The following is a 114,010-nucleotide window of genomic DNA, read 5'->3' on the forward strand; positions in this document are numbered from 1 at the left end:
TGGGCTAGCACTGGCTATAAGACATTTAAGAAACAAACAGACAAATAAAAAAAAAAAAAAAAAAAAAAAGGAAAATAGAAGGAAAAAAATACAAAAACAAAAACACCCATGATTCCTGCCTAATATTCAAGCTTCCGTTTTGTGAAGTGCAATCACTTCTGAGGGGTTTGTTTTCAGGTCATGTCACAGAACCTAATTAGCATCCTTCCTCTCATTGGATATCTTTTTGTTTGATTATTCCATGAAATAGACGTTGGATTCTGCCTAGGTTGGGGTTTGTTTTGTTTTTTTAATATATATATATTCACTTTTTTTTTTTCTTACAAAAATAAATTTAGGATTTTTTTTTAATAATAATTTTTTCCCATAGAAGTTGGTTTCAACTTGTAAACATGTTTCGCTTTTGCTTTTTAAATTAAGATAAAGTGATTTCGAAGTACCCGTTCCATCGCAAAGTGCTAAGACTTCTTGGTTGTTTTTTTTATGTTTTTTTTTTTAATAATGGTTTTTTTAAATTTTTATTGCTTTTTCTGCATTAAATAAACATCCATCTTTCTCTCCCCGACACCCCCCACCCTCCCCTCCCCAGTTCACACACTCCCCTCTCACTCCCTCTCCAGTTTACATTCGGCCAAACCTGCTCTCACTTTAAAATTAAAATAAAATCTAAAAAGTGCTTTCAAAATAAAAGGACTAGAATCTCTTTTCATTTTGAACTGTGCATTTAAAAAACAGGAGAATGGCTGAAAGGTGCCCTTTCTAGACTCTGCTAAGCTGAGGAGCTGGGTAATTCACACCAATATTTACTTTATATCTGTATACTTGACTCTCTATATAGCTGGGGAATAGGGATTGATTGAGACTGACCCATGTCAGATGTTTCAGATCACAGGGCTGGGACTGGCTAGCAACCACCAACAACCCTCAGTGTCCACATGAGGGCACTGGACCCCTTTACCTGTCCCGGAAGAGTTAAAGGGGTACAAACCCTCTCATGTGAATGCAGTTTACTGGTAGAAAGAGGCTTATACCCGTGTTGCTTATTTCCCTTCTCATATCTTTATACTGGTATCATTGTATCCACAGTAGGCATTGTACTGGTATAACTACTTCAGTCAAAAGTCACACCCCTACCTGAAACAGTTATACTGGTACAAAACCCTGTGTGTGGACCAGACCGAAGACCCCATTACAGTGGGAGTAATTTACAAGCCACTTTCAAGGTCTTTTTGTGCGGTTGTAAAGGCCTTGGTGTAACCGAGCATTAGGCCCTGAACCCCTTCGTGTCAAGGAGTCAGTGGCCTGCGATTCTGATCATCTCACACACAGGTCACGCCCGCATCTTTTTGGGACTGAAACCGGGCGCTGGGTGAAGCTTCGGGCGCTCTCCTAGTAACCGCAGCAAGGAAAGGACAACGGGGCTTGAGGTGCGGTCAGCCCCGGTGCCCGTCTCCTCCACCCCACCACGTTAGCTCTGTACACATCCCCCGAGCCAGTCTTTCAGTGCCCGCTATTCAAATAAATACATTCCGCTTTGCCTCCGCAGGACAGTAAATACATTGGTGCCCGTCTGATGGAGAACTACCCCTCCCAGAAGCCTGTGCATTTAATGACCCAGCCTGAGGTCCCCAGAGGAGATAAATTCCAAACCCCAACACCAAAGCCTTTCAGGGAGACCTTAAATAACCCTTTAAAAAAAAAATCCCCCAAAAACTCAAGTTTTAACTGCTTTTAGGGTGCTCTCATTTGATTCCTAAAATCTTGGGGGTTACCCTGCTCTGAGAGATTCTTTTACTTAATAGAACCATCTAATGAAGTGCTTTGAGATCTTGGGGTGAAAGCTGCTGTAACAAGTGCTAAGAGCTTGGTCACATGGCCGCTGTCCATTCCATGTCAGGGTGGCAAAAGACTGACCGCCCCATCTTGTCAGTTGCTGATCATTAACTCCCAGCAGGCCCAAAGATAAAGAAGAATCCTGCCATATCTCAGAGGGGGCTCCAGCTTCAGCTCTGGGGAAGGGGAGTATCAGAGTCTGACTCAACAGAGAGAATTGAATAATTGCTGCGTCTTGAAAGGCAAGGTTCGGATTCAGGAGGCAACAATCCGATCTAGCAAAAACCTACCTTCTGCTCCTCTCCTATTGGGGCACAATTTGCCAAGCACGGGACCAGGCAGTAAGTCATCAAAGTACAGAACTAGCCCATTCCATCTGAGGTTGCCTGGAATTTGACTCGATTGCTCAGGTTCTGGCCTGATGCAGGGTTTGCAGTGTGCTGGGGAGAGAGAAGTTTGGTAGCCACAAGGCTATCTTACTAAAACAGGGCCTTTAATGCTACAACACATTACAAACCGCACTCATGGAAATGCAGCCACCTCTGGGGTGGAGGACAAGAGTGAGGCATAAACATGTGCTGCCCAATGGGTGGGTGAGGGGGAACGTTGGCCAAGGGCTCTGCAAACATCCTCAGGCAAAGGGCCCCAAAGATCTTTGCACAGAGCAGAGAGGGCTGCCGTTTTTGTCCAAGAGACCCTCATGTAGTAACCCCTAACCGGCCAGTTCATCTGCCGAGAAGGAGTTCGCACCTTTATCGCAACGTGCACGCCCTAGATCTCAAAGCACTTCCCAAACCTCACACAAAACAGCATTTGCCTCATTTTCCAGCTGAGGGAGCTGCGCCCCGGAGAGGGAAAACGACTTGGCCCAAAGTCACCCAGCAATTCTGTGGCAGAGCCGGGATTAAACTGCCTCCCAGTCGGGAATGAAGCGCCAATCTAAACCTCCTGGGGAGAGTCGCAGTTTCACCTGGCATCTAGGCAGCTCGGAGCAGCCTTGCAAAATTCTGTTCGCCCACCTACGTGGCGGGAGCAATCATTCTTAAAAAATGAATATGTAAAATATCATCAGTTTCCCCCCCCCCCAATTATCATTATAAAAATTGTGCACCAGGTGAGTTCAGCCAACTTTGCTCAGCATCAGGCCAGAAAGGATCTGAACTCCCTACGGCAGAATCAAATCCCCGATCAACAAAAGACCATCTCAGGCCTCAGGAGCTCTCACTTTCCAATGGAGAGAAAGCTGCACTCAATTCTTTCCCATCCAGTCAGACGGAGGCACGGAATGTAGTGACTGTCCAGGAAGAACCTATTCACCTCTTGGAATTGTTCTGGTTTTTTTTTTAAATAGATGCATCTCTGCCGTTTTTTAAAGTGTGTCTGGACACAAAATAAAGCTTTGGATTTGCATGGACGCTTCTTTCCATGTTCTAGACCAACCTTTCAACCCTCCCGATCTCACACTTCCTAAGCATCGGCCTTCCAACGAAAGGTCCTTAGCTATTCGAGGTGTCCCCATGGGACTGGTTATGGTGGGAAGATTGGAAACATATATATATATATCTTTTAAAAAGGGAGAGAAATATTTTAAAGAGAAATCGGAGGAAAGTACTAACTAGATTTTGTGACACTTTTTTTTTCTTTTTTTTTTTGGTTTAGGAGAGTCCTTGTGTTTTACCCTCTGACGACCCCTCCGCTACATTCAATCTTCCTGGTGCTTCATTGTTAGAACTATCTTCAAAGTGCTGCTCCTGGCCGTTTTTCTGCTCGGTGTCCTCCTGTGATTCTTGTCTCTCGCCACCAGCTTCGAAGCTTCCGTCTTCGGGGTTCCCTGCGGGGGCGGGCAGGCCGCTCACATCTCTGACCCGGGGCTTGCGCCCCCTTCTGGATGGGATGCCGTTGCACCCATCTTTTTTAAGGTGCCTGTGCAAGTGGTCGGATCGGACGAAAGTCTTGAAACAGCTGTCGCACTGGTAAGGCCGCAAGCCAGTGTGCACACGCATGTGGTTCTTCAAGTCGTAGTTGTGAGCAAAAGCAGCCCCGCATTGCTGGCACAGGTACGGCTTTTCACCTGTGTGCTTCCTCATGTGAACTTTCAGCTTGTCCTGCCTGCACGGGAGAGAGAGACGGAGTCAGGGAGGGGGTGGGGATTCTGCGCCTGAACGCGGTGGGTGGAGCCTTCAACCCCACCACACAGCAACCCTCCCACCCCCAGACACATGGTGACTGGGGAAGCCCTGTACATTCAGCACCATGATCCCTCGGGGCTGGTTGTACTAAGGGCTGGGAGATTTCCCACAGGGAGCGAGCTGACTCAGCCCTGCGAGAACGGGCTATGGAACCGTCCCCTAGCAGAGGGGGCCACCGCCTGGTGTGAGCTGGTGGCCGAGCGTCCACGTCCCCAAACTTCCCACTAGAGTTAGCCGCACGTGAACCATGTGCTGACAGTTCCTGCAGCAAGGCCGTGGAGACGGCCCTGCGACTGGGGCAGAGCGTGGGTCCATCCAGCCCAATACCCTGTCACCTACTGCGGTCGACATCAGCCGCTTTCGAGAATGGTTCCACAACTCCCCTTCCCCCCCTCGACAGCTACGGGATACGCTGTCCCCCGGGAAATTTTCTCCCAACCCCATTAGTTAGAGTCTGGCTCCGGCTCTGACAGAATTTAGATCCCTTCGAAAATGTTTCGTAGGTCCTTATAACGCCGCCTATCCCCGTTCCCCTGGTAAGCGTGAGCGTGTCTGGCAGTGACAGACGCCTCCGCTCATCAGCGCTAATCTTCACAAACAAACCACACACACAACTTCCTGGAGCTGCCTGCTTATCCTGGTGGGGCTTCGGGGCACGGTTTGTACGGTGTCGGACAGCAATCTAGCACAACGGGGCCCTATCCCATGCCGATGATAAATGAGGGGAATATACACGGGTGAAAATTCTGCTGCGGAGTAGAACGAGCCAACGCAACCGTGGAGCTTTGCCGAACATTTTTCGGAAGAACTGAGGGGCACAGGGTGAGTCAACAGCTGGTCTTTGAACAGGCCCCAAAAGGGGAAGAAATCGGCAGAGGTTTCAAAAAGGCCACCCTGCAGGTTCGCAATGGGTTAAGCGGTTATTGCCTTAGCTCCAGTTAAAGGAAGATGGTTTAAGCCCAAAATGGAATCATCACTTGAAAAATAAAAGGGTTGCTTAAAAACCAAATAGTAATAGAATTTTTTTTTAATGATTTTATGATTCCCCCCCCACCCCCACAACATTCCTCACTGGGCTAGTGCAGGAAACCCAGAAAATGAAATTGACTAGAAACTAACGTCAGATTGACTAGCCCGGTGCAATTCTCCAAGCTGAGAGAAAGGGAAACAAACAGCATAAATGGTGATGAGCAAACTAGATTATTTCCAAGTGCCCGTTTTATTAATCTATGGGGTTCTCAGAGAGGCAGTCGGTAGGGCACTGCGCTGGCATTCAGGGAATTAGGGTTGTATCCACAGTTCTGCTGCTGACCCCCCGTTCTGTCCGCCTTGCCTGTTTAAACTGTGAGCTCTTTAAGGACTGTCTCTCACCCTGTGTCTATAGCGGGCCCTGCATAACCGGATCCCTGATCTGTTAGCAGCTGTCATAGTACGGACAATTTGTTATTATTAATTATTACTGTTAGCACAGATAAGGACCTTTCTTTTTAACAGATGAGCTTTAACCTGCCCCGTCTCTTTAACGAAGGGAGTGGCGGAGCGCAGGGGAAGCTGCAGGAGGCATGCACAGGAAAGCACATGGTGACTCAGCACCCATAGGGGTTCATGGGAAATCCAGGCTGCAGCCCTGAAGGTGGCATCACTCAGGAGGTCAAAGGGAAGGCAGCAGAACCCAGCTGCTCTCCCCACCTTCATTTGAAAGGAAGAACCACAATAAAAAGCAAGAGACACAAATGTTCCTGGGCTGGCTGGACCAACCCCCCAGCCTTCGGGACCCCACGCTGAGCAATGAAACGTCTGGCAAAGACCGACAGGCACAAGTCAGACGAGCAGAGCAGGAGGGGAGCGGCAACACGTCATTATTTCTTAGCATTTCTGAGGTCAACAAACTGCAGTCGTAAACAGAGGGTGGAACAGCAGGTCTTCCTGGGACAGCTGTGACATTGGGTCTGCAATTAAAGGGCATCTTTGCTACCGGGAGACAGCCCAGGCTAGAGATGTCCTGATTTCGGGGGCTGATGTGGGCACAAACGGGCGTCCTGGATTTCAGTCTGGAAACTTGGCCTAGAGCATTATGTGCCAGCCTTGTTTATATATGTAGGGTGTGTGTGTGTGTGTGTGTGTGTGTGTGTGTGTGTGTGTGTGTGTGTGAGAGAGAGAGAGAGAGAGAGAGAGATACAGCCACACAGGCGTGCGGCAGGACAGAGAGATCAAAAAGCAATGGGGCTGCACTGCCCCGTATCAAATCTTTCTCCAAACTGGCCCCAGCAACGCAGGCACTGCGTTCCCACCAATCTCAAGCCCCCGCACACTCTGTAGCTAGCAGGCAGGCAGGATCTAGTAACAAGACAGTGGCCGTCTGCATTTCAACCTGTCAGGAGACAGATGCATCCTCCGGCTTCTCAACAGCACCTCTGAGAAGGAGGTGGGTTGGCTCACGGGTCAGTGAGCGCACACTCGCGTGTACACGTACTGCATGCACACACGCCCCCATGCATACCACAGACGCGTTGCTTTCGATAACTGTTGGCAGATCCACTGGCAGGGGTAGGAGGCGTCTCTTGCCCGCCGGTCAGGGCCAATGCCTGGCCCGCTCCAGGCCTAGAGCTGGCCCAGCGGGTTACAGTAGTGGTGCAGCTGGTCCCCTAGCCCAGCAAGCCACTGCATTATCAGCATGCCACAGCTAACAAGCGCGGGGCCCTCTCCCCGCTGCATGGCCGGGCAGGTCGCCGCGCCATATCTGCTCCCGCTCCAGCAGGTGCAGCTCCCTTCGCTTTCAGTGGGACTCAGGCCCGATCCTGCCAGGGGCTCAGCACCTCCTCCTCCCGCTCCCGCTCAATGGAAATCCAGGAGAGCTGGGTGTGATGCGTCCTCTCCCCTCGCCCACTTACCGCTCTCACCCATGCTGCTGCTCCGCCTTACCCAGGCACTCCTGATTTACACCAGCAGGGGGCAGATCAGAATCAGGCCCATGAGCTCAGCGTTTTCTTGGCTCGCTCCTCCCCCCCCAAGGCTCCACACGGGACTCGAACCCCGTTGGTGCTCCCGAGTCCGGGGCTATTTGCGTAAGCAGAAAGCAGGCTGGGCGGGCGAGGCTGTTTGGCTTCTTTGTCAGCCAGCCCACACAAGCGCTTGGCAGAGTGCGGAGAGATCTGGGCGGAACCCCCCGGCCTCACGCCGCAATCAGACGTGAAGACTGAAAAGAGGAGGCTCCTTGGAGCACATGGACTAAAGTGAACCAGAGGGACTCGAACAATATCCCCTTTCTTCGGCACACCCGTGGCAGAGGGAGGCGCAGGCAGACCCGGATTAGGAATGGGACTGAAACGACCCATGCCTCTAGGGGGCCACAAAAAGTTGATTTTTTTTTTTAATGGGGGGAGGGAAGGAGGGAGAGAGAGACAGTCCCGATCCCTTCCTCGGATCCAGCACCACCAGGCAGGTGCAGCAGCAGCTCTCCTCAGGGCCGTTTGCAGAGGACAGGCCGAACTCTGCCTCCAGTTACCAGGCTCTGGATGTCTCAGTCTTTAGATGGGGTCATTTCTCAAGGGTTAGTTACATTAAACAGCCCCCGCTGGCCACAGAAACCTACTTCCCCAAGGATGGAAATGACATGGGGTGGAAAGCTCCCCCAGATGCCCACCCCCCATTGGCCCCCTTTGCAAATCCCAGGCGTGGCCAAGATTTATCAGCGACTATAGAGATTCGGGGCACCTGACACTGTGGAAGGGCCCCCCAATTTCCAGAAGGGTGGCTAACTCAGCACTTTCTAAGTCAGGGTTTCTCAAACCGGGCACCCAAAAAAAATCACTCGTCACTTGCCCATCAAAAAGGAAATGACTCACTGCAGGCGGGGGGTGGGGGGGGGGATTGTGCAAGGCTGATCCGTCCCACGCCCACCCATGCCCGTAAGCTGCGAGCTGGCTTGGGCAATACCCCTCCGCCGCCCTTGCTGCCCCTCACCTGGTGAATCGGACTTTGCAGATGTTGCACTCGTAGGGTTTCTCGCCCGTGTGGGTGCGGATGTGGCGGGGCAGTTTGCCAGCCCCCTGGATCACCTTGTCACAGATGGGGCACTTCTGGAATGCTTTCGCCCTGATCTTCTTCTCCGCCTTCTGGGACCAGGACGGATACACGTCGCTCTCGTGAGAGCTGCTGAAGTATTTCAAGTAATAATCCATCACCCCGTCGTCGTCCTTCTGGTCGTCCTCACCCAGCTGCTGCCGTCCCACGGAACTGATCATCTGCTGCAGCAGGGCACTGGCGGCCAGACCGTCCACCTCTCGAGTCTCAGCCTCCTCCGCCTCCGCTCCCCCAGGAACGAAGCTGGGAGAGTTGCTGGCTTCCTGCTGGTCCAGAGCTGCCTCCTCTTCTCCTTGTGCCGTCAGGCCGTGTCCACTGTAATGTCCATTCTGGGAAGGTGGGAATAAGGCTCCCGGGGCCTCCTCTTCCTCTCTTTTCAGCCACATGGCATGGTTGCTGTCAGGGTCACCGTCGTTCACCTTTGGTCTTTCGTTTGGGGGGGCTTGTGAGTAGAAGTCCATGCCGTTGCAATCCGGCTCCTCCTCGTCCTCTTGCCCTTGGAAGTTCAGTCTCTGAAGGTCTCTCAAGTCTTCGTTGGTCCATGGAAAGTTGCCTTGGTGGCCGTTGATGGGGTTGCTCTGGAAGAACTCCAGGTACTCTTTTGCTCTGAGATGGTTCCTTTGATCAATTTGATCTACTAAATCCATCTGGTCATTTTTGGCCAGAATCTTCCTGTCGAGGAGATCCGTGCAAACCTCCGTTACCGCCTGGATCTCCAGCAGTTTGGCGGCGTTGAGGATCTCGTTGACGTTCGAAGTGCTGACGGTCAGGGTTGCGGTGTAAGCGAAATCGAGCAGGGCCGACAGGGCGTCCACGCTCACAAAGTCTATCTCGTATACGTTTTGCTGGTCCACCACTAACCCTGAGGTGAAGAGCTTCTTGAAGTATTGGCTGCAGGCCGCCAGGACTGAGCGGTGGGTGGGGAACTCCTGACCGTCCACCAAGATGACCACGTCACACAGCAGCCCGTTGTTCCTCTGTTCATTCAGGCTACTCAGGATGTCGCTGCTGTGATCGGGGAACGGGATCCCGATGGGGCCGTCCACGCCACCAGCCATTTTCAACACCAAGGGCTGGGAAGAGACGAGAAAAAAAAAAAAAAAAAAAAAAAAGCAGGATCAGTTCTAGAGCCTCTCATTGCTAACAGGCGTTTGGACTGTCGAAAGCATCTCCCACCACGGGTCCTATTTATTGTCTGTTGGCCTTTACATGGGGCAATCTATGTGCCAGACATGAATGCAGCCTTCAGACTAGAGACCCAATGCACCCACCCGGCCCCCAGGTCCTCTTTGCACTGAACATTTCTACGGTCACAGGCTTGGTTGGTCTCCTGCTCTTCCCACCCTGCCGTCTCCTTCGGAGAGATCCCCTGCTACGTCGCTCTAGGTCTGGGAAGCGATTGGAAAAAGAGAGAGAAACTCATGGAACAATTCACAAAGGACTTGCTGGGGAAGGAGCGAGACGGCTTGAGCAAGCCTCGGGCACACGCACCAACACGTCCCACCCCGTGGGAAGGGCACAGGCAGCCGCGGCACTGGCCTGTAGGGACAGGGAAATAACAAAACCTTCCCAATCTGCTGCCAAAGCTCCCACTGCAGGATGACGAGCCCAGGTCAGAGACCTGAGCACAGTGGGGATTTAAATGCTTGTGGAATTAGGAGGGTTCCCTGGGGGAGACGAGAGACAGGACTCGATGGATATGAAGGGGATTCATTATTGGGGGTTGGACTAGATGACCTCCTGAGGTCCCTTCCAACCCTGATATTCTATGATCGAGGCTGCTGGACACAGACAGACCCCGTTGTTCTCTGGGCCTCCCCGGCTCCCCACCCTGTGCCGCCGGCCATCACCACACGGCATCCCCCAGGAGCTGTGGAAGCAGCTGAAGTTTATGCAGCAGAACCAAGGGCACCGGCCCTCTGTAACCCGGCTGAAATGAGTGCGGTGACCTTGCCCAGCTCCTGTAGTAGCCACAAGAGCAGCTGGCAAGGTGAGCAGAGAGGCCACGGACCCAATGGGTCGGGGAAGTTGAATCCCTCTTGCCCCTATGAATCGTCCCTCGCATGGAGTCTCTCTCTCTGCTCCAGCTGGGGACTCATGCGGGCACCGTGATGGCTGGATTTACCCTGCCCCGCTCTGGGAGGCAGGCATTAGCCTGGCTGACGGGTGGGGGTGTGAGGCACAGCATGGATTAATGGACTTGCCCGAGGTCACGCAGGAAGCTTTTGGCAGAACCAGGAAATGAACCCAAGCCTGGCACGTCCCCAGCCCGGTGCGCGACCCACGGGGCCACCCGTCCTATCCCAGGGGGCCACCGTGCAGCTGAGCAGCGACCCCCATTCCTTTAGCTGCGCTGCCAAGGGAGTGCCACTCGTAGTGCCCGTGGGCCCCGCCTCTCTGCCCACATGCACTGAACAGAAGCAGGGTGCCTCAGTGGAGCACTTTCCATTCTCCCCTCCCCGCAACCCCTCCAACACACACACACACACACACACACACACACACACACACCCACACACACACCCCACCCCACCCCCCCCGCAGCCTTTCCACCGGCTTGGCAGCCTGAGTGGAGGGGCTGGGAGCGGGCTGGGATCCCCACCCATCTTAGCTCACACCGGACCCTATAAAGCCTCAGGCTGTACCTGTGCCACCCCATCCCCTTTCCCCGAGCCCCGCTCTGCCAGTTCACCAGCTGCACGCCCAGGAAGCGCCAGCAGCATGCTCGGCTCTATAAAAGGCCTGATCCGCCTGCCTCTCACACGTTATTCTCCAAGCGAAATGCCTCTTTCTAGCATTATTAGAGGCTAGTTAGACAAAGCTATTCAAACCCTTTCTACTTTCTCAAGTGATCTGCCAGCCAGGAGTCCGGCAGCGTTTTGGTCTTGCGGTTAAGGCACTAGGCTGGGAATCAGGAGATCCACATTCGATTCCAACCTCCACCACAGAGTCCCTGGGCAACCTGGAGCAAGTCACTTCATCTCCCTGGGCCTCAGTTTGCCAGCTGTAAAACAGGGACAGGAATAATTCCTCTCTCCCGCCCTTTGTCTGTCTTGCCTGTTAAGACTGAAAGCTCTTTGAGGCAGGCGTCGGCTCTCGCTAAGCACATACAGCGCCTGCTACAATAGCGCTCCTACCTCAGTTGGGGTCTCTAGGTGCTATAATAATACAAACAATCATAATTAAGGCTAAGATTTAGTCACGGGTCTATTTGGTAAAAGGCATGAACAGGGCATGGGCAATAAATGAAAATTCACCGGTCCATGACTTTTACAAAAGATACCCGACTAAATCTCTACTTCTGGGGCCCTGCTGTTCCAGGGTGGGGTGACCAGATGTCCTGATTTTATAGGGACAGTCACGATTTTTGGGTCTTTTTCTTATATAGGCTCCTATTACCCCCCACCCGTCCCGATTTTTCACACTTGCTGTCTGGTCACTCTACTCCGGGGGGTCCAATCCTGGGGCTGACTGCCCTCCTGCGGCTGCTCCCAGGGACCGCTCTCGGGATGGCCTCCAGGCACCCCGGGGCCACTGCTCCAGCCATCCTGGGACTGCTGCTGCTCGGGCGATCCCCAGGGCACCCCTAAGACTGCTGGTCAGGTGGCTCGCCGGAAGCAGCCACACCGGCCGCTGCTTGGGCAGTCCCCAGAGCCAGTTGCCCCAGGGACTGCCAGAGCCGCTGGCCCCAGATTGTTCCAGCAGCAGCCGACGCGGCCGGCCGTGGGGCACCCGAGCAGGGGGAACTAAGGCACAGAGAAGGGATGTGACCTGTGCAACATGAAATAATGAATCAGTGGCGGAGTCCGGTACAGAACTAACTACACAGGGAAGCCATTGATAGCGCTATGTTATAGTGGTGGTAGGCAGCAACGCGGGCACAATACATAAGGTTTCAAAACAGTCTTCATGACAGACATGCACACGCCTACTTTTCATAACTTCCCCAGCAGCACTTTCAAGCTGAAACTTTCCATGAGTGATCTCAGCCCAAGAGGAGGGGATTTTGCTACACTTTCCCCGTTTAAAAAAAATCCTGCTACCTTTTTTCTCACTCCAATAGCTCAAAGAACAGCTCAAACCTCGCCCTGAGGTCCTGAGTTACACCCACATGGGTCAGTGGGGGACAAAATAAAATTGGTCCTGGATGGAAGTTTTTGGCGCTTGAGAGCGCTCGCTGCGGACGACGTTCACTAAGGGCTCAATCCTAACGAAACATATCGATTTGAACAGCAGCAAGGCAGGAACCGGCTTTAAAATCCCAGAGTTGCGTGGTGCAAGTGCACCCATCCAAGGAAGTAATTGGGAGTCCCTCCATTCACTCTGATGGGAGCTGCTGGAGCAGGCCCTTAATCACATCCATTAGAAGGTAGCCACTAACACGGATCAGCTGGGCTGTGGTGTCTCACGGCATGTAAAATGCAGACGCTTTACAGGGTTTGAAATATTCCTGGCCTGGAAGGAACCGACACCAGCTGCAAGGGATGAAATATGGTTGCAGGGGTTAAAACTAAGCACAAAATTTGACCTAGATTCTGGGCTCATGGGTTTTTGAGACGAAGTGCAGTGATAAGGGAGGAGGAAAGATGGTTTTGTGGTTAAAGCCCTGAATGGGGACACAGGAGATGTAGGTTCAATTCCTGGCTCTGCCACAGACTCCCTGGGTGACCTTGGGCAAATCACTTCATTGCTCTGTGCCTCATATTCCCCCCACATCTGTAAAACGGGGGTAAATAATTCCTTCCCTTCCTCTCAGGCTGCTGTGCAAGGATATGTTTATTAGCAATGGTAAGGTGTTCAAATGCTACAGAGTACCTAAATACATGGAATTGGCCTAATTTACAATCATGCAACCCCGCTGACTGACGGGGGCCCACAAGTGGGTGACTACGGGCAAAATTCTGTGTTTGAAAAGAGGAAGTGCCAAACGTGCAAGACAGACTGCTATCCCGCTGAGCGAGTGTGTTTTGGCCTGGTCCTAAAAATGAAATTTAGAGATTTTCCCACATTAGATGCTGGAGGGAGGTCCTGTCCCCCTTCCCTTTTAGAGAGAATTTGAGCTGGGTAAAGCATTTAGAAGCTTTGGGCGATAATCTTTTGGCCAGCCAGCCTGCAGCACCCACACAACTAGGGTTTGTCATGCCCAGCCATAGCTGGGGCACGAGGCAACCGTCCAAGCAAGGGTTAATCCCACACAACTTGGGAGCCGGGACAATCGACAGCATAGTGCGGGAATGGTGGCTGGGTCATGAGACTTCCCAGCCTTGGCATGGAAAGTGATACACTTCACAACTTATTCGAGTTGGACAAAATGCCTTTTGTGTTGAGCTGTGGTTCAAATTTGCAGCCGCTGAGAACGTGAAGGAGTTTAAAAAACATATACATTTCCTAGCACATCTCCCCCGACCCGGCCAGCGAGCATCCTCCGTTATCCTTGAGCGAACAGCTTCTCTCTCACAGCAGCATTGGTTATAAAACTTCGGCCAACAGCACAAAGGCTTTTTACCTTGCATACCGCTTGCTACGTTCTTCTGAACAGCTGGCAAAAATCACACACGCGGTTCCCTTACTCAGAGACTCTGAATGGCAAGGTTATTAAAGCAGGCAGAGGATTAGCAATGGGGTAGGGAGACTTGCACCTTTACAGGTTGCAAAGTATCAGAGGGGTAGCCGTGTTACTCTGAATCTGTAAAAAGCAACAGAGGGTCCTGTGGCACCTTTAAGACTAACAGAAGTATTGGGAGCATAAGCTTTTCAAGTCTTACATCTGAAGAAGTGAGGTTCTTACCCACCAAAGCTTATGCTCCCAGTACTTCTGTTAGTCTTAAAGGTGCCACAGGACCCTCTGTTGCTTTTTACAGGTTGCAAAGCATCCCATGTCAGTAGCCACTGTAAGGCATCACGGAGCAATGGGGTTTTCAGTGACCTGTATGAAATGAGTTGATGGGTCTCAGTGCGGTGGACTGGACAGGTGTGCTGAGGGCTTTCCAGCTAGGCACAACTGCCACGTTAAGGACTGAATGAGCCACAGGGCAGCAACTGACCTCAATCTCCCATGCAGTTTTTTCTCCAATTGAATACAACATTCTACGCTCACTGTCCCAGATTGCGTTGCTATGTGCCGTTATAAAGATGCTACATTTCACCCCAGAGGTGTCACGCAGTACCCCTTCCCTCAAAAGAGCCATACAAGGGAAACTAACTGAAGCCCGGTCGACACTAAAAATTTTTACTGACATAGCAGTTGGGGGGGTGGTTTGTTTTTTTTTTTTTTTTAACTCAATATAGCTATGCTGGTAAAAGCCTTAATGTAGACACAGTTATATTGGTATCCCTGCGTTTAGGTCAGTACAGTTTATGCTGTTTAACCCAAACCAGCATTAGCTATACTGGTATAAACATTTTTATACCAACCTGCGTCCACACGAAAGGTTTTTGCCAGGAAAGCCGTACCAGCCGAACTGTTCTTCATGTAGACAGGCCGGGCTGCTGCTGGGGAACCAGGGAAAGTGACAATACACAAAGTGATATGGAATGTGCGAAGTGGAAGAGAAATACCTCTCTTCCCAGCTCAGAAATCTGAGCCGTTACTTGTGACCGCAGGGAAGTTATTGTCACACAGAAAGGCAATTTTAACTTCTTTCAGGGCTTGCAGACAAATGACTCTTTAAAAAAGGCAGAAACATGACTTGACGACTCACAAATTTTAATTGGTTTATTTAAGACAGATTCCAAAATGGTTGCCATTGGAGGCAGCAGTTTATGGGAATTCTGTGAATTCAAGTGACATGCCCATGTCATGCCAGGGTCCAAGTTAAACCTGTTGACATCGTTCTGTTTAATGACCAGGTTTGCCTGGGAAAAGAGTTCATTTAATTTTTTCTCTTATTGCCCTGCACTTAAAGTTTAGCCGGATGAAAGGAGGAATCTAATTGGCTAACGAGGGCTCTGAACCATATGGTATAGGCAGATAAGTCACAGGTGGTTGGTTAGCCAGTAAAAGTACTGCATGCTTGCAAAGCATCCTTCATCCGGAAGATCCCAAAGCACTTGATTTATAAAGTGCAGAGCTCCTTCCCCACTGCCAAAATGCCACCAGCTCTGCCACCAACACATCCGCTGTTTAATAACAATGTTACACAATAGTTTAGGGCTAAATCATCTCGCTCATTGATGAGAGGGACGGACGGCTTCAGGGCACCATTGTCACTTGGTTTTAAGGAGCAAGGCTCCATGGGAATAACGGCCTGGGAGAGCTGAAGGTGCTTGCCGGTTACCCCCAGATGTCACAACGTGCTCAAGGCGGCACACAAGGCCACCACTTATGTCCTATTGCTCAAGGTCCAGCCATGCTATCAGCACCAGGAGTGCTGCCGAGGATTATTAAAATGACATTGCTATTAAAAATAAAATTCAGCCGTTTGCTGCCCAAAGCCCAAACATTACTGCCTCCCTCCCTCACCACCAGGTGGAGAACTGGGCACGTCCCCCACTACGAAGAGCTCGCCCAACGCAAGTCCGTGTCTGTTCCATTTATATTAAGGGAACAGTCGTCCTAGTTCCCCCTGCCCACTCAATGTCTGCAGCCCTCGATCTCTTGAGAGAAACACAGCTCTTAGGCCACGCGGAGCATGAGCCATCTCTGCTGACACCAATTTCTGCAGCATTACCGGGCAAGCCTGAGCAGATCTCTTTCTGCCTCGGATCCTCCCTAAACTCTACAGAGGCCTCGATAAGCGCAGCCCAGAGCCAACAGTGGGAAGATGGCAGTCAGGAGGAAATGAAGCTTTCCTAAAGTAGGGTGTTTGCCTACTTAGTAGCAGCCCGTTTCACCTCTGCCATGCCGCTATTAAAATTCAACCGCTTCCCAAAAGGAATGTGCTGTTGGCAATCTAGTGCCATCAAAGCATCTGAATTATGTGGACCTGCAAAACAAAAGCATGCTCTTGAGAGGAAGATCCTGGATGTCAATAGAAACCAGTGACATGGTTTCGAATATTAAAAGGCAATTCAGAGCTGGTGACAAGCACTGGATTGACCGTGTAGGAGGATGAAACGCGCTCTGTTTAACAGATAAATGGTACCTCCTTAGCAAGGAGAGAACTGTTCCATCCACGGATCTCAATGGGGGGGTATGCCTCAGTTTGGTTTCACAGCTGGGGTAACAGACACAGAGAGAGGGTAAGTGACTTGGCCAAGGTCAGTGAGCCAGGAACAGAACCCATGTTTCCTGACTCCTCATGCCACAGTCACCTGATTACATTACCCCCCCTTTTTATCATGGGTACCCCAGAATGCCCCCCGTTCTGGAGGAACCAGCCCTAGGATAGCTGGGCTTTGGCACTCTGCTGAGGCCATTAGTAGGGGGCAATTAGTGCCTAGGGTGGTGGTGGCTTTTGTGACGTGAACGCTTCCCTACTAGGGATCCAAACTCACCCCCATGTGGTCTGAACAGATGTCAGACGAGAATGACTTTCAGCCAATCCCCCCCGGGACCGACTTGCGAATCTAAAGGCAAAATGCCACACGGGCTATTACTGAACCCAAAAGGTGCATTTTGTGGTTTCTTCTCCTTACAAACCCCGGCCATGTTTGGATCTACAGGACTACGGCTCTAGGGCCACAAACCCCAGATTTGTTAACTATGGACTAAGGCTGAAATGGACGAGATGCTGGAGAAGGCACCAGCATATCTAGATTATGGCAAAACACGGCCCAATTGCAATCAAATCATTAGGTGACCTGAACTTCTCCTAGGGTCCATCACATCACCTGCTCCCATTCACCTGCCAGACCCAGGTCGGACCTGCCAGAGATCTGCTTCTTACTGCTGCGCAGAAAAGCACGTCAGGGTAGAAGCAACAACGAGGCATATAGGGCTGCCAGATCCCCATTTTATGACTCTGCTTTTTATACCAGGTACCCGCCCAAGGATAAAAATTAAAAAAAAAAAATTTGGATTTTTCTATCACCAATTCTCCAGCCTGTAACTACAAAGAGTTTTGCTTGCTCCCCATTTGTATTTATAGGTCACTTCTTACCCCAAAGTACTTTATAAGCCATATACTCCGCATGCAGGAACTATACCCACCACTGAAATGCAGCCACCTCTGGGGTGGAACGTACACAGCACACAATAGTTTACAAAATGAAAAGACGACTCTCACATCCCATTAAATTCCCCCGGTGGTGTTAGACAGGAAGATTATATAGTAATTACTCAATCTGAAGTTTGGACAGAAGTTGAATTAATGCCCACTGCTTTTCCAACAAGTGTCGTGGGACGCTTGACCGCAAGTGATAAAGAACCTTGGTTTTACTTCCTATGAAAAAAAAAAAAATACACCACCTCCAACAGCGCAGTACTGTGCAGAAGTTCCAGTGATGCCAAGTGAAATGGTAGGTTTTCCTCGGAGCTCTCCTCTCCGAGCATTGACCAAAAAAGGGGCAGATCTACAGAGCCAATGCAACAAGGAAAAACCTCCTTAAATCGTCAACCATTTCCTAGATCAGAAACGGCTGCATCCTGTGTGTGCCTTCAGAGAAGCCAGTCTAGGGCTGATATATTTGGCAGAGCATCTGAATTGGTCAGGGACATTTGCATCTAAAATCGGCACAGACAAAAAACTCCAGTCTGTTGTTCTGGCATCTGAATTCTTTCGATTTAGAACTTCAACTCAGGAGGCAGACAGCTCTCGGCCAATTCCCAGCACTAGGTAAAAACCATCATCAAAAGCACCTCTAGCATTAGGCAAATACCGAGCATCACCCAGTTTCTTGGAGCTCCTGGAAACACATGGCATTAGGAGGTAATTCGGCCATGCCTCATCAGCCGGGTAAGTTACGGAGAGCTGAGAGAAGGCATCCCCAGACACTGATTTGAATTTTACAAGCCAGCCTGTTTACAAGTTTAGCATTCACATTTCCCCCCCCCCTTTTATTGTTGTGTCAAAGATGAAAACAGCTGAAGGATGACTTAGCAAAGTTCCAGGTAAACGGATATCATTTACCGCCCTACTCTGGGACATGCTGACCAGCCGTTTGTGCTGGAGAGGCAGTGCAACTGAGTGGTTAAAGCAGAGAATTGGGAATCAGGGCCTCCTACTCCCAGCTCTGTCACGGAGGGTGTCTCTAACACTGGCCCACGCCAGCTCGCAGGGCTGTAAAATTGTGGTGTAAATGTTTGGGCTCAGGGGTCCCAGAGCTTGGGCTCCCGTCCAAGCCCAAATATCTCCACCACTTTTACACCCCGCCCCCGCAGCGCAAGCCCAAGTCAGCTGACAGAGGCCAGCCGCAGGGGTTGAATGGCAGTGTAGACATACCCTAAGTCACTTCTTCCCTCTGTACCTCATCTATCAGACAGGCACCCCACCACTCAGCTACCTCTGACACACAATTGCGTGCAAAGCTCTTTGAGATACTCACGTCAAAAGCTCTATTAAGAATAAAAGATTAGGGCCAACCCTCCTCCAGCCACGCTCTCCCCCAAATCACTGAGACTTCCACAAGAAAGAATGTCTATCTTCCTCTCCCTGACTAAACGGCGACCTGGATCCGTACCTCCCCCTGCATAGAGCTGGGATGAAACAGGGAGACAATTGCTACCCAAATTGAACTGACTCCCTGGTATCAATGGTTCTGTTTGAACGTAATAAGATGTTATAGGGCTCGGATTCCTCATTGTAAGCGAGGAGATTATTAGGGACACTACAGCCCACCAGCAAAGAGATTCATTACTTGTCCTTCAGTTTCTGGCACTGGGAAATTGTAAATACACATCACATGACAACTCAACAGAGAAAACCTCTATAAAAGGGGATAATTCCTTCCCTACCAAATTCACGGCCGTGAAAAAAACGTCACAGACCAGGAAATCTGGTCTTTTGTGCACTTTTACCTTATACTATACAGATTTCACAGGGGAGACCAGCGCTTCTCAGAGGGGGGGGTCCCGAACCAAAAGAGGGTCATGGGAGGGAGGGGGGGGGGTCTGCAAGGTTATTGTATTTGGGGCACAGTATTGCCACCCTTACTTTTGTGCTGCCTTCAGAGCTGAGGCCGGAGAGCGGCAGCTGCTGGCCAGGCACCCAGCTCCGAACGCAGCACCCGGCCAGCAGCAGCGCAGAAGTAAAGGTGGCAATACCATCCCAGGCCACCTCTACTTCTGCGCTGCTGCCTTCAGAGTTGGGTCCGGACCCCTACAGTTACAACACCGTGAAATTTCAGATTTAAAATCGCTGAAATCATGAAATTTACTATTTTGAAAATCCCATGACTGTGAAATTGACCAAAATGGACTGTGAATTTGGTAGGGCCCTAGTCATATGGATGTAGAAGATGAGCGAGATAGTCAGAGACTTCAAGGCCAGAAGAGATCATTGTGATCATTCAGTCTGACCTCCTGAATAAAACAGGCCAGGGAACTCCTCCAAAATAATGCCTAGAGCATACTTTTAAAAAGGCATCCAATCTTGACTGAAAAATTGTCAGTGATGGAGAATTCAGCATGACCCTTGGTAAATTGTTCCAATGGTTAATTACTCTCACCATTAAATATGTCCGCCTTATTTCTAGTCTGAATTTGTCTAGCTTCAGATTCCAGCCACAGGGCCATGTTAGACCAGTGGATCTCAAACTTTTGTACTGGTGACCCCTTTCACATAGCAAGCCTCCGAACGCATTCCCCCTTATAAATTAAAAACACGTTTATATATTTAACACCATTATAAATGCTGGAGGAAACACAGGGTCTGGGGTAGAGGCTGACAGCTCGCGACCCCTCTGTAATAACCTCACGACCCCCTGAGGGGTCCTGACCCCCAGTTTGAGAACCCCCGTGTTAGACCTTTCTCTGCTAGATGGAATGTAATAGCTTATCATTAAATATTTGTTCCCCATGTTGGTATTTACAGACTATGATCAAGCCACCCCTTAACATTCTCTTTGTTAAGCTAAACAGACTGGATTCATCATCTGATGAGAGGGACAAAAACCACTAGGATTTAGTTTAGAGACTAGAAAAATCAGAGGCAGTGTGATCTAACTGGTAGAGGCCCTGGACTGAGAGTTAGGAGACTTGGGATCTATTCCCAGCTCTGCCACTGACTCTTGTGTGACCTTGGGCAAGTCACCTCACTTATTTGTGCCTTTGTTGTCCTCCCTTTGTCTGCCTCCTCTATTTAAATTGAGTTCTTTGGGGGAGGGGGACCAGGGACTATCTCTTTCCGTGTGTTTGTACAATGCCCAGCGCCTCCGGCCTCTAGGTATTACCATAATACAAATAATAATGAACAACAACAGAAGGGATGAGTGTGAGAATTAAGATTGTGGATGGTAAAGTGAAAGCTGATCCACTCCATTTTCTGGCTGTGCCACAAGGCCATGGCAAGGGGACCCCTGACAATGACAACAAGCAAATTCAGACTAAGAAGCAATATCGCTCGATGTGGGGCCTCACCCTGAGATGTTCTGAACTCTTCTAGAGGAGTTGCAGGTGCTCCATGTATCTCAGCACAAGGCCTACATGGTTAGAATGTTTTGCCATAGGAACGAGAAAAATACTATAGTTGATTATTAAAGGACTGGCTATTAGCATCTGTGGCCATGCAAACTAACATGGGGTAATCAAATCCTCCTGCTTTATGGCACATACTGAGTACTGCGGGGGGTCAGGAAGTACCCACATGTGTTACAGTGAAGCATTGGGGCAGCTCACTTTCTGCTGAGGTGTCAGGTATTGGTTAACATCGGAAGCAGGACAGTGATTAGATAACAGTGGTCTGACCCAGTATGGCACATCATACATTAAGACAAGAAAACCCTTCAGTTAAGGGATAGCAGAAGGAGCAAGCCCTAAACACGGCTAAATACAACCCAGCCCAGCCAGCTAACCTACCGAAGGGCAGCACAGGAGACACATGGGGATGATTCTACGCTGTCAACACACGGCTGTTTTAACCACTGACGTTAAAAACTAGGGCAAACTTCTGTGTTGCAAGGTTTGTCTTAACTGGTTATTCCACCCAGACCTCCTTGCCAATTATCTCCTGTGTCATCAGGGACCACATTTAATCTCACAGGAATGTGTCTTGATGCATGTATATATGCAGCAATACAATCAAGACCTGTGTGTGTACCAAACCTGGGGGGGTATGTTTGCTGGTACACTACAATAGTACACTATTCAAACAGTCAGACATCAATGACGGTCTCCCCCCATACACAAGGTTTAATGGAAGGTCTTTTTTTCACTGCTGGATCAAACTCTCAAGGCCAAGAGCAAATTTATCTGCATGCCTATCACAGCCCAATGGGCTTTCTCCTCCCCCTAAGTTGCTCTGGTACTGCCATAAAGAAACAAACAGATTGTGGTGATTTTAAGATTACTTATTTTTAATAGGGAAATATTTAAAGTGACCAGAATGCATCACTACAAAACCACAGTTCGGATAGGATTTTCAAAGACAGCTTTACTTCCTGAAATGTCCAACTCTTATTGTCTCTGGGCACTTAACTCCCTTAGGAAAGCTCAGACTTCACCATTTTTGCAAAGTGGGGTGGGGGGCAAGGGAGAAAGCCTGGAATTGAATTGGTTACGATGTGAGGGCTTCTGTTTTTAAGGGCAGAGTTGAAGTGTTGGGTCTTGATGGCTCTGTAAACCTGAAAACAACCAACAAAATTTCAACGGGCAACACGCGGCCCAGACACCAAATAGTCTTGGCATCAGCCTGAAGAATCGCCATTAAAAAAATAAAACCGGCTCCAGTGGTAACCCACTCCCCAGCACACCACCTAGGAAGGAATCTTTGACCTCACCTGGCAGGGACCCATGGAGGGACTCTGGCACATGGTGGGGGAGAGGGGGCGTCAGTCTATAAATTTCCATCTGGACTTGAAGACAGGGTGAGGATACGGCCTCCGACAGAGGCCATGTTTCTGTTCTAACTGCTTGGAAGATAGGGCACGAGTGGACACCAGGCATTTGAGGCCAAATCCTGCATTCCTTACTCAAGCAGGACTCCCATTGTGCAACCAGACCTCCTCCCAGAGCATCAACCTCGAGCAACCTGCAGAACTGGGCACCTCAGGACTCGTCCCCTTCACTCCTGAATCACTTCTTTGCAGTTCCATCCTTTATTGTTTTGTCTACAAATTAATCAAATTATCGTTTCAATTCACACAACCCTACCTTCTCACCCCCACGTGATCTCACACACATTTACTATTCTGTCTTGCAAACAGACATATTAAGGCTAGCTTTGAATATACTTTGATACCCAGTTTCCCCACTGCCCTCCGGTTGCGAGGCCCAATCAAGCATCTTCAAAACTGCAACCATTTTATCATCTCTACTCCCCTCCACCTGGACCAAACCCCTCCCTCAAATACGCATGCCGTTTCCTTTCCTGCTCTCTCTGGCTTTAGAGTTTAAAGGCCTCACGTTATTTTGATTGCCTCAAAGGCCAATAATCTTTTCCACACCAGGAAGGAAAAAAATAAAAAGACGAAGGTTTAGGTTTACTGACAAAGCAAAGCACACAGGGCAGGATCGGCACTTATGTAATGCCTGGTTGGTGGATAAGCAAATAGTTCTGGTCTTATTGCTCATTACTAGTAGTGCAAAAACGAATCCCAGGCGTAAGCATGCCATAAAATAAATTCCTAGGAACGGTGTCCTGCCATTAACATTTTTTTCCTCCAGCAAAATACTTGATTGTATAGCTACAAAAGAAGGGAATGCTGAACAGCTGTTGGAATGCTGTTGAGGCAGGAGACTTTGGGTAAGGAGAGAACACCTACCTGTAGCTACAAGCCCAAGCTCCAGTGACTTGCAAAGCACTGGACTGGAGATGCATTCAGAAACAGGAAGGGGGGGGGGGGGGGGGGGGAAGTTGTCTACTTCCTGGTTTCCAGTGGGGAATAGCTGGGTATGTCAATCAGGACTTTAAGAGCACAATCAGAACAATAGATGGTGTTAAAATACATTGGGCGGCACTGCTCCACATGCATGATCTGCTGTGAAAGGAGCGTTACATGCCCTTGCAGAGACCGAGGTATAACTTTGTGGAATTTCAGACCATGACTCTGATGGGCTTTAAAGAACAGTTGGCATGGGAAGAAAAAATGAAAAAGAAAAGAAGTAATGGAAGTGTGTGCTAAACACCCACCGGGAACTCCGGGGCATTTTGCCATTAGGGAACGAGGATTGACAAGTCCTTTCTGCCACCTGCAGCTATACTAGAACACATCATGAGTCCGTCTCCCACTCCTTGCCATATAAGAGCAGACCACTAGCTCCCCTAATCTAGTTGTCTCCTACCTAAAGCCATACCAGAGCAGTCCCTTTAGTAGAGTGTTCCACTCCCTATCATATCAGAGCAGAACCCACTTACGGTCCTGTCTCCCAAATACAACAGAGGCCAAAGCCTAATGCTTCAGAGGAAAGTGAAAAATCACATCATGCACCGGGTCTTCGGGGGGGAAATTCTTCTTTGACTCCACAAGGGATCACCCTATGCCCTGCTCCACAAGAACAGACTATTGCCTTTTGGACAGCTAAGAACATTATCCAGTCCTTTCTCCAGAATCCAGCTGCAACGTTTGGGCTTTCGACAATGTGATGCAAGACTATGTGCAGCATCAAGATACTATATGGGAGCATGAGGAGAAACCAAATAATTGTCTCAGGTATTTGTATAGAATCCCAATGCCTGTCTGACCTGATTTACTCCTGTTCTGACACCTTACTGGAGCTGGTCCAAGATTGGCGGGATGCTCTGAGTCCAGGTAGTGAAGGCATGGACACACTACTGGCTGGCTGGCGATGTGACCAATCAGAAGAGAGTTCTGAACAGGAAAAAAAATCCTATTTCGGATCAAAAGGTCATGGGATTTGGCACAAATACTTCTCACCATCCAAGATGTTAATTTTCTGTCTCTCTCAAATATTGCTCATCAAAAGGCTTTTAATTACAAAGACATGCTGGTCTCTCCAAAGTTGAGGGAGACTGTTTATTGTTTTGATTAGCAAGATAACAAGTGGAAGTCTAATCGTCTGTCACAGATGACTTTACGTTCAATAAATGGAGCATCCTAAGACTGTCACTTTTAATCAAGATTCAACTGCACGTCTCAAATGTCTGGGTTTGATTTTCAAGTTTGGGGGCCTAAATTTCAAACACGGGCACTGTGTTTCTGATGTTCAATTCTACAACTGCGTTCTAAAATGCGTACTTTGGCACCCAAATAACCACTTAGGTAAACAAAATGCTAATTTAACAGCTCAACGGTAACACTGGCCCAGATCTTCAAAAGGTACATAGGCTCCTAACTTCAACTGAAATCAGTGGGAGTTAGGAGCCTAAATACCTTTGAGGATCTGGGCCAAGGTGCCTCAACTTTAAACTTTCTAACTTATTAATGAGCTTTGGGGTTCATTAACAAAATGCAGTTACTTATGGCTGCAAAAGCATAGCCATAAGGAAAAGAAAAAAAACTTTCAGTCTTCAATTCACATTCATACAGATTAGTACAGTACTGGAGTTGTAAGGTACTATGGGCCTGACATTCAGAGGTTATGGGTAGCCCCAAGTCCAACTAAAGTCAATGGGATCTTCCAGTGCTCAGCATCCCTGAAAACCATGCCCTTAATATTCTTAATATCAGTGTTAGAAGGGACCTCAGGAGATCATCTAATCCAAACGCATGCTCAAAGCAGGACCAATCCCCAGACAGATTTTTGCCCCCAATCCCTAAATGGCCCCTCAAGGATTGAACTCACAACCCTAGGTTTAGCAGGCCAATGCTCAAACCACTGAGCTATCCCTCCCCCAAAGAAAAATAAGTACAGAGTATGGTTAAGTATTATCAGGTCCCTGTGCCACAACGCAACAGGGTGCATTTCTGAGCTCAAAAAAGGCCACAGGAAGACCCACAGCTCAGCACAAAGCACAGAACTACTTTGATCCACTAATTTATTAGAACTCCAGCACTGCAAAACTCTTCCTAGGCACAGCTAAGGCATGGTGGAAAAATCCCACCACCTCATCCACATTTGGGTTGTGCCGCCGCACTCCTCCTTTTCCCAGAGCAAGCCTGAACAATGACCAGAACGAATATCAAACAGCAATGGCACCTCTCCAATAACCCATTCATAGACTTAAAAAAAAGTTTAAAAACAACATCCGTAAGCAAACTGCTGGAATTCATAAACCTGCCACTTTCTCCAAATCAACCCTCATAAATGACCAGAGGTTGTTTCTTCAATCCAAAACAAACTGTAATATTCTGTCACATCTCCTCAACCAAAGTACTAACAAAAATCACGGAATTAACCACTTCTCTGCTGTTGCACTGCACACAACCCCCAATCCTCATCCTTCTACCGACTTAGACTGGAAACCCTTCAGTGCAGGCATCTTCTCTATTTGTCCATATAGTGCCTAATACACTTTGGGAACAATATAAATAATACATTTAATAGCAGAAAGTTAGCAGAGAGGTGGGTAATCTTGTTAGTTTAACTCAGGAACCAGCTATAAATCCTGCCAAATGGCCATTACAGGGAATCAGGACTATTCGCTGTCCAGGCTGCGGCTTGGAAATAATGGACCCTCCAGGGAACCACTGGGAAGTCTGCTAAAAATGCTGTAGTAAGGAGGAGATGTAGGTAGCCATATTGGTCCTCAATGTGATGCATTTTATTAGACCAAGCAGGAGCTAACGCACAAACTTTGGGAGCAGAAAGATCCCTGAGAAGAATGACAGAAAGGTCCAACATCTTGTGAACTGTAAGCTACATACAAGTTCAACACATTCACATTCAACCTTTTTCCATGGTCTCAGTATAAACCTTTACCGACCGAGAACAGACAGCAGCACTTCCATTCCCCAGCTAGCTAGCTAGGAACCAACCATCAGCTCCAAACGGTGGTCACCACAACTCACCCACTTGTTATCTAACGGATCAGCCCCACAAGAGCCGGTGGTTCACGATGGGCAGCGTGCAATGACCTTCAGCTATATTCCCTGGCCTCTATGGGAGAGCTTTTTAGACTGGCTCGGGGCCCAAAGCATGGCCTTGATTTCTAGCTCTCTGATCCCCAACTGAAGGATTAGCTGTGGTTTCAGAGGAGGAGGAAGGCCCTGAACCCGGGCCGGGGTAGAGGAGCCCCTCGGTCCTACTAGCCCGAGCTAGTGATGCTGAAGCCTTTACGATACTGGCTCGGTCTCCACATTCCAGCCTCTGCAGCAACTTGCCAGCTTAGAGACTTCCACAGCTCCAAGGGGGCTGGCAGAGCGATTTCTCCTCTCCTCTCGGTGCCATTTCCTGGATGAATCTGTGCACAGCCAGTCTGATGGGGTGTTGTCGTGTGCCCCCCCCCAGGGCTCCCCCCTTTAACACGCCAAGGGGGGGGGGGGATTATCCAGCTGCAAGTTGCAGCCTGGTGCCACTGGGAGCTGCCTCCCCACGTCTGCTGTGGCCGCCAAGGGAGGGGAGAGCCGGCCAGCAGGCTCCCCTCCCCCCCCCACTGGGGCGGCCTTGTGCTTGCGGGCGACCTTGGACCCAGCCCCCCACCCTGGCAAGCCCCCCCCCCGCGCCCTGCCCGCGGCCCCACCCCTCCGCCGGGCGCCAAGCCCCACCGCAATCCGGCCCCCTCCCCGCGGGAGCCTGGCCGCCTGCCACACCCCACCCCTCCCCGGGCTGCCAGCGACCAATGGAGGCCTGAGCTGGGGGTGGGGGCAGGAGGCCGGGCCTGAGCCCTGCGGACACCACCCAGGCTTGGGCCTACACTAGGCCCCGCATCCGCGGCCTTTCCTGGGCGCCGGCGCCGGGGACCCCGCCTCCGCCCCGGGCCGGGCTGCCCGGGAAGGGGCCGGGGGGGAGGCCCGGAAGTGCCGGGGAGGGAGGGCGCTGCCCCGCTGGCCGAGCTACTCTCGGCGGCGCCTCCGCATCCCGCCCCCCACTCTCGCAGCGCCCTCGGTCCGCCATTGGCCAGGCGGAGCCGGGCGGGAAGGAGGGGCGGAGGTCCTCTTCCCATTGGCTCGGCCGCCCGCCCATCAACACACCTCCCGGCCAGGGTTGGTTTGGAGGCGGCCGGCCTGGCGCGGGGCAACCTGGGAGTTGTAGTCCGAGGCCCCATTGCACCTGCAAGGCCGAGCGGGGCGGGGAAACTACAACTCCCATGAGCCTCCTTTCCCACCCCTCTTGGCGAGTCTCCCCCCCCATTTGCTTGCAAGCCCCCCCTCAAAAAACTCCCCCCCCCAGGAAGCACCAGCCCAGCCAAGTACAACGTATGCACGCAGCAGAGAATAGAGGAGGGGGGGGGGACTGCATTAACTGCATGGCCGCAAAGTTATTTGCAACCCCCCCCAGCTGCCCCCCCCCCGACCATATTGCAACTACCCCCGGCCTCAGTGCAACCCCAGCACCCTGGACCAGCCTTGCAACTGCCAAATGCAAAGAGACAGGCAGGCAGATTAAAAACACCCTCCCTGGAACATGGAGAAGAAAATGAATCCCCCCCACCCCCCGCACACGCGCGCGCTGCTCACCCTCTGCCCCCTCCCTTTGCAACCCCCCCCCCTCTCCCCTCAGCTGCTATAAATTCTCGGACAAGCCCCCCCACATGTCAAAAAAAAAAAAATCCCGAGGTTTATAAAGTTGGGGTGGGGATAAAGTAAAGCACACGCCAGGGGGAGCGGGGACTTTCCTCCTTCCAAGGCAGCCTCCCTGTTCGAGGTGGGGGGGGGGGCGGCAAGGGGGAGGGGTGAAATATCCCCTTGATTCAGCACCTCCCCTCCCCCGAGACAGCCCGATCCCCCCCAGTCTTACCTTGCTGGTCCTGGGGGTGGCGGGGCTGGGGGTGGGGGGGGGGGCCTGCCTGGAGTTTGGAGTCAGTTCCCGGCCAGCTCTCCCTCTCTCTCTGGTGTTACTGCCCCTACTGTAACTGTATATGCAAAGCCCCGTATGATGCTTCCTGGTTTCTCTAAGGGCAAAGGGGTCCTCCCTTCTCTTAAAGGTGCAGCAGCCTCCCCTCTCCCTCCCCCGGCGGCGAGCCTCCGCGCAAGGGCGACGGAAACAGGCTCGGCAAGTCCCAGCAGAGAGAGAGAGGGCAGGACACCCTCCTGCCACGGCTCGCCCTTCGCTTCTCCTGCACCGGCTCCCCCAGAGATACAGTCCGCCCCCCAGCCGGGAGAGGGGAGCTGCACCCTTCCCCTGCCTCCCTCCCTGGCTGCCATCCATGTTATCTAACCCAGAGCACCCTTGGGAGAAGGGAGCTGTTGTGTTCCTGGACACACGCGCACGTGCTCACACGTGGAAGCAGTTTGTTTGTTCTCAGCTGCTACAGAACATCCCCTGGGGAAGTTGGGTCATTTTCACTTAAAACAGGCAACGCGGGTCCCATGGCTAGAGGCATGGGAGAGGTGGGTTCCGGGTCCCCATCTCCGCCTCATGCTTCCCAGGCCACCTTGGCCAAGTCGCAGCGACCGCTCCGTGCCTCAGTTTCTCCCCTGGGTACCACAGGAGTGACGATATTTGTAAAGCGCCCGGAGAGACACCATTGGAAAGCGTTGGAGACCGCCAAGGACAATTGGACTGTTACTAAGATTTCCCCTTTAGTGGCTAGAGTGGAGGGCTAGGAATCAGGTAGGGTGACCAGACAGCAAGTGTGAAAAATCGGGACGGGGGTGGGGGGTAATAGGAGCCTATATAAGAAAAAGACCCCAAAATCGGGACTGTTCCTATAAAATCGGGACATCTGGTCACCCTAGAATCAGGACACCTGGGTTCTTCTCCGGGCTGAACTACTGAGTGACCTTGAATAAGTCACTTCCCTGCTCCATGCCTCAGTTTCCCCTCCCACCCTTTGTCTGTCTTGTCTATTTAGACGGCAAACTCTTTGGGGTGGGGACTGTCTCCTAGTAAGTGTCATTTTGGGGGTTGACACAGTGAGTGGTCCACAGAAAATCAGTCACGCCCATGAGGTAGCCTCAAGCAAACAGTCCAGCTCCTAAAAACGAGAGATGGGAAAGTCCTGTTGTGCTACCTAGCCCCATACCCTGCCCAATTACGTTTTATTTACTCGCAGGGTTTTCTGTAGTACTCAGTGCCATCATATCTGAGTGGCTGACAAACATTAACCAGTATCCTTAGAACAGCTCTTTGGTATTAGCACCCCCAGAACAGAGCCTGAGTTACCCACACAGGAAGTCTGTGGCAGAGCCAGGATGTAGGTCCTGACACATGTTGCTCGTGTCGCTTAATGCTCTGCAAGAAGATGCTCAAATACTACGGTGGTGGGCACGGTATAAGAACCTAATGGACAGAATAGATTCAAGATCACCTGTGTCTCAGCCCAGTTAATTGACCTCAATATATTCTTCCCCTGTTAGGAGGTTCCGGTATAAATTTTCAGTCTGCATTCAAGAAACTGTATACTATCTCACCCCCTTCAAGGAAATCAGAACAACCCACCCTGTATAATCTGTACCCAAAGCTCAGACTGGAAATAATTAACCGGTGGCTCCCACTTGATGCCAAAGTGAGACGCCTTACACAGCAGCTTGTGCAGATGTTCACACTATGATCACCCCCTCTTCCTTGTGATTTTGAGAAAACGCTTAGCACTCGCCCCTCTGAAAATCAGGCCTACGTAAGGCATCTCTAAGTGGGCACCCCAAAAATTCAGGGGCTCAAAATCACCCAACACTACTACAAATCTTGGCCTTGGGCAAATAGTTGATGGATTCTAAGGCCAGAAGGAGTCATTGCAATTATCTTGGTTCATCTCTTGTATGCCATAGGCCATAGAACTTACCCCAAAATAATTCCTGTTTGAGTTACAGCAGATCATTGAGAAAAACACCCAATCCTGATTTTAAAATGGCCAATGATGAAGGAACCACCACAAGCCTTGGAAAGCTGGAAAATGGCATGAAATCTGGCATATGAACTATTTGATGCCTATGCCTGAATGGTTTCCCCAGCTCTGTGCACAGGGCGGGAGGAAATATAAATCAAATCCTTAAACTAGTAGTTTTCAACCTGTGGTCTGCAGACCCCTGGGGGCCTGCAGACTATGTCTAAGATTTCCAAAGGGATTGAAATTTTTTAGCGGTCCACAAATGAAAGAAGGTTGAAAACCACTGCCCTTAGAAAAAAAGCACCACATTTGTCAAATTCATTATTCAATCACCTTTCACTGGGGCTGCCAAAAGGCCTTTTTGGGAAAGCCTGCTTGCGCGGCTGGCTAGGCGTGCGGTTTGGCAACGGAGGAGGAGATCTGCGGGTGCGAGTCCTCACGCTCAGTGCTGCCACTATTTGGTGTTTCACTTAATGCCTCAGCTCCCGGAGTCATGTGATTGGGGGAGAATCTCACCTTTCATTTTAAAGTAAGTTTCTAGCTCTGGTGGTTGCAAGAAAAAGCTTGATAACATGACTTCCCTTTACCCCCCCCCCCCACCAAAAAAAATAGAAGCTCAAATATCTTATTGTTGTCTCATGTTTGGGGGGGGGGGGTGATTTTTGAATGTTTGGTGTTGGCAGTGCTACCAGTATAGAAATGCTCATCAGTGCAGATCAAGTGGAAGGGGGCAGGAACAGATGAGCCCACTGATGGCTTTTGGCCTTGCTTGGGTACAGCACAGAGTAGCATGATAATCGCTCAGGACAGGGGCATAACGAGCTGGTATGTAAGCTTGTTGCTTGTCTCCATAGTCTGATCACCCCTGGATTCCACCCAAGCACTTTAGGGCAAAAAGCCCTTTAAGACTAAGGTAGGGGGTCGACTTTCTGCTGTGAAAGCCCTAAAATGTGGGATTCTGCCCCTTTGGAGAATCCAGCTTAGCACAGACCTCCCTAGCTGTTACAGGTGGGTCTGGAAGGATTAGATGTTTATCAGTAAATGTCAATAAACGTCCATTTCACCGCACGCACACGTAATGTTTCCATCAATAACAATAGAACTGTACAGATAGGCAAAGTTAGGACAAAGCTGCCCGCAAACTTCTTAGAGTTTGATTTAAGGCTATTTATTTGGTATGTTTTGACATGTGATGTTGACAGTTTTGTGCTTTAACATTTATAAGGCTTTAACTTTTTGAATCCCAACATCGATTGGATTAATTAGTGTCCGATTTCCCCACAACTGCGCACATTTAAATAAATGAAAATCGGGGGGGAAAAGATGCTTAAACCCCATAATTTTATGCAACTGTGAAAATTTAAATAGCTCAAAATAAATGTTTAAAAACAAACAATGTTATCTGTTGAAATTAGAAAAAAAATATATAAAAATCAATTCCTGGCAAGCCTGGTTACAAGCAATACCCCTTTAACTATGTTACATTTCTATAGCATGTGTCAGAGAGAAGAGTCCCACAACATAGCTCCCCATGGCACTGCTGGACTGTCGCCACTATTGGTGGGTGGGCTGCACATCACACCATACAAGAGAGCATGGTGGGTATTGTGTGTGGATTTTGGCCAAGGACCCTGGTGAGGACCTTTGCTTCTATAAACAGTATCCTGGGTACTTTAATGTCACCACAGAATATATGGGGGGGACCTTGGCTTTCCAGATCTCACCTGAAAGATCTCACCTGCCTGGACCTCAACTTTTTTTATGGGAACGTTGGGTTTCATAGGAGGGGAAAGTGGGCACGTTTAAAATTGTGCGCACACGCGCTGTGACCCAGGGACTTGTTGATGCTGACTGGCAGAGGGCACAGGGGATGCAGAGAGTTTTACAGAGATCCCCTGGTCCACATAGAGGCATATTAGTTCACAAAAGGACGGCATGTAAGGTCTCTATCAGGCTAGTAACCTGCTGACTGTCAGAACCATCGCAAAATGTATGTCTGGATAATAATTAAGGAGTTATGTGTCTATACTGAAAATTATGTTCTTAAGGAAGGCAATTAGGAGGTGGCGTGTCTCATGTATGTTCCTTTCAGGTAGGGGGTAACAGATGCTTATCTCTCTGTCTGGTCATATCTGTATTGACTGCTTCACAATGGACACTTATTTGCAACTGAGCCACAAGCTAATCAAGATTGTGAAATCGACAAGAGATTGCAAAATCTACAGAAAGGAATAATCAGCAAGAGGATGTCTGGTTTATGAATGAAGGCAGAAGGACTGTTTTGATATATCTGAGGTTGCAGAAAGAGACATCCAGGATTCCTTCACCTAGGAGACAAGCTGGAGGTGTGTTTCTTCTCATGACCGAGGGATCTCAGCCGGGCCCAGCTGTAAATCACTGTCAGGACTTTGGGATGAGCTCGGGCCTGTAAGACGTGAAAGTATCTAGTTAAATAAGGTTCTAGAATGTGTGTTATGATTTTTCTTTGTGGGTAACCCTTTGTTTCCAATACTTCGGCATCAGGGAGCTGACATGTGGCAAGCCCAAACAAAGCTTCCTTGCATTCGCACAGCCCCACAAGCACAAATGCCCACATACCACCAATGAGCAATGCACCCACCCACCCAATAATCCCTAGCTCCTATAATAGCACTTTTCATCAGTCAATCTCAAAGCACTTCACAAAGGCGGTCAGTATCATTATCCCCATTTTGCAGGCAGGGAACCTGAGGCGCAGGGAGGGGGCAAATGACTTGCCCAAGGGCACCCAGCAGGCTAGCAGCAGAGCTGGAAACAGAATCCAGGGCTCCTGGGACCCACCATGCAGTACTCGATCCGCTAGGCGACACAACATCCATGCAAATGTGCACACGAGTGTGTATGCGCCCACACACATCCCCAGATGCTCCCATGCTTTTCTAGAGCGTTTCAGCTTAAACATTTGGCAACCAATTGGGGAGAAGCAAAGAGGGGGCTGGGCGGGGGGTTGTTTGCTTTTAAAGCGTCACAGATGTCTTTTTTCAGTGTATAAACTCACAAAGGGAAGAAATCAACATGTAGAGAGCAAAACAAAACCCAAAGGGGTAAATAATAAACAGCTCCCCCACCACCCCAGTGAGGACTAATCAACAGATTTGCAGAGCGATCTAGATAAATTCATGGAGGTTAAGTCCATTAATGGCTATTAGCCAGGCTGGGTAAGGAATGGTGTACCTAGCCTCTGTTTGTCAGAAGGTGGAGGTGGATGGCAGGAGAGAGATCACTTGATCATTGCCTGTTAGGTTCACTCCCTCTGGGGCACCTGGCATTGGCCACTGTCGGTAGACAGGATACTGGGCTCGATGGACCTTTGGTCTGACCCAGTACGGCCGTTCTTATGTTCTTCTGACTCATTGGGACACTTAAGATAAAAACTGATAGCCTGTTTATCATTCAGTACCTGGATTGTGACTAATAATAATAATACCCTGCCTTTATTTCCCTTACTTTTCGCATGAGGATCTCAAAGCACTTTACAAATGGGTAGGTAGCCTCAGCCTCCTTTTTACACACTGCCAGAGCAAAGCATAGAAGCCCTGATCCAACCCATGCCCAGAGAAAGACTTTGGACCTGTCCCGGAGAGAGGAAGTGAAGTTGCACATCGAGCGGAGGGCCGCGTTGGAGATGGAATCCAGGTGTCCTGATTCATATCCCACCTGCCTTAGACACAACTAGCCCCACACCACTTCAAAGTATTATGAAGAACTGTAATCACTTCACCTCGGTGACACCATTTGTTTCTTTGCCGCTCACTCAGCAAAGACTGAAATACACTAGCCAGGTCAGTTTCACTTTCTATTACTGGTCAGTTTTGTTCTCTAGCCCTAGGCTGTTCCCTTTGAGTTTCCATAGCAGCAGGTGAAAGGTTAAAATCATTCCACCCACAGAAGCCTTTTTGCTGCAATTAAGGAAGCAAAGAAAGAAAACCTCCAAAATATCCCTATTATTGGGCAGTTTCGCATTAACTCTTTTTTAAAAACAGAAAGGTCCATTTGGGGCCTAAATGGAGAGGCCAGTGCAGTTTTGCCAACACTCCCTATTTAACATGTTGTTTGTTTGAAAGTCCCAGTTTCCTGAGTTAGGTGATTCTCAGCTTCCACTTTCTTAAATTTCTGGCCTTCCTGACTGCAAAGAAAGGCTTGAAAATGTGACCCCTGAAGGTTCAAAGACCAGAAAGCGGGAAAAAAAAAAAAGAACCCAACATTTATTGTTTGAAAAAACCCACATGAATGTTCAGGCAACCTGGTGATTTTTGAATGCTTGGAGTTGGCAAACCCATAATGTGCCTTTAATCAGAACTCTCAGAAGGTGTGTTCCCAGGTAAAACAACATGCTGGGTTTGTACAGCACCTGTTAGCACAATGGTCCGGGACCCGGGCTCCTGCATTCTACCACAATACAAATCATAAAGTAATAATGCCGATGGGGAGACACCATAACGTAGGCAGGCCAAACTGTGCTGTGCACAGAGATCTTCTAACTTTACTGAGGTATGATTAGGGATTCTTTCTAAGGAACAGAAGCTGGGATCCCATTTCAAAGCATGCTGGGAACCTAGCTCATTTGGCACATGGCAATGTAGCCTAGTGGTTAGAGTGCAGTACTAGAGTCAGGATTCGCTGCCCCGCTCCTGCCTGGTTCATGAAACTGCACTCGCAGGCTTAGAACAAAGCATGTCCCCCTGGCTGCTTAAGCTGGCAGATCTTGGAAGCTGTGCAGAGGTACCGTGCACTAGGTACATCCATAGCAATACTTCCAGGCACAGATCCCAAAGCACGTTACAAACATTTCTGAGCTGACCTTCCCAACACCTTGGCACGGTAAGCATTCTAATCTACAGGTGGGGAAACCGAGGCACGGAGCAGGCATGTGACTTGCCCAAGGTCACGTGGGAACTTATTTGGGGCTATAGGACTATATAGATTTCAATCTCAGCCCCAAACCGGAGACTTTTCACAGACAGAGCGACGGAAACACCCAACCTCTTCCCTGAGCTCGCCCAGGGAGAACACCAGAAATATGGTTCATATTGTGGTACGCCAGGTGCCCCCAGCTGAGATCAGGGCCCCGTTGCGTTGGGCGCTGCACAGACACATGGTACGAGACAGTCCCTGCCCCAAAGACCTTCGAATCTAAATAGCTATGAGAGACAACGGAAGTAGGGTTACCAGATGTCCCAATTTTATAGGGACAGTCCCAATATTTGGGGCTTTTTTTTATATGGGCTCCTATTACCCCCCACCCCCGTCCCGATTTTTCACACTTTTCTGGTCACCCTAAACGGAAGTGCTATTACCATTGTACAGATGAGCAATGGAGGTCAGGAGAGATTAAACACGATTTTCTTTCTGCCATCCTTTGTCGGCCTTGTCTATTTACATTGTGAGCTTCCCAGAGCAAGAATTCTCTCCTACTCTATGTGTGTAGTGCCCTGGGGAAGGCCATGGTATCAGAACCAGAGCAGAATAGGGCCCCGCTAACAGTTAGACCTTCTAGGTGCTACAGAAAGTCTGTGGCAGAGCCATGAGTCGTGACACTAGGGTGACCAGATGTCCCGATTTTATAGGGACAGTCCCGATATTTGCGGCTTTTTTTATATGGACTCCTATTACCTCCCACCCCCCGTCCCGATTTTTCACACTTGCTGTCTGGTCACCCTACCTGAGACCCATGTCCACAAGACCTTCCTTTCTCTCTAAACTACCTAGCTCTTTACGGTCTCTAACAACATGCAAGAAGGTGGGGTTGGGGTTTGTTTGGTTGGTTGGTTGGTATTTTATTTCCCCTTTCTTTGGGGAAAGCAAGGCCTAGAGCCATGCAGGCAGAAGACTGGGAGTCTGGCAGTGTTCTGTGTTAATACAATGCCATCCACCCTCTACAGCCAATAAAGACGGGATACGGTTACTTTAAAGCACTGGGCACATTTTCATAGCCCATGGGGGGAGAGGAAGATCTGAGTTAGGGGGCAGGCAGTAAAACCGGCCGATGGGCGTTTTCGTGTGGTGCGTGCACGGGCTGATGGCGTCCCACATAAGGAACGGCAGGAGGTGGAGGGCTTGTAACCTCAGTGTGACGGGTCCGATAGCAGATGGGCAGCTCCCTCCCAACCTCCTCCCTCCGAGACGGATCCTAAGCTGGCGTAGATCGGTGCAGCTCCATTGTAGGCAGACAATCCAGTGCACCGAAAGCAGAATTATTCCACCAGCACTGACAGGAACTGGCCTCTTTCATGGTAGCTTCGGCCAAGACCACAGAGACCAAACGCCATGCTCGCTGTCCATGTCGCTACGTGCCACCACGGCTGCTGCCTACGTTGTCCCTGTGCTGGTGGTAGTCACAATGCTCTGCCCTCCAGGGCAGCCAAGCCAGTGCTTTTCCACCACTGCTGCATTCACAGGACAGACTCCTTAAAGGATTAAAGTGATCAAGAGGATTTCCCCTCCTCTCCCTGTCTGGTACTAAGCCATTCCCATTGTGGGAGAGAGGACTGATGCTGCATCAGCTACGGTCCACTGCGGGACGGAGGCAACGTGGCTTTGTGGCTGGCGCACTGGCCTGGGAGTCAGGAGAGCTGGGTTCTAGTCCCAGTCTCTAGCCCTGGCTTGTTGAGTGACCATGGACAAGTCATATTAGGCGCCTCAGTTTCCCCATCTGTAAAATGGGGCGCATACTGCTACTCTCCTTTGCAAAGTGATTTAGCTCTAAAAATGAAAATCTCTGTATAAGAGCTAGGTACTCTTAAGTTGCCCAGAGTTTCGTTTCAGGGCAAGCACAATGCTGCTGTTACTCAAGGCAACAGCGTGCAAATGGAGAACAATTTTCACATAAGGTGGGTGAGGAAGGTAGTAGTGCCCCGCAACAACTGTGGTGAGATTGTCACACACGGTGATGGGGCCACTTCCATGAATGTCACATCCCTTCGTTGTGCCTCAGTTTCCCCCTCTCAAAAACAGGGGGAACCATATTCGCCTACAATTCACTCAAGCACTGAAGGGGAGGAGAGAGCACGGCTTCCTCTTTGATTTTACAGATCTCGCTGAGGCTCCCCTCAGCTCTCTGCTTTCTCCAAGCACAGACGCCCAGCAAGGGCAGGACAATTGTGCTGCTCCACTACGGACAAGCGAGGAGTTTAAACACCCTGCTCAGAAGCCAGCAGGACTGACTCCATTTAATCTCAGACTCAGACACAGGTGCCACCACGAATTCCCTGCCCACTACCAGGTATCCCCTGGTCTCCATCAGCCAACGGGTCCCTGCTGCATCAGGGCACAGACAGATAGCTTGGGGGCAGCCTAGCAGGGCGCCGGCCAGTATGGAGATGGTCATGTCTCTAGGCAGTACACCCCCCGGATAACACAGGGACAGAGAGCTGGGAATGAAGGCATCATTGTGCTCCATGAGCGTGAACGCATTCACCTCACAATTGTCAGCCTTTGCAATTAGCTGGTTCCACATGGCAAGCAGAACCAGGCAGAAAGAGGACGGACGCATCCCTGAGATGTCTTGGAAGCTACTTGTTAAACTTATTCTAGACTCTTCAGAGGAAGAGCCGGTCCAGGTAAATCTTTCTGGAGACAGAAAGCACCGATCTCTAAAGAAATGCATTCAGGCTGAGTTGCTGTGCACTCAATTCCCACCTGCACCAGAGATTTCCCAGGTGACTTGATTATTTGTATTCCTGTAGCACGTAGGAGCAGAGTTTGGGCAAGTCCCATTATCTGCACCTGTGCAAAATGGGGACAATCTTTCCTTTGTCTCAAGCCCCCAGTCCTGCACCCGGATCTGCACAGGGCGACCTCTGAACCTTCCCAGAGCCCCACTGACGTCCCCATGGAGGAAATGGCAGAATTAGGGCTTCTTTGGTACACAACTGTTTTGTTATGCCTGTGTACAGCACCTGACACACTACGATGCCAATCTCCTGAGTAAATAGTGCAGCGCTGTCTTCTGACAACACTGAGATCAAGCATTTCAGGGCAGCATCCTGCCCTATGTTCTGCAAAACCCCGTGTGAATTTCATCAAACACGCATAGTCTATTAAGGACCATTGCGCCAGTCAGAGGGACTATGGTTGATGCTGTTGCACCAGACATCGTGTAGTGTAGCTCCCAGATCTGGCTCAATCCTGCCAGGTAGGGTCAGGGGGACGCACCCCGCCACGCACTGATGGAGAGTGAGTTTTTGCATCCATAAGCGAGACACGGATTTCACATAGGAGGTGGTGAGACCTATCGGTGAGAGAACGTTCAATTTCCTGTGACCGTTTGAATTCTGCTTGCAGCCTCGGCAGACAACTCATCAACACTCTCCACGGTACTCGCTTGCATCTGCCTCAGGGGTTCTGGTGGCCCAGTTCCAAGGGGATGTTAAGTCCGCGTTCTACGCAAGCTTTATAACAACAACTTTTCCTTACCTGTATTACCACCGTCCCCGTCGATTGTTAGAGACTGAGAGAATTTTTAAAATGCAATTCCCTCTGCAGTCCTGACCGGTTTCCATTTCCGAGCTTGGATGATGAAAATCCATCCATCCATCCATCCATCGAGCTAGTTTTACTGGTGGCTGGCGAGCGTTTGGTTAAATACTCTTCCGTTGCACCTGCCCATCACCCCCACACGTCTCCGTTGATGAAGATGTTTCCAGGGATATTAGGTTTTGAAAATATCTTAAAAAAAAAAAATCTAAATTTTGGGCCAGACTTGTGCCTGAAAGAAGCACGTAGGAATGTTCTAACCTGCCACTGTCAAGGCGCCTCAAGAAAAATACCAGCACAGCGTCTCGTTCTGCTTTCGGTGCCATTGGTGGAAGCTGAACCTCAGAAACCCGGACTGGGATTTTCAAAGACGCCTAAGGGAGTCAGGCGCCTGTGTTTGGCTCCCAAAGCTGTGTTTGGCTCCACAACGTTGCTGTGTTAATGCCTTTGATTTATCTGTACATCTATCCAACTACTGATCTGGGATCTTAAACAAGTGCTTCCCAAGGGGCCTGTTAGCATCTAAACAAATTCTTTGAATATTGAGAAGTGTATTATAACCATAGCCAGCCCTTGCAAGGATCATGGCTGCAAGATGACCAAAGGGGAGGCCAAAGACCTGGTACATGGACCAGATATCAGTGACATGTAGAGACACCAATCTGCATGAGAGTCAGGCGTAAAATCATGAGTTTTGGAAGAAGGCTATTAAAGTCACCGACCCCAACAGGGAAGTGGCAAGAAAAAAGAAGCAGTGCTATGACCATAGCCAATTCCTGACAGGCAGGCCACCACGCAACGGAGCAGGCCAAACTAACATCTGTACCACAGAGTTGGGCTGAGAAAGGAAATTCTGTTTTGTTTCATTCCAATTCAGAGAGAAACCCAAACGGATCAAAATGTTCCGTGGACGGGGATGGAAACCAGGCATCCTGGAAGCCCTGAGGTCTCGTGGAGCTACAAAACTGCAGGGCTGACATTCGGGCTCAGGCTGAAGCCCAGGTTTTGGGACCCTTGTGGGCCAGCTGCGGGTATTTCCTTGCGGTGTAGACATACCCAAGCAGGCAGGAACAGCGCTGCGTTCCATCAAATCATCATCAAAATCAAACTCTCGCTGCAAAACTTTTCACTTTTGCATTGGCAAATTCTGACCAAAAAAGGTTTCATCTGAATTTTTCCCCGCCTAGCTCCAGTTACAGTACCCCCGGGAGCCGATTCTCCTGGTCACGTTCATGTCAACAGCAAAACTCCGGTTGACTTCAATGGGGCCAGGATTTCACCTTCCATTTCTAACACACAACCGTCCAGAGCACGGGAGAGCTTTTTCTTTAATTAGCTTCTTGCTGCTCGAGTGCCATTATTTTAAGTGTTTCAGGCTGCCAGGTGCATAGGCCAGATCCGCTTCACTGCTACGTCATGTGCCACACTGCTCACTCCTTTCATCGGAGGGTGCCATTTCGCCCAGTGTTTGCTCTGTCCAGAGGATCAAAAATGAATGCAGGACTCTATTTATTTTGCTAACAGCAACTGATTATTCATATCTGCTTTCCAAGCATCTGTGCTGTTTGGGTCAGTTTCACTTTACAACTAAGGGAAACAATTTTTTTAGTCATGTGATTTTTTTTTTTTTTTTAAAACACCTACATTTGGGTCCTAAACTACGTGGATCTCTCTTTGGAAGAAGAGTGATGTCAAATGCGTCCTCTTCTCTCTGTGACAGCAGGGGAACAGTGTCCCATTTTTCACTCAGCACCCATCCCCCTTTTAATTGTAGATTTCTCCAAAACAATATTGTAGAGGCAAATTCTATGCTTAATGGCAATTAGCCAGGCTGGGTAAGGAATGGTGTCCCTAGCCTCTGTTTGTCAGAGGGTGGAGATGGACGGCAGGAGAGAGATCACTTGATCATTACCTGTTAGGTTCACTCCCGCTGGGGCACCTGGCATTGGCCACTGTCAGGAGACAGGAGACTGGGCTAGATGGACCTTTGGTCTGACCCAGTATGGCCGTTCTTATGTATGCTCTTCCTCTACAGCTAGGGAGACAGAGGGTATTCTTTCCCCACTAGCATCCATGATCCCCAGCACACAAACAACGTTCTGGGGGCAGAATTCAGGGTAATGAGAAGCGCCTCTTTCTTCGACATACTATGGATTGCTACTAGGGTCCGAGATCCACAGTGCTGAAATAATTCTTCATCCTCTACCTTCTTGAAGCATAAGAACGGCCACACTGGGTCAGACCAATGGTCCGTCTAGCCCAGGATCCTGTCTTCTGACAGTGGCCGGTGCCAGATGCTTCAGAGGGAATGAACAGAACAGGGCAATTGTTGAGTGATCCATCCCGCATTGTCCAGTCTGAGCTTCCGGCAGTCACAGGTTTAGGGACGCCCAGGGCATGGGCTGTATCCTTGACCATCTTGGCTACTAGCCACAGATGGACCTATCCTCCATGAACGGATCTAATCCTTTTTTGAACCCAGTCATACTTTTGGCCTTCATAACATCCTCTGGCAACATGTTCCACAGGTTGACTGTGTGTTGTGTGACATACTTCCTGGTTTGTTTTAAACCTGCTATTAATTTCATGGGGTGACCCCTGATTCTTGTGTTATGCAAAGGGGTAAACAACACTTCCCTATTCGCTTTCTCCACCCCATTCATGATTTTATAAACCTCTATCATATCCCCCACCCTCCATCATCTCTTATCTCCGATGAACAGGCCCAGTTTTTTTAATCTTTGTCTAGAAGCTGTTCCTCACCCCTGTATAATTTTTGTTGGCCTTCTTTGTACCTTTTCCAATTCTAATCTCTCTTTTGAGATATGGGCGACCACAGCTGCACGCAGTATTCCAGATGTGGGCGTACCATGGATTTATAGAGTGGCATTATGATATTTTTTGTCTTATTATCTATCCCTTTCCTAGTGGTTCATAACATTGTTAGCTTTCCTGACTGCCGCTGCACCTTGAACAGATATTTTCAGAGACTATCCACAATGCCTCCAAGATCTCTTTCTTGAGTGGAAATCGCTAATTTAGACCCACCATTTTTTATGAAGGTCAAAATTCGTGTTTCAGTTTAAAAATTCATGTTTAAAACCCCACCTGTGATTAAATTAAAGAGGAAAAGGGCCTTTTAATGTAAAGTGCTATTTATTTTATTTTTTTTCCATGATGAAAATAGTTAAAAAAAATTGCACCAACAAAACGCTCAATACACTTTCCCCTTCACCTCCAAAACCAAGCGCAAAAGCAAAACAAAAATATCCTAAAGCTTTCGAATCGTAGACCTCCCTACCATTTTTTAGTTAAATTAGAGGCAAAAAAGATACACCCCCCCCCACCCCAGAGCCTCATGGTTCATATACATGACCAAAAAACAGTACATAGTCATTCAGAGCACATGATCTCACCATTGCAATTAGATTTTTTTTTTTAATTAACCCAAACACTTTGTATAATACATTCAATCCTCAAGAGTTACCAGATTTGATGGAATATAAGTGCACTCTAGGAAAAAAAAATTAATGGGTTGTTGGAAAACATACAACTGCCACTCAGGAATGATGCTTCAGATTCTAGCTCTCAAATCTTTGCTAGCTCTCAAGTCTTCCCTCGGGCTATTAAACTCTACCCATTTTCTTCCTGCTATATAAATATTACGGGACACTGTGGCAAATGGACAGAGAGAGGCATATTAGAGTGAAATCTGAAGCCTGCAGCATAAGCTTTGGTTTGGAGCAGCAGTGAAACCTGTCTCCCCTTCTTCTGGACATCAGGAGAGGGTAAAAGCTTGGCAGACGTTCCCCCGAACAGAGTGAGAGATCCACATTCTTCCAGCTCTCTCAGCTGCGTCTCTGCATTAGTGTCCTATTTGTCTGATTAACTAGAACCCAGGCATGAGAGCACCTGATAATCTGATCAAATAGGGTAACTCTGGAGTAAAAATAAAGGCCTTCAAAAATGTAAAAATGACATCAGTGCTTGAGCCACTGGTACTATTTGAAAAAATAAGCACAATCCACTATATTTGTGTGTGTGTGTGTGTGTGTGTTGTTTTAAACACCCAGCATATCTGAACCACAATCAGCAGCATGAAATGCATCTATGGGTAGGGAGGGAATCCCCCGCCCCCCCCCGTTAAATTATTACACTGTCGACATGCTAGTTGAAAGACTTTACTCAACACTGGCTGGCATCTTGCCCTTCATCAAGGGGGTGAAACCGACACCATACAGACACGGCAAGTGCTTCATGAGTGATCAGGTTCCGCCCGACACCCTTTCCTTTTCAGGTAGATTCGATACATTCCCCAGTGGAACGCGGTTACAAGAAAAGAATGTATGGGTTTTGGGGGAGGGGCACGGATATGTCTGCTGCCTACCCAATAACGGGACTGTCCCTTAGAAAGCAGGGGTGGCCACGCTTTCCAAGCCTCACAAATCACGCCCCCTCTTCCCCCCTCCCCGAATTTACAGGTTCACAATTGACCTTTGCAGCCACCGAGGGCTGGTTCAGGTTGTTCCTTAAACAGTAGCACAAGAATGCTAGGGCTGAGGACGCAGACAACCTCTGCCCGTTAAGCCAAGACATCGTGCCTTAAGAGACCTGACAAAGACAAGATTTCTAGACTCTAGCCAAATGGAACTTGCACATCACACCCTCCCAAAGCCAAGAGGGCAAGGGAATGAGTCATTCCTATGGCTTGTATTTCTACAGCAGGCAGGAAAAGAAAGGGTATATTTAAAAAAAAAAAAAAAAAAAAGCATAAAAGGCTCTTTGAAGAGACCCTGTCCATGTGATCCATGAAGGCTATCTTCCCACCTCATGAGACTCAACCGTTACCACAGATCAAGGCCCTTCCTTGCTCCCGTAACGGCAAGGTACGTACCTATCATTCCCTAAACTAGAGAGGTAGCTTGAGAGAAGCAAGATTCCACCAAAGGTGAGCAGGCCCTTCTGGTTAACTATTGTTTAACCTCTTATTCCTTTCCCTCAAGGAAATGAAGAACCGGATCCCCCGAGAAAGAGGAGATAATACACTTGGCAAATTCCATACACACTACTGCCGGTCACACAACGCAAGCAAGTACAGTCCCAAAAGAGGCTTTCTCAGACTTCGTGTCTGGATCAGCAGGGCAAACAGCGACCTCAGTTAGCCACTTTCACTTCGCCATCCAGGTCTCTCTGCCCAGAGAGTCTACAGGAAAACGTTTCTGAGAACCAGGCAGCTCACGGGGAAAGGCAGAAAGCAAGATCCGCTTGCCCAAGGCAGTGGGGTCGGGGCAAGACTCAACTCCTAGCTCGGCAGCAGAAAAGAGAGCGTACAACTGGTGTCCCCCTTCTAGGGAAGCATGATGGAGATCTTCATGGTTCAGAGGTTGCCAGCAGGATTGTCGTTCGATGAAGCACGTTTGGAGTTACCACCCCACCTATCACAATTATGGATTTGTACTGGCCTTCGGCGGGGAACGCCGAGCAATGGGGGAAGCGGTCAGAACTCCAAGTAGCAGAGCTTCCCCAATGGAAGAGGCTTAAACTGGACAGGACTCCTAACTACTGGAGCTGAAGACGGAGGGGGCCTGGGAAAGGTACCGCAATGATGCAAGCAGCTCTGTGTAACAGTTCAGCCACCGCGCGATGGCATCCTTACCTATCAGAAGAGCGAAGAGACGTGCACCATGTCTGGGTGGCCTTGACAGGACTTTCCCCTACCCAAGGAGCATGTGCCATCAAACTGGCAGGGGGGAGATTTTGCCCAGGCAAAGAGGACAGCTTAAGACACCCAGCTCCCATTAATGCCAATAGGAATTAGGCACCTAATGGTCCTTGGGGAAGTCTCCCCCAGAGACTTGATTGCTTTTGGTTAGTTACATCACAAAACTAGTTCCGATGTGTGGTTTCATTCCTCCAGTGGTCTTGTACAGCATCTTGCCAGCTGGTCATAAGCTACCTCGCCCTGGTCTTCTGCCTTACGTGGTTGTCTGAAGGCTGCCGGTTGAATGTGCAGTTAGAGTGGCTGGTTTTTAACTGTATAACACAGTGAGACCAAGCAGGGGAGGGAAGAGAATGAACTTAGAAAGACTAGGTATATTCCAGGGGAGATCACAGGTTTGAAACCCTCTGGTAGGAGCTGGGGGGGGGACGAGGGGAGACACATCAGTGCTGGAGGAAAAACAAAACAAAGCTCAACAATCCTGACCACTAGCAGGCAGCGTGGAGACCCTTTCAAACAGGTAAAGAACCCTGGGTGGAAATCGGCTGTTTGGCATCCTGTAGGATTTGAGGCATCTCACCCATCCTCTCCAAAGAAAGTTTCTAAAAACGCTTGCATCTGCCACAGCCCTCGTGGGAGATGGGTCTCACTGGACTGTGGAGCAGCACAGAAAACGTGCAAAGGATCAGCTACACCACAAGAGCCTTTGGCGTTTGCATCACACTCCTGGATGGCTGCTAGATCAGCCTGGTCAGTGCCGTGAGTAGATCCGAAGGAAGATCAGGACTTTTCTTCCCTGGGCCAGTCGCTAGGGATTCAATTCCCAACACAGCATCTCTGACTGGCGGCAGAATGCGCTGGATCTGCAGAGAAATGCCCGCTTTCCCTTTGTATCGCCAACTGTCGGGTGTCTTCCCTTCAGAGTGTGGCGGGGCAGTTGGGCAGTAATGCTGCTGCAGTCGCTGGAGGGTACTGTCTCCTCCATCACAATTCTGGGAGGCCCGAGCTTACCACAAAAAGCTTCTTGCCCTGACCGTCACATTGACCGGAAGAATAGCCAGTATTGCCCTGCAGTCTGTTATTAACTGGCTCAGACGCCTTTCCCTTTCTTAGCAGGCTAACCGCCCAATGTGGCGACTTATAGCCCAAGACCATCACTGAACACGCAGTGCGTGCCTGGAACATACTCGAAAACCCCACGTTTTAAAAGCAGAAACTTTTCCTCGCTACACCTGGAAGAAGATCAGCAGGGAAGGAAGTTGGGCTACTAGAAATCAACTTTCCAACGCACAGTAATGCAAAAGGACCTCAAAGCTACATGAAGAAAAACAGGATTCCCTAGTCAGTCCTTTCTCCATCTTCTGGGTTAGGACAGAGCCCTGGCTGGACACAAAGAGGAACAGGACAAGGGGAGCTAAGAAAGGCTTCCCTGTTAAGGAAACGTGGGAGAGAATTTATGCCACTCCTCTTTTCCCAACTAGGCTAAAAATATTACCCACAAACCATCTCTTTGTTCTTGCAGTACCCCTGCTAATTTCCCCAAGCAAGCTCAAGGAATCTACTAGTCTCAACACCTTCACTTCCCCTTCTTGCTCTCTGCCAACACATATGCAAGAGCTGTACCATCTGGCAATTGTCCCTGCCCTCACCCCAGCCATTCCGCATTGATAGGTTTCTCTGTGTCCAGTGCTACAACTTTCGACACTAGCCATTTTCAAGCCCACACCAAAAGGAAGTGTACAAAGCATGTGATCTTCCCCGCCCCGCCGCACACACACCATATTTTTTTAACCCAAGGGAACAGGTTTCAAAAGAGACAACATAAGCAGCAGCACATTTCCCAAATGTCAGAAACTTCAAAGACTGAGCCGCGCTCGAACGCAGGCATGAAAAAAACAAAACAAAGAAAGCAAGCCCGTTTCTGCTCGTTTGTTGGATGATGGGTATTTCCCAAAATGATGGTGCTTCGCCGTTTTGGGAAGGGGATGGGGGGGGGGGGGGGAAGGAGGGCGGTTCTGTCTTCTACTGAAGGGCAGGAAACGGTGGCAGACAGGCAGATGTATGGACACAAGGCAGTTTGCTTTGCCGTCACATGGCGGTGCGGGTGGGGGTGCTGGGCTGGTTTAACCGCAGCGTTTTACATAGCCAGCCTGCAAAATCCACCTCTTCCACTTCAGAGCGCTTGATAAAGGTGTGATTCTGAAAGGGGAAAAGAGAGAGTAAAGCACATGCATCGCTTTAGTCTATCACAGCTCACAGGACACTCCGTACTTCCCTACCACAAAGTCCTCGCTCGGTCTACACTACACACTTACTTCGGTATAACAACATTGCTCAGGGGTGTGAAAAAATCCACAACCCTGAGTGACAGTTATACCAACCGTAACCCCCCGTGTAGGCAGCGCTATGTCCTGGGAGAGCTTCTCTGGCTGACGTAGCTACTGCCTCTCGGAGGGGGAGTTATTAATCCGACGGGAGAGCTCTCTCCTGTTGGCTTAGGACTTATCTCCACTTACCGGGGATTCATGTGCGGTGACTGATCCACCAGGGGGGGAAATTTAGTGGGTCTAGTGAAGACCCACTAAATCGACTGCTGATCTCTCTCCCGCCTCTCCGGTACTCCACCAGAACGACAAGCATAAGGTAAGTCGACCCCGGCGGTGCAAACGCTGCAAAAGTCGACCTAAGCTACATCAACTCCAGCTACGTTATTCACGTAGCTGGAGTTATTCACGTAGCTGGAGTTATTCACGTAGCTGGAGTTATTCACGTAGCTGGAGTTGCGTAACTTAGGTCGACTTAGCCCTGTAGCGTAGACCTGTTCTTAGAGCGTCTTCTCCAGACGCATTAAAACGCTGCAGCTGTGCGGATGTCAATTTGGCGGGCAGCGCTGCCTCCCGAAATCAGCGTAGGAGAGTCACTCAGACCAGACAAGGGACAGCGGCACCCAGGGGCAGGATTCTGGAGCAATTACCTAACCTGAGACGGCAGGTGCACTTGGCTAGCTGCAGCCAGCCCCTCTCAGGTCTAATGCTGCCATCTGAGAGCCAGCGCTGATGTAACAAGGGCTCCCCCGGCAGTGCTTTACAGGACATGAATGGAAGGACGAAGGGCTGCCACAGGGTAATGGTGTCTGCTGCTGCTATATTAGATAAAAGCCAGGAGATCTGTCTCCCCAAAGCAGTTCTAACCCAGTGACGGGGTCTATATCACCCAATGACTCATCATGTTGCTAACGGTTTGGTCTGACAGACGCTTGTGCTGCAGTGACAGCTTCTTGCTGGAGTCACGCTGTACTGCCAGCACTGTTCTGATGGAGCTGGAGGACCGGCTCGTTCTGTTCTCCAGCCAACAAAACCAGCTTTTTAGATAGATGTCCAACTAGCTGTTATTTTCAAGTGTGGGGCTGGGGTTTTTTTTGGTTTTCAGACAGTTTATCAGTAGGGGAGGGGGTGACAGCCATACTGCTATCTAATTGGCTGATGCACTGCATAGGATAGAATGAACAGACACTGGCAACAGTCCCAGTGATCAAGAAAACGCATGCATCCCCACTGTGGCCCAGCTGGCAAGCCTTGTGGGAGGACACCTAGCATGGGGAGATGGGGGGGGGGGGGGAGGCATGTAAAGGATCTGCCACTCCACGGAACTGCCAGCCACTCCGGAACTTGCACCCGGAGGAAGGGGGAGGCAGGTGATGAAGCCCAGAGCACCAGCTCCAAGAGGTATTGGGAGGAGGGGGGGGGGAAGGGGCACAGTCTCCCCATCCCAGTCCACAGCAGCTGAGGAAACCAGTGCGCAGTGGGGAAAATTGCTCTCCCAAACCGCCTGGGAAGACATGGAAATTTCTCTGACAGAAACTACTGTTTTCCTTCCCAAAGACTTCTCTGAGGAATCATGTTAGGAAGGCCCGGTGCCTGCCCTGGGCTTGGTTAGCAGGATGGGCTGCAGGACCTATGTGTATTGGGCCTGGTTCTAGAAGACTGTAAATGCCATCAATCTGACTGGCATTTTCCTGCAGCTTTTCCCTCACCTCCCACTCAGTTCATCCTTAATGTCGCCTTGGAGTTTCCAGTGTCGCAAGAGGAGGAAACCAAATCCAATAGCATCTGCTTCTGGGAAAGGAATGGAGGAAAATCCCGCCCACAATGCAAGCCCGAGGCCCGAACTGCCCCCAGTACAAAACAACTTGCAGCTCCCCACTCACCATCAGCATCTTCAGATCTGCCCGTTCTGCTGGATTTTTAATTAAGCTGAGAACAGAAGAAAAGGAAGGAAAGCTCTGTCAGACCCCTCTTGTGAAAAGCTCCTTATTTGGCCGGGCAGGCTACCCAGTCAGGTGTCTGGTTTATTTGGAAGCCAGAGAATCCTGCCTTCAGCAGTCCTACACCTGGTCACTTCTATCACAACTCTAAAAGTGGCTTTATGGACCCACTGCTGAGGGACACTCTCCAAGTCTATCCTAGCAGATTCCTGGAGAGCAGGACTCCCTTGAACAGTCAGACCTTAATATCAGGTTTATCCAGGTTCTCATGCCACACCACAGTATCCATGCACTTACCAAAACCTGCAGCAGGCTTAGGAGATAAGCATCATAGAAAAACTTCGGGGAAACCTGATTCTCAAGGAAGAGTCTAGCAGAGGCTGCTGCTAAACCACTCCCACCCTCATTTGAAAATAAAGATGAGAGCGTAAGTTTCCAGCAGTGACCAGCCATTTTAGGAGCCCAACTCTGAAACACCAGAAAGACACCTTATTTTGAGATGGAGCTGCTGTTCTAAATTTCTGAAAATCAGGCTTCTTCAAGGAGTTTCAAGTTGGGCACCCAAAAATTGAGGCTCTCAAAGTCATTAGTCACCGTGGAAAATGTAGGCCTAGAAAGCTGCAAAAGATCAACCCATATCTGAGACTGCAGTGCATCCATGAACCAAAGCAAAGCTGGCGGGTCTCGGTTCAGGCCCACAAGTCATGCTGCTGCCTCATTAGGTGTATCTAATATGGGGGCCGACAGCATCCCTTAATGTTGAAAATTGGCACTGTAACGTCTAAATACAACCAACCCCTCCTTCCCAAGTACACAGTCTACATTAATGACAGGCTCTTCTAAACATGAGTTGTAAGCAGAGGTAGCTGAGCTGGCAGTGTCATCAGAGCATGAAGCCCCAAACAAGGCAAGTCCAACTGAAGAAAAACAATCCCTTCTAAGGCTAGGTCTACACTACGGGGGAGTTGACCTAAGATACGCAACTTCAGCTACTAGACGCGATAAGTCAATCCACAATAGATCGATTGCTACCCGCCAATCCGGCGGGTAGTGAAGACGTGCCCTAAGTGAGGAGACGGGCAAGAGATTAAGAGAGAAGGTCTCATGCTCCTAGAAAACATTCTAGGCAAGCTTCCTCTGGGTGAGTGTTTGAAAGGATACCACATCATGGAGAAGGCTGCCAATAAACCAGCATGGGCTGCAGAGTTTATCTAGGCATCCACCAAAAGGCTTATAATAAACACAAAGAAAGACTGGAGGACTGGATGACTCAAGTGACCAACCCACACTGGTAGCAACTCCAAGCCATTACCCAACAGCCATTTTTGTAGCCTATATGAAATGGGCCGGTGGTCTTAGTAGAACAAGCGCCCATCTAAGAGCTCACAGGGATCACAGATTGAATGAATCACAAGGACTGACTGAAGGTGGTCCCTCCAGGTCAGAGTGGAGACACGCTGGCAGGGGCACATGGGAAAACGTGTGCTACCACTGCCAGCCTTGTTATGGGATGGAAAGTTTCACTCTCTAGGGCTGCCGAACCAGCCCCGTGCACAGCCTTTATGTTCACTTGTAGAAAGAGATCCTTACCATTTATTTACAAACTCCTGGAAGTCTTGTGTGAAAACTCCATTCGGCAGCTTAGGAGGAGGCTGGGAAAAGAAGAAGGGTTTTCTGCATCAATGGGTCAGGAAGAAGCAGTCACCGAAAACCTGCAGCCCGAAGACCTGACTGTTCATACGTGTTTCCCTTTAAACCTCAGAACCACTGCTTCCCTTTATAGCCAATAGCCTCCCATCAGTGCATATCTTCTGCCAGCTATACCATTCAAGGCGTCCAAAGGAAAGCCTTGCCCCCCACCCTAGGTAAAGCACTGCCCATTTGGCTAGGTGCACAGGGGAAGCAGAGCTGCCTACTTTTGAAGCATTAGGTATTAGTCACTGCCAAAAGGTTAGAGTTCAACATCCCAGATCAGTGTTCGGATAAGACACAGCAAATCCCACATACGTGAAACCCTACAGCAGATGGAACTAACTCAACAGGTACAACTGCGATTAGGTAACAACTCATCATGTCACCTTACAGGGGAAGCTGTTCCTCCCACAGACTAGTCCTGCCTTCGTACTGGGACATGCTCACTTTAAGACCCCAGATTGTAATTTACCTTAAGATTTTTCAAAAAGAGACCAGGCGTTCGCCCCAGGCTGAGAACACTGGGGTGATCTGGCTCCTGGCAGAGGGATTGTTTATCCTTCACAAGTCTATGGAGGAGTTTGTTCTAAATGGCTGATTACTGAACAAATAGTTCATTAACCCTCAGGGCTCCCCTTTCTACTCTTCTCACAGTTCCTTCAAAGATATTATAAGCCCTTGTCTGCAGGGTCTTATTCCAGAGCTAGAGGCAGCTTAGCGTTGTAGACTTTAATCCCAAGAGACAGGAAGAACAAATGGGAGAGACGGGCTGGGATCCGATACAAATAGAGTGAGTAGGAGAGAAGGAGATTTTAGTGAAGCTTTCAGTTCTTGTTACCCCTTTAATTGATGAGCAAATGAGGATTTTCGATCTATTCGGAGTCCTGGACTCCGACAAACAGAGGGAAAGGAGATGAAAGGTGATTTCAAATACCAACCTCATTAACAATATAGTCCAGCAGTTCGAAGATGGCCATCGCAGGCCGACTGTCCATTCCGTGGCCTGTGTAGTTAAGAGGACAAAGGCAGAGTAAGAAACTGCACAGGGATGAAGGTAACAGAACCTGCACAGTGGAATTCAGACTCTGATGGAAGCAAAAACAAGACAATGGGGGTGGATTTTTTTAAAAGCCCGTTTTGAGCTTTATGGTTGATGCTACCAAATCACGGATCCATTTAATAGCTGGGAGCATTTGGGAAGCACAAGATCATAGAGCTTGGAGGGCTGGAAGTGGACCAAGAAGCCTTTTGCCTTTAGATCAGCAGTTCAAATCCAGCCACTCAATAATTACCATCTAATGGCTGTTCAGAGGCCTACACGAGATGAACTTGGTGGCCTCAGTCCAGCTCTCAAATACACCACAACTGGCACGTATTTGGCCCCTTTGGGATCAGTCTAATCAGAGACCAAGGAGCAAATGGGCTGCTGAAACTGAACTAGCCCTTACCCCAGGCCAGGACTCAGGCATGTTAGCAGGAAGCTGGCTCTGCCGATACAAATGCTGTACCTGACCTGTGGGTAACGGCACTAGCCTCTGGGGCTGTCGCTTCTCACCAACAAAGTTAGTCAGCAAAGCAATCTCACATTGCTAGAGATACAAATTTCCATTCAAGTTCTGCACTGTTAGGCCAAGATTTTCCAATGATTCTGTGGGCCCCCAACTTGACACTCCTAAAAGGGACCTGATTTTCAAAGCGCTAAACACCAGGCCCCTGAAAATCAGGCTCCTTTCAAAGTGCCTTAAGTTGAGCACCCCAAATCACTAGTCATTTTGGAACATCTTGGCCTTCATGTGTATGCTGCCTTTATGGGAGACTGATTTTACACACGTATTCTGTAAAAACCAGAGAAGCAAGAGTGAGTGCTGGTTCTGCTTCCAGTGTTTGGGTATAGGCCAGTCTTCTGCAGAACAAGTTCCCATTAGAACCCTTATGTATTTGCCTCGCTTCCATTCCACGTCCAAACGCAGAGAAATGATGAAAGCCAATTAATGGTCCTGGATTGTTTCATACTTCTAGCCCAGCCCCATAAACCAAAAAACCATCCCAGCAGACAGGTGTCAATTTCAGCCCCTACCACTGACAGGGCGCCCTGGGGGTCTGGGCCGCGGTGAGATGCTGTGAGGTTCTCCCTCTGCCCCATCGACCATGGGACGGCCAAATATCGCTTCCAGTTCCTTGGAGTCTGGTGGGGGGATTGGGTACCTTCCGATAGACAGCTCCACCAGGGAGAGACCCATGCTCCAGATGTCGGATTGAACTGAGTAATGAGTGCCCTGCAACCGCTCAGGCTGTAATGAAAAGTCACAGATGTGCCTCAGTAAAACTGTACGTCCCAACAGAAGAGAGGTCACCACATGGAAGAGACTCCATTGACTGGAAGTCATCTGTGGCTATGGCACATTACTGCAGAGAAATTCTGCCTCACCCGGAAGGATACAAAACACTCCCCACTAATTATACATTTAAATGAAATAGACATGACTCTCTCTCTTCCCCCCAGCCCCCGCCTCCCACACCTTCAGGCTAAAGTGGCTCTGGCTTAATGCAGTTTTTCTGTTTCAAGGCTGAAATGCTGCGGGGACAGGCTGTTTGGAAACTCACTCAGTCTTCTTTATAAACTAGAATCCTCTGAGGACCTGCCACTCTTGACACCAGCAGGAAACATTAATATGCTCAAAGGAAATATGGGGGGGGAGGGGGGATTTCTTCTACCTAGAAAGGTCATGTCCACAGAATGTGTAGTGCAGGTTTTATATACTTAAATGCTACTTGAGTGCCGCTCTTCTTTAAGTTCTGCTATGGCCAGAAGAGTGATTGACACCATGGGGTTATTTTCTCAGTGTATTCAGGTCTAGTTTACTCAGTATACATGTAAAAAAAAAAAACCCACACAACTGCCCCATACTACAAACTCCCAAATAGAATCTGAAAACTTAGCTGGGTTTTCTGCTCCTTACATCACTGCAGAACCAATAGGGGTCACAGCTGCTAGTAGAGATATGACTCAAAAAACACAGAGCTGAGGGACTGAGAAAGAAGAGGACTTTTTTTTGTTTTGTTTTTTCAGTCTCTGTCCTAACTATAACTGCACTTGAAGAGGAACGGTGCCCAAAATAAAAAGAAGTTCAGAGGGAAGGACACAAGTGCAGGCTGACAGCACCCCTAAGAATCCACGTCTTTGTTCCTAGCCGTCAAGCTGGGGAGTGGCGCACATTATACGCCACCCCACTGAGGCAAACGAGCTAAGGACCAAGTGTCAGCACAGATTTAGAGTTTTGTAATTATACTGGTCAGTAAATCTCCTGCTGATGAAAGCAAAGGACGCTGGCTAGAATGGGAGTTGTGCAAGTTTTCACAGACATATAAGAGTCAATATGCAACAATTCCATTGCAGAAAGAGAAGTTACATTGCCCCCAGACTGTGTGGATAGAAAGAGAAAGCCCAACAGCATCTAATGATTAAAGGAACTTCAACTTAAGACATCTCACCTAAAAATAAAAATTAATGGAGATATCCCATCTCCTAGAACTGGAAGGGACCTTGAAAGGTCATCGAGTCCAGCCCCCTGCCTTCACTAGCAGGACCAAGTACTGATTTTGCCCCAGATCCCCAGGTGGCCCCGTCAAGGATTGAACTCACAACCCTGGGTTTAGCAGGCCAATGCTCAAACCACTGAGCTATCCCTCCCGTGACCTCTTCAGACCTCTGTCTGAAATTCTTCTACCTACTGCTACAAGTAACACCCGAGGTGACTGTCACTTCTCTTTTTCCAGTTCACGTGGGGCACTTGACACCCCATTGCCCTGTACCGTGTGGAATATCTGCATCAGTGTGAAGCGAATGGAACATGTTACCATTCTGGCTTTCACTTTGCAGCTGGTGTGAATGACTGCACAAGGCAATGGAGAATTAAGTGTTTTATGGAGTCCATTTCAGAGTTTTCACCGGAATAAGCCAATATCCCTTAGGTGACTTGGTTCTTTCCACGCAGAAACAAGAGCGGGGGGGGGGGGGGGGGGGAAAGGAAGAAGTGGAGAGGAGCAAAACGACTTAGAAGTTCAAGTGCAACTCTAAGCCCACAAATATTGGCAGGGGAACTTAGGAGCACATATAGGACTTCAAACTACTTTTAATTCTTTTTTTAAACTGACCCGTTTTAAGGTTGATGGCATTCCTGTAAAAGGAGCAGATTTATGTAAGTGCACTTAGGTGTTCTTTGTACATCTAAAAAATAAATCAGGCTGGAGACAGAAGTGAAGTGCGGTCTTGATCTAGCCCTCAGTGATTTGTCCATATATTACAACTACCTCTCTGGTTGGCCAGGTTGCTAGTTTCGGCATAGAAGGGTGTAACAGCAGGATACTACAGGCCAGGCTAAGAGTGCCTGGAGGAGTTGTGAGTGATCCTGGACACGATGCGCTAACGCTCTGTCTGGTTCCCGAGAGTGGTAAATCCCTCTCCCTTGTAGAATACATCCAAAGGTTTGCATAAGAATAAAGGGGCTTACAGACATGTAGGATCGAGTCCCCACAAAGGAGTTTGCCATGGAGTCAATGAGCTGACCGCTAACCCCAAAGTCACATAGCTTTATCTCTCCCCGGGAATTGACCAGGATATTAGAAGGTTTCACATCTGAGAATAGAAAAGAGAGAGATAAAAAAAATGTATGCGCAATGCTAGGTAAGAACAATCCAGGTCTCTGGTTGTCATGAGAAGCTATTTTTAGGTTCTCCCCTCTCACCTCTGTGCATGATCTGATGCTTCTCTCTTAGATAGGCCAAACCTCGCAGAACCTAGAAGGAAACCAAAGGACAGAAAGAGGTAAAATCTGGGAAGGAAAAGTCTTTCCCTTTGGAGAGAGATATCCTGCACAGACTTAAGATGCTGTAATACCGCAACGTCACCAGTAAAGCCTCCCTGTAGCAACTAAGGGCTTCAGCTTTAGGGAGTAACCGGCACACAGCCGAGCAAATGTTGGCTGCACTTTAGATCCACTCTGCTTAAGGAGATAAAACTTTCAGACAATTGAAAATCCCACAGTGTTAAGATATGAAGTCACTGGTTCATTGGCTCGATGGAAGCTTTCCATGAGGCTCCTACACCAGTTTCTACCCTCCCAGCTGGGGCTGCAGTAAATGGTCTGAAATATACTAACTTCACAGCCCATACGGTTATTCTTTTGACTCCTAGTTGATGATACAATAACGATATACGGGGTGGAGAGAAAACCTGGGTTTGCAACTTGAATTAGTAGGTGTATCTACCAACAGGAGCTCCAGCTCCAAGGAAATAAGAGAGTCCTGGGGTACAGAATGGACAAAGGGTCAAGACTCAGACAGTATTTGCTCCCAGTACACCCTGAGAGACAGTAACTTCTGATAAGACCAAATAGCAAGCGTGAAAAGTTGGGATGGGGGTGGCAGGTAATAGGCACCTGTATAAGACAAAGCCTCAAATACTGGGGCTGTCCCTATAAAATCAGGACATCTGGCCACCCTATTCTGAAAGCCTGAAGCCTCTCCTCTTCCCTTTGGGTTTTGAGTGAGCTCTGGGAGAGGGATACTCACCGCTATGCTGACTTTCCCCAAGATCTCCTCAGGAATCCTTTTGGCTTCTTTCAACACTTGATCCAGAGAGCCTCCATCCTAAATTCAGAGCAGAGAAGTTAACTGAGCACTAGCAGGAAAATAAAATAAGATAAACGGCCTGAAAAATGTTTTCCAGCTCTAGGCTCTATATTTACATACCTATGAGGACTGAGCGGTGTAAACAGCATAACACATTTGGGTTCACTAGTCAGTAACACTAGATCAGACTGTTCACAGATTAAGGAAGATCTCTCTGGTAATCACCACAGATGGGTGTTCCGAGGATACGCCCATCTCTTGCTAAGCACTTCATGATTAAACTTTGCTATCATAGGAAATGCCATTTTAATGGCATCGTCTAACATATTAATGTCACAGGCTTTCCGCACTGTTTCCCCTACACACTGTCAATGCAAAGGCAGTGCTGACTGCACCAATGTGGAGGGGATACAACACACCCTCCCCGCCAGATACAGCGGAAGACGCACATTGCAGTTCAGTGAATTCTGTTCAGTGGAGGGTTTGCAACATTTCCTCTTGGCTGGACCCCAAAACCACCACTTCCGCTTTCCAGAAAGTCAATTTCTCTGTATTTTAGCTGCCCATGTAGGGCTGTGTTGCTCCTAGACAGAGTTTGATGTCCCAGCTCCACCACCCATGCACTGAGCAACAAGCCTTTTGCTGTCAGAAAAACCTCTAGCATCACTTACTCCTTTGCATCTACAACCCAGAGGGATTTGCCCAGTATACAGCACTGGAGAGCAGCGGCAGCTGCTTAAAAGGAGGGAGTTTAGGCTCACCATATGCTCCATGCAGATGCTGATCTCCCCATCGCTGTAGAACGCTCCATAGAAACCCACAATGTACGGTGAGTTACACTCGTGCAGGACCTGCAGCTCTCGGATAATTTGATTACGAATGGCGGGTTTAATTTCTAAATGAATCAGCTGCAAAGAGAGAAAAATCAAACAACAGAATCAAGGAGCAGCTACAAGAACATACAGATGTAGCCTGGAAGTAAGGGAAGGGAGAAGCGGAAGAGGGGTTTGAAAGAGCTCCACTTTGTCCTGTGCTGGTGAGAGCTAGTCGCCCTATAGTTACCACTCTAAGCGGTGAGGCTTTCTGGACAACTACTCTTGATTTCTGCATGCTGCACAGAATGCAACGGAGCACACTAGCCACCCCCAGGCTGACAATACAGGGTACATGGCAGAAAACCAATGTAGCAAGTTGGGTGCAGAGACGACACCCAACATAGTAAACGTTTATCACAAAAAAAGCCATCTCTACAGGCACTGTAAAGGGTGTCTAAATACCAAAGAAACCAGAGAAGAACTAAAACATGGTCACTAAGAGGGAGTTGTTTGAAAGTTGACGAGCAACTGAATTATTCCTTGGGCTCCATGTAGGACCAGTTTATCGATGTGCAAGGAATACCTCGCAGGAAGGGAAGCTGCAGCCGCTAGAAAAAGCAAGTCATTCTCAAACAACAGTGATCACCATTACACACTTCAGAGTCTCCTGGGACTTCGATCATTCTACATGGGGAGACAGGGAAGGTTTGGACCAACAACATACAGCCCTATGTTTGACCATGCTCAAAATCTCAAACCAGGCTCTGAACACAGGTTTCCAACAGTTTTCACACACACAGCATCCCGCTGACGCCCTTCCAGCTCCAGTACTCCCAAGCTAGATGCTAATGTGGAAGGCTTTACAGATACTGCTTTCCAGGGGAAGCCAGTCAGTGGGACATATTTGCTCATCAGACCCATAGAACTTTACCTGTTGCTTTTAAAATTCATCCCTCTAAGACAAGAGACCAGAGTTTCAAGTTAAGTCACACTGTGGATTTGAACAACCGTCAGAAATCTTACGTGTTCTCTCGCAGAAGGTTAGCCATTTTTCTGACAGGCGGGTAAATTATTTATTTCCATTATTAGGCATCATTAGGTGGATGAACAAATTGTGTGTCTGGGACAGTAAGTTTTTGTGACAAATTCACAAGGCTCTTCACAGAACTATTCTAGCATTAACAAAGATATTAAGTTGGAGGTTGAGAAAGGACGTCTCAAGGCACAAGGATGTCTGGGACTTTATTGCTGCGTATGATCTAATTCACAGCGAGTGGCAAACAGTCCAGGAACCACTTTAACTGACCTGTCCTCTGCTAGCAAAGTGCACTTCTTTCTGCAGGTTCTGCCACACATTTTCTCTCCTTGTTAGCTACACCTTGCCCCTGAAAACTGTACAACTTTCCTCATCCAATTTAGTCGAGTTGATTAAGAGCTGCTCTAATGGAAAGATAAAGCATGAACGTGCTCTAAACAGTACATAGGATTGGACATAGTACAACTCATGTTCCATGGCCTAATAGAATCATAGAATCTCAGGGTTGGAAGGGACCTCAGGAGGTCATCTAGTCCAACCCCCTGCTCAAAGCAGGACCAACCCCAACTAAATCATCCCAGCCAGGGCTTCGTCAAGCCGGGCCTTAAAAACCTCCGAGGAAGGAGACTCCACCACCTCCCTAGGTAACGCATTCCAGTGTTTCACCACCCTCCACAGTGTTTCCTAATATCCAACCTAGACCTCCTCCACTGCAACTTGAGACCATTGCTCCGTGTTCTGTCATCTGCCACCATTGAGAACAGCCGAGCTCCATCCTCTTTGGAACCCCGCTTCAGGTAGTTGAAGGCTGCTATCAAATCCCCCCTCATTCTTCTCTTCTGGAGACTAAACAATCCCAGTTCCCTCAGCCTCTCCTCATAAGTCATGTGCTCCAGACCCCTACTCATTTTTGTTGCCCTCCGCTAGACTCTTTCCAATTTTTCCACATCCTTCTTGTAGTGTGGGGCCCAAAACTGGACACAGTACTCCAGATGAGGCCTCACTAATGTCGAATAAAGGGGAACGATCACGTTCCTCGATCTGTGCTGGCAATGCCCCTACTTATACAGCCCAAAACGCCGTTGGCCTTCTTGGCAACAAGAGCACACTGTTGACTCATATCCAGCTTCTCGTCCACTGTGACCCCTAGGTCCTTTTCTGCAGAACTGCTACCTAACCATTCGGTCCCTAGTCTGTAGCAGTGCATGGGATTCTTCCGTCCTAAGTGCAGGACTCTGCACTTGTCCTTGTTGAACCTCGTCAGGTTTTTTTTGGCCCAATCCTCTAATTTGTCTAGGTCCCTCTGTATCCGATTCCTACCCTCTAGTGTATCTACCATGCCTCCTAGTTTAGTGTCATCTGCAAACTTGCTGAGAGTGCAGTCCACACCATCTTCTAGATCATTAATAAAGATATTAAACAAAACCGGCACCAAGACCGACCCTTGGGGCACTCCGCTTGAAACCGGCTGCCAACTAGACATGGAGAAGAAGACACTGAAGAAGGGGACAGAAGCCTGGATTTCTCAGAGAATTAATTATGGAAGAAACTCATCTTTGTGCCACTGTGTCAAATCCAGCTCAGGTCAACCGTGGCAGAAAGTCAGGATCAACTGACGACTGGTGGATCATGCATAACGAGTTTGAGGAACCTCAATCCATTTGCTAGTGTCCACATCACAAGAGCCACCATTGCTGGTAGTTTCAGCAGAAAGGACAAGGAGACTAAACTCTCTTCTCACCCCAAGGGGGGATGCTCCAGGTCAGGGTTGAAGCACAGAGAAAAGAACAGTGCTGCTGCTGGGGCAATACCTGTTCTAAGGATACCAAGGAGACTTGGTCTCCAGGGCCCATAACCAGGCACCCTTTACCAGTATGGAATTCATTTAAGGAAGCAGAAGGGTTAGGATAGGCAAAGTCCTGCTTGTCTAACAGGGTTTTCTGCTATTACAACCTCTCTCCTGCGTGGCACAATAGGCCAACACAAGCACAAGAAGGACAATTCACTTGCCACCTCTCTTTTACCTTTCGTGCCATAATGAGTCCTGAGGGTTTGTGCTGTACTTTGGTGACCACCCCACCGTTGCCAGCTCCCAGCTCAGAGATCCTCTCAAAGTCGTCATCCTTCAGCTCCCCAACCTTGGCTTTCTGGGTGAGGAAAGCCTCTAGCCTCTTCTTTTGCTGCTCATCTAATTCCAATTCTTCCAGCTTCTTCTGAAGATCTACCAGGTTTGCCCTGAAGAGAAACAGGGAGGAGCAGAACCAACTGTTAGAGCCGGTTAGGTCTCTGCTAAAGACAGAGAATTTGACGTCCCTTCCTCCAGAGGAGATGGCAAAACTGGAACTCTGTCTGTTTGCTAGGTACACAAAGAGCCAAAAGGCCCAGCATAATACAAGTCCCATACATAGTTTATGTTGGATCCCTTCAGCACTGCGGGTAGGGAGAAGGCAGCTAAGAGGAAAGCCTTCTCCAAAGCTATGTGTATTCAGATTCAAATCTTGATATGGCAGTAAGATAAACAAATGACGCCTTATTACAAAGGCACGAACCCTGGAATGTTACTGATAGGGAATTGCCATATTGGAGATAAATGATGCAACATCTTCCCAGAAGCACAGATCCCTTACAGAGATGCATTTTTTTTTTTTTTTTTACAATCAGCCATTTAAGCGAAACCAGGGGGAATCATTAAAACCTTAAAGGCGCTCCAGCAGCAGTGCTGCTCACTGCCGGGAAAGGAGCAAACTGTGCCAGCAGCCGCTCCCCTTTCTGAATCCAGGGATACATCTAGGCAGTCCACTAAGTAACATGAGAGGGACTTTCCATGAAGTCATGCAAATCCCCCAGCTTAAAACACTACACCCCTCACCATCCTGCCCAAACACGATGCCTATCTATTATCCAAGCACAATGGGGCATTTATGCTCTGACGCCATCTGCCTTTTGGTGCTCCTGTTGGGATATCTTTGGTCAGGAGAAGATAGGGTGACCAGACGTCCCGATTTTATAGGGACAGTCCTGATATTTGGGGCTTTTTCTTATATAGGCTCCTATTACCCCCCACCCTCTGTCCCGATTTTTCACACTTGCTGTCTGGTCACCCTAGGAGAAGACTGGACTGTCACTGTGGTAGGCCCAACGGTGTGGAGCTATTTCCCCTTCCAAATTCATCCCAGCCCTTTAATCCACAATTTTAATCCACCACCCTAAAACGTCTTTTTTTCATCGGGTGCTTTTTACGATCACCTGCCAACCCTCACACCTAGAGCCCACCCCCTCTTCCCCGGCAATAGCACCCCATCCCCCCAGCTTTGTTTCACAGGTAAATGTTTATGGTGAAGAACTGGGCAGAGCTCCAAGCACTTAGGACAGGTGACTCTTTACAGGTACTCCCCGTAAACTATACAGCCCCCATCATCTCTGAGCCCCCTTTCTCTCTCCAATCCACCCCCCCCAGCACAACTGTCCCAACATCCCCTGTACCCCCAGCGTCACCTCTCTCCCCCCACGCCCACGACACCAGCCAGTGTGAGAGGCCCAGCTAGGTGCCTTTGTCTCGGGCCCTGGGGCCTCCCGTCCTAACCCCGGCCACCTCCCTGCCCTTCCCTTGGCCCCCTGGGGGCGACCCCTCTCATCACCCCATTTCCACTGGAGCTCCTGCCCCCACCCCCGCCGTTCCCTCCGAAGGGGGGGGGCACCTCCTGCCCCGGCTCCCCCCATGCCCCCAGCCCCACAGAGTCCCACTCACAGTTCCCAGCCCCCCACTCTGGGTTCCCCCCACCTCCCCACCTCCCCACTCTGGGCTCCCCCGCCCCCCACTCTGGGCTCCCCCCACCTCCCCCGCCCCCCACTCTGGGCTCCCCCGCCCCCCACTCTGGGCTCCCCCGCCCCCCACTCTGGGCTCCCCCCACCTCCCCAGCCCCCCACTCTGGGCTCCCCCGCCCCCCACTCTGGGCTCCCCCCACCTCCCCAGCCCCCCACTCAGGGCTCCCCCGCCCCCCACTCTGGGCTCCCCCTCCAGCCTGGCTGCCCTGCCCCACACGACCCCCAGGCCAGGCTCCCCCTCCCCAGCCCCCCACTCTGGCCTCCCACCCCCGGGCCCCCTTCGCCCCCCCCCCCCCCGCACTCACTCGGAGGAGCCGTCCGGGCTCGGGCCCTCGGCGATGGTCGGGGTGATTGTCAGGGCCGGCAGCACCGGCTTCCTCTTGGCCGGCATGGCCGGGCCGGGGCCTCCCTCCTGTCCCGCGGAGCCTAGCGGGGGCCCCGCCGCATGGCCCGGCCCGGGGCCGCCCTACCCCCCGCGGGGCTCGGCGAGCCGCGCTACGCGAGGCCGGGGCGTTGCGGCCTGGCCGGGGAGGGGGCAGCGGAGGCCGGAGGGAGTCAGTGCGCGGGGCCGGGCTGCATCGCAGGCGGGGCCGCACCGGAGCGAGCCAGGCGGGGAGGGGGGGGGCCGCGGGAGTCTCGCGAGAGCGCGCTCCCGGCTGCGAGGCGCGGCCCCGGGCAAGGCAGCGCTCGCCGCGTGCGCGCCAGCGGGGACGCGCAGGGAGAGGGATGGAAAGCGGGGAGGGGAGGGGAAGGAGGGATGAGGGGGGAAGGAGAGATGGGGGTAGGGAGGGGGATGGGGGAGGAGAGGTGGAGGTAGGTTGTGGGGTGAAGGGATGAGATAGGGTGGAGGGATAAGGGGGAAGGAGAGATGGGGTGGGGTGGAGGGATGAGAGGATGGGGCAGAGGGGTTGGGGTAGGGTGGAGGATGGAGGGATGAGGGGGGAAGGAGAGATAGGGTGGAGGATGGAGGGATGGGGATAGGGAGGGGGAGGGGGATGGGGAGGAGAGGTGGGGGTAGGTTGTGGGGTGAAGGAATGAGATAGGGTGGAGGGATAAGGGGGAAGGAGAGATGGGGTGGGGTAGGGTGGAAGGTGGAGGGATGAGGGGGAAGGAGGGATAGGGTGGGGGTAGGGTGGAGGATGGAGGGATGGGGGTAGGGAGGGGGTGGGGGAGGAGAGGTGGGGGTAGGTTGTGGGGTGAAGGGATGAGATAGGGTGGAGGGATAAGGGGGAAGGAGAGATGGGGTGGGGTGGAGGGATGAGAGGATGGGGCAGAGGGGTTGGGGTAGGGTGGAGGATGGAGGGAGGAGGGGGGAAGGAGGGATGGGGTGGGTGTAGGGTGGGGGATGGAGGGATGAGGGGATGGGGTAGGGGGTGGAGGGATGAGGGGGGAAGGAGGAGGGATAGGGTGGAGGGATAAGGGGATGGAGTAAGGTGGGAGGGATGATGGGGATGAGGGTCGAGGGATGAGGTGGTGAGGGATGGGGTGGAGGATGGAGGGAGGAGGGGAAGGAGGGATGGGGTGGGTGTAGGGTGGGGGATGGAGGGATGAGGGGATGGGGTAGGGGGTGGAGGGATGAGGGGGGAAGGAGGAGGGATAGGGTGGAGGGATAAGGGGATGGAGTAAGGTGGGAGGGATGATGGGGATGAGGGTCGAGGGATGAGGTGGTGAGGGATGGGGTGGAAGGCTGAGGGGAGGGGGTAGAGGGGTGGAGGATGGAGAGATGAGGGGGGAAGGAGGGATAGGGTGGAGGATGGAGGGATGGGGATATGGAGGGGGATGGGGAGGAGAGGTGGGGGTAGGTTGTGGGGTGAAGGGATGAGATAGGGTGGAGGGATAAGGGGGAAGGAGAGATGGGGTGGGGTAGGGTGGAAGGTGGAGGGATGAGGGGGAAGGAGGGATAGGGTGGGGGTAGGGTGGAGGATGGAGGGATGGTGGTAGGGAGGGGGAGGGGGAGGACAGGTGGGGGTAGGTTGTGGGGTGAAGGGATGAGATAGGGTGGAGGGATAAGGGGAAAGGAGAGATGGGGTGGGGTAGGGTGGAGGATGGAGGGAGGAGGGGAAGGAGAGATGGGGTGGGTGTAGGGTGGGGGATAGAGGGATGAGGGGATGGGGTAGGGGGTGGAGGGATGAGGGGGGAAGGAGGAGGGATAGGGTGGAGGGATAAGGGGATGGAGTAAGGTGGGAGGGATGATGGGGATGAGGGTCGAGGGATGAGGTGGTGAGGGATGGGGTGGAAGGCTGAGGGGAGGGGGTAGAGGGGTGGAGGATGGAGAGATGAGGGGGGAAGGAGGGATAGGGTGGAGGATGGAGGGATGGGGATATGGAGGGGGATGGGGAGGAGAGGTGGGGGTAGGTTGTGGGGTGAAGGGATGAGATAGGGTGGAGGGATAAGGGGGAAGGAGAGATGGGGTGGGGTAGGGTGGAAGGTGGAGGGATGAGGGGGAAGGAGGGATGGGGGTAGGGAGGAGGTGGGGGTAGGGTGTGGGGTGAAGGGATGAGATAGGGTGGAGGGATAAGGGGGAAGGAGAGATGGGGTGGGGTGGAGGGATGAGAGGATGGGGCAGAGGGGTTGGGGTAGGGTGGAGGATGGAGGGATGAGGGGGGAAGGAGGGATGGGGGTAGGGAGGAGGTGGGGGTAGGGTATGGGGTGAAGGAATGAGATAGGGTGGAGGGATAAGAGGATGGAGTAAGGTGGGAGGGATGATGGGGATGAGGGTCGAGGGATGAGGTGGTGAGGGATAGGGTGGAGGATGGAGGGATGAGGGGGGAAGGAGGGATGGGGTGGGTGTAGGGTGGGGGATGGAGGGATGAGGGGATGGGGTAAGGGGTGGAGGGATGAGGGGGGAAGGAGGAGGGATAGGGTGGAGGGATAAGGGGATGGAGTAAGGTGGGAGGGATGATGGGGCTGAGGGTCGAGGGATGAGGTGGTGAGGGATGGGGTGGAAGGATGAGGGGAGGGGGTAGAGGGGTGGAGGATGGAGAGATGAGGGGGGAAGGAGAGATAGGGTGGAGGATGGAGGGATGGGGATAGGGAGGGGGATGGGGAGGAGAGGTGGGGGTAGGTTGTGGGGTGAAGGGATGAGATAGGGTGGAGGGATAAGGGGGAAGGAGAGATGGGGTGGGGTAGGGTGGAAGGTGGAGGGATGAGGGGGAAGGAGGGATGGGGGTAGGGAGGAGGTGGGGGTAGGGTGTGGGGTGAAGGGATGAGATAGGGTGGAGGGATAAGGGGGAAGGAGAGATGGGGTGGGGTGGAGGGATGAGAGGATGGGGCAGAGGGGTTGGGGTAGGGTGGAGGATGGAGGGATGAGGGGGGAAGGAGGGATGGGGGTAGGGAGGAGGTGGGGGTAGGGTATGGGGTGAAGGAATGAGATAGGGTGGAGGGATAAGAGGATGGAGTAAGGTGGGAGGGATGATGGGGATGAGGGTCGAGGGATGAGGTGGTGAGGGATGGGGTGGAGGATGGAGGGATGAGGGGGGGAGGAGGGATAGGGTGGGGGTAGGGTGGAGGATGGAGGGATGGGGGTAGGGAGGGGGTGGGGGAGGAGAGGTGGGGGTAGATTGTGGGGTAAAGGGATGAGATAGGGTGGAGGGATAAGGGGGAAGGAGAGATGGGGTGGGGTGGAGGGATGAGAGGATGGGGCAGAGGGGTTGGGGTAGGGTGGAGGATGGAGGGAGGAGGGGGGAAGGAGGGATGGGGTGGGTGTAGGGTGGGGGATGGAGGGATGAGGGGATGGGGTAGGGGGTGGAGGGATGGGGGGAAGGAGGAGGGATAGGGTGGAGAGATAAGGGGATGGAGTAAGGTGGGAGGGATGATAGGGATGAGGGGATGGGGTAGAGGGGTGGGTGTAGGGTGGGGGATGGAGGGATGGGGGTAGGGAGGGGGATGGGGAGGAGAGGTGGGGTAGGTTGTGGGGTGAAGGGATGAGATAGGGTGGAGGGATAAGGGGAAAGGAGAGATGGGGTGGGGTAGGGTGGAGGATGGAGGGAGGAGGGGAAGGAGAGATGGGGTGGGTGTAGGGTGGGGGATAGAGGGATGAGGGGATGGGGTAGGGGGTGGAGGGATGAGGGGGGAAGGAGGAGGGATAGGGTGGAGGGATAAGAGGATGGAGTAAGGTGGGAGGGATGATGGGGATGAGGGTCGAAGGATGAGGTGGTGAGGGATAGGGTGGAGGATGGAGGGATGAGGGGGGAAGGAGGGATGGGGTGGGTGTAGGGTGGGGGATGGAGGGATGAGGGGATGGGGTAGGGGGTGGAGGGATGAGGGGGGAAGGAGGAGGGATAGGGTGGAGGGATAAGGGGATGGAGTAAGGTGGGAGGGATGATGGGGCTGAGGGTCGAGGGATGAGGTGGTGAGGGATGGGGTGGAAGGATGAGGGGAGGGGGTAGAGGGGTGGAGGATGGAGAGATGAGGGGGGAAGGAGAGATAGGGTGGAGGATGGAGGGATGGGGATAGGGAGGGGGATGGGGAGGAGAGGTGGGGGTAGGTTGTGGGGTGAAGGGATGAGATAGGGTGGAGGGATAAGGGGGAAGGAGAGATGGGGTGGGGTAGGGTGGAAGGTGGAGGGATGAGGGGGAAGGAGGGATGGGGGTAGGGAGGAGGTGGGGGTAGGGTGTGGGGTGAAGGGATGAGATAGGGTGGAGGGATAAGGGGGAAGGAGAGATGGGGTGGGGTGGAGGGATGAGAGGATGGGGCAGAGGGGTTGGGGTAGGGTGGAGGATGGAGGGATGAGGGGGGAAGGAGGGATGGGGGTAGGGAGGAGGTGGGGGTAGGGTATGGGGTGAAGGAATGAGATAGGGTGGAGGGATAAGAGGATGGAGTAAGGTGGGAGGGATGATGGGGATGAGGGTCGAGGGATGAGGTGGTGAGGGATGGGGTGGAGGATGGAGGGATGAGGGGGGGAGGAGGGATAGGGTGGGGGTAGGGTGGAGGATGGAGGGATGGGGGTAGGGAGGGGGTGGGGGAGGAGAGGTGGGGGTAGATTGTGGGGTAAAGGGATGAGATAGGGTGGAGGGATAAGGGGGAAGGAGAGATGGGGTGGGGTGGAGGGATGAGAGGATGGGGCAGAGGGGTTGGGGTAGGGTGGAGGATGGAGGGAGGAGGGGGGAAGGAGGGATGGGGTGGGTGTAGGGTGGGGGATGGAGGGATGAGGGGATGGGGTAGGGGGTGGAGGGATGGGGGGAAGGAGGAGGGATAGGGTGGAGAGATAAGGGGATGGAGTAAGGTGGGAGGGATGATAGGGATGAGGGGATGGGGTAGAGGGGTGGGGGTAGGGTGAAGGATGGAGGGATGGGGTAGGGAGGGGAATGGGGGAGGACAGGTGGAGGTAGGTTGTGGGGTGAAGGGATGAGATAGGGTGGAGGGATAAGGGGGAAGGAGAGATGGGGTGGGGTAGGGTGGAAGGTGGAGGGATGAGGGGGGAAGGAGGGATGGGGGTAGGGAGGAGGTGGGGGTAGGGTGTGGGGTGAAGGGATGAGATAGGGTGGAGGGATAAGGGGATGGAGTAAGGTGGGAGGGATGATGGGGATGAGGGTCGAGGGATGAGGTGGTGAGGGATGGGGTGGAGGATGGAGGGATGAGGGGGGAAGGAGGGATGGGGTGGGTGTAGGGTGGGGGATGGAGGGATGAGGGGATGGGGTAGGGGGTGGAGGGATGAGGGGGGAAGGAGGAGGGATAGGGTGGAGGGATAAGGGGATGGAGTAAGGTGGGAGGGATGATGGGGATGAGGGTCGAGGGATGAGGTGGTGAGGGATGGGGTGGAGGATGGAGGGATGAGGGGGGAAGGAGGGATGGGGTGGGTGTAGGGTGGGGGATGGAGGGATGAGGGGATGGGGTAGGGGGTGGAGGGATGAGGGGGGAAGGAGGAGGGATAGGGTGGAGGGATAAGGGGATGGAGTAAGGTGGGAGGGATGATGGGGATGAGGGTCGAGGGATGAGGTGGTGAGGGATGGGGTGGAGGATGGAGGGATGAGGGGGGAAGGAGGGATGGGGTGGGTGTAGGGTGGGGGATGGAGGGATGAGGGGATGGGGTAGGGGGTGGAGGGATGGAGGGGGAAGGAGGAGGAATAGGGTGGAGAGATAAGGGGATGGAGTAAGGTGGGAGGGATGATGGGGCTGAGGGTCGAGGGATGAGGTGGTGAGGGATGGGGTGGAGGGATGAGGGGAGGGGGTAGAAGGGTGGGGGTAGGGTGGAGGATGGAGGGATGAGGGGGGAAGGAGGGATAGGGTGGGGGTAGGGTGGAGGATGGAGGGATGGTGGTAGGGAGGGGGAGGGGGAGGACAGGTGGGGGTAGGTTGTGGGGTGAAGGGATGAGATAGGGTGGAGGGATAAGGGGAAAGGAGAGATGGGGTGGGGTAGGGTGGAGGATGGAGGGAGGAGGGGAAGGAGAGATGGGGTGGGTGTAGGGTGGGGGATAGAGGGATGAGGGGATGGGGTAGGGGGTGGAGGGATGAGGGGGGAAGGAGGAGGGATAGGGTGGAGGGATAAGGGGATGGAGTAAGGTGGGAGGGATGATGGGGCTGAGGGTCGAGGGATGAGGTGGTGAGGGATGGGGTGGAGGGATGAGGGGAGGGGGTAGAAGGGTGGGGGTAGGGTGGAGGATGGAGGGATGAGGGGGGAAGGAGGGATAGGGTGGGGGTAGGGTGGAGGATGGAGGGATGGTGGTAGGGAGGGGGAGGGGGAGGACAGGTGGGGGTAGGTTGTGGGGTGAAGGGATGAGATAGGGTGGAGGGATAAGGGGAAAGGAGAGATGGGGTGGGGTAGGGTGGAGGATGGAGGGAGGAGGGGAAGGAGAGATGGGGTGGGTGTAGGGTGGGGGATAGAGGGATGAGGGGATGGGGTAGGGGGTGGAGGGATGAGGGGGGAAGGAGGAGGGATAGGGTGGAGGGATAAGGGGATGGAGTAAGGTGGGAGGGATGATGGGGATGAGGGTCGAGGGATGAGGTGGTGAGGGATGGGGTGGAAGGATGAGGGGATGGGGTAGAGGGGTGGGGATAGGTTGGAGGATGGAGGGATGGGGATAGGGAGGGGGGTGGGGGAGGAGTGGTGGGGGTAGGTTGTGAGGTAAAGGGATGAGATAGGGTGGAGGGATAAGGGGGAAGGAGAGATGGGGTGGGGTAGGGTGGAGGATGGAGGGATGAGGGGGAAGGAGGAATCAGAGATGGGTGGGAATGAGGGGGTGAGGGATAGAGGGATGGGATAGGGTGGATGGTGAGGTGGGGTAAGGATGAGGGGAGTGGGGGATGGAGGGATGGGGTTGGGGAGCTGGGGATGAGTGAGTAGGACTGGGTGAACAGAAGGATGGTGGGAGTGGAAGGTCTGGGCTTTTACGGAGTTAATAGCTGGGAATAACAATTTCTGTAACTTTAGTTTTCATCATGCAGATTTCCAGGTGTTCTCATCGATAATAAATCTTAGACTTTTTGGAGAAGTTGGAAGGATGCAGTCAGACCCACCGTTATGTCTGTCTATCATCCATCTGCCTGCCTAGCGACTCAGATGGCTCCCTGCCTCCAGAGCATCTGAGCACTTCCTACGGGTTTTAAAACAGAAAGAACAATAACACTCTCTTCCTTCCTCCCCAGCCCATAGGAGAACTAACTGCATTCGCTTATAATTCATATGGGTGTGTGAGAGAGTGAGGGCAAAGAGATGATACTGCCTTTAGTTCTGACTCTGAGCATCATGTGGACTCAGGGATCGTGCTCCTTGTAGAGCAGTATTCTGCTACTGATCTTGGCTGGTCCCAGATGCTGCAGAAGACGGGAAACTCTCCCGTTCCAGGTGTATGACTTTATCCCAGTCGGGTACCGATACCAGGGTGTTGGCTGAATTAGAAATCTAGGTAATAAATACATGATAAAAGAACTAATCATTATCAATGAATCATAACCAAGAATAGATTCCCTCATGACACACTCTCTAGTGATCCGCTCATGCCTCAAATCACAGTCTTGTGTCACCAAGTTGTTCTTCCTCCCATCTTCCCGGGTCACCCCCCTGGTTGCCACCCAGACCTGGGCTAATCAATTGGAACCCCCCCTGTGGGCTTGGTTGTGAAGCTGATGAGATGGCATTGCTTCATTGATCAAAGGGCAATGTTCAGTTGCATAATTACATGCAGGCAATTAAAATCAAGTGCACTCCTGATCCCGGCAAACCCTGATAACCGAACGTTGGTATCAGCGCCAAGTGGGTGAATTGCCAGCATCAGTTTTTACCAGACAGGTTGTGACCAAAAAAAAACCCAAAACCCCAGCCCAAGCCACTTTCATGTTTCTCCTCTTCCAATTAATGCTATAACATCCCCTCTGTGAGCTTCTGACTCCAACAAAATAGCAGGTGAAATTCAGTGGTGATAAATGCAAAGTGAGGCACATTGGAAAACATAATCCCAACTGTACATACAAAATGATGGGGTCAAAATTTAGTTGTTACCACTCAAGAAAGAGATCTTGGAGTCATTGTGGATAGTTCTCTGAAAACCTGGTCAATGTGCACCAGCAGCCAAAGAAGCTAACAATGTTAGGAACCATTAGGAAAGGGATCGATAAGACAGAACATATCACAGTGCCACTATATAAATCCCTGATACGGACACATCTTGAATACTGCCTGCAGTTCTGGTTGCCCCATCTCAAAAAAGATATATTAGAATTGAAAAAAGTCCAGAAAAGGGCAACGAAAATGATAGGAGTATAGAACAGCTTCTGTATGAGGAGAGATTAAAAGGAGTGGGACTGTTCAGTTTAGAAAAGAGATGATTAAGCGGGGAGGGATATGATAGAGGTCTATAAGATCATGAATGCTGCAGAGAAAGCGAATAAGGAAGTGTTATTTACCCCTTCACATGACACAAGAACCAGGGGTCACCCAATGAAATCACTTGGCAGTAGGCTTAAAACAAACATAAGGAAGTGCTACTTCGCACAACACACAGTTAACCTGGGGAACTCATTGCCAGGAGATGTTGTGAAGGCCAAAAGTATGACTGGGTTCAAAAAAGAATTAGATAAGTTCATGGAGGATAGGTCCATCAATGGCTCTTAGCCAAGATGGTCAGGGATGCAACCCCATGCTCTAGGTGTCCCTAAACCTCTGACTGCCAGAAACTGGGACTGGATGACCGGGGATGAACCACTCAATAAAATCCTCCCTTTTAGTCCCAGAAGTCCCAGGATGTCAGCCCCTTTTGATGAAAAATTTTACTTCAGGCCTTTGGCACAGCCCCTTGGTTTCCCATCTGGTTTGATACAGATGTTTATTTTACCTTTAGGTCTCTTTACTACAAAGCACCTTGGATACTTTTGTAGCTAGAGGGGGCTGCAAAAATTAAAATGTGTTACAACAGAGCCCTGCTCATTTGTTGGGGGAATGACACAAACCTTTGGAAAATCAGGAGCTTGGTGAATTGGGGAAGCGTAATACAGCTGCTTCTGCCTGAGTTCGCTCAGCTTTTCAGCCTGCTGGGTAGTCAGACGGCCTTTCCACTGTGCTCAGGGTGTTGTGCAAACTACCGAAAACCCACTGAAATGCAGCCACCTCTGGGGTGGGACGCAGCTGCTGTATAACAGCACACAGCAATGCTACACAACAGCTCAGGACAGGAAGTGAAGGAGAATACAGTATTCACTTGATGCGGTATGTAGGGAGACAGAATAGAGTTGCCTAGGAGGCTGCATTTAACAGTACAAATCTTGCAAAAAGTGTCATGGGCTCTAATCACAAAGCTCGCAGGCCTTCAGTTTTGCATTTCAGCTGAAAGACCTTTCCACTCCCAGTGACTTACGGCATGAAGTTTAAGGTGTATGGGAGTTGGAGGCTGGCCAGCCATACTTTCGAAATGCCCCAAGCCTTTTTTCTTTCTTCCTTCTCCCAGATTCTCTGCTATGGGCGAGGAAGAAGGGATGCTATCGGAGGGTCTCTAGTGAGCTGTAGAACTGAGCTTTAATCGACACGGACTGCTCTGCATGGGCATCTCCGCGGCACAGGCTATGCACCCGAAGTCCTGGCCCAGCACGTGCCACCTCAGCATCAAACCCAGGATGGAAGGGGGAGGTAGGGTGACCAGATGTCCCGATTTTATAGGGACAGTCCCGATATTTGGGGCTTTTCCTTCCATGGGTGCCTATTACCCCCCACCCTCTGTCCCGATTTTTCACACTTGATATCTGGCCACCCTAGGGGGAGGCAGTCTCTTTGTTGGCTTTTCCACCGTCCTGCTTGGAGGCCAGGAGAGGATGCCCCCAGCAGCCTGGAGTTAGCTGCTCTCTGCTGCCGTTATGCTCCAGGTTCTTCTGATAATTGTCAGTTATTCCCCAAGCTGCCTCCTGCAGAACATGAAGCTGAAACTTGCGACCTTTGCACCAAGTGCCATGGATAACCCGGCAATAAAATCACACACCTGAGGACATTGCCCAATGCAGGCTCCTGCCCCGATGCTATTGGAGCTGACAGCACCTGGGGAACAGGATTAAAAAAATCACAACTTCCTCGGGAGGTGGTGGGGGGTGTGTGTATGAACCTGTATGCACCCACTAAGCAGCATTAGAGCTCTGTCTCTCTTCGGCAGTGGGGGAGCTCTGTGTATCGCCTGGACTGTTGCCCAAGAGAGCAGCTCCACATTCCCTCTTGGGAGCGATCTAACGGGCCCTGAATTTTGATAGATCCTGTTTAGTCTTACGTCTTCCCAGTCGATTTTTACTGGAACCTGCTTCTGAGCAGAGGCAGACTGGAGCATACCTCTGAGATGGGGTCAGTGGGCTTTGCGGGGGAGGCGATCTGCTAAACTCACCCTCCAGATCTGCCAAGCAGGTGCCTAGTGGCCAGTCTCCACTGTGTTCACCTGAGCTTGGCCGCTGGGCTTCAATCCCTAACGGCGCCCCGCTCCCTTAAGGCCCGATTCTGTGCACCGCTCCGCATCTCCCATGAGGTGCTGGGCGTCTGCAACTCCCGGGGACATCAGCAGATGCTGATGGCCCCCCGACGCCTCCTAGGATCAGGCCGTTGATTGCTAATCAGAAGATGTTGTGCAATGAGATAACAGCGCTAGACGCTGACCTTGCATCTCACTCATGGCCTTGCCCCTCGCCCCGGCCCCTTGCACCACGCCGCAGTCACAAGGTTTCTTACTCATCTGGGCTTCGGGATCCCTCTGCCGGGGGGAAAATCCGCCTAGGCCTCCCACTGCTGGAGGGGACGGCTGGGCCTCAGGCAGAGGGGATGCTTGTATATGTCCCACCTTGCTCCCTTCCCAGCATTCCCGGCCCCAGAGGCACAATCAGGATCGATTGCCAAGCCTACCATTCCCCTGTGACAGCCTGGAGCTGGGCTGGCCTGGCAACTGGCTACTACATCTCGGGCCTGGGCTTCCATGGCCCTTCTCTGACTTGCCCCACGTGACTGAGAGCAGGATCCGACCTTCGCTGTCCTAGCGCCAGACGGGAAGCACCGTAGCCACAGCCCAAAGCATCCACTTGCCCAGATTCAGAGGTTTACGTGCATGGTTATTGGAAAAGCCTCTGAAACAGGCATTTTCCGCCCGAAGGGCAAACCGGCCCCATGCAATAACGCAGAGTGAACAGCTCCCACAATCTGCACTGAGAAAATCACCTTCCGGGCCACATCATTCCTCCCATTGCCCACTGCACTAGCTGTCAATGTCCTCCGTCAGTCTAGGAGCTTCTCTGGCCCCCGTGGCTGCAGTAAACAGGCACCTGACAATCGTTCATTCTCCCAGCTCCTCTGGCAAATCTGTATCATTATCTCCACCTTACACAGGAGGAGCTACTCAGAGGGATGCCGTGACTTGTCCACGGTCACCCCGGAAGTCTGTGGTAGCACCAGGATTTGAACCTTGATTCTCCGGAACCCAAGACCATAAACCCGGCCTTCCCCTCAACAGGCTCATTCCAGTCTGCACCTCGGACCTCATCTGCTACCATCTTTGTGCTCTGTTTATCCGCCAGCCTCAACACTCTGTTCATCTCCATAGGATCATAGAAGCAATTCCTTTGAACAGTCAAGTTACAGAGCCCTCCCCAAAAGGGTTATAATAGAAACTGGCAATGTCTTCACCATTACAATGATTCGTAGAGTTTAAGGGCAGAATACACCTTTAGATCATCTGGTCTGACTTCCTGTATGTCACAGGCCGTAGATTTCACTGCTAGCCCTGTCCTGGGCCTGCTAACTAGCGAACGGCTCAAGTACAACTTCCGGAGAAGCAGCCAATCTTGATCCGAAGACATCAAGAAATGGAGAATCCACCCTTCCCTTGGGAGCTTGGTCCATTGGTCAACCACCTTTGCTGTTAAACATTTGTGCCATAATTCTCATTTGAATTTCTCTGGGCAAATTTGTAGCTGTTGGATGACTTTGTTTTATATTAACTGAAGCTGGGCGTTCGGGCCCGCTTCACTCCGATCCAGGCCTCGCTGCCGTCATCCAGGCCTGCGTCACTGCAGTGCGCTCTACATGGCACTACTCTCAACGTCTTCCCAGAGGCCTTACCTGGTGTGGATGGCTGCCTGTCTGGTGAGGTTAGCCGTAGGGCTCTTCGCCTAACAGCCAGCCATGGAACAGACCCATCAAAACTGGACTGGTCTATGAAGTTCAGGACGTGTAGCCTGTCCCCTCTGATTTCCAGTGTGCCCATCACCTTAGTATCTGGGCAACATGATAAGCTCAGTAGTATCTGCTGCACTACTGGGGAGAACAACTCATGTGCTTGAAGAAGCTACAGGGGAGCTGCTCCGGCAGTGCTATAGCCCCATAGGCACCTGGCAGGCCAGAGCCAAGAGGCCTGACTGGGTTGTCACTGATGCTGGTGTAAATCTGGAGTGACTCCATTAAAGTCAATGTCCAGGTAGTCCAAGTGAGAGCCAGGTCAGACCTCAGGATGTTAGTTCCACCCATTCCATCACCTGGTCCCATATGGGAATTCTGCCCACTGAGGGAGGAAGAAGACAGAGCAGGATAATAACGAGGGAGGAAGAAAACAAACCAGGATAATAACCTTCTACTCCTTAGAGGTTTACATCCATCGATCTCAAAGTGCTTAAGAAGGTAAGTACCATTATCCCCATTTCACAGGTGGAGAAACCAAAGCACGGAGGTTAGGTGGCTTGGACCAATGTCACACAGCAAGTCAGGGCCAGAGCTGGGGGTAGGACCTAGGAATCCAGGTGTCCTGCCATGTGCCCTGGCCTCAGAAGGCCGGAAAGGCAGCTCATGTGTTTATGATACGGGATAAGATAAGGGCGCGAGTCCAAGGCAACGTCTTCCAAATGCCCCGGGATTATTTCTGACACCCAGAAAATGTGATTAATGCTGATGCTTTGGTCTAGCAAAAGGGAAATCGTTCCTGAAAGTGGGTGAGAGTTCACAGAGAGATGGGGCGGGCTGGGACTTTGCACCGCCGGGCCCAGTGCCCACCCTGGCTTGGAGAACAACAAAAACATCTCGGTAATAGTTACCCAGCTCCCCTCAGCCATTACCGCTCCCCTCTAGCCGTCAATCAGCATAGAGCCCTTTGCCCCACTGTCCAATCAGAACCGGGGAGGGTTTTGCAATCCTTGAGGCTATTTCTGCTCCGTTGGAGTTTAAACTTTGCCACTGAGTGAAAGAAGCTTTGGGGAGAAGCAGAGAGAGAGAGAAGACTCATCCCAGCCACCAGTGCTTCCCGGGGTTCGCCGGGAACCCCCAGTCCACATCAGCAGAGGCCCTTGGAGTGGGACTTGGCTATAGACAGAGGTGAGTCCATGGGCTAATTCCTCCAGAAATCTGTCCTTTTGGTGTCTTTTCCTAGCAGCCCTGAGTTTGGCTATCAGTGCCACACAAACAACAGGACAAAGGTCGGGACAGGGGGACAGAAAAGTCCACTGGCCAAAGAGTGATTTAATAACAACCGATTGCTGTTAATAGCGTATTAATTAGCAATTTCCCATCCAGACTCAAGCAGCTACCTTAGAAAGTCTGCCTTGGGTTGGGGTGTGGGTTTTTTTTTTCATTATATTTTTCAAACTTGCCATCAACCATTGGTATTTGGCATCTTCAGTATAAGCATTGAGTCCAGATCCAGTCATTGAATATTCGTCTGATGCCTATAAAATGTGATTCATGCTGGTACCTGTTTGTTTCTTAGGGCCAGAATTTTCACAAGAAATGGGTCCTAGATGGTATGATACAAATGAATCATCACCACTCCTCATTTGGGCTGCCAAATAAGTATCCAGATTTTCACAAGAGCTTTGTAGCACAACGGGGCAGCTGGGGGTTAAGATCTGGAGTATCTGTACTGTAGTTAAGTACCTAGACGGGAGCTGAGTTCTTTTGAAAATCTGGCCTCATAGCTACAGAGCGCGGCTGGCTGGGAACTGATTTGTTGGGTACCTGCAAAAGATTTCGATGAAAACAAAACAAGACTTTGTCAAGATTTGCCGCCCGAATTTTTCGCCAAACTGAAACATTTTGGCCAGCCAAACTCCAACCAAAAAACCGTTGGGTTTGTGGCCAAGCAAAATGATTCAGTGTCTGAAGAGGGAAACCTTTTCAGGTTTTTCAACAAAGGCCCCCCAATTTCTTCAAAATTGGCCCTTTCCCGAGGAAAAGCTGTTTGGCACCGAAAAAACGTTTGGAATGAAAAACATCATCGCCGTTACTCCAGAGCCCAAGGGTTGTGTTTGCAGAAATAATTAACGGGCCACAGTTTGCTTTAGCCTGGGGTAGACGGGGAGGAGCTCTGCAGTGCGCCTGATCCTCCTTGGCCTTGTGCTAGCCACTGATTTCCGATTCCTCCCGGTGTACGACACAAGAGAGCCCCTCGGTGCTGGGTTTGCACCAGGGAAACGGGAGCCCAAGATAGGGGCAGATGTAAGAAATCAAACTCAGTTTTGCATCCACTGTGCCCTCCCCCAGGTCAGCCAGCTCCTGCCCCTGGAGGGGGAAGGACCCAAAGTCAAGTAGCTGTTTTCTGCCTCTCTGTGGAGAGCCTAAAAAAGAGAGCGGAGAGGCACTCAGAACTCAGAGGCCCCAGAACCCTGTGGAAGGCCACGCTATGGGGCAGGAGAAAATGGACAGCCATGAAATCACCCCGGCTCTGTAGCTGCGGAGTGAGTCCCAGGCAGGGGTCAGCTCAGAGGTTCCTGGTTGCCAGGAAACAATTAGTTGCTCATTATTTCAGGTGGGCACCAAGTGAGCCCATCACCCAGTCACTTCCCCTCTTAACCTGCCAAAGGCAGCCGCTAACACCTCCCACTCCCAGTCCTCGATCCGCCTCCATCGGCTCTATCCGCCTTAGGGGCCACCAGAAAGGGCTCTGCGGGCCGAGGACTATCCTACGGGCGCAAGCCAGGGCCTGGGATGTAGCAAGGATGCTCCAGGTTTCAGGTCCTCTTGCTTTGCCTCTCTGAGCCCAGCCAAGTTCTCGCCTACGTGAGGCAGGAGGGTGGGATATTTGGCTGCTTTGGACACTTCTCTCCAGCCCAGGGCCCTCTCCCCGCGGCTGGGATGGCCACCTCCTCTACGTTGGCGGTGCGTCCTGACAACCAGCCTTTGGGGGTTGCCAGCACCATTTCCTCGTCTCCAGGGGCTCAGCAAGGTGGGGTTGGCACATGCAGGAGGGAGTCTGGCATCTGCCCATTTCCAGAGACCTGCTGTATGGAGGAGAATTGCTGATCTCCGGGGTCCCAACGGGGTGAAGCCCTCGTGCTTGGAGCAGTTTGGAGGGACCTTTATTAGTCACCAGCTTGGCCCAGGAGACTCCCTCCTGCATGTCAGAGATGGGGGGAGCGGGGAGGCTCAGAGCTATCAAAATGCCAACCCCTGCCCAACAGAGCGGTGCAAAACAATAGAACAGACCCTAGCCACTTAAGACTTATTGGGTGTCCCTGCTCTGCTCCCCACCGCCCCCGGGAACTCCAGCATAGCAACGGGGAGAGAACTCGGCTGTGCAACGACATTTCCTGTCTCTTAAACTAATGGAGAATCTCCCTTAGGTGTGGGCAGTATGGGGGCTATGAAACACAGGCTAGGTGTTTGGATTCCCTCCATTAGAGGGTATTGGTGCACACATATGCACGCAGGCACACAAAGACAAAGACACCACCCCACACACTTCTTTGTGTCTACACAACAGCCAAGATTTTCAGCAGTGACTAGCAACTTTGGGTGCCCAACCTGAGACACTTTAAAGGGCCCGACAGTCGGAGGGGCAGGTGAAAAGCAGCGCCCTTTATGGTGACTTAAGTCAGCCCCCCAGAATCACTCATCCCCTTGGTAAATAGTGGCCTGTCTTTCCCTAAGCGCGGGCCTCAAGGGAGCCGCCCAGGGCCAGCCCCTGCCTACGCTACGCTGGGGAAACGCTGCAATGTTGTTCCCTCCCAGCTGGAGGCGCTGCTGGAGACAGCCAGGGCAGACGCAGAGAGTCAGACGGGGAGAAAAGTTGGAGGTTCAGAGTCCAGCAGTAAATGTGGCTCCAGTCAGGCTGAGCAGGAGCGGGGGCGGGGGCGGGGGGGAGATTCTAGGAAGAGGCAATAAACCCAGCTGTGAGGCCTGGTTAGGCTCCATGGCCAATGCTGAGGGAAGGGGAACGAACCTGAATGTTCCCCACTCCCCTTGGACTCCGTCCCCACTCCCAGGCCTGGGGGCAGAGCCGGCGGGGAAGGGGATCCCCATCCCAAGGCTGGGGGGGACACGGCACATGCCAGGCAACGAGCTGAAGAAACAGAGAGAAGAGGAGCTGGTGGGGAGATGATTCCCCAGGGGAGACAGGTGTCACGGAGTCCCTGGGCGATGCTCTGGAACTGCTCCCCACAAAGCCAGTCAGGACTTTGGGGAGCCTCCTCTCCCATGGAGCAGACTGTCTTCAGGGCAAGAAGTTCCCACGGCTTCACCTTCCTGGGACTGACCTTGGAGCATTCAGCATATGCCCGTCCGTGCGCTTCCCACAGCGAGTCCGCCCAGGCCGGGTCCTGGGGAAGCCAGAGGGTCCTGCACCCCCACTTCGCCGTCAGACGTGACTCTCAGCCAGCCAGTAAAACAGAGGTTTATTAGATGACAGGAACACGGTCTAAAACAGAGCTTGTTGGTCCAGCGAACGGGACCCCTCGGCCGGGTCCATTATGGGGCCCAGCAAGCCAGACACCCACGTCTGCACTCACTCCCCGTCCCCAGCCAGCTCCAAACTGAAACCCCCTCCAGCCCCTCCTCCTCTGGGCTTTGTCCCTTTCCCGGGCCAGGAGGTCACCTGTTCTCTTTGTTCACCTTCAGCCATCCCCTTGCAGGGGGGAAGGGCCCCGGCCATTTATTGCCAGGAGACAGAGTGTCGGTGATTTATGCACACTGGCCCTTTGCTCTGCACAATCTCACCCCCTAGAGACTTAAGAAATGCATAGGGGAAACTGAGGCACCCACACACTATTCAGAGGAAACATTAAGAACAGTCCCACTTCGTCACAGCAGGGCAGGAAGATTCGCTCTCCCATCCCAGTTCTCACTATATCCCTGAGCCCCCCCCCCACCTCTGCACGCCAAGCTCCCCACTGACCCCCCCAGCTCTGCACCCTGGGCTCCCCACTGAGCCCCCCTCCCAGCTCTGCACCCTAGGCTCCCCGCTGAGCCCCCCCAGATCTCTGCACCCCAAGCTCTCCGCTGAGACCATCCCCAGCTCTGCACCCAGGGGTGGCCAGGGAGCTGGCCTGGCCTTACGGTACTGTCTCTTCCCCAGCAGACATGGCCTCCAGCTGCCAAATGGGCAGCATTGACAGCCTGGAGCTGCTGGACCTGCTCTTTGACCGACAGGACGGGATCCTCCGGAACGTGGAGTTCGGGGGCCACACGGCCGGCTGGCCCGGGCCAGAGCAGAGTGTGAGTTCCCCTCCCCCAGAGCCGGGGCCAGCCGGGGAGGCAGGGGCACACGAGGGAAACACCAGCCTGGTCTCCCAACCAGGCCTTCCCTAGGGACCCCTCTGCCTGGGAGGCCAACAAGTCACTGACTGATCCGCCCAGTGCAGAGCACTAGTGCTGGGGGTGGGGAGGGGGAGGCTGACCCCACCCCCTCCCCTGGGTGCACTGGGATCCCCACTCCATGCACTAGTGCCAAGAGCTCCTCCTCACCCCTGGGTGCACTGGGATCCCCACTCCATGCACTAGTGCCAGGAGCCCCTCCCCACCCCTGGGTGCACTGGGATCCCCGCCCCATGCACTAGTGCTGGGAACCCCAGTCCCAGCCCCACCCCCGCCCCCGGCTGCCTCACGCTCTGGCAGGGCGTGTCCATGGGCAGGCCGATGCCCGGCTCCATCCATGCCCTACTTCCCCCTCCCGTGGGTGACTCGTCTCCTGGTCCCATTTCCGTCTCTTCTCCAGCAGCTGCCCGGTGCCCAGGAGAACGAGGATTTCCTCAGCTCCATCCTGGGCTCGGGGGACTCCAGCTCCGACTCCCCGATCTGGTCCCCTGCAGCCAGTGACAGCGGCATCTCTGAGGACCCGAACTCGGACCAGCTCGACAGCCCCCAGCACTACGCGCCCATAGGCAGCCCAGGGGGCTACTCGGATGGGGGACCCGGTGAGCCGGCGTACCCCTACCAGGAGTCCTCCCAGGCCCAGCCCGCTCCCAGCCTGCCTGGGGCTGATCTGCGGGAGGCCGAAGTCTCCATAGACCTCGGTGAGTTCAGGTGTGGAGCTGGAGTGGGGGGAAAGGGGAGCCTCATTGGGGAGCCCGGGATGAAGGGAGCTGGGGGGCTCAGCGGGGAGCCTGGGGTGCAGAGCTGGGGGGGTCAGCAGGGAACCCGGGTGATGGAAACTGGGGGGTCAGTGGGAAGCCCAGGGTGAAGAGAGCTGTGGGGGTCAGTGGGGAGCCCGGGGTGCAGTGCTGGGGGGGTCAGCGGGGAGCCTGGGGTGCAGAGCTGGGGGGGTCAGCAGGGAACCCGGGTGATGGGAGCTGGGGGGTCAGTGGGAAGCCCGGGGTGAAGAGAGCTGTGGGGGTCAGTGGGGAGCCCGGGGTGCAGTGCTGGGGGGGTCAGCGGGGAGCCTGGGGTGCAGAGCTGGGGGGGTCAGCAGGGAACCCGGGTGATGGGAGCTGGGGGGTCAGTGGGAAGCCCGGGGTGAAGAGAGCTGTGGGGGTCAGTGGGGAGCCCGGGATGCAGCGTTGGGGGGGCTCAGTGCGGAGCCCGGGGTGCAGAACTGGGGGGGGAGCGAAGGGGGGGCAGACGGGTGCGCACGCAGCCTGTGCGCGGGGGCTGAGCGGTCCTTCCCGAGCACACCAGCCCGTCCGGCGTGGAACTGCAGCGCGAGTGGATCTTGCCGGTAACACCCCGAGTCACCAGCAGATGGCGGTAAATCCCGCTGGTTGCAGCCAGCCCTGGCACAGCGAGGAACCTGCAGCCAGAGCAGGTTGGGGGCAGGGCCGCCCGGGGCGGGGGGGGGGGGGGCAAGTGGGGCAATGTGCCCCGGGCCCCGCAGGGGCCCCCACGAGAATACAGCATTCTGTGTGCTGCAACATTTTTTTATGGAAGGGGCCCCCGAAATTGCTTTGCCCCAGGCCCCCTGAATCCTCTGGGCGGCCCTGGTTGGGGGAGCTGGGGGTGGGGGTCTGGCAGCTGGAGCCCCAAGTCCCAGGCTCAGCTCCACACTCAGGGCCTGATGCTCCGTCAGCCTCCACCCCGTGTTGTCTGGTGACTCGCTCCCACAGGGCGCGGGAGGAGCCCGGCTCGGGGGCGGCGATGAGCCCGGGTGCCAAGCAGGTGGCGTCAGGCCCGCAGGACTCCAGCGAGGGGATCCTGCAGGGGACTCAGGGGGTGGAGTGGATTGGGGCCCGGACACCAGGTCTAACGCCCCGAGCAAGAAGCCGGTCAGCTGGCCTAGGGCATTGATCACACTGACCCCCCGTCTCCCCTTGTCCTTCATCCCAGACATGTGGAATCCTGGTTTTTTCTCGGAGAAGAGTGGTGACTTGCCTGCTCCCACTCAGATCGCCGCTTCCTGCACCCTGACGGTGAAGGACCTGCTGCTGTCCAGCAACTGTGAGATGGTGAGGGCCTTGCATTCCACCTGCCCATCCCCAGGAACTCTCCATCCATCCACCTGTCCACCTATCCCAACCCACTATCTATCCCCCATCCATCCACCTATCCCCCCATCCTTCCGTCCATCCATCCACTCGTCTACCCATCCCCACCCACTATCCATCCACCTGTCCCCCTGCCACCCCATCCCTCCATCTATCCATTCCCATCCACTCTCCATCCATCCATCTGTCCACCTGTCCCCATCCACTGTCCATCCATCCATCCTCCCCAATCTCACTGTATCCATCCGTCCACATCTCTATATCCTCCATCCATCCACCTGTCCCCCTGTCCATCCATCCATCCATCCATCCATCCATTCCCATCCACTCTCCATCCATCCTTCCCCATTTGCTCTGTAATTACTGGATTGCAGAAGGTCAGGTCCAAAGAGTCTGATTCTCTCTTGCCCTGCACCTTGCGCAGTCATTTGCACCCGTGCAAAGGGATGTAAAATGTCCCCAGAGCAGAGCGGGGCATTTTACAGCCCCTGTGCCCCGTTGTACACAACAGCATGAGCTGCAGGGCAGTGGCAAACTGGGCCAAGCGCGTGTTAATTAGGGTTTGAAAGTTCGGCATAGATAACCCTGGTCGGGGCTGGGCAGATGACAAGCAGGGACTGCGAAAAGCGTCCTCCACTAGGGGGCAGTGCCTGAGGACCTGAGTCCATTCCCGTCATATCTCTGCTATTCCAGGCCTGCCCCCCACCCCCAATAGCGCCCCTCAATGCTGACCTTGCAGCCTTGGACTTTTCTGACCCTCCCAAAATCTCTGGTTCCCTTTGAGGTCTGCAGAGGGGTCAGGTGGGCTTGCCCTGCCCAGCTGGGATGGTCCCCCCAGCTGGGAGGATGGCCATGTGGCCGGGCTCTTGGAGCAGAACTGGGGGGGCAGGGGGCAAGGCGCTTCCAGGGATAACACATTGGTGCCATTGACACAGCAGCAGCAGCTGATGACCCCAGTGCTGTTGAGACAAAGTCATGGGCACTGCCAGGAGCTGGTGCTGACAGAGGACGAGAAGAAGCTGCTGGCCAAGGAGGGGGTCACGCTGCCCACCCAGCTGCCCCTCACCAAGGTAAGGAGAGGCCAAGGGACGGGATCCCCCCGGGTCACCTTTACAGCTGAGTCTTATCCTTCCAGTGCATGGAGAGCCAGCGGGGTAGGCGTGGAGGGGGTTGGGGGCATGGAGGGCCCATGGGAGGGGGGTCCCTGCTGGGCTCATTGTGGACTCAGCCGTAGGTTCTGGTCTGCTGTTGGCTTCTGGAGCAGATCTAGGCCACGGCGGTGCCACCGACTCCAGGGGTGTGGTGGTACTCGCTCACCCCAGGGTTGAATTGGACCCCAGCGGAGGAGCCTGGGTGGGAGTGAGGGACAGTGAATGGGCCACGGGGGTGGCTTGTAGGACAGGTCTTAGTGGATGCCCAGGCCCTGGGGGAAGCGGGTTGTTCACACAGGAGAGATCAGCCCTTGGGGGCTAGGGGAGGGAGAGCGGCGGGGCTGGCTTGTTCGCCATCCCCAGAACCTATGCTCCCCGCTGGGCCATCTCAGCCGAGGGAGTTTGGTTAGCGTCAGAATTCCTGGGTCCTATCCACTGGGGGGCCTTGAGCAGGTCCCCTCCCCTCTTGGTGCCTCAGTTTCCCATCTTGGGGGGGGGGGCAGGTAACTGCTCCCTGCAGAGCATTCCAGCCCCCCCAGTGAGAGGCGCACAGTAGTATCGATTCTCCGGGGTCACAGGGTGATGGGCTGTGGGGCTGGGAAGGACCCCAGTCAGGGAATCCCCGCCCCAGCGCCATGGTCCGGGCTCTGCCCTTCTCTCCGGCAGTACGAGGAGCGAGTGCTGAAGAAGATCCGCCGGAAGATCCGGAATAAGCAGTCGGCTCAGGAAAGCCGGAAGAAGAAGAAGGAATATATCGACGGGCTGGAGAGCCGGTGAGACCCCGACCGCTCTCGCCGCACATCCGAGCAGGATCTGCCTGCCTCAGGCTGGAGCCGGCTGGCTCTGGGCCCCACTCCCCGGTGCCCTGCCCCTCGTGCAGTCATTTACTGCTGGCCCACAGGGGCACAATGCCCCTGGGCTGGGCTGTTGGCGGTGCAGACTCGGGTCCTCTCTCTAGATGGGAACCTGCCTCATGCCCCTACCTAGTTCCCACCCAGCGCTGCCCCACGGAGCCGTCTCTGCCCCCACCCCAGTTCCTATCTCAGCCCTGCTTCCCCATGTGCCATCTCTGCCCCCCGCCTTTCCCATCTCAGCCCCCCACCGGCTCACGCCTCCTCCCGCTTCTCCCCCCAGGATGTCGGCCTGCACGGCGCAGAACCAGGAACTGCAGAGAAAAGTGCTGCACCTGGAGAAGCAGAACTCGTGAGTCCCAGCTCCCTGCTGCCGGGGGGATGGGGGCACTGGCTGTCTCCCCCTTAACCTGAATAACCGGGTGATCCGGCTGCAAAGAGAGCCCAGGGGATGCCTCCCCCAGCCCCCTGGAAGTGAAAGTTACCCAGAGCCCCCCTGGAGATGGCCCTGCTAGCTCCCACCGCGGCCATCGGGGCAGGCTGGCTCCCTGCACTTGGCCCCGGGGCTGCAAACAGAGATGGGCCCAAGTCGCCCACTTCAGCCCTGCCGCCCCCTGGTGCCTGGCAGGGGGCTTTGATCTAGTTCTAACTTGCCCCGAGGGATGGGTCTGCCCCTGGGGCCCCACGGGGGGCAGTGCTCCCCCCTTCAGCGCCTGCCTCTGACCGGGTCTTTTCCACATCCAGGTCCCTCTTGGAGCAACTGAGGAAACTCCAGACCCTTGTGGTGCAGTCGACTAACAAAGCCGCCCAGACAGGGACCTGCATCGCGGTGCGTGGAGATCTCTCGCCATTTGCCCCCTTCTCTGCTGATGCCCCCAAGGGGGGCTGGGCCTTGCTTTAGGGGAGCGGGCGGCTCTGCTGGGCAAGACGTCCTGGACCCCCTCCATCTCCTTTCCCCCCACTGCCTCCATGTAGCCACGAGACCCCTATTCCTGTGGAGGGGTACGGCCCAGCAGCAGCTGGGGGCTGCACCAGCACCCCTGGCTCTGCCATTTCCTCTGTGTTGGGGGTGGGCTCTGTCATGGTCTGGCTCCGCGGAGCTTTGCCCCCCCCCACACACACATACTGCTGCTGACCACAGGATGGCGCTCTGATACCACGGGAACGGGCACAGGCAAGGAAGGGTAGATGGACAGGCAGGCAGACAAACATCACAGAGTGTATGGGGCCCGATAGAGAGTCAGAGAGAAGTGGGATGAATGGGGATGGAAAGAGAGCGAGACAGACAGAGAGGTATGAACGGGGCTGGATGGACAGATAGACATTGGGGGTATGGATGGATAGACAGATAGACACTGGAGTATGAATGGGAATGGATGGACGGACAGACAGAGGGGTATGGATGGAGATGGACGGACGGACAGACAGAGGGGTATGAATGGGGATGGATGGACAGACAGGGGGGTATGGATGGAGATGGATGGATGGATGGATGGATGGATAGACAGACATTGTGGTATGAATGGCGATGGAAGACAGACAGACACAGACTCATGACCTGCTCCCAGTGTCCCTAGGGAAGTTGAAGTAGGTCCTCTGGCTGGTACCCAAGTTCCCCTCCTCTTGCCCCCCCAACCCACAGACGGGGGGGGCAGGAGACCATGACTATCAGAGGGACCAGCTGACGTCTCTCTCCCTCCGACTCGCAGGTGCTGCTGCTCTCCTTCGCCCTGATCGTCTTCCCCTCCATCAGCCCCTTTGCCCCCAATAAAGCGGAGCCGGAAGGTGACTTTGGGCCGGTGAGAGGTACGTGCTGGTAATGTGCAGAATGCAGTGGGAGTTCAGGGGTCCACAACATGCCGGCAGCTCCCTGGGAGCTGAGGGGTCCTGCACAGACCTACTGGCAATGGACGGTGTTGTGGTTAAGGTCTGGGAGACAGGACAGCTGCCTTTCAAGCCCAGCTCTGCCATGACTCGCTGGGTGACCAAGGCACTGTCCCCAGGTCCGTGCCTCAGTTTCCCAGTATGTACCACCAGGAGGATACTGATGTGAGATGACATCGGTGGTGGGGTAAGCAGGGCTGAAGCTAAGCCCTTGTCCACAGGCAGTACACCTGCCCCCGCCATTCAGATGCTAGGCTGGGAAGCTGCCGTCTTCCCAATCAAAGTAAAACCCAAGGGCTTTACATTAAAATTTGGTTTAATAAAAATTCCCCTGGCACTTTTTTTTGCAGTCTGAATGCCAACCTGAGTAGCCCTGCCTTCCTAAATGCCCCATGGAGCTTTCACTAGACATTGGTTCTTTTTAATTCCTGGGGCCGCAGAGCACTGCAGGGTTGCTGTGAGCTGTTAAGCAGTCGCCGCGTTCCACCCCAGAAGTGGCTGCATTTCAGCACTGGGGGAAACACAATCCCGAGGCAGCACTGCCGTATACTGTTATGCAGATGTCCGGTTCTACCCCAGAGGTGGCTGTATTTCAGCGCCGGGAGAACGCGATCCCGGGGCAGCATTGCCGTATGCTATTACGCTGTCCGGTTCCACCCCAGAAGTGGCTGCATTTCAGCACTGGAGGGAACACGATCCCGAGGCAGCATTGCCGTATACTGTTATGCAGCTGTCTGGTTCCACCCCAGAGGTGGCTGCATGGTAGTACTGGGTGGAGCAATTTCCGTGCCCTGTAAAGAACCATGGGTGCAGAATGATTCTCACAACTTGTGGGGGAAGGGCGGGGGGGAGGGGCACTGCTGAATGGTGCTGGCCGGCTGGCGCTGGGAGACGCCCCACTGATTGGGTTTGTGCCCCCTCCGCCCCCCCATGGCAGTATTCTCCAGGTCTCTCCATAATGCTGCCTCCTCCCGGGTGGTCTATGCCCTGATGAAGGACGGCGCCGAGAGCCCCCAGGAGCCGGAGAATCCCGTGTGGACGGAGTACGCCGGCGAGGCCCAGGGCGAGCCCCGGGGAGTCCTCCGCAAATTCCTCAGCAGCCAGGCGCTCGGCAAGCCCCGGGCAGAGGCTCCACAGGCCAACGGGACCGGGGCCCTGCCGCAGGACGGACACTCGGACTTGGAGGGGCTGAGTCACGACGGCCCCATGGCGGCTTCGCTGGCCTGGACAGAGCCCAGCCAGGTGCGGCTGGAGCCGGCCGAGGAGCTGTGAACGCCCCCGGCTGCCTCCCCCGTGCCCGGCCAGCGACGGCGTGAGCGGGAGGGCCGGGAGCCGCTGGCCAGGACCCCGGCCGGGGAGGGGGCACTGATGGGAGTGCTGCCCTCGGGGTGGGGTGTGGCGTGTGGTGAGAGTGAGAGAGAAAGGGGGTCAAAAGAGGGGGGGCAGCTGGCTCCTTGGAGGCTCCAGCAATCGCCGGGGAGGGGAGCCTGGCCCCTGGGCAGCTGCCATTTCACCCAGCCCAGACCTGCAGGGGAACAAGACTCTCCGGCCCCCATCCAGCCTTCCACCCCCCCCTGGGCTGGGGAACGGTCGCCGCCAGGTCCCCTGGAGATTCCATGGGCTGGGAGGTTTCCCTGCGAATTGTCTGACATTTCCCCGTCCTCTACTGCCCCTTCCCCCCTTTCGGTGACGCCCGTTGGGGATTGCAGACGTTTATCCCAGCGCTGCCCGTCCGTCCGTCCCAGCCCCACATTTGTGTCTCTTCTCTGTGCTCCCTCGGCTTGGGGAGGGGAGGTGGGGACCTGCACAGAGCGGCCCAGGAAAGGGACGGGTCGGTCCCCTCCCGGCCCCATGGCACGTGGCCTCTGGGTGCATAGCCCCCAAATCCCCTCAAAGGCCCGGGGAGGTGGGCAGAAACCGGGCCGCCCTGCAGCTCCACTTTGCAGGCTTCTGGGCAGCCTGGAGCGGCTGGGGGGTGGAGGGGATCCAGAGGCAGTGGGGAAGGGGACCGGGCAGTTTCCAAATGGGAGCCGATCCTGTCGGAGAGAGGCGCAAGGGGGAGCGGGGCCCTTTGTGAAAACGGCGGGGAACGGGCTGGAAAACCACGGGTTGCTCTCCCCAGTGTGTGGGGAGCTGGTTAATACTCAAGGAAGGCCCCGGGGACATTGGCTAGGGGCTGGAGTGCAAGCGAGTTGGGGCTCGGGCTCTGCCTGCGCCTAGCACTGCCTCTCCTGGGGGGCACGGAGGGGATGGGGTGGGGAGTTGAAATGGCCAGGCACAGCCCGGGGGGCACAACCCCTTAGGAGCCAAGAGCTTGCTCCTGAGTTCAGCAAAGCAGCGCTGACCGCACCTGGCAGCTGTGATGCACCAGGCCCCGTGCTGGGATCCGGCTTAGCCGCCAGGCAGAGGGAAAGCGTCAGGAGCTGCGTGTGTGTGTGTGTGTGAGAGAGAGAGAGAGACACTGCCGTTGGTCATGTGCACAGGGCGTCCGGCCGCGCAGTTCGATGGGACGCCAGGGCTAAGATGCTGGAACTGAACCACCTAAGCAAGGCAGTGTGAGCCCCGCCTGGGTGCCTCCCCCACTTCCCTCGGGGAGCCTAGTCCCCAGGCTAATATCCTGCGGGGGAGGCATAGGGAGAACCCCTGAGGTGGTGGCGACTGACCCCGCCTAGGGTCTCAGAGCCCTTCCCCAGAGGGAGGCCTGCGAAATCCAAGGCCGCCCAGAGGGGGGAGGGGGGTAAATGGGGCAATTTGCCCCAGGCCCCGCCGGGGCCCCCATGAGAATATAGTATTCTCTAGTATTGCAACCTTTTTTTATGGAAGGGGACCCCCGAAATTGCTTTGCCCCAGGCCCCCTAAATCCTCTGGGCGGCCCTGGCGAAATCCAGCTGGTGCCAGGGCAGTCTGTGTCCCTGGCTAGAGTGGGGCAGACGCTGCGATTCTCTCCAGGGGGCCCCCGCATGGCCAGGGGGGCCCAGCAGGGGATGCTGGGATATTTGGTGTTTCTCTGTGTTTGGGGGTAGGGGGTGTGGATTGTTTTTTTTTTAAGCCTGAGTTTTCGTCTCCTAATAAACTATTTTAGAAGAAAGGGCTGTGGAGTTTGGCGGGGGTGGAACCAGGAAGGTATACGGGGTTGGCCAACACTGGGACGGCCAAAGGCCAGCACCCGACCGCCCGCGGCTTTCCACCCCCCACCCCCAAGGACGCTTCCCCTGCACTCTCCCTCTGACCGGATTGTCAGACGCGCCGAGCACCCAAGTCAATGGGAGCTGCACAGGCTCCGAAAAATCTGCCCCATGGGGGACGAGCAGGGCACCGTGGGGAGGGGGCTCCCTCCTCCTGCAGATTCCCCTGGCCCGGCTTCCTGCTCCACCAGTGCCCGCCCGGCTTTACACTGTCCTCCTTGGCACTCACTCATGGATAGGGGGGCAGCAGAAGCGAGCTAGCACAGAATTGGGGGGGCGAGCAGCTGGGGGAGGGATGCCCGGGCAGGGCCGGATAAACGTGTCCAGGACCATACGGTTGTAGCTGGCTGAACAACAGAGCAGGGGCCTGGTAGCACTTCCTGGGCGGTGGGGGCTGAGGGCACATGGGTCCTTGGGAGTGGCAGACCTGTGGGACTGAAGGAGGAGGGGGCAGGTACTGAGGTGGGGGCCTGGCGCAGTGAGAATAAGGAGGCGCCGGCCTTTCCTTGCTGGAGACCTGGCTGCAAATCCCAGCGGAGGGTCACGGGCCAGGCAGGTGCGTGCGTCACAAATGCAACCACGGCTCAGTAGCGAGTCGGGGGCGGGGCAGAAGGGGGCCCCCAGCAGGCACGTCCCCTTCGTTCCTAGAGGGCAGCAGTCCAAGTCACCCCCATTGCTGGATGACTCCCCTCTGCCCACCAGGACAGGGCAGGGCAGGGCCCGGAGATAACCAGAAGATTCAGTCTCCAGGGCTCTTAGGTTTGGTTTTATTTGGTGTGTCTATGCTGCAATCAGCCACCTGCAGCTGGCCCATCCAGCTGACTTGGGCATGCAGGGCTCGGGCGATGCTTGGGCTGCGGCCGGAGCTCTGGGACCCTCCCACCTCTGTTGTTAATGGCCGTGTCAACCCACCCTTAGAGACTACACCACAAGGACTCTTGGGTCCAGTAGGACCCTACCCGGGGCCAGCTGATTATCCCATAACGGCCCGGCATCCTGGAAAGCCCAAGTCATGTTGTATTTATTTCCCGCACGGTGCACCTGGTCTGGGGCAGGCCCAAAACACAGTCCCACGTCACGCCGCACACCCCTGCTCCAGCATCTTCTGCCACATCCAGACTCCACCTTGGTCTCCACCTGCCCTTTCAGCAGCACGGCCGCCCCAGCCTTCCCCGTAGGAGACCTTCCAAGCATCTCCCTGACTTCCAAGGTTGGCAGAGTAGCACCACTGCTGGTCTAAGGCCCTCAGCCCTCTCCCGACCCTGGCTTTCCAGCTCTGGACGAGCAGCAGACTTACCCCTGTGCTGCTTTGCTGTCCTCAGCCTCCCCCAGAGCCCTCCTGCCCTTCCTTGTAAAGGCCCCTCCCCATTCACACCTGTCTTCCGCTCACGATTAGCCCCAGCTGCCACCTTGCTCTTTAATCAGGTCCTCCTGGGGGGCACGTGTGCTGGCAGAGAGGTGCTGGCCCCTCTGCACTTAAAGGGGCCAGTCACCCAGGGGCTGCAGGAGGGCAAACGTGGTGCCCAGGTATCTGTATTGCCACTTGTCCAGCTGTGAAGGATGGGGAGGGATAGCTCAGTGGTTTGAGCATTGGCCTGCTAAACCCAGGGTTGTGAGCTTAATCCTTGAGGGGGCCACTTGGGGATCTGGGGCAAAATCAGTACTTGGTCCTGCTAGTGAAGGCAGGGGGCTGGACTTGATGACCTTTCAGGCTCCCTTCCAGCTCTAGGAGATGGGATATCTCCATATATTAATATTAAAGGAGCAGGGTGGGCGTCCCAGCCCCATTCTACATTGGATCATGACCAAGGGATTCCTCCGCTCTCCTCTGGAGAAGCAGGTGGGGCAGCCCAGAGGTGGCTGCATTCCAGCAGAGGGAGAGGGAGTTCTGCCTGTGGAGGCCGCACGCTGCTCTGGGAGCCTTTGGGTAGCGATGCTCTAGAAAAGCGAAGTCATGGAGTAGCATCATCTCCATCGCTCTGGGTGTTGGACGCTCGCCCTCCCCACGTAACCTAACCACACGCTTCGGGGCGCAGCATCTCCTTCATTACCTGCAGCACTGAGCAAGGGGCCCGCTGTACCAGAGGAGCTTTCCCCTTCCCTTCTAGCACTAGGCCTGGGCCCTGGCTGGAGACAGACCTCAGCCTTGCTAGGCCAACGCCTTGTTCCTCTGCATTCAGCTTTCCTCAGGCGAGGTCCTGACCACAATGTGGGCGGAACCGAGGGGCTGTGAGATGTCATGGCGGGGGGGGGGGCGGCGCTTTTACCCTTTGATGCCTGATAGATAGATGGAGTTTGCCATAGACACCCTGGGCTCCTGACTGGCATCGAGAGAGAAGAGTGCGAGGCTGGTTGGTGTGAGCAAACAGGCCAGCCCAGGAGAACATGGGGAGGGGAGGGAGCACATTTCTGGTGGGCAGGAAATCAGGGCTGGGCATTGTTATGAAAGAGAGGATTTCCCCTGGTGTCCTTAGCCCACATTTCCCCTTCACCTTCTGCCATGGGGTAGCCAGTTGGCTTCCGCTCTCCCCTCCACCCCAGAAGTGGCTGCATTTCAGTGGCTGCGTGTGGCCAGAGACAGATCCTGAAGTCCTGGGCTTGGGCAAACTCCCCTTAACGGCAAAGGGAATGTGCCAGAGTGCAAACTGAGTGAGGACCCTCGGGATTTGGCCTTGATGTGGCAGCAGAAGTTGAGCAGGGCAGTCACGGGTCGGGCATGACAGAGAGAAGTTGGATCAGTGGGGAAGAAGGCGGAGCAGAGCTCCACCCAATCAAAGGGTCGTTAGGCTGTTAGAAGCCTAAATACTCTGAGGATCTAGGCCTCTGTCCCTGATTCCGGGCCTGATTCCCGTACCCAGGGTGAGCACATTCCCGGGCTGGCAGCTCCCTGGGGCCTGCACTCCCGAGAACAGCTCTGCTTGTTCGCAGCCCTGCCTTGCTTTCATCCTCAGCCTCAGTTATCCTCAGGCATCAATCTGCATCCCGAAATGAAATGGATGGAGCAGGGGCTGAGCAGAGCGGCTGACTCTGTAAGGGACGGCCAAGGCATGGGGCCACGCCCCCGCAGCGCCTCCCAGAGTCAAGGAGAGGTGTGGCGCCTCCGGGAACTCCCAGCGAGGTCCAGAGGCTAGAGCACTGGATGGGGACTCACGAGACCAGGGAGCTAGTGCCAGCTCTGCTACGGCGCTGCTGTTTGACCTTGTGAGAGTCACTTTGCCTCTTGGTCTGTTGAGATTGTCAGCTCTTTGGGGGAGGGCTGCCTCTTCTTCTGTGTTTGTACAGCACCTGGCGCAGTGGGACCCTGATCTTGGTTGGGGGGAGCTTCTTGGCACCACCATAATAATGAGCGGCTCCCAGGGTCAGGTTCTTTGGCTCTTCTCTTATTCAGGCATAACCCCCCTAGAGCGCAATGGAAGTTTTGCCCGAGTAAGGACAGCAGGACGACGCTAACACAGAGGCGCCGTGTGGAAGGAGCAATGCACGGCGCTGGCTAGTGGATGTAGCCAGCCAGGGCTCTTGGTGCAAAAATGCCAATAGTCACTTCTCACACCCTTGGAGTCGGGGCAAGGCTGATTAAAATGCACCAGCCACCAGAGCTGTCATTACTGCCCTGGATAAGAAGGGCTCGAGGATGAAAATTGCAGCCTCACCCAAGGACGGTTTGCCAGGCTTAGAAGCGGATGCCAATCCCATTGGGGGTGGAGGACGGGGGGGATGAGCTCCAATTTACAAGTCATTGATTTTGTTCGGAGCTGCGGAAGCCCGGGGGGTTCATTCGTCTTCGGTCGCAGGGAGCGAGCTGGCTGAGTGCGCCAGAGTGCGGCCCAGCAGGGACGGGGGGGTGGGTGGGGGTGAGATGGAGCCGCCTTTGAAGGGACAGCTCATGACGCTGAGGGCACGTCCACACTCCAAACTGGCAGTGCATGTCCTTAGGTCACCTGGAGCGCGTCCACCGACCTAAGAGGGGCAGTGTGGGGAGCGGACAGCCCGGTCTCTCAGCTCCACTGGCAGCTCCCTGCTGGACCCCATCTGCCCCACAGGTCCCCAGCACGTTGTGTCCCCCCCCTGCTCCCTATTCCCTGCCTGTCAGTGCAGTAGGGTGGGAAGAAGGGGACGTTATGGGATGAGAATCTCAACCATTAATTCTCCCTTTCGTCCTTCCCTGCCAGGAAATTAGTCATGAATTTCTTCTCCACACACCACCTACTCTGCAGTCCCTTTGCCAACAGGGCCTTGCAAATGCGTGCGGTTGGAAAGTTGTACCGTTCGGGTACGTCTACACTGCAAAAAAATGGTGAGCTCCTAACTGGGGCTAGCTACCGCGGGGCAAACTCGAGTTCAGCCCCCGGCTCCTCCGTGGGCTTTCCCTGGAGCTGCTCAGCCACGCGGCTGCGTCTTCACTGTTCTTCTCACCTGAGCAAGAGAACCCGAGTTCAGAACGTGCCTTGTTTTGGCAATGTAGACGTACCCTGAGTTATAAAAGTCATGTGATGTTGTTTCTGATGGTCAGTTCCTGTAGGGGTTGCAAAGTGGACGTGTTCCAACGGGCTGCGTGGTTTGAAATCAGTGTCTTAGTCGGAAGGTACGTGCATGAATTCCAGGGGGGTTGTAGGGCCCTGGGGGCATTGTAGCCCCAGGCTTTCCAACCCACCCTTGAGCTTCCATCATGCATTGTAAACCTGGGCATTGTACACCGGGTCTCCCAGCCGTGCTAATGCCCACATGGCACTCCCAGCCCTCCTGACTCGGGTCTGCCGCTCGACCTGCGTCCACGCTGCAAAATGACAGGGCTCAGCGCTCTGACCCCGCCCCACTAGCAGGGTCCTGGGACCCAGGGCCTGAGGGTTTGCTGACCCGAGTCAGACTGATTTGTGTGTGGACGGAAGTGGGGCTTGGGCTCAAACCTGAGTCAGAGGGCGAGCGTAGTTAATTCATGCAATCCGAGAACAGGACCCATCCCCCATGACTTACTGCTATGTCCCTAACCCATCACAGCCCCGCTGTGTATTCGAACGCAGCCCCGTGCAGAAGGCTAGCACACGGCCAGTGCGTCACTGCCGTCCTCTCTAGGCCCTGATTTGAAGACTTAAGGATTTCAGTTGTGCCTGGCCTTCGCGCTGGCCTGCTGCATGGGCTGAATTTCACCCACTGCGCCCTGCGATGGTTCCTTGTTTAAGTCGCAGGTTAATTCTGTTCCCTGATTGGATGGCTTTATGGGACTGACCACCAGCCGGTACTGCCAATTGCAATCTGACAAGTGACTATAATAATAATACAGAACCCTAGCTTTCCTCTAGCACTTTTCATCCACAGAACGCAAAGCTCTTTACGAAGGAGGTCCCCGTTTTAGAGCTGGGGAAACTGAGGCACAGAGCATGGCCGTGACTTGCCCAAGGTCAGCCAGCAGGTCAGTGGCAGCGGTGGGACCAGACTCCATGGCTCCTAGCACCCTGTCCAGCAGGTCACCCTGCCTCCATGACTCAACTGCTAGGGAAATCAAACATCAGTGTGTCCCCATCAAATCCACTCAAATCGAAACGCACTTTCTGATCAGAGCGGCTCTTTTGCAAACAATTTTCTCCCCCACCTGCTCAGTTCTACAGACTCCCAGGACACTCTGATCCTCCTGGGTTCCTATTTGCAGACGCGATCTCCCCAACAGACCCTTTCAATCGCTCTCTTCCGTGTCACCTACGCCGAGCGCCGTGGTGGAGCGCAGCAGCTGGACTGGCTACAATAGAAGCTGCCAGTGTGTGTCTCGTGGGCACCAGAATTAAAGATTACTGGCAGTTTTAACGACGCAGACAAGCAGCAGGAGGGCACAATCTATGGGAGCTCGTCCCTCAGTTTGAATCTCACTTGTTTGCAAACCTGTTCTGGGCCTGATTTGGAGAGGTGCTGAGTACTTGCAACTCAGGATTGGACCCTAAATGTTTTATGGGACGTCTTTCATTTAAGGTTAATGTCTGGGCGTAGTGTAATGTAATGGGAGTGGACTACATGCACCCTGATTGAATTGGCCCTGTCAACACTGGTTCTCCACTTGCGAAGTAACTCCCTGCTCTCCATGTGTCAGTATATAATGCCTGCATCTGTAACTTTCACTCTATGCATCCGAAGAAGTGAGGTTTTTACTCACGAAAGCTTATGCCCAAATAAATCTGTTAGTCTTTAAGGTGCCACCAGACTCCTTGTTGTTTTTGTAGATACAGACTAACACGGCTACCCCCTGATATGGGCGTAGCTCAGCAAATCATAGAAATGTAGGACTGAAAGGGACCTCCTGAGGTCACCTAGTCCAGCCCCCTGCGCTGAGGCAGGACCAAGTCAACCTAGACCAGCCCTGACAGGGGTTTGTCCAACCTGCTCTTAAAAACCTCCAGTGACGGGGCTTCCACCACCTCCCTTGGACACCTAGTCCAGAGCTTCACTCCCCTGAGACTTGGAAAGTTTTTCCTAATATCTACCCCAGTGGTAGACAATCTATGGCACGTGTGCCGAAGATGGCATGCGAGCTGATTTTCAGTGGCACTTGCATTGCCAGGGTCCTGGCCACCGGTCCTGGGGGCTCTGCATTTTAATTTAATTTTAGATGAAGCTTCTTAAACATTTTAAAAACCTTATTTACTTTACAGACAACAATAGTTTAGTTCTATATTATAGACTTCTAGAAAGAGACCTTCTAAAAACATTAAAATGTATGACTGGCACGCGAAACCTGAAATCAGAGTGAATAAATGAAGACTCGGCACACCGCTTCTGAAAGGTTGCCGACCCCGATCTAACCTAAATCTCCCTGGCTGCAGATTAAGTCAATTACATCATCCTACTTCCAGTGGTCATGGAGAACAATTGATCACCGTCCTCTAGAACAGCCCAGTTCACTGTCATGTTGGCTAGGAATCAAACCCAGGTGAGCGGCTTGGGGGCTCGCTGTGGTCACCGCCCTGCTAGCGACATGCCCCCAATGCTCACGGAAAGTGCTTTTGACAAAGGTGTAATTTAAGATTAAATAGCCAGCAGTCAACCTCTCCAGGCTGGAAGCTGGCAGGTGAAATGAGGAGGGCAAGAGGGGAAATTGAATGCAGTTTTCAATCTGACAGGTAGCGGATTTGAAGTGCGGGGAGAGCAGTGGTTATCTGCTAAGTGGGTCTCTCCTCCGGAGACGGTGTGTTTGTTCAGAGGATTAAATTGGGTCAAAAAGCCTTGCAAGACCCCTGTTACCCATTCTGACTCCTAATGACTTCCAGAGAATGCTGGAAATGAAGATCTGGCCCCCCCTGGAAATTCAGCCTGGAGAACTGAAATGCCTCCCCCAATGCTCGCTTCCACGCGTTGTTTGAAGACGACACTGGCTGATCGGTAGGGTAGAAGAGCTCAAACTGCAGGGGCAGATTCTTCCCTCGCTGGTGTAAATCAGGAATAAGGTGAGTGAGTGTGGAAGGAACCCTAAAGACACACCGGGCCAGATTCTCCGCTGCCCTGCAACTGGAATTATCACCAGCGCAAAGTGGGTGTGAAACGGGACCTGCCTGTCACACACGACTGTGTAGATTTGCTCTATTCTGATAATCAGCTGCCAACATTTCACACCAGAGGGGGCTGCATTGCAATGATCCGTGGGGCAGTTCCCAGCCACAAGCTTTGGGATAGGGTAGCGGGAACAGGTAAAAACTGGAGTGGAATGGAAGGCCTCTCTTACTTAGACTGTAGGGACCACTTTTTTGTTCTGTGTTTGTACAGCGCCTAGCGCAACAGAGTCCTGGGCCCTGACAGGGGCTACAACAATACAAACAACAACTAACAGTGGAAGCATGTCTGAGGCGCTGGCAAACCTGTATTAACAGAGTAATAGACACAGGGCTGCATTGCACCCGGCTCGTCTGCATTGAAACAGGTTCATACCGCTGAGGCCGCCTCCTCTCCCGTCCCCCCCCACCCTCTGTTTGTCTCTCACCCAGCTATTGCACCTTGCCGTTGCCCTTCGTGAGACGAGCCAGTGGTTAGGGCTGAGCTAGCCTAGAGCTCAGGAGACACAAGTTCAAGCCCCTGCTTTGCCACAAATGTCCTTTGTGTCCTTGGGTGCATCCCTTAATCTCCCAGTCCCCCCGCTGTACAATGGGGATAACAGCAATGCATTGACGAGTGGGAGGAGCTCAGATACGGTGGTGATGGGGGGCCAGATACCTACCACAGCTAGTCAGATTATTAAAAGCTATATTCCAGTAGCACCTAGAGGTGGTATGGACCCTGGGGCACCAGGTGCTGCCCAGAAACACAGTGAGAGACTGACCCTGCCCCAAGGAGCTCACGGTCTAAATAGACAAAGGCAGGAGGGAAAGCCCTTCGTCCAAGGTCTCAGTTCCCGGCTCCGTGCCTCAGTTTCCCCCGTTTCGAGCAAGGCGTGTCGTTTGACTACACGTCTGGACGGCGTCGAACACAATGAGACGCTGATGCCGAGTCGGGGGGGGTCTGGGTGCTGCTGTAGGGCCAAGAAGAAATACGGTAATCATCCTACGGGGGACGTTGGTAAAAGTCACCTTAATAGTGCTCCTGCTCATACTGCGATTCCCCTCCCCTCCCACCCCTTTCCTTGCCTGAGCCGCTCCGGTGCACCGTCCTCTCCTGCTGTTTCCCTGCCAAGGGAGCGCGTGCAGGAGAGGAAAGAGTTAGCTAGGGGGAGCAGGCAGCAGTTTTGCTGCTCCCGTGCTCTTGCCATGCGTGGCAGGGAGAGGGCTCTCTGCGGGCTGATCAAAACGGAGCGGTGCCGAGAGATCGGCTCAGAAACTTGGTGGAAGCAGCGAAAAGCAGAGCCCGGCGCGAGCCGTGGCTTGGAAAGGGAAGGCGAGGAGAGTCCAGGAGCAAGCACCAGCATGTCTGAGCACAACTGCTGCAGCACGGATGAGAAACTCCCGGCAGGAGGCAACAGGAATATCTCCAATCACAGCCTGGTGGACCTGGTCTCCTTCCTGCCTTCGGACGGCACCCAAGCCACCCGGATCGCTATCGCTATTGTCTACTCCGCCGTCTGCACCCTGGGGATGCTGGGCAACCTGCTGGTGTTCTTCCTCTTGGGCTCCAGGCACCGCCGGAGAATGTCCAGCGTGACTTTCTTCGTGCTCAACCTGGCGGTGACCGACTTCCAGTTTGTCCTGACCTTGCCCTTCTGGGCGGTGGACATGGCCCTGGATTTCAGCTGGCCCTTCGGCAAGGTCATGTGCAAGCTGATCTCCTCGGTCTCGGCCATGAATATGTACGCCAGCGTCTTCTTCCTCACTGCCATGAGCGTGGCCCGCTACTGCTCTGTGGTGTCGTCCCTCAAGGCCGACCAGGGCTCCTCCTCCAGGCGTCTGGCTAAGGTGGCCAGTGCCATCATCTGGCTCTTTGCCGCCTTAGCCACCTTGCCACACGCCATCTTCTCCACCACCCATAGGGTCTCCGGGGATGAGCTCTGCCTGGTGAAGTTCCCGGAGCTGAAAGACATCGACCCCCAGTTCCTGCTGGGCTTGTACCAGACCCAGAAGGTCCTGCTGGGCTTTGTCATCCCCTTGGCCATCATCTCGGCCTGCTACATCCTCCTCCTCCGGTTCCTGAGCAAGATGAGGATGAGCCGCAGCAACCCCAGGACGAGATCCCGGGTCACCAAGTCGGTCACCATCGTGGTGCTCTCCTTCTTCATCTGCTGGCTCCCCAACCAAGCCCTGACGGCCTGGGGCATCTTCATCAAATTCAACCTGGTGCCCTTCACTGAAGCCTTCTACAACACCCAGGCGTACATCTTCCCCGTCACCGTGTGCCTGGCTCACACCAACAGCTGCCTCAACCCCATCCTCTACTGCCTGGTGAGAAGGGAGTTCCGCGAGGCGCTGAAGGGACTCTTGCTCAAGGTAACCCCTTCCTTCAGCAAACGTGCCAGCAAAGCCCACCCCAGGCAGGGCTCAGCCCTGCTAGCCCGGCCAGCAGCGAGGGAACTGCCTGAACCTCAGTGCTGTGGGTGAAGCTCCGCTCATCTCAATGTTGAGGGGTCATGGCTGAGGCACCGGATTAGGACCCAGGACAACTGGGGTCTCTCCCTGACTCTGTGCCTCCGTCTCCCCTCCCACCTTTTGTCTGTCTTGTCTATTGAGATTGCAAGCTGTCCGGGGCAGGGACTGTCTCCTGCTTTGTGTATGTACAGCGCCTAGCGCAAAGGGGCTGCAATCTCAATGGGGGTCACTAGGTGCTATCCGGATACATTTGGGGCAGTAGTGTCTGTTCATTCAGCTCCCTGCACTGGAGTCTTTGGGGACCCCTGGAATACAAATAATGACACTAATGAGGGAGGGGTGTGTGTGTGTGTGTGTGTGTGTGTAATCTAGTCAGTCTTTAAAATGTATGTGGGATCCAAGTGTTTAGGGGACAAAATCCCTGGAGATCAGCTCTAGGCGGAGATTTTCCAAGCTGTCTAAGGGCTTTGGACTCCCAATCCCCATTCGAATGAATGGGAACTGAGCGTCTCAATCCCCTCTGGTATACTGAAAGTCACAGACTTATAGGGGAAAGAGAAGAGTTTCTAAGGCAGGGTGTGTGTGTGGGGGGGGGTAGCGAGGGGGGAATGCCTCTGTACTGTTCTTCCTTTGAAGTCTTGCTTCGATACCCAAGCCAAGAAGGATTTCAGCACTCCGGACAGCTCCCCAAGAAGCCTTGGGAAACTCCCAGCTGAGGCAAGAAACCCAAGGCAGAATGACCCTATGGACATGATTTTGTGCTTTGGTGATGGCTGTTCTGTCCGATTCTCCCCTGCGTGGGGGAACGAGGCCGGGGCAGCTCCCAAGAGCAGAGCTGGAGCTGGGAACTCAGCCATCTCTGCTCCGGCTTGGGATACAATTGCTTTGGGAGGGGGTGGTTCTGGGGGCAAAGAAGGGGATGTGCCATTGGGGGTGATCTGTGCAAGTGTATCAATTGTGACAAAACCCAAGTGGCACGTGAAAGTCTAACGGTAAAGTAATTAAAAAGGCCGGGTGTCTCGGCGTACAATACTGCTCCTAGACGGCTGCTTGGCTGCGAGAGAGAGGGTGCTGGTGAATGAAAACAAGTCCGTGTGTGTGAGAGAGCACACATACGCACACACTGATCCTGCAAACTGCCTGGCAGAGAAGACAAGTCCTGGTCCCACGAGCCCTAAGCCCCTTTTCTCTTAAGATAAACAGCAGGCTCTGGCTTAACGCAGTGGGGGAGCAGGGAGTTGAAACCTGGCTCTTTGATCAGTCCCCGGGGGCCAGCAGGGCTTCTGAAGAGTGGGGATATGGCTCAAGCCCTGTCTTAGCAACCACAAACACAACAGGGCAGGGGACGATGGAGCCTTGACTGCACGTTTCAAGTCAGGTTTAATTGCAAGTGTGTGAATTAGTAGATGAGGGAAACAGAACAAAATGCCTTTTCTGGCTGTTCTGGGGGGCTGGCTTTGGGCTGTAGGGATTCCTGCATGCCTGTGACCGGATGTCCTGTAATCAGGTGTGAAGGAAAGGTGGTTGTGTAAAAGGCCCTCATTGGCTCCAAGGTCTGTTGCACAAGCAGGCGTTGTGCAGCGCGACCTGCGAGAATGGCTCTGACACACGCCCAGTTGATGGGCCTACAGCTGCATTCCTCTGAGTGGAACCCCACCGTCCACTCTCCATTTGACCGGACCACCAGGGTACAGCACCCCCCTGCTTCCCAGCTGTATTGCCTCCAGCTCGCCCAGCGGGGTTTGGCCCCTGCTCTAAAATCCTCTTTGGGAGCTGTGACAGCTGCTAAACGCAGCGACCGAGACCAGCTTGTTCCAAGCAGAGCTGGGCTTCTCTATCCACAGGAACATCCCACTCAGCAAGAAAAGGGCTAAAGTAAGACCCCAAATGCATCTCATCTCACCTCATTCTTGTACTCGCCTTGCCTGCTTATGTGGGTTCCACTTGTCCCAGCCCCCGCTTCTGAGTCGGAGGATCAGCCAGCATCTCTCTTAGTCAGTGTCGGACTCTGAGTTCACAGGCTGTCCTCCATCCAATTCAAAGTTCCTTGAACTTCCTGAGACCCTGAAGGGAGGGGGGGGGTCAGGTTAGACTTCAAAGCAGTAGGCTCTCTGCTTTGTCCTTTAATTCCTGGCGAGTGGTTAGCTATTGGAAGTATCCGTTTACTTCTGTCTGCAGCCCCTAGCCTGGGTTACTACAGGATGTGTCAGCAATACAATACCCACCAAACCTGCAGAGAAATGTATACAACTTTCATAAAAACTAATACGGACACGTCCCACGTTCTACGCACCACGTTCTACACTCCTAGGAGTCTCTGACACCCCCAGCAGCGAGATGAACTGGGTCAGAGGCACAGCTGGGGTCCTTGGGAGAAGCCACAAAAATCATTGCAGCACAGTCTATTTGTGATTTTATCATGATCTCTAGTGTTTTCCTTAAAACCGCAGCAGCTGGAATAATGCGATTGCTGGAGAATCTCAGCTTCCGGAGGGAAAGTAAGTTTCAGGCCCTTGTGGTTGCAGAGAAAAGCTTGACAACATGACGTAAGGGTCCCCGAAAAGCTCAAAAGCCAGAAGGGAAATAAAAAGAACCCAACATTTATTCTTCTAAAGCCCTCACTCAACAATCTCATGGAGTTCTGAAGCTCGGGACTCGGCCACACTGTCCTTGCGTCACGCTGTTTTGTGCCATGACGCTGCCACGTCTCCAGCCGGCGGCAGCATGGGGCAACACCCTGTTGCAAACGCTGCGTGCCCGGTCACAAGAACGTCAGCCTGGCTGGACCGATCCAACCTGAGGGCCATGACCAACACCAGATGCTTCAGAGGAAGTGGCAAGAAAACCCAGATGTGGGATAACCTGCTGTTGGGAGGCATTCCCTACCCCCGCTGATCCAGGATCCAGGCCAGGGGGTTTCAATGGCGTTCATAGAATATCAGGGTTGGAAGGGACCTTAGGAGATCATCTAGTCCCACCCCCTGCTCAAAGGGGGACCAATCCCCAGGCAGATTTTTGCCCCAGAACCCTAAATGGCCCCCTCAAGGATTGAACTCACAACCCTGGGTTTAGCAGGCCAATGCCCAAACCACTGAGCTATCCCTCCCCTCCCGAGTTTCAGGATGCCAGGGGACTGGATGTTCTACCTCCTTCCCTCTCCTTCCAGCTTCTCGGAGGGTGAAGGAACTGTCTGTGTCTCTCTTGCTCCAGTCTGCCTTATGCACACCAAGCAGCCTGGGGAGGACCCATGTGACTGGTGCGAGACTGTTGTCCCAGTGCTCCTGGCAGTGGCGCCGCGCTGGCGTAGCTGAGCGTCGGGCCCCCGGCTATGTTGAATTACAGCCTAGACAGAGTGAACATTTCTGCCGGAAGAGCTCAGCACCCACTGTTTGCAGGGACAGCTGCTAGGCGCTGAGCACGCTGGAAATCCAACCGTTTTCTCTAGGTGCCTAAGTGGAAGCCGTGAGGTTTTGAAAATCCATCTCTTAGGCCCTGGGCGTAACCCCCAAGAAAAACCTGGGCCCAGATCTTTAGCTGGTGTAATTCGCCGGAGCTCCAGCAGCTGAGAATCTGACCCTGGGTTTGTAACGGGAACGGTGACAGCAGCATGGTCCAGCAGTGAACGCACAGGAGAGGGGGGGCAGGAGAGCTTGACTCTGTTCCTGACTCTACCACGGTCTCACTGGGTGGCCTGGGGCAAGTCCTGGCCCCTCTCTGTGCCTCAGTTTCCCCTCCATAAACGGGGGATAATGAGACTGACCCAGTGCGTAGGTAAGGCTTAATTGCTGTGACTATGAGCCTGTGGGGTTGTCAGACTCCACTCCATCCCCTTTTATCTCTTGTCAGACACACCGTGTCGAGCATGGCAAGCCCTGAGACGCTGTGCAGTGCAGCTCCCTTATCAACGACTGGAAGCCGATAGGCGCTCGTGCGGGAGGGCGGGTGTACAGGAGAGGCTGGCATCTGTTAATTAATGAAGCCACGCACCAGAAATCACAAGCGGCTTTGACAGCAGAAGCCCTTGGCTGCTCGGGGATCGGGGAGCCGCAACCTTTTGGATAAATGTAAAACCCAAATGTCAGCGCCCTGATTCTAATTAAGTCTTTTATTGCTCGTCTCCGAGCCCACCTGTGAACGTTACGTGTCACCTTTTGATGCAATCCCCATGCGAAGGCACGGCTGTAGAAACAGCTTCCTCGCCTCCCTTTTGCTGCGGCCACAAATGGAGCTGATAGGTATCTACACACACACGCAGCTTTGCTCGGCTCGGTTCAAAACACTGCTGCGGGCAGCTGGGAAAAGACCATCTAAGCCCTGGGTGGTTTAAGCGAGACTAATAAACAGCATCGGCGATCAGCCAAATGGCCTTGAACGTGACACTTTCCTGCAACTCGGGAGCCGGGAAATTCTAAGCTGGAGCTTAAAGTGATGGATTTGTGGTCTCCTTTGCTCCAGGGGTCAGAACGCGCTGCCCCAGGCAGTAGCTGCCGTAAGGGGAGGGCCTGAACGGGAGGGCCGGGGGAAAAGGATGAAGAAGAGGTTAAGGACCACGCTGCAGCCTCAAACTCTCAGAGCCTGGCTCTTGTCTCAGGTGGTGAAAATCAGGAGCAGTGCTGGACTTGTACCCAGTCAGAGGAGAACCAGACCCTTCGCTTTGCTGTCACTGGCAAGTTTAAGGGCCTAATTCTGCCAGGGGTTGCGTGTGGCTGGCGAGGGTCGGGGGCAGACTGGCCCTGCCTGGGATTGAGCCGTAAATGCTTGACCGTGCAAACGAGCTGAGCACCCTGGTCCCAGTCTAGTGAAGGGCGGACGTAGGAGCTTCCCTTCCAGCCCGTGCCTGGTACCACTGACTGAGAGGGCTTTCGATGTGCTTGAAGTTCAACACACGCTTAAGTGCTATGCTGGGTCATAGAACCAGAGGGGCAGCCGGGACCGCAAGGGTTAGCCCCTCTAACCCCCTGCCGAGATGCAGGATTTGTTGGGTCTAAACCATCCAAGACAGGTGGCTCCAGCCTCCTTTTGAAAACCTCCAGTGAAGGGGTTTCCAAAACCTCCCTTGGCAGCCTGGGCCATTGTCCTGCTGTTTTTACAGAGAGGAAGTTTTTCCTGGTCAGGGCCAAGGTGCTTGGCCGCTGTAGGATTGGGCCCAATAGATTTTTAAAGTCAATTAAGATTTTTTTTTTGGTCTCCTGGCTTAAAAAAGAAAAAACACCATTTTTATCAACTTTTCTGAACAAAAAATCAATTCATTTTCCTATAGATTTCTCAATGGTCTTAAGCAAAGCAGATTCACAGAGGCGGGGAGGAGGGGAAACCAGCCCCCACTCTCAACCAGCCACACACGCGGAACACAACTCTACAACAGCAACGGTGCAGAAAGCGGCGAGTCTCCTGGCCCCGGGGAAGCACCAGCCACTGGCCCGGGGTTCTGATCTCAGGGTCAAGCCAGCGTCACTTCCTGGCGGTCAATGGGGTTTACCAGCATCACTGAGATCAGAATTCCCCCCTGCGAGCGAGGACGGCTGTCAAGAAGAGACCCATCATCGGGCCAAATTCAAAGGCGGATCTAAGGGTGTCTGAGCTGTTAACTTACACTGACTTCCAGCCTCAACAGTGTGCTTGGTTCACGCCGGAGATGTCCTGGTGTGACGCCGGTTCTGTGGAATCCCACTGGTACATAAAGCTGTTGTGATTCAGTAACGAGTGAGGCCATGAGGCACTCTCGGATACAGCCACCCCACTCCTGCTTCCCCACTCCCACACGCCTTGAGTGGTCATTAATGGGCATGCACAGGTGCACGGCAGGGAGGCATCAGCCCCCCCCATAGACTTTACCCCCATTTACCCCTCACACATCACCGCCAGCTTAGCCCATCCATACCCGTAATAATTTGCACCTTGCATCTCAACGCACTTTAAAGGCATTCTTGATTAAGCCTTTACGGCCCCACCTACGAAGCAGGTCAGAGTCATTAACCCCGTTTTGCAGACGGGGAAAACAATTCACCCAAGTTCCCACAGTAGGTCTAGCCAGGAACAGAACCCAGGAGTCCTTGACCGCTAGTCCCGTGCCCTAGCCACTAGACCACACTGCCTCCTCGGGGCAAACACCTAGTACGGACAGAACTGGCTGAGTCAGCTGGGTGCGCTGGAGTGACCTGCACTGGTGTGGGATCATACAGTCGCCCTCCCTGGGACCCGCGTACAGATCAGACAGGGAGCAGTGGGTCTCAAACTTTTGTACTGGTGACCCCTTTCACATTGCAAGCCTCTGAGTGCGACCCTCCCCCTAATAAAATAAACCCCCTTTTGAATATATTTAACACCATTATAAATGCTGGAGGCAAGCGGGGTTTGGGGTGGAGGTTGACAGCTCGCGACCCCTGTTGTAAAGCTATTCCGGTCGCATACACAGACAGACAAGCCCCGAATGCCTTGTCTGGCGTAGGCAGCAATCCGCAGCCCGGAGAGTTATTTGCAAATCACCGTCTTCTCCATTCAGCTCTGCAAAGGAAGCGGAGATCAAAGGGAAGAGGCAGCGCCAGGGGACCACGGCTGAAAACACGCAAACCCAACAGGGCTGGTTTGATGTTGCATGAGACAGAGCGAGAGAGAGAGAGAGAACAACCCTACGACGAGGCCTTATCTACACTGGCAGCAGCCGGCAGGGTAGGTGGAGCTACACTGCAGGCTGTGTCCATACTCTGGTGTGTACCTACGCCCGGCCGTGAAAGACTCTGGCAAGGGGAAGGCAGCGGGGAAAGACTTGGGCACCATGGGGGTGAGGTCACTGTTCACCACTGCAATGCAGCCACCTCGGAGGTGGGCCACAGCAGTTGTTGAATAGCCCCCAGCAACGGCCAAGGATCCGGAAGCCCCTGCTCTTGCTCTTCCTATGGGGTTAGACTCCTGGTCTAAGTCCCTTCCTGGAGGAGACACGTGTGTTGCTGCCTCTAGTGGTGGAGAACCTCAGCCTCTTTCAAAACTAGAGAACTGGCAAACTCAGCCCATGGCGTGCACCCTGTCCCAGCTGCTGCCGCATGGGCCCTAACACAGCACCCCTGCCTCCTGCTCAAATCCATTGGAAGAGGGGGTCAAATATTGCGATAGGTTGGGCTAAACCTCATTGGAATGAGGGAGTATAGCCACCACCCTTCATTTGGGCTAAAAGTAAGAGACAATGGGGGCCTCAAACCACAACACAGGCTCAGGAATTAGAACCACATGGGCAGAAGGGCCACATGGGGTGTGTTTGGTGAAGGATGTGTGTGTGTCTGGGAGAGAAACAGACTCAGAGAAGGCAGCAGCAAGGAAGCGCCAGGCACAGCCTGAACAAGTGCTAGAGCCGCGACCCTTGGGAAAAACCTAGGGAGCGCTTTTTGGGCAGAGGACTGGCTGAAAGAGGCTTGGAGCTGCAAGCAAAGAAACTCCCTCCTGCTGTTTGGTTCCTTGTGCGCTTGGGGAAACAAGACGTTTGTATGTTCCTTGCAAGTAAACAGGATTGCATATACCTGACTCCATCACTAGCAGAAACAACCTGCAAGGCCCATAACTTTGGCCAATTGCTCAGGTCAAAAGGGGTAACAGCATCATTGTGGGGCTCTCTGGCTGCTGGCCTGATGCACGCACCACTGGGGGTGGTGGGGGGTGAAGAGAGAGACCGCAGGGAAGTGACAGAGCTAATCCCTCTAGGAGATGACACGGTCTCAGGGGAAGTTGCCTGCAATTTCAGTTTGATGGACGCTCAGTGACAAACACTGCTCTGCCTCTGCCGGGAGGGGATGTCCCCTCTTTGTTTACTTCGTGCTCAGCATTAATCAAACCTTCCCTCCCCCTCGGCTCCAGTGTTTGGTGGATGGTGCCCAGGCGAAGGAGCAGGGATGGGGCGATCAATGGGAGGGGGCTCCTCGCTTTCTCCCAAGTGCCTGGCCCCATGGCGGCAGCTCTCCCGCAGAGCGGCTCTAATTGCTTTTTCCGCAGCCCGCCACTTAATCCTAGAGACCCCAGATCGCTGGCCACTTAGGAAAACGTTGGCTTAAGAGGCAGGCCCAGCCGGCAAGCCCCTGGCAGAGCCCCGCGCTAAGATTGCTTCGGACAACAAACGGTAACAAGGCCCCTGCAATGCTCAGAAACCAGCTGAAGGGCGGGGAAACCAGGGCAGCGTGAACCCCCCCCCCCAAAAGCCTCGTCTCTCTTCACCTGCCTTGCAGGGGCCAAACGTTTTCTCTCTGGGCCGGGGCTGGCATGTCCCACTTCAGTGGAAACCTGGGGGGACAAACAGCTCCCCGGCTCAGGGCTTCCCATAGCGTCCAGCGTTGCAATATTGAAGTTCCTCTCCCAGGTGCAGGAGAGCCACAGGGTGGTTGCACTAGAGGACTCCAGGGAAGGCTTCCGTTCGCCCCACTCCTCCGGAGAAGCATCTCTGCCGGGGGAACAGGGTCTGTACAGTTTGCCAGCGCTGGTGGAAACGCCGTGGTAAAGAGGGGTGTGTGTAGCATGTCCTGCTAGTGACCAGATCCCGGAGTCGGGTTGATGGGGAAAGTCAGCTCCAAAGGCCGCTCCCCGCTCTACGTCCAGTTTTACATGCTCCATAGCACCCTGCTTTCGCGGTGCACCTTCGCTAATTGGAATAAACTCAGTTACCGGGTCCTGAGCCAGTACCCACCTCTGTGCTGAGGTCTGAACCCCCACCACAAACGCCAGCCTAGCAGGCCCCTTCGTTCCACCTCTCCCCACCTTCGAGGCCGAGAGCTGCTAACTCTGCTACAACTTCCAGCAGGCCGTCAAATTGGGGGCTGGAAGTTCCCTTGGCCTTGAAGCCGCGTCCGCACATCTCAGGGAGGCAGCAGCAGCCCCCCCCCTCTCAGCATGCAATTTGAACAAATAGTTCACACTCAAGCCGAGGTCGCTGTATTGGAAAGTACAGCAGGGAGCCCTGCGAAACGAAGCCGGAGAAAGCTCTGAAGGGAGGCCGTGCCAGGAGGATGGATCGGACCAGACCCGGGGTGCGGAAATGGCTCAGAGCAACAGTCAGGCACCTGGGATTTGGGACCGTTCACGGGTGAGGCGTCACCTCGGTCGCGTTAGATGTTTAAGGCTGAAGGAAGCATGCAGAGATGAGCAGGGGGATAAACACGCCCGTATGCAAGAAATGCAGCAGCCCTGTCAACGCAGCAAGAAGTTTGCAAATGTTGACAAAAACGTCAAGCAACTCAACAGCCAGGATTGGATTCTCGTTTCCACTACAGACAATGCTCGAGCAGCACATTTGCCAGAAGCTGGGAATGGGCGATGGGATGGATCACTGGGTGATTCCCTGTTCTGTTCATTCCCTCTGGGGCACCTGGCATTGGCCACTGTCGGAAGACAGGACACTGGGCTAGATGGACCCTTGGTCTGACCCGGTCTGGCCGTTCTTATGTCACTTCCCCCAGTCCGAGGCCCCTTCACGTGGACAGACGTATAAATGCCCTCAGTGTAAGTGAGAAAATGGCCCTCGGGGAAATCAATCCTGTGAAATGCCCCCCTCTTAGGCAACCGGCCTGCCCTGCGCGGGCGGCAAGCTGTAACTGCTCCACTTAGGAGATAACTGCCTGCTCCCTCTCATGCATTGTCGGTGGGATTGTTCGGCGGGCGGCTCCGCTCTCTGTTCAATCAAGAGCCATCAAAGGCTAATTCCACCCTTCACTGCAATCGGAGACAATTTACAGAGCGGGGTGACGCCACCCGAGGTGCAGAGAGAGAGAGAGAGAGAGAGAGAGACATATAAAGGCCCCAGCTCTTGTGTAGCAAAGCGCTGGGCCCCGCCTGGGAATGGCAAGGATCTGGAAGCCCTCCATCTCCCAAAGACCCCATGAGATCAGGGCCCCCATGTGCCAGGCGTTGAACAGGCAGTGAGAGACAGCCCCTACCCCAGAGCGTTTACAGTCTAAATGGACCAGACAGCTATGGGGCGGCGGAGGAAGACACAGACAGCGGGGCCTGATGCCACTCAGTGAGTCAGAAGCAGAACTGGAAGTAGAACCCGCTGGGACATGCTGTCTCTCCCCCTAAACTACGTGGCTATGGAGAACAGGGGTGGGGGTGGATGACTAGGGGTCAATAAAGGAATATGGAACCTTCAGCATCTGACTCAACAGATGACAGGCCGGGCAGGCCAACACCAGTCAAGGGCCTTCGCCAGCTGCTGCCTTTGGAAGAGGGCATGTACTTGCGGTCGGGCAGGTGCCCGTGGCGCAGGTAGAGCCTCCTCCACTGGCAGAGAGACTAAATCGTGAGTGGGCCACGAGGACTAGACTTGGCTCATTGGTAGAGGTGACCCCTCCCGTTCTAGGGGAAGGACCCATCGGCTGAGTGCGGATGGGAAGCTTGCAATGACGCAGTCCATGCTAGATGGCTGGAGGAGCGCTGGTCCAATCTTTCACAAGTAATTCCACCTGGAAACCACGCTCCAGTTGCACCAGGCTCGGGTTTAGCTGCATCTTCTTCTTCGAGTTTTTGCCTCGCAGGACAACACTCCGCTCTGCTAAGCGCAGACACACAGCGAGTGCCCAGGCCAATGGACATTGACCTTCACGCCGTTTGCCACCTGACGTGCAGAGCTCAAGCCATTTTCAGGCTGCATGGAGCCACTTCTCCCCTGCCTGCCTGACCTCCCCACCAAACCCAGTAGCAGCGGATGGGGATGCATCTGTAATGAGGCTGCCTGTTGCCATCTTCTACCCACGTAGCCCTCTCCTGCTCGTCACATGGCTCCTCCACGGAGCAGAAGGCTTCCTTCTCTCCTTCCTCAGCCCCGAGGGATGGCGGTTGGCAACGGCAATGGTCTAAACTGGCTTAACTCTTCCTCAGCTGTTCCAGGGACACGAACCTGCTCCTACTGTCCTAGACTGATAGATGGAGAAAACAGATTTATGGTACTTGGGCTGCACCGTTGGGTGTTCGAGGCACCTTAGGGATCTGGCCAAGTCTTGCTCAGACCAGTGGATCTGATGCATGTCCAAGAGCATGTCCCAAGGTTAGACTCTTGGGAGCGAATTCCAGACACAGCCCCTGCTGCTCGACAATCCAGAGAAGTAGCTACAATTCTCAGCAGTGGGGGTGTTTGTTCCATTCTAGGTGTTTTAGGTACTTATTGGGTCCCCGTTCCCATAATACGAGCGCTTCACGATCCGTCCTGTATTTATCCATCCCAACACCCCTGTGGGTGATTCACTCCCCACCTCTGTGCCTCAGTTTCCCCTTCCACCTACAGGGTAGGGCAGGGCTATTATCCACAATGGACTGGGGGGGGGGGGGAACTGAGGCAAAGAAAAATAAAATGACTCGCCCAAGGTCACAGAGGAAGTGATATGCATCCGAAGAAGTGGGCTGTTGTCCACGAAAGCTTATGCTCTAATAAATTTGTTAGTCTCTAAGGTGCCACAAGTACTCCTGTTCTTTTTATGGAAGAGCAGGCTCCCGAACACAAGTCTCAAGGTAATGCCCTAACCCCTGGACCATACTTCCACTCCAGGAACAGGAAAGTAGAGCAAACGGCTGCTTCCTTTGCCTGCCTGGACAGGTGGCCTAAACCGCAGCAGGACTGAAATCCACACCAAAGCCCAGCGTCCTGAGGGAGGAATCCTTGCAGTCAGAGACGGCAAGAGCCGTCCAGGGAAACAGAAACCCGAAGAGCGAGCGGAGCTGCGATCACCTTCCCCGGATTAATACCTTATGTGCAACTCTGGCATTGCTCCAACTACCTTCTTTCTTTTCCCCCGTCTCTCTAATAAAATCAAGCTTTCAGGAGATATTTTTAAGCTACTGATCAGCGACGCCTGTTGAATCTATTAAACTGGGGGCCAGAAGAACGGGAATGCTCTAATGGAAATGGACACGCTTCCTGCAGTGTAGTTTAGTCCAGTGATTCTCAACCAGGGATACATGTGCCCCGGGGGGTATGCAGAGCTCTTCCAGGGGATCCATCAACTCATCTAGGTATTTGCCGAGTTTTACAACAGGCTACATAAAAAGCACTAGCGGAGTCAGTACAAACGACAATTTCATACAGACAATGACTTGTTGATGCTGCTTTATATACCATCCACGGAAATGTAAGTACAATATTTATATTCCAATTGATTTATTTTATTATGTGGTAAAAATGAGAAAGCCAGCCATTTTGCAGTAACAGTGTGCTGTGACACTTTTGTCTTGTTATGTCTGATTTTGTGAGCAAGTGATTTTTAAGTGAGATGAAATTTGGGGTACGCTGTCAGACTCCTGAAAGGGGGACAGTCGTCTGGAAAAGTTGAGAGCCCCTAGCCTACTAGGTAGGGCACGGGACTGGGACGTAGGAGACTTGCCTTCTACTCCCAGCACTGCCACTGACCTGGTGGGTGACCTTGGGTAATTCACTTTCACCGCCCACTGTGTCCATTTAGACTGTAAGCTCTTTGGGGGCGGGGACCGTCTCATTCTGTTTGTACAGCCCCTAGCACAGTGGAGTTCCAACCCTGGCCAGGCCTCCCAGATGCTCCTGTAACACAGATAATAGCAGTGAACCCTGCTCGAGTTTGCAGCTTGTTCGTTAGACAGCTCGTGCTTCTAGTCCACCCTCTGGATCACTCCCACTGAGATAAATCAGAAATGATATTCCAGATGATGATATGCAGCTCTGGGAGCGGGGCCATCCTCCATCGGTTCTGCTTACCAGCCAAGGAACAAGATGTTGACACAGTAAGACAAGCAGGAGCCCCCGTGGAATACGTCAATATTCCACATGTCACCGTAACGCTCATTTCAAGAGAATTCTGCACTCTTGGGACAATCCCCCAGCGCTGTCAGCAACGCGATCTCCACACCAAGGAGACGGCAACGGCACAAGGTCAATTTGCCTTTAGACACCATGTTAAATTTGACCCCCCCCCCTTCAAACGAGTGCTCTCAGATGTCATGCTAGGAAAGATTAATAACACACGACGCCTCCCCGGAGACCACCTCCAGGAAGGATGGAATCCACAGCCCAGCCTCAGACAGCGCAAAGAACAGCCGAAGTGGATTTCCTGGGAACCTGGCAAGACCCCCAGGGGCAGTTTGATGGACACATGCCAGAGAAGGTTTCGTACACAGGCCGCCTGCCAGCTGCCAATGAAAAGGGCAGGGTGTATCTTCGAGACATCTCTTCCCCCCCAGGAAAAGGACAAAAGAATTTGGGGGGAGCCTTTGCAGGAGAAGGGCGTGAAGCCCCCGACTCATCTGGTGAGCAGAAGAAAGAGCTAGGTCAGTGGTCCCCAAACGTTAGAGGGTCATGCCCCTCCTTACCCTTCCGTAACCCCTCTCCACCCCAGAGCTAGGTCTGGGAGCAGGGATGCTGCTCTGTGTGTGTGTGTGTGTGTGTGTGTGTGTGTGCGCGCGTATGTGTGTGCGCGCAGCTGGGGGTCGGTCTTGGGCTGGGAGCAAGGCCGGAGCCACCACCTGGGGCAGAGGCTGGGGGGCGGGAGCGGAGCTGCAGCGGGAGCCGGGGTTGCGGCCAGGTGCGGCTCCACTCCTGGCCCCCACCGGTAACTTGCCAGGGTCCCAAGAACTGCACCTAGTTTGCATGTATATTTACAGAATATTAAAATAAATGAGCCCAACCCCCAACATTCACTGTAACTCCCTTAATAGCAATTGCAGATGGATTGAGGGCACCGGGACTACAGCTGTTCTGCTACTGCCCCACCTGTTGCTGCAAGGCAAAGGGGTGACCAGGAGCTGTGTTTTAATACTGTGGGGCCACATGTAGATTGCACACCAGACTTTGAGGAGTCCTGTTCCACAGTCATCCCTGTCTAGCTGTGGGCGTATGGCCGGCTTCCTAGCTGCAGCCAACAATTTACATCTCAGAGGATCTCCAATTGCTTTACAAACTTCACTGTAGGGTCACATCATCCCTGGTAGGAAGGAAAGGGCTGTGCAAGTGTAGGGATTACTGAACTGCAGCCACCTCTGGGGTGGATCCCAGCAGCGGTTTAACAGAGCACAGTAACGCCCCCGGCACTTTAGGATAGGAAGTGAAGAATATAACACCCAGTAGAAACCACAGGAGAGAAATGGGGTAGGCAGAATAACTACCAGAGAGGAGCGTCAGGTCACTGGAGTTAACCCCAACTCTTACACCAAGTACCGTGAGATCTTTAAGTGACAATAGCCAAGGCCTGAAGTGTGAGCCTTGTCCAACGCATACAGTCCTCGTCAAGTTGTATTTTTAGACAGCACCTCGAGGCAACGCCTACAGTCCCCCCTGCTGTGTTTTAGCCATTGGGACATATTGGAGGTGGTGGATACAGCACGTTTTCGGACATTTCGAATTCTGACCAGGAGTCGGAGACTGGAAACTGGCACCCAGGAAAGTTTCTGCATCTTAACCCAGACTCTCCCAAGTGGCTCAGAAGCCCGCCCCTGGGCTGTTTAACATCCAGCCTGCACTGGAAAACTGGCAGGAATATAAATACTGAGAATTTATCCTCAGCCAGCCACCTGCCCCCGCCAACCTTTTCTATTTCTCTTTACCACTACGACACAGATGGCTGCAAGTAAACTCAGCTGTAGTGGAGTGAGCCAGTCCCCTGTGGCAGGCTTGAGTAGGGGAATGGAGTCAGCTGGGACCACACAGCTCGCGTTCCCTACAGCCCGCCTTCAATCAGCAAAACGATCTCACCCTATGTAAGAAGGAGGAGGCCCATTCCGACCACAGAGCAAATCTCTGCCATGTCGCTTATCAGCCAGTTGCAATTACCATCTGTTTACCTTAGCAGAGGCCAGGCTGCATTAAAAGGGCAATCGCTGCATCTCATTATGTCAACAAAAGCGGCTGCCCCCATTGCGCTCTGGGGACTGCATCCCGCTACCAGGCCGTACTCAAAGAAGAGACATCCCTGCTTGTAGCGCATATTAACGATCACAGGAGCCATGCCAAATGGAGTCCAGCTGAATCCCTCTTGCTGCTGGACAGCAGCTGCCCTTTCGCTGCGAGGAAACTCAGCCGGTAAGTCTGCAGGGCATGAAGAGTAACACGCAGCTAGACGGAAAGCGTTCCCAGGGGCCCAGAGCGGACCTGCGAGGGCCTTCAGCCAGCGAGAACGCAGACTTAGCAAGTCAGGCTCTTCCATTGACCTGATCTCACCTGCTGCCGTCAATGACTGGATTTAATGCCAGGCAGCAGGGAGGGAGGGTTAGTAGGGAAAGGACAACGAGGGAGATAAGCCAGGCTCTGCCACAGGAGCCCATGGCAAGCCTCCGAGGGGAACATTTTCAAAGAGTGCCTCTTGACTTAAAAGCCCGTGTTCCGTTTTCTAAAGCGGCGCCCGAGTCCCACTGGCTTTCAACGGGACTTCAAAACTGTTACCCGCACTTCTCTGCATCTGTGTTTGCCCACCTGTAACATGGGAAATAAG

General features: G+C 52.9%; 4 protein-coding genes across 9 annotated transcripts; 2 read left to right on the forward strand and 2 right to left on the reverse strand.

The window, feature by feature from the left end:
• Positions 1–607: 607 nt before the first annotated feature.
• On the reverse strand, positions 608–27,969 carry ZBTB7A (zinc finger and BTB domain containing 7A). Of its 2 annotated transcripts, none has more exons than XM_054013281.1 (3): positions 27,940–27,969; positions 7,986–9,178; positions 608–3,942 (listed from the first exon to the last, which is right to left on the reverse strand). In XM_054013281.1, exons 2-3 carry the CDS (start codon positions 9,161–9,163, stop codon positions 3,489–3,491), a joined length of 1,632 nt encoding a protein of 543 aa, XP_053869256.1. In that variant the 5' UTR covers positions 9,164–9,178; positions 27,940–27,969; the 3' UTR covers positions 608–3,488. The 2 variants fall into 2 exon arrangements, with proteins under 2 accessions (XP_053869256.1, XP_053869257.1); XM_054013282.1 differs by lacking the exon at positions 27,940–27,969 and adding an exon at positions 26,052–26,596.
• A 13,661-nt stretch (positions 27,970–41,630) lies between these two features.
• On the reverse strand, positions 41,631–62,079 carry MAP2K2 (mitogen-activated protein kinase kinase 2). Of its 2 annotated transcripts, XM_054013971.1 has the most exons (11): positions 61,773–62,079; positions 59,667–59,877; positions 56,553–56,699; positions 55,732–55,809; positions 54,906–54,957; positions 54,672–54,796; positions 52,238–52,451; positions 51,099–51,163; positions 50,059–50,120; positions 48,412–48,457; positions 41,631–46,403 (listed from the first exon to the last, which is right to left on the reverse strand). In XM_054013971.1, the coding sequence occupies exons 1-11, from the start codon at positions 61,856–61,858 to the stop codon at positions 46,293–46,295; spliced, it is 1,197 nt and encodes a 398-aa protein (XP_053869946.1). In that variant the 5' UTR covers positions 61,859–62,079; the 3' UTR covers positions 41,631–46,292. The 2 variants fall into 2 exon arrangements, with proteins under 2 accessions (XP_053869946.1, XP_053869945.1); XM_054013970.1 differs by lacking the exon at positions 61,773–62,079 and having other exon boundaries at positions 59,667–60,044.
• A 13,003-nt stretch (positions 62,080–75,082) lies between these two features.
• Positions 75,083–88,508, forward strand: CREB3L3 (cAMP responsive element binding protein 3 like 3). 4 transcript variants are annotated; one of them, XM_054013889.1, is made up of 10 exons: positions 75,083–75,220; positions 79,194–79,333; positions 79,833–80,130; positions 81,377–81,495; positions 82,470–82,604; positions 83,352–83,458; positions 83,820–83,888; positions 84,281–84,365; positions 85,246–85,342; positions 86,358–88,508. In XM_054013889.1, exons 2-10 carry the CDS (start codon positions 79,199–79,201, stop codon positions 86,690–86,692), a joined length of 1,380 nt encoding a protein of 459 aa, XP_053869864.1. In that variant the 5' UTR covers positions 75,083–75,220; positions 79,194–79,198; the 3' UTR covers positions 86,693–88,508. The 4 variants fall into 4 exon arrangements, with proteins under 4 accessions (XP_053869864.1, XP_053869863.1, XP_053869866.1 ...); XM_054013888.1 differs by having other exon boundaries at positions 79,197–79,333; XM_054013891.1 differs by having other exon boundaries at positions 79,197–79,333; positions 82,473–82,604.
• An 8,814-nt stretch (positions 88,509–97,322) lies between these two features.
• LOC128828897 (relaxin-3 receptor 1-like) lies at positions 97,323–98,603 on the forward strand. The gene has a single exon (XM_054013929.1). The coding sequence runs from the start codon at positions 97,323–97,325 to the stop codon at positions 98,601–98,603; it is 1,281 nt and encodes a 426-aa protein (XP_053869904.1).
• Positions 98,604–114,010: the final 15,407 nt, after the last annotated feature.

This window comes from Malaclemys terrapin, chromosome 24, assembly GCF_027887155.1.
Source record: "Malaclemys terrapin pileata isolate rMalTer1 chromosome 24, rMalTer1.hap1, whole genome shotgun sequence".
In the NCBI taxonomy this organism is placed as follows: Eukaryota; Metazoa; Chordata; order Testudines; family Emydidae; genus Malaclemys; species Malaclemys terrapin.

Bases quoted from the DNA above. Each gene is read 5' to 3' on its own strand.
- ZBTB7A (XM_054013281.1), bottom strand. From the start codon at position 9,163: ATGGCTGGTGGCGTGGACGGCCCCATCGGGATCCCGTTCCCCGATCAC. The intron at 3,943-7,985 runs GTGAGGGGCAGC...TCTCCCGTGCAG, and splicing joins TGCAAAGTCCGATTCACCAG to GCAGGACAAGCTGAAAGTTC.
- MAP2K2 (XM_054013970.1), bottom strand. From the start codon at position 60,044: ATGGGACTTGTATTATGCTGGGCCTTTTGGCTCTTTGTGTACCTAGCA. The intron at 52,452-54,671 runs GTAAGCCCCTTT...TTTTCATTACAG, and splicing joins GGACTCGATCCTACATGTCT to CCTGAGCGGTTGCAGGGCAC. The intron at 50,121-51,098 runs GTTGGTATTTGA...TTCTTTTCCCAG, and splicing joins TGGACTATATTGTTAATGAG to CCTCCTCCTAAGCTGCCGAA.
- CREB3L3 (XM_054013889.1), top strand. From the start codon at position 79,199: ATGGCCTCCAGCTGCCAAATGGGCAGCATTGACAGCCTGGAGCTGCTG. The intron at 79,334-79,832 runs GTGAGTTCCCCT...TCTCTTCTCCAG, and splicing joins GGCCCGGGCCAGAGCAGAGT to CAGCTGCCCGGTGCCCAGGA. The intron at 81,496-82,469 runs GTGAGGGCCTTG...CCATTGACACAG, and splicing joins TGTCCAGCAACTGTGAGATG to CAGCAGCAGCTGATGACCCC.
- LOC128828897 (XM_054013929.1), top strand. From the start codon at position 97,323: ATGCGTGGCAGGGAGAGGGCTCTCTGCGGGCTGATCAAAACGGAGCGG.